Source organism: Dermacentor variabilis, chromosome 4 (genome assembly GCF_050947875.1).
Source record: "Dermacentor variabilis isolate Ectoservices chromosome 4, ASM5094787v1, whole genome shotgun sequence".
NCBI classification, from domain to species: Eukaryota; Metazoa; Arthropoda; class Arachnida; order Ixodida; family Ixodidae; genus Dermacentor; species Dermacentor variabilis.
The window spans coordinates 20,893,289-21,037,467 of NC_134571.1; the positions used below are offsets into that span (position 1 = coordinate 20,893,289).

At 45.3% G+C, this 144,179-nt stretch overlaps 4 protein-coding genes and 1 long non-coding RNA gene across 6 annotated transcripts; 3 read left to right on the plus strand and 2 right to left on the minus strand.

Annotated features, from left to right (window-relative positions):
- Positions 1-34,111: 34,111 nt before the first annotated feature.
- On the minus strand, positions 34,112-35,031 carry LOC142578762 (uncharacterized). The gene is made up of 2 exons (XR_012827317.1): positions 34,546-35,031; positions 34,112-34,477 (listed from the first exon to the last, which is right to left on the minus strand). It is a non-coding gene; the product is annotated as an uncharacterized LOC142578762 (long non-coding RNA).
- Positions 35,032-47,135: 12,104 nt separating this feature from the next.
- On the minus strand, positions 47,136-88,236 carry LOC142578763 (transmembrane protein 185A). The gene is made up of 7 exons (XM_075688312.1): positions 87,823-88,236; positions 87,475-87,651; positions 85,693-85,900; positions 75,536-75,619; positions 68,687-68,863; positions 59,654-59,777; positions 47,136-54,904 (listed from the first exon to the last, which is right to left on the minus strand). The coding sequence occupies exons 1-7, from the start codon at positions 87,858-87,860 to the stop codon at positions 54,669-54,671; spliced, it is 1,044 nt and encodes a 347-aa protein (XP_075544427.1). The 5' UTR covers positions 87,861-88,236; the 3' UTR covers positions 47,136-54,668.
- Positions 88,237-91,926: 3,690 nt separating this feature from the next.
- Positions 91,927-115,157, plus strand: RpS3A (ribosomal protein S3A). The gene is made up of 7 exons (XM_075688313.1): positions 91,927-92,085; positions 92,290-92,393; positions 92,722-92,909; positions 104,482-104,607; positions 104,953-105,035; positions 111,005-111,114; positions 114,987-115,157. Exons 1-7 carry the CDS (start codon positions 92,024-92,026, stop codon positions 115,124-115,126), a joined length of 813 nt encoding a protein of 270 aa, XP_075544428.1. The 5' UTR covers positions 91,927-92,023; the 3' UTR covers positions 115,127-115,157.
- An 18,510-nt stretch (positions 115,158-133,667) lies between these two features.
- APC10 (anaphase-promoting complex subunit 10) lies at positions 133,668-139,345 on the plus strand. 2 transcript variants are annotated; one of them, XM_075688315.1, is made up of 4 exons: positions 133,668-133,915; positions 133,993-134,136; positions 134,355-134,517; positions 139,060-139,345. In XM_075688315.1, exons 2-4 carry the CDS (start codon positions 134,034-134,036, stop codon positions 139,343-139,345), a joined length of 552 nt encoding a protein of 183 aa, XP_075544430.1. In that variant the 5' UTR covers positions 133,668-133,915; positions 133,993-134,033. The 2 variants fall into 2 exon arrangements, with proteins under 2 accessions (XP_075544430.1, XP_075544431.1); XM_075688316.1 differs by having other exon boundaries at positions 133,668-133,891.
- Positions 139,346-139,491: 146 nt separating this feature from the next.
- Positions 139,492-142,935, plus strand: LOC142578765 (uncharacterized). Its single transcript, XM_075688314.1, has one exon. It carries the CDS (start codon positions 139,501-139,503, stop codon positions 142,777-142,779), a length of 3,279 nt encoding a protein of 1,092 aa, XP_075544429.1. The 5' UTR covers positions 139,492-139,500; the 3' UTR covers positions 142,780-142,935.
- The last annotated feature ends 1,244 nt before the right edge of the window (positions 142,936-144,179 follow it).

A 144,179-nucleotide genomic window follows, 5' to 3' on the forward strand; every position in this document is an offset into this window, starting at 1 on the left:
GCCTTCTCACACAGTAAGAGTGGTTTACAAGTACACCTCACTTTACTTATCTCTTTTGTTCCTTTAAATTAGATATAAGAGTCTCAGCGTGTCCGCATACCATAACGATGGTGTTTACCGGCATCCCCTTTGAAAGGCTATGAAAGTTGAACTCCAAATCAGATAGGGAAAAGGCTAAATAGCGTTAGATGTATAATTATCTATACCTATCTAGCCTTTTCCCTATCTGATCTGGAGTTTAACTTTCACATTCAAAACCTCTATCGCTATATTTGTACCATTACGTATGCCTGCAATGACTGCGGCTCTCTCAATCTCTTTCCTGCTTTTTTTATCCTCCGATACTCCGATTGTCACTACTTATCTCGACTGCTGGGCAATTAATCCTTCATCTTCTTCGAATCCCAAGGCTTCTGGAAGGTGTACATTTCCTACGGGTCTCGCTTGGTGAATACCTTGGCATTCCATTAATTAATAGGTAATTAATGAGAAAACACCGGGAATAAGTTATTCCCGGGTTTCTTTCCTTTTTTGCAGCATACGTTTCATCCTTTTGGCGTATATTTGCTCCGGTATGTTTTTGTGCTCAGGCAGCCAGCTCGGACCTCAAATAGCAAGGCACTCCTCTTTGCGTAATCATGCACACTTTCCCTCCTGATTTCTTTCTTGCCGTTTTTGTAAGTCTCCAAAGTCTTTTTTTTTTTCATCCCTTGCATCCAATGTACCATCTCTATTTCTCTCACTTTCTTTTTATGACCCCTGATTGTCTATTTACACTTTCAATTACGCTGAACTTCAGCTAGAGGATAGGTGATGGTGGCGCCATTTCATGACGTGAATTCAGCCAGGGTGCACGAAGTTATTTGTTACACGGTTGTGTTCAATTTGGCTGTTTGGTAAGATGGCTCATTCTGAAGAAACAGCGGGAAGATGTGACACAGATGAAGAGGAAAATACAGTGAAGCACTGAGCTTCGCGGCGGGTCGGCAACGAACAAAATTTTTTGAAGCTTTGTCGTTGAACAAACCCCAGGTGATGCTGCCAGCACTGCTGCTACAATCCGTGTCACCGGAATTTCGTGTTATGCACGGAATTCCCGTTGTTTTAAACTGAAAGCATGGTGCATTGGATGCCACTAAACATCGCTAAACGTTGCGACAGACGGCAGACCTGAGAATAAAAGGCTTCGCCTCGTGGTGTTTCCCTTGCTCTCGTGGTGTTTCCATTGCTATATAACTAACGATTTAGCATGGGTGACTGCGCTAATAAACGCACCCCGCAAGCACAGAGAAGGCGCCGCCGCTCGACATAAATGTCAACAAGGACATGGCGAGCACTCACGCTGTGAGTGTCTCTTTGTGTGGTGCTTGTTCATTCGCGTACTCAGTCACGTTAACGGAGGCGCATCAACACCACCAATATGTCCCAATTAGCTGATTACTAATGTCCTGAAGACAAGTCCCCTTCTCGTAAGGGCAGAGGTTTCGTCAGCTTCCACGAAGACAAACCAATAAACTACAGCGTCAAGAAACCGGACGGACGGATGGAATACGAGGTAGAAAAGCGCCGACAGTCCTGTTTATTATGTCCACTAACGTTTCCTGGCACTGTGTTTGATGTGTCAACACCTATCAACATTTGCTCATAACAACTGTGACCGCCCAGAAATTTTATGCAAGTTTGATGACGCTCGTCTGCTGATTCGTCGCCACCTACTCAGGCAGCATCCAGACCAGCGCGTCGCCAATGGAACGCTCCCGCCCCGTGTTCGCGGTCGAGACTTGCCACGCCGCGCTAGAGCGAAACTACACAAGCTGAGGCTTAGCTGCGTGAACGTGCACGAACGTTTATACAGACAAGGACGTGTGGACAGTCCATCGTGTACGCCTTGTGCCTGCTGCGAGACTCTTCAGCCCCTTATATTTGAGTGTCCCGTTTTCAGTACGCAGCGCATGTCGCTTTAGTGAGAGACTATCATCTCCTTGGCCTACGGTGTACGACACTCGATGAATGTTTGTACCCCAGTGGTTGTGCGTCTAAACGTGATCAGGCTCATCGCGCTCTCCTTACTATTCTAGCGTTAACTAACATAGGTTCACGTTTGTAGCGTCGAAACTATTCTAGTCAACATTCTGTAGTAGCGTGACCTTCACTGACCGGCCCTACTGTGTGTGATCTGTACTGTGTGTTCTACTTTATTCTTTAGCTTTGGCCTGTTGCTCTTCCTTTCCTCTTTTCTGCCCTCCTTCCTATCTTCCATTTCTGTGTTGCTGTCACCTGCCTTCAAAAGAGTATGCAGGCGTTGTGCCCCTTCCGGTGGCAGTTGCCAGCCTGCTCCTCGCTTTCCCTTTCCTGTTAATTGTATATATGTCTTCAAAACAAATAATAATAATTGCCCGGGATTATCTCTCCGAGAGCTAATGGCGAAATTCGTTAGTCCGATTTGGAGCACCTTCTCCTCGCGATAGCAATCACGGACGCTCGAGGCGCATTCTTGCCGTCGTCGCCACCGTACACGGTCCCGATGCGTCGGCGGTGCACGCGCGCGCATGGTCACAGAACGCCTGAAGAGACACGGCAGGCGCGTAGTGCGTTTGCCAGCAAATGCGACGAAGCCCAGTCTCGATCGGCTCTGAGCTTCAAAAGCGAGCTTCGGAACAATGTACTGAAGAGTATAACACCGTAATCTGCAAGCGCTCGTAAATGCAAATATGGGACGCAAGTTGTAGTTGCACTCTCGTCGCACGTCGTGCACCAACGAGGCGCGACGCTCCTCGAGCCCGCGTTGCGAGACGCGTGGTAGATGCCAAGGCCCTGCTTCTCCTGCGCAGAAGCGCTTGTCTCGCGCGTGCTGCTTCCTAGTATTGTTGCAACACACTCCGCGGAGTTCCCGCACAACGCGGAACCTAGCTTGCTGTCGCTTTCAGTGCATTGCCCTTCGGGCGAAACTGCCCAATTTGTGTTCTGTTCCACGGTTGGGAATTCGCGTACCTCTGATTGACGAGAGGCGAGATATCGCGTTTCATTTGTACAGCAGACGAGATCTAAATTCAACAAACTACTATAGACTTCTACTATACTACTAGATGCAATTACTACTGCTACTAGCCACTATACGCTGCTATAAATCTATAGACCGAGCGAGCGTCTCTTCTCTCTGAGGGAGCAAGAGAAACTGGTTCAACTATTCGTCCCCCCAACTGTGCAGGGTAGCCAAACGTGCACGTCCTTAGGTAACCTTCCTACCGCTCGCGCTTCGTTTTTCTCTCGATCTACAAACCAAGCAGCGAAAGTCGCCGCAATAAAAATAGCAACAAAGCACGACACATACCTTTGTCACAACACAGGCAGCCCGCAGTGCCAACGACGGGAATTACCTCGCAGTTCTTAACGGTCGTGAAGTTCGAATTGCAGTCGTCGCAGGTCGGACAGTGCTCGGGCAAACAAGTGGGCAGCCAAGCCACCGATATGGTCGCAAACGAAGACACGGCGATGAATAGAAGCAAGCCGCGAATCCTGGCACCCATGACACCCGCTCGCTTGTCTTTGGACGGTACGTTCAGAAGTGACGCAAACACGCTTCACAGCGTCTTCGCACCTTCCAAGCGTACGTGTGCAAACCTGTAAGCTGCCGTTAATGAACCGACGGTGTACGCTGTTTGCTGCAGTCCCCGGCCTTGGCACGCTACTATATATGACGTGAGATCGCACGTATAGGCGGGAAAAGAATGCCAGTGCGCACCAAATTGTAAAGGAACCCTATGATACTATACCAAACTGCATTCTTCCGCCCTCTGACGAAGCAATCGAGCGCCTGGTATCGCATTGGCAGTAAGTAATACGAGCGCGAAAGAACGCGCATGTAAAATGCCATATCTCGACAGCAGGCGGCTGCTTCGTCAGAGGGTGCAACACTGCACTTTGACATTAGTTTGGCACATGTTCACAGGTCCCGCAAAAAAAAAAAAATTCCTTTCCTGTGCACCTGCTGCGAGGCCGGCAATTTCAGCTTGAGAAACATATCAATACGCGGTGGTTCAGCGTGTGTAACCTACTACCACAGAGCTGTATGGTTATAGCATAAACCTTGCAGGCGTTCAAGAAACGTGCCGCGAAGTCGCCTTCGCTTTGGGCGGAACACGAGAAAATGGCACACTTATATGTACCTTGGTGTGGAGGACGAAATCGAGATCGCCCGTATGTTTCGTTTGCGGTCTTTATGAAACGAAGTGTCGGCGTCAGTTGGTATCGGCTGTTTACGACAGAGTGACTTTACATGTCCCCGCACCATCCTCATGAAAAAGGCACGTGAATTTCGCAATAATAATAATAATAATGATAATAATAATAATAATAATAATAATAATAATAATAATAATAATAATAACCGGTATAAATTCTATGTACTCGCCACCTTTAGCCTCGTAGCAAAGTGCAAAACACACTAAACCACTCATGGTAGAGTGTATCAGCGCGACTGTACGAGGACGTAGAAAGAAACCGATGCACAGACACAGCGCTTCACCTTCAACTTTGAAAGCGAAGTGAAGTTGAAAGTGAAGCGTTGTGTCTGTGTATCTGTTTCTTTCTATGTCCTCGTACAGTCGCGCTTATACACTCTACCATGGATTCTAACCAACTAGCCCGCCAACGTGTTTTAACTAAACCACTCAACTCCAAAAGTTTCTTAATTCTGTATTCATAGTTCGTACGTTTGCGCAGTTAATAATAGCACGTGTTCCGGTCACGCGCATTAGCAAACAAAGCAGATGACAAAGAGTGTATGAATTCAGCCCCTTAATTGTTTATTTAACCATCCGTTGCCCATGTGATGCCTCCTCGTTTGCGAACTGTTAAAAAAAATGAACTAGTCGTCAAGCATTAATACAGGAATTGACGATTTAGTCGATCACTTACAAAACAGTGTCCATCGGTAACCTAGCCAGCCTGTTCTACGATTTTAGGTTGAATATAAACGCTTACGTCCGCAACAACTAATTATGAAGCAAACGGCTTTCGTGCAGATATTATGCTGAATTTCTTCCCGGGTCAACGAACACAAGGACGCAAGAACGTAACACAAGAGCGAATTCACGAAGAATGTCGTATACTCATGAGTCGCCTTCTTTCCCCTGTGCATGTTGCAGCCTTGGCCCTGGGGCATGCTGCGCGATTACGTGGCCTCAGTAAACCGAACAGCCTCAGGTCGACGTTTTCGTGCATTGTAAAGCTATACCTCGTCAGTGTGCTCAGTTTTACACTCGAGGAAAGATATAACGAGTCCGAGAAGTAACGGACATCGATGTATTAGTCCGCAACTTAGTCTACCACTATCATAGAACAGATATATGGCCATAATCGCTTGTCTTCGCAATAAAAGTGGTTCCTCGTTGGAGATTATTTCCGAGCGGTGCGAAATAAATGGTGCAACGAACAAAGCGTCGCAACGTTAGTTCTTTTTCGAAAGCGTTCGAGGTCTGGGAAAGATTTTAACGAGCGTGCTCATAAAAAGAGGCGCGGCTCGCAGGTGCATTCCCGTCGTCGGCGTAAAATTCTCCGCACCCGGCATTGTTAACGGGGCATAACCCGATCGACGACCTCGACGCTTTACGGCTCTGAATGGTCAGGATTCTGGTGCGTGCTGGATTTTACGGCCAGCTCGAAAACAATTGCCGTCATGCGACGTCTGAAAATAGCGGATGTCGTTGAGGGAAAAAGAAAACGAAAAATAATTTTGAGAAAGGAGACTTTATACGTAATGCAGCCATTGCGGAAGGTCACAGGCTTGATATCGACTGCATTATTGTTACGAACACAAGGTTACCGCAGCGCTGAGATCCTTAAATGCTTTAGCAGCTTTGCGCCTTGTGGAAACGGAAAATATGCACTGCGTGATCGTATCTTGGCAACACTGGGAAAAAAAGCGCAAGAAAGCGTAACAGCTGCCGTAGAGCTAACCGAAGATCTGAAACACGTAGGTCGATCCGGGGTGCAGCATACTGCTGCGAAGTTCAAATGTTCATATTACCGTGCTAAATTAGTTGGGCACTGCGCATGTTTGTGTAGAATCAGGGCGGGGCATTTCTTAGTCTCAGATTTATTTATTTATTTATTTATTTATTTATTTATTTATTTATTTATTTATTTATTTATTTATTTATTTATTTATTTATTTACGGATAGAGTGAGCAAGTGTCGGCGAGTGTATTGTCCCTAAACAGCATAGAAGCTGAGAGAGCTTAGTGGAGAGCTCCTGTTTAATTTTGCTGTCTGCAGTTTCTTGACACACACTCGTATGTCCGTACACTTTTTCTTTATTTCCTTCTTTTATTTTATTTTCTTTTCATTTTGCGAGAACCACAGAGACAAGTGAAACAAGCCAGTGACCTCCTGCTTGAGAGAACACCACCATCGCCAACCGACACCCGGCGGGTCCAATTCCCAAATCCAACCCGTTGTGATGCGTACCACTCAACTGTCATGCAGGCTTGGTCACACAAGCCTGCGTGGACAACCACTCTCCTTACGATTATTCATCATCAAGATCATCAACAACAACATCATATTTTATGTCCATTGCAGGGTGAAGGCCTCTCCTTGCGATCTCCAGTTACCTCTGTCCTGCGCCAACTGATTCCAACTTGTGCCTGCGAATTTCCCAAATTCATCACCCCAACTCAACTGTTCTCAAGCTTCATTGTCTAACTTCTAAGTTTCTGCCTCATATGTTAGCACCGGTAGAACGCATTGATCGTACACCTTTCTTTTCAATGATAATGGTAAGCTTCCAGGCAGGACCTGACAGTGTCTGCCGTACGCACTCCAACCCACTTTTATTCTTCTGTAATAGCCGATTTCTAACCTTCTTCAAAAAGGCCCCGAACATCGCAGGCAGCAGCCCCCTCATCATCGGAGGCGACTTCAATATCCCGCACACAGGATGGGGTTACAGACAAAGCTATGCTGCAGTTCTTAACTTATGGCAAGACTCCCATGATATCGGGCTTACACTCATTACCTACCCAGCTTTCCCCACTCGCCTCGGCACTTGCACTGAACGAGACAAGACACCAAACCTCACTTTCACCAAAAACGCAGACAACGCTCATTGGCGCAACACCCAACACGACCTCGGGAGTGATCACTCTATCATAGAAATTACTCTCCCACATCTAACAGCCGCTACGATAAGAACAAGGGACTTTACTTGAACGGACTGGGATGCGTTCCGTAAACGCCATGTAACAACAACGGACACTCCTATTACCGACATAGAATCATGATCATGCGATCTACAGTCTAATACTAAATCGGCCACCGCACTATCACAACAGATGCCCCGACTGAGCGCACGGACAGCAGACTCGTCCACCTTATTGAGGCCAAAACATCCATCCTCTCTAGATGGAAGGGACAACGGCTCAATAGAAGACTCAGACGCAAGGTCGCACTTCTCAACAAGGCAATCGAAGCACACTACCGCGTTCTAAGTCAACAGCAATGGACTCTGTAACTCTCTAGATGGGCAACTCCACCACCCCCGCTCGTGGAAAATCCTAAAACATTTGCTTGATAGCACCACCACACGCTCATATCAACAAGACCGCCTCACCAAGCTTTTATTTACAGAAAGCAAGACGCATGGCCAGGACCATGTTAAGAATACCTTATGTCAAAAGCACATCCCATCTGGGCCCACTCAACCTCACGGGTTATACACGGGGACCTCCAACCCTGCCCTTGATGAAGATTTCAGCGCGGCAGAGATTCATGCTGCCCTGCACAACCTGAACAGCCGTTCGGCGCCAGGCCCAGATTGGGCTACGAATAAAACACTAAGACATCTAGATGACCCCTTGGTGAAACAGCTCACCGAATACATCAACAACTGCTGGCACCAAAAATCCATTCCTCCGACATGGAAAACGGCCAAAGTAAATCCCCCAACCCGGTAAGCCATCTAGCCTCGCCAATCTCCGGCCCATCTCGCTAACTTCATGTGTAGGATAGGTCATGTAGCATGCACTCTTAACCCGTGTAAACTTTTTTTTTATTGCGATAAAGGCTTGCCCTTAAGGCATAATTCTTGGAGCGCATATGTGTATTATATGTGTGCTGTGAGGCCTGTGTTGTGTATGAATTGAAGCAGTGTTTTGTGGTATCTGTTGTCATGTATCCAGCGGTCATAGCTGGTTGTCACACTGTAGCGGAGGCCGGCTTGCAGTAGGAGACGCGAGCGTTCAGATTGTAAACCCGTACATGTCCATATTAGGTGGTATGCATCTGATTCCACCACAGGAACGGAGCAGTATGGACACGTAGCACCCAGTGGTAAATGCGACCAGTTCCACCTTGAGACAACAGCCGGTGTAAGGGCCACCCCGGCCCGAAGCCTCCTAAGCACAACTTCCTCCGCCCTAGTAATGTGAAGGGGGAGGGAGCAGACACACGGTGGGATAAGAGCGCGTGTGTCCTGCCATAGAACATTTTTACGGGCTCGCAGCGAGTTACGGGGTTGGGGTGGGAGGGGAATAGGTGGAGGATCAGGATTAGGAGGGCAGTGTGCCTGCTGGTCAGCAGCAATGTTGTGAGGGTTCGCTGAATGGCCTTGAATCCAGTGTACCTTGACGCAAGTAGCTGTCTTACTATTCATAGTGTGTATTCTCTCGCAGATTTCCATCGCCTTATCAACCTTCTTGAGTTCCTGAATAGCCGCTAAAGAATCAGTGAAGATATCTAGTTGCTTGATAGTAGGCAGCTTAGATGTCGCATCTTGCACAGCGTCGTGGATGGCTTGAAGTTCCAGTACTAGAGCGCTGGCTTCCGTAGATGAATAGCGCTGGTGGCCGCTGATGAAATCATGCGTAGTACTCAGGAATGATGTCCTTCCGCCATCAGGGAGAATGGCAGCATCCGTATAGACTTTGCAGGTGTTAACGCATGATGCATCGACGATGTTGTGTTCGTCAATAATACCTGTTGTATCGCTGCGTCGTAACTTCGTTGGCTTATTAGTTGTGATGCTGGTGAATTCCCAGGGAGGCATTGGATAGGGCTGATGGTCAATCCGAGAGCCGCGGTGAAAATGAGCATGCAACGCAGCGACAGCTGGAATAAGTTGCTTTTTTATTTCACGTGCTTTTTCACGTTGCAAAATTAGCTCTGCAATTGTGTTGAGCTGGGCATGTTCCTGTAAGGTTGGTATCGGAGTGATGCGGGGCAGTGCTGTGATTGTGCGCATAGCATCGCGATTAATCGTCTCCAACTGTGCCAGCTGTGCCAAAGTCAGCCGTTGAAATTGTGCTTGGTATAAAATTCGTGGCTGCAAGACTGCACGCACCAACCGTCGAGCTACGTCAGTACGAGCTCCAGCTGCTTTTGCTGCAATGCGACGAATAAGGTGAAGTGTTTTTGTCGAACTCTGTCTGGTTTTACGGAGCCAGTGTGCACCACTGCCGGATTGGTGAATATCGAGACCCAGTATGCTGACCTCAGAAGCCTCAGGGATTGTCACTGCGCCGAGTCTAAAAGTAAAGGGGTGCTGCGTGATTCTTGTGCGTCCTTTCTTGTTGGCCACCACAACATAGCTTGATTTTTGGGCGGAAATGTCCAATCCTGCTTTCCGAGCGTAGTTGTTCAGCTCATCAAGGGCTTTTTGAAGCTGTTGAGTTTGTCTAGATATATCTTTATGCACGGACCACAAAGTGACGTCATCCGCATAGATTAAGAACCTCACATCTGGAATCCGATGTAGTTGCCAGGCTAGAGGTATTAGAGAAACGTTGAAGAGAAGAGGAGCCAGAACCGAACCTTGTGGGACTCCTCTGTTCGATGTGAAGTATCCTTCTTGCCTTCCATCTACTCTAATCGCAAATGTGCGATTCTGAAGGAATGAGTAGATGAATCTTATCACCCGCGGTGGAAGTCCCAGGTCGATGAGGTTGGATATAATGATTTCATGGTCTATATTGTCATAAGCTTTCGTTATGTCTGTGGCTACTACCGTGCGCACAGTGTGACTGTGTGGAGAAACCTGTAAAACATCGTCTGATAACATAGAAAGTCCGTCTTCAGTTCCCAAGTAAGAACGGAATCCAATCTGAGCAGGATGATATTTATCGTGGCGTTCAAGCCACCAGGAAACTCGTGTGGCCCAGCATCTTTTCAGCGAGTTTGCAGACAGTTGAGGTTAGTGAAATTGGGCGTAAAGACTGCAGGCTATTTGGAGACTTCCCTGGTTTCGGAATCGCGACAACAATTGAATGCTTCCAATCAGGTGGAACGTTTCCAGTCTCCCATACTTTATTAATAGCCTGAAGAAGTGCGTCGAGGGCTGCTCCTTCCATGTTCTTGAAAACCTCATAAGGAATACCATCGGGACCAGGTGTTGTTCGTTGCTTCGAAGTTTCAATCGCCGCTATTAGTTTGGCCATACTGAAAGGGCTGGATATTTCGGATTTGGAGGTTGTGTCAGACTCATCAATTTCGGGGCAGTTTATAGGTGACGCTTGATCGTATTTCGGGAAAAACGCTCTAGCAGCGTGTTCTGCAAATTGATGTGGCGAACTCTGCATCGCTAACCTAACGCTCGCTGCAGGGTCAGGTTGCTTATGACCGCGTTCCATTGACCGGAACGTACGCCAAAGTGCTCTGTTTCCAATGCCCGATCCAAGATTCTCGCACCACTCATACCATCGTCGTCGAGAAAGTTGCTTTTCGTGCTGACGCGCCTTCGCCGCTATATGGTTAGCACGTGCACGGCTACCTGGTGCATCGGGATTCCTCGACGCATACAATTCTGCCTGACGTCGCTTTGCCCAAAGTTGCAAAAGGGTGAGGTCCGGTTGAGGTTGTTCCTCGTCAACTGTGGTTACAGTGGTGTTCCTCCGTAGCAGTTCTTGCAAAGCGGGAAGAATTTCTGAGGGCTCTGAGGGTACTTTATCAATCGATGATTCCCGAAACTTATCCCAATGCGTGACTGTTACTCGTCGTCGAATTTTCTTTATGCACGTTCTGTGCAAACCAATCATTATTGGCATATGATCACTGCCCCATGTATCTGGTTCCACCCGCCACTGCGGCATTCCAGGACCCAACCACCACGTGAGGTCTGGAGCGTTTGTTCTAGATGCTGCGGGTACAGCACAGGTAGCCACAGCGTGATGGTTCAGCAGTGTAAAAGTGGCATCGCTCATGATGTTTTTAACTTGGTATCCTCTTCGGGAGTTGTACTTGTACCCTCATTCTGTATGTGGGGCACTGAAGTCTCCACCCACGAGAATAGGAATTCCCGGGTACGTAGACCGGAGATGGGCTATCCACCCCAAGTTCAAACGTGTGCGCTGCGGTCTGGCGTAGAATGACACTAGAATGACAGGAGTCTTCACTGGTCGTGTCAGGACCCCGACAACTTCTTGATTACCACTACACCATGGCTCCAGGTCAATCACTGTGTGAGCAATATGCGATGATATATAAACTGCAGCTTTTCCCGGAGCTGAAGCCATTGTAGTAGCACGTCTATCTCTAATAGATGGGTTATGATAACCATTAAAATTGGATAGGGAGCATAGCTTATTATGCTCTTGAATAAGCAGTGCCCATACATGTAGCTTACTGTATTGAAGCTTGGTTTTAATTTCTCCTAACTTGGAGTTTAGGCCCCGACAATTCCACTGTAGAATTCCATCCTGTGACAGCTGCTGTAGAGAATTAGCCAGGATGCAGGCAATTCTGAATGAGCAACGTTAGTTGAGCAAGTTGATCTAAAACTGCTGTCCAAACAGCTTGGTTGACCTGTGGTGTCGGACGGGATCCAGGCGTAACGGTGGCATTCGCAGTGGTTGATGCGTCACGTGTCGGTCTTATTTTCTGACGACGCAGAATTACCAATTCTTTATGTTTGCATAGTCGCTCAATCTCTCTGGCCAGTGCGTCTATCCGAGCATCAATGTCATCATGGTCATCATCTGACTGATGCAGAGGTTCCGGTAATTTCTGTTTCTTTGTCTGCGACTGCTTGTCACGTTTAAGAACAGAAGAATACAGTTGTGTTTCTGGGGCTTTTTCTTCTTCTGCCAAGAGCATCTCTGGCTCTTCTGCAAGAACCTCATAACGATTGTGTGTTGTTACTATAGTCGTTTTTGGTATAGCCTTTCGTATCCGTATTGTGGCCTTCTGTTTAGTCGGACAATTTGTGCTTGTCATATCGTGCTCATCAGATTTACATAAGCCACATCGATATCGTGGTTGGCCTTCTGGTGTGAGCTTTTCTGGATCAATAGTACGCTGTGGGCAAAATGCCTGCATGTGTCCACGTTGAAAGCAGCGGTAGCAGAATATTGCTCAAGGGAGGTAGGGTTTAGGTCGCAATATGCAACCATAGTAATAAAACCGTTCAGGGATACATTGAGGGCCCTGTACCGTCACTAAGCATGTACGGCTTTTGCCCATGAATCTAGCTGCGAGCACCCTGTGTGTCGTGGAGGTCAATTCACGACATATTATCTCAGGGGTGTCTTCTGGGTCAATGCCATAGACAACACACCTCTGTATATTAGGGCCCGATGCAAAGTAGCACTGCACAGGCAGGTGTTGATCTTCTGACTCACCGCGAAGACACATCTCTTTACCCCCACTCAATAATTGCCTTTAGACAGCATCTTTCCTAGATGCTGTCTTTCCTAGATGCATCTTTCCTAGATGCAACATCAAATCCTAGATGGCGAATCCCGTCACACGAAGGCGAACTTGGGCCTCGACCTCGAGCGCGCCTTCGATAACGTCAGGCACTCCACCATCCTCGAACGCATCTCCTTGTTCAACCTTGGAGAACGCACCTACAACGTAAGAGACTTTCTATCCAATCGGAAGGCTTTCCTCTCGGTCGGAGACATTCGATCGGAGGAACCCTCCCTCGGCAGCATGGGCACACCGCAAGGCTCTGTCATTTCCCCAATACTGTTTAATCTGGTTATGCTCGGATTAGCACAAGAACTACAAAAACGCGATGACATTAAACACACCATATACGCCGACGACATTACAATCTGGGCTGCAAAGGGCAATGACGGCCAAATCTAAACTGCCCTACAAGACGCCATTGACGTCGTAGAAAATTATCTTCAAGGCACGGGACTCCGCTGTTACCCCGAAAAGTCGGAGCTTCTCCTATACCGCCCAACACTCCGTGAACGCTCCCCACGGGGCTCCACGAATAAACGCCAATACGAGGCAATCAAACTCTACCTGAGGGATGGCAGACCCATACCCGTGGTCCGTTGCATCCGCGTTCTTGGTATGACCATAGAAGCCAATGGAACCAACTCTACGGCTATCTCCAAGATCCTTCGACAGACCGCTAATACATCCAAACTGCTGAAACGAGTGACCAACCGACGAGAGGGTATGAAGGAATAAAGCCTCATCCGCCTCGTCCAATCTTTTATCATGTCACATTACTTACGTTGCGCCCTTTCTCAACTGGTACAAAGCTGAAAAGACTAAACTGGGCATCATCATCAGAGGAGCCTATAAGCAGGCCTTGGGCCTACCCAACCACACCAGCGCGGAACTTCTACTACAATTAGGTATCCACAACACGCTAGACGAGTCAATCGAAGCGCAACGTCAATCCCAACTGGAGCGGCTTACCCTCACGGAAACGGGCCGCAGCATTCTAACCAAGCTTGATATCACCTACTACCGCCAACATAGAGACAAACACCCAATACCACGCGACATTCAGCAATGGATACACGCCAACCCTATTCCCAAAAACATGCACCCAGACCACAACAAAGAACGCAGGAAGGCACGAGCTACCTCCCTCATCAAAGCTTATGCCAACACCGCGGGCGTCATCTTCATCGACGCAGCTGAATACCAAGGTGGACGTCGCTTTGCGGCGGTTACCACAGCAGGCGGCTTGCTCCGACATGCTGCCAGCATCGTTACCCAAAATGCCCAGACGGCCGAGGAAGTGGCCATCGCCGTGGCCACTCTTGACCCAACCTGTCACACCATACTGAGCGATTCTCGCACAGCAATCAACTACATCAAGGGTCGTATTTTTCAACAATCACTCCGTATCCTACAGCAAGCCCCGCATTCGTCTGAAAATCAAATCACCCTCGTCTGGATCCCAGCACACGCCGGCGATGTCCACCCGCACCTCACCAACCTCAACGAGGTTACATACTCCGTAGCACGAGGACTAGTCAACCGTGCCGGAGACGGTGCAGGTGCACCCGCAGGACTCGACCGCCTCACAAGATACAACTAAAGCTCCTCCATCCACGCGCCACCGCCGCTGGTCGGCGGAAACGTGTATGGAGGGGTTTTAGATACAACGACCTTGTGAAGTCATTTCGCCTCGGAATGAGAACGTTCCCGACCCCTCACCGCAAGTTAAACAGAGCACAGGCCTGTTACAGACCAATACATACCCCTCCCTCACACGCTATCACATCATATACCCCGACATCTACCCAAGCCACATGTTTAAGATCTGTAAAACTCAATCAGCAAGACTCCCCCAAATGCTATGGGGGTGCAAACATCAATACCCAGACCTTAATCTCGTGACCTTCTCGTCGAGATGGCATGCCGCCCTGCGCAGCTCCTATCTCGACGACCAACTCTGGGCTACCCAGCAGGCCCACGAAGCGGCGAAGAGGCAAGACCTCGACGTCCCATCGTGGGAGGCCTAGACCCAGCCGACTAAACTGCTAGTTCTCATTAAAGTTCTCTCTCTCTCTCTCTCTCTCTCTCTCTCTCTCTCTGCATTTGTATTTTTCCAGACTATACTGCGTAGCTACATGTAGCGTATCTAGTGTATTGTACTTTGTATACACATGTTCTATGAGAAAATGCTGTATCAACGCTTACATTGTAACAATATCCCGACCTGCTATGGTCTTGATAAAGAGACTGGCAGTATTGAAAATAAATAAAATAAATACTAGATGTAGAACTCTGAAGACAAAACAGACAGGGCCGATATTATCCAAAATATGGATCAATCATCTTAATTGTAGTACCTGAACTAAACGAACAGGGACGTAAGCGGAACGCAAGATGTCGAGGGCAAAAACTGACTGCATGGGTCCGTACCACGACTCCTACCGTCTGATAGCATCTAAATAAATATCAGGTGAAAACAATTCTCTCTCTCACTCTCACTCTTTTCCTTTGCTGTGTGCGGTCATGTGAAAGATGGGCAAGGACCCAGAGATTTCTTTTCGAGTGGGCGCTGACTGTCCAAGGCGAGCAGTGCCTGCCCTCGCAACCCGAACCGAGCACGCAGGGAGCATCAAAGGCGGTGATCGATGATCTTCGCGATAGCGCACACGGGCTGTCTGACAAGGGCCCGTGGGTATCCATAAGAGGTGAACAGACGCTCGCAGGGGTCACTCGCTGCCCTTGCACGCGATTGACAGTGCAGACTCCTTTATATTTGTGGAAGACAGGGTCGAGCTTGACAGAGAGCGAGATAGAGAAGTGTGGAGGAAAAGACAGCGAGGCCAACCAGGCTGAGCTCTTTTGGACATATACCTTACATTGGGAAAGGGGACGGAAGGATGAGAAGTTCACAGTGTGCTCTCTCACACACGTGCAATAAAATTTAGTGCGTTTCGTCCCAAGCGTTCACACAGGCTGGCGCATATTTGCTGTAAAATAACTGTCATCGAATTATCCTAAAACTATCCAAAGCCTCTGATATTCGTATGTCGAGTAGTCACACAGGAGGTGTTTTAAGGGTTTTTTTCTGTACCACGTGTGTGTAGGTGGCATTGTCCGCCATTCCAATTAGGAATGTAAAGATGTTTATTTTACATACATATATACATGCATACATACATACATGCATGCATGCATACATACATACATACATACATACATACATACATACATACATACATACATACATACATACATACATACATACATACATACATACATACATACATACATACATACATACATACGTACATACGTACATACGTACATACGTACATACATACATACATACATACATACATACATACATACATACATACATACATACATACATACATACATACATACATACATACATACATACATACATACATACATACATACATACATACATACATACAACGTATTGAGCAACAAAAAGCTGTATCGGGAGTTTATCACGTTGTTCTAATATGTATGCCGTCGCTTGGAGATACACATATTACTTTTTTTCGTTCTGCCTACTTAGATAATGAGTCCTGATTATTTACTCAACTGCTCAAATATTATGGTTAGATAAAATGTGTCAGTGAGAAAATTGTAGAACGACATAAAAAACTCCCGATACAGCTTTCTGTTGCTCAATACGTGCTACATAAAAGTGTTTTTCCAAGCTTGAAAGAAGCCCGCGAATACACGCAAAGTGCTCGGAGTGGCCAGTCGCGCAACAGTTTTGCGGGTATTCGCGGGCTTCTTTCACACTTGGAAAAACTTTTATGTAGCACGTATTGAGCAACAGAAACCAGTATCGGGAGTTCTTTATGTGGCTCTACAATTTTCTCACTGACACATTTTATCTAACTATAATATTTGAGCAGTTAATTAATACGGACTCATCATCTAATTAGGCAAAACGAAAAAAAAATCAATCTCCAAGCGACGGAAAGCAATATTACCTTGGTTCTGTCCAGGTACGTGGGATTCGCATATTTTTAAACACTGATTAAAGTTAGCTGGGGGCACCATATATATATATATAAGTGTACCAGAGAGCTGGAAGAATGACATTATACTAATTGATAAGAAGTGAGACGTTAAAGAATTGAAGTATTATAGGCCCATTAGCTTACTTCCAGTATTATAATATATAAAAATATTCACCAAGAGAATTTCCAGTAGAATCAGGGCAACACTTCATTTCAGTCAAGCAAGAGAACAATCTCACTTCAGGAAGAAATATTCTACAATGGATCACATCCATGTCGTCAATCAGGTAATCGACAAATCTGCGGAGTACAATCAATCTCTCTATATGGTTTTCATAGATTATGGAAAGGCATTTGATTCAGTAGAGATACCATCAGTCATAGAGGCATTGCGTAATCAAGGAGTACAGGAGGCATACGTGAATATCTGGGAATATCTTGGTTCAGTTCTTGGTTCACAGCTACCTTGGTTCTTCACAAGAAAAGTCGAAAGTTACCTGTCAAGAAAGGGGTCAGGCAAGGAGACACAATCTCTCCTATGCTAGTCCCTGCATGCTTAGAAAAATGTACAAGCTATTGGGCGGGGAAAGCTTAGGAGTGAGGATCAACGGCGAATATCTCGGCAACCTTCGGTTTGCTGATGACATTGTCCTGTTCAGCAATAATGGGGACCAGTTACAACATATCATTGAGGACTTTAACGGAGAAAGCGTAAAAGTGTGGCTGAAGATTAATATGCAGAAGACAATGTTCAATAGCCTCGCAAGGAAACAAGAATTAAGAATGACCAATCATCCTCTAGAATGTGCACAGAAGTACGTTAATGAAGTCAATTACTCGCAGGGACCCTGACAATGAGAAGGAAATTTACAGAAGAATAAAAGTTGGTTGGAGTGCATACGACAGGCATTACCAAATCCTTACTGGGAGTTTACCACTATCGTTGAAAAGAAAAGTGCACATTCATTGCATTCTACCGGTGCTAACATATGGGGCAGAAGGTTCGAGGTTAACAAAGAAGCTCGAGAACAAGTTAAGGACCGCGAAAGAGCGATGGAACGAAAAATGTTAGGGGTAACATTAAGAGACAGAATGATAGCGGTATGGATCAGAGAGCAAGCGGGGATAACCGATAATATAGTTGACATTAAGAGAAAAAAATGAAGCTAATCAGGCCATGTAATGCGTAGGGTAGAGAACCGGTGGAGCACTAGAGTTACAGAATGGGCGCCAAGGGAGGAAGGAAGCACAGTCGATGACGGTAGAAAACTAGGCGGGGTGATGAAATGAGGAAATTTGCAGGCGCTAGTTGGAATTAGCTATAACGCAAGATAGGGGTAATTGGAGATCGCAGGGAGAGGCCTTCGTCCGGCAGTTGACTTAAATATAGGCTGATTAGGCAGAAAGCATGCATGTTTCGACAAAAGACAGTCAGGTTTTTCTCGTTTGTTGAAAGTGTATGTGTAAAGTCAGACCGAAGGTTGCCCTCCATTCTAGTCCAGTCATAGAGAAATGGTACAATCGGCACCGACTTCATGTATCTTGCCACCCCAGACAAATTGTTGCGCTCCTCTCTACTTTGGCAGGCACCAAATTTGGTGTATCATACCGAAGTACTTAACTTCGCTTTATGAAACATTAATTACTAATTCTGAAGAAAAACGTTAGCGTGTAGGTTTCCAGGTGTATATTCTTCCGTGAATTTGCATCCAACAGATTCCAACGTTGGCTACGCTGGTGGAAGCTTGCAGGCGAAGTGGGTTGAAGTTAAAGTGAGCTAGCGAAGATTGACGATAAGTCTGAAATGTCAAAGAGCAGCCAGTAAAGCAGCCTGCGTAGCCGCCCTGAAGCGGTCGTACTTGACCAGTGAATCGCGGCGAGAAGGCGCAGCTGGACGTCGGTGATGCGTTCCAGCAACGCCGCCCATGCCGTCAGAACGTGCAGCCAGATGCCGGCGTTGCGTGCGGTAACGTGCATCTGATATAACGGAGAGTGTAACAGCACCAAATCCAGGTAGAGTGAAGCATTTCAAAGGTTCGGGTATAGAGAAGGAATTGCGCAGCATTTGATGAAGCTGGTGAAGAAAATTGGCGCAACAAAAAGAAAACGCACACAGGAAGGGAAGACAAAGACAAGCTCTTGTCTTTGGCTTAAAGCCGGCGGTGCTCCAGGACTACGGCCGCTTGGCACAGCGGAAGCAGCACGGACAATCAACCTACTCGCTGCACCTGCTATCTTTGGAGGTTGGAATTTTTCGTACATTATCTTTTTCAACCCCACATATTTCTGCTCACGCTGCCTTGACTGCAGCCAAGTTCTTAGTATTTTTTTTTCTTTTAGCCATTTGCCTGTGTTGTACCATGGCTGAGGCTGCTCAGTTCCAGGAGGAGCTAAGAAAAGAAATGAATGACTCTAAGGCAAGGTTTGAGAGTGAATTACGCAAAGAAATCCGCGAACTTAAGTCAAGCTTCGAATTATTATACTTGGAATTTGAGAAAGTAAGGAAGGAACGAGACGAGCTTGTGCAAGAAAACAAATCTAAAAAAAACGAAAAACTTGTTTTGGACTGCGAAGCTCTTCAAAGGCAAGCGTTTCAGCTTGAGAAACGCATCATTGCCTCCGAGCAGTACTCCAGAAAATGTAACCTCGAGGTGAAAGGTTTGCCTTTCACTCAGGGTGAAAGCATTCCTGACACACTGAGTCAGATTGGTAGACTTGTCGGTGAGCCCGTTTCGGAGTCAGATATTGACGTCTGCCACTGTGTTCCAGCGAAAAACTCGCATGTTGCTCCTAACATTGCTGTCCAGTTCAAATGTCGATCTAAGCGTGACACTGTGCTGGAGAAGGCAAGAAAGCTGAAACTTTCGACACGTGACTTTGGCCATGAGTCTAGCGAACCTGTGTTCATCAACGAGCCCCTTTGCCCTGCTATGAAACAGTTGCTCGGAATGGCAATCGCGCAAAAAAAAGGCGAAAGACTGGCGCTTTGCTTGCACACGTGGTGGCAAGGTCTATGCGCGAAAAGAGGAATAATCTCGCACATCCGTAGCGCGCATGACGTAGAAAATATTGTGTAAACTGCTCCTGTTTTCGCGAGCTTGAGCAGTCTATCTTGAATGATGGACGTGTCATCGCGAGACGTCACCAACATAATTCAGATCAACGCCGATGTATGCTTTTCTTATCTACACCTTAACATTCGTTCGGCGAGACACAAAAGTTACCAGTATTTCTAAACGAGTTTAGTTTCGAGTTCGACGCTATCATGTTGACTGAAACATGGTACACATGTGGCGCAGAAATTTACAAGCCGGACGGATATCAGAGCTTCTTTGTAAATCGATCCCGTAGGATGGAGGGTGGGCTTGGTATATTGGTTAAAAATATGTTCCACTGTGAAGTTCTTTCGGAATTTTCGTTTATATGCAAAAGTTGAATCATTAACTTTGGTACCACACAATTATATTTATTCTTTAGCATACCGGCCCCCTGATGCCGACATATATACTTTTATTGAATTTCTAGACCGCCTCTTCACCTACGTAAGCAACAAGTTCAATTTATTTATTTGGGGCGACTTTATCATTGATTGCCTGAAACAATCTCCTGCGCAGGAACCTTTTTTTACTAACTGTGAAATCGAGTGGTAATTTCATACTGACTCAGACGGCTACACGCGTTACGATGCAGACAGCCACACTTATTGATGTATTTATCTCTAACGCGAATACTGGTAGCTTACTTTCAGGTGTATTACACAGTTCTATCAGCGATCATTATCCCATTTATGTCCTGCGGAAATGTGCCACAAATAAGCAACGCAACTTATCAGCGCAGAATACTGCGCAAAATATTACTCCGGACACCGGCGCGTCCTTTTTTTCTATTCTTTCAAATCAAAACTGGGACGAGGTCTCTTCTTCTGAGTCTGCAGATGCGGTGTATGAGGCCTTCATCACCTGCTGTAAACACATATACCATTATCATTTCCCTGAGAAAACTAAAAGCAAGTCTACTAAAAGTCGTAAGCCAAGGATAAATCGAGATTGCCTTCGAATGATTCAAAAGAAAAACCAGTTATACAAGAAATTTATTAGAACTAACTTCCTTGCTGGTCTAGCAAAGTTTAAACAATACCGCAATAAAGTAACGCCTTTTCTCAAAAACGATAAAAGGAACTTTCTGTACAATGAGCTTGACAAGGAGTTCTGTTATGCTAGCGCACAAGTTTGGAAAAAGGTTAATAAATTATTAAACCGAGCACAGTCTACGTCAGGAGTTACAGAGCTTTGGTTTGAAGGTGAACGTATTGAGGGTGTGGCACTTGCAGATAAATTTAATATGTTATTCAAAGATGCTATAAATAGCGGTCTGCATATTTTGCTTGCAACGCTATACGACGGAATAGCAATAGTATATTTTTGGAACCTACGGATGACACTGAAGTGTGCAGCATTATTACTTCCTTTAAGAACAACATGTCTTGTGATATAGATGGCTTTCAAATCACACCTGTAAAATTTGGCCTCACTCTAATAGCGCCAGTATTAACTTATATCCATAACCTTGCGTTATGAAGCGGGTCTTTTCCAAAGCAGATGCATAACTCTAAGGTAATAGTACTATATAAAAGCGGAGATAAAAATAGCATGTCAAGTTACCGACCGATTTCCATTTTACCGCTTTTTTCGGAAAGTTTTGAGAAAATTATTGAAAGACGGTTAATTAAATTTTGCAATAGGTTTAAATTGTTATCAACAGCACAGCATGGTTTTTTTTTTGTTTTTTTTTTGCGAGGTGAATCTACTGAATCAGCTTTATTGTCTCAAAAAGAAATTATTCTTAACGCTCTTGAAAATGAAGAATTGTGCATCGGCATCTTTTCTGATTTATCGAAGGCTTTCCATCACCTTAATCATAATACATTACTTAAAAAATTAGACCTTCATGGCATACGAGGCACTCCACTTGAGCTATTGAAATCGTACCTACGTCATTATGTACAATGCGTTAAAATAGGGCCACATATATCTCCATTTCAAAATATTACTGCAGGTGTCTCACAGGGTAGTATTTTAGGACCTCAACATTTCATTTTATTTGTAAATGGCCTTGCCTTGACTGATAGCCAGCCGAATTTTGTTATTTATGCTGACGATGCAAGTTTATTTTTCACAGGTAGTTCCATACAATCTCTGAGAGAGAGTGAGAGAGAGAGAGAGAGAGAGAGAGAGAGAGAGAGAGAGAGAGAGAGAGAGAGAGAGAGAGAGAGAGAAGGGATGAAGGAAAGGCAGGGAGGTTAACCAGACTGAGTCCAGTTTGCTACCCTACACGTGGGGAGGGGAATGGGGAGTGAGAGAGAGAACTCAGGTGTAGGATGTCTATAGTCGGGCACTCAAGTCTGTTGCCTTCAGGTAGTGAAAAAGCGCTCGAACCTCTTTCTGCGCTAATGAAATGTGAGGCCAGGCTCCCAATATCTTCGCTTCCGTAAACGGCCTGTCATCCAGTCTATTCAAGGCACACTGGAGAGTCTCACGTTGATTATCGAAGCGAGAACAGTGGCACAGAAGGTGACTGATGGTCTCTTCACACTTGCACTTAGCGCACATTGGTGAATCCGCCATTCCAATACGACAGCTGTAGAAGTTGGTGAATGCTACTCCTACCCACCGCCGACACAGCAGTGTTGCGTCACGTCGTGGAAGATTCGCTGGTAATTTAAGTTTCAGTGATGGGTCGAGGCTGTATAAACGACACTTGAAGTTCTGTGGTGTATGCCAGTAACTTAACGTGATGGTACGAGCGAGGCTACGAAGCTCTCTTGCAGCGTCGACTCTGGATAAAGGTATAAGGAGTGTCGGTGAGCCAGCCTGGGCACGTCGGGCAGCGTCATCGGCGAGGTGATTACCAACGATGCCACAATGTCCCGGCAGCCACTGAAATATGATATCATGTCGTCTTTCAGATGCACAATGGCGGGTTTCGTTGATTTGTGACACTCTGAATCTCTGGTTCCTGTTATTAACAATGCTCTTGATAAACTTAAGGATCGGACTGAAGCAAACTGATTACTCATAGACACACAAACAAAACTAAAGCTGTTCCATTCAGTACAAGACAGTTTCCCATTCAACCCGATATACATATATACATAGGCAATTCACAGGTACAGTTTGTAGACACTGTCAAGATTTTAGGAGTAATTTTTAACAAAACCGTGAACTGGGACACAGAAGTTCAGTTCATTCTGAGTAAACTGGCAAAGTGCACCGGAATTCTCGCAAAAATTCGGCATTTTCTGCCCGAACATATCAAATTAATTATTTACAATGCGCTTTTTGTATCCCACCTAAATTATTGTTCCTTGGTTTGGGGTACCACCACTAAAACAAACATTAATAAAATGTATATGCTTCAAAAGAAAGCTGTACGCTACATTGCAAACGTAGGCTATACCTTGCTCACACTCATGAACTGTTTGCTCTTTACCAAATATCGCCGATTAATACCGTGATTAATACCCCCGAAGTTAAGAAGCATACACCCCCCCCCCCCCTATTCGCCTCACGCCACCACTCCCCACACACATTCCTAAAGCGCCGACAGATCAATCTACTCGGCGGTCAACATTTTGCTGCCTTTTACAGCGAAAGCAGTGTATGACTAACTTCCGTAGTTTTTTTTTTTTTTTCGGCTCCGTTAACAGAAAAAAATCATGTGGGCCGATCCTGGCGATAGTGCAAAAGGGGTCCAAGATCAATGGCAAATACCACTGTGGACTCAGAAACCTATAACGCGCCCTTCGGAATCTTCGGGATGGGCCCACGTATGGGAAGCGCTCAATGCCTGCTTCATCTCCACCGCGTTTCGGCCCGGCATTGCACTACCTTCGCGATGGACCCACGTATGGGAAGCGCTCAACGCCTGCTTCACCTTCGCCGCGGGTCGGCCCAATATTGCACTATCTTCAGGCCGACCAACAGCGGAGGTGAAACACTTCGCTTTTCGTTTGAGAGCTTTGACGTCAGCTTTCACTGCCATTCCATCTTCACAGAGTGGAATGGTTGTCAATTTTTTTCACTCCTTTTGAATGGCGGTAGTTATCGGCATATCCTGGTATGGGGAGGCCAGTTTTCTCATCGATTTGGTGCTCGCGTGATTAACTCAAGATGAATTCAGTTGTCACCATCTATTGCAGGAGGCAGGGCGTAGTTTATTGTTTTAATTATCATATTTTATTTTATTTATAAGGCGCAACACAATTTTTATGTCACCATCTATTCAACGATCACGCGCATCGCTGTTCCTTCATTAGTTCAACCTTCTTTGTTTAGACCGATCCAGGGGCCAGGCAAAGGATTCGGTTCATAGTCAGCTGGTCTATATGCTCGTGGAACGAGTTGTGGCTGGAGAAAATGCCAGTTCTGTTTAACTTTTCCTTTTGCTTCAATATTTCCTCGTGTGACGGCTCGCCGCTACGCTGGCAGATCCTCGGAACCATATACCCGCGATATGGGTATATGGAAAATAAAATAATGCGAAACAGCGTCCATCATCAGACACTGCAATAACCGTTCAACCCATAAGCAATATAACTGTCAACCGTTACCTCGTCTGGTTTTTCCCTAATTGTACAGCACTCTTCGTGCAAAATTGTCAACTGGAAACAAGAGTCGCAAGGAGATGAGAAATTAACCGACCTACTAAGGGAGAAAGCCAAGGCAACAGCCAAACAGGGAGGAAAAGCGAAAATTGTTTGCGAAAATAGTTATGGATCAGCATCTTTTTATTTAAAATGAAGTCGAGAAAACGCCGCCGGATGTGAAGAATAATTCCGTGTGTTTTGAATGACGCTTCTACAGTTATCAATCGAGCCGCCTGACGTAGCTACTTCCCTGCTGTGCTAATTGGGGTGTTTTTCTATTCTTCCACAGTGGGCGCAGTACGTCTAGAACCGCAGCGTTCTGGGCTCTATGCGGTTGTACGGAACTGGTGACCACGCATCGTTACGCAACTTCCCAAATAACAACACGAGTCGCTTTTGGCACTTGGTATAGCAGTAAACGAGGGATCCAAAAGAACTGTGATTGTTCCGCAAATATACATTTCTCTATAATTCTTCCAGAGCTAATTCAAAAAATGCTACTAGAAATCCTTATTTTGCACTTTCGCTCGTTAACTTGTTCTTGGCAAAGTTCTTCCTGCGCATCTTTCATGCGCGAGTCCATTTTATGTGGCTCTTTGTTTGCCAAGTAAAGAAGAGGTGTATCTAACAAGCGTACCTGTGAGATACACGTTATTTCAATTCTCTTTTGCGGGTTTACGCGTCTTTATGGCGAATGGCGAGCCTTATTATTCACATTTGTACTAGTAGAAGTACCCTCCCCCTCATTTGCATAAAAAAGTTGCCTTGGGTTGCCCCCCCCCCGAAAGAAAAGCCTGCGTAGGTGCCTGACTCTGCCAATAATAATAATAATAATAATAATAATAATAATAATAATAATAATAATAATAATAATAATAATAATAATAATAATAATAATAATCAATGCAATAAGTCAATCAAGATGCATTAACCAAAGTCGATGGGCATACTGGAATTGTTTGCGAGCAGGATATGGGCTCACGAGCAGGAGGCATTACCATTTATGCAAAGGACAAAATGTATGTATAATCATACGCCCTTGACTCGCAATGGGACAATGCCACCGATTGTGGGGATGTCTCTGCCGTACAAACGAAAGATGGAATTGTGATACCCACTGTGTATATATCTCCAGGCACACCCAAGTGTGATATCGAGAAGTTCATGACCACGCACTTTGCATGGGTTAGCGGTGATGACACTACCTCTGTGATCATCGTTGGAGACTTCCACGTGGACATTTTAAAACCGGAAAAGAAATGGTTCACTCAGTTTGTGCTAGAAGAGCTTGGTTTTAACTGTCACAACAATATGAGTCATTCAACTACTCAACAACGGTGGCGTCAAGATTTACCTTCGTCCAAGATTCTGTCTAAGGTTGTAACCGAACCATTCAGTGTATATCATAGTAATCACAAAGCTAGCGTCACTACAATTACCAAATGATGAAAATAAATACATGTACCCTTGTCTAACACTTGTCGCGATGTCGGGGTCCGTGCAGCCATGAAGCTTCCGTGTCTGGTGATGTGCCAGGTGCCGGGCAATCGAGAGCTCCGAGCCGACGCCCAGGAGATGAGAAAAGGTTTTATTTACAAATTTACATGATGATGGTTTACACGTACGTGCACACGTACGAGCACCTTCACAACAGTCCAGCTCCGCTTTTTATTCAGTTCATTTCTCCCTTTCACTCATCGAGGGAACTCACTGTTCTTCTCGGCCAGTCACAATGGTCGGACCGTTCACAAAATCCCGCTCATTAAGTAGCACCGTTCCGCCGGACTCCGCCTACAATGATGCGCGATCGCCTCCGCATATGAGGCAACGACGTGGCAGACTGGGAACTTGATGTCGACGCCGTTCCCACGGAAGTCCTCGACGTTGGCCCCTTCATCAATTAGGCTCTTCACGACGGTTCACTTGTCAGGGTCAGGTAGAGTGGTCATCGCTACCGCTTCCGTGGAGAGAGGCGGTTGTTGTCGCCTCGAAGTGAGCTCCTTTGTTTGCGTGAAACAGTCGGCGCCGGGTTCAGTCTAGACCGGGCGGGCACTTTTCTCGCCCGTCAGCTCTGGGCGGTCGAACAGCTGAAGATACGGAACATAACTGCTAGTCCGTTAATCTTAAGTGACGGTAATTTAGTCGCAAGCTCGCTGGTTCTTAGAAAAATGACGATGCAGCCTGAAGAGCCTTTCATAGCTGAACCCTCGCCGATATACCATTATTTGCCGAAAATTGATGCCAGGTACAACAGTCGTCTCCGGCGGGAGAGGAAGATCCCGGCGCGTGTGGGCCAGCCACCAGTGTGCGCGAGATCGGCGTTTTAGCAACGGAATTTCCTTCCATTGTGACGAACCCTTTGTTCGCAGCACGAGGTTTCCCTGGAGTCGTTCAGCATACCTCGTGGTGTTCTTGTGCCTTTTCTCCCTGGGCCGGTTTGGTGAAGCTAGACTTGCAAACCGGTCTCGCAAGTTTTTCGTCGCCTATTTGATAAGTAGTCACTCCAGAACAGTGCCACACGCACGACCACAAAGCAGGCTAACACAGGGCCACCCTCCACTGAGACACACCAGGCTTAAAAAAAATACACGACTGGTTTCCTATCCCTTTCGCGCGTCCTCTCCCCTAAAAACACTAGAAGCAGCCATTTCCTAAAAAGCTCCAAGAAGTGATCACCAAAATCGGCTAACAATCAACTACGAGCATGCGATAATTACAAAAAGAACGTATAAAAAATACCAACAGAAATATGACACGGAAACCAGAGAGGGCATGAGGCAACGACTCCACACCATCTGCATTGCCGTTAACGGCTCCAAGCGTGCTGTAAATCGTGTCACGCGGTATGGATAGGTCGAAGTTTTTAGAAAGAATCGGGATCCTCTCCCGGTGACGCGTCCCGCCGCGCGCGTCTTCAAACTGTGCCTTTCCGAACTACGTGGCGCGTGATTCGCCAATCGCCACAGAAAAAACAAAATAAAGGCGAATGTTTAAACCACGGAGCTCGTGACTGCGATGTAAAATAGTCAAACGGATAAATGTCGCGTATTGAGTTGCTTGCTCGGCCAATGCTGCGAGGCAGTACCAGCGCTTCTAATGCGAGACGTACTGGGTTCTGCTGACCGCTTCAAATCTTAAGCATTAAATTACTAAACTTAGGTCTGTCTCTGCAAACCTCCACTGTTAATGCTTACCTACGAAATCAGCGCGACCCCTAGCCAATACTGCTGCAAAACCTGCGCCACACTTTCATTCGAGTAACTGGCTCGTACAACGACACAAAAAAATTCTGAGCGTACAATGAAAACTATGAATTTAAAACCAATCAGTTATCAATAACTAACAAAAGCAAAAATTGCAAACGCCCTACGTACAGACAGAAAATTATGGGTGCACCCAATTTACCATTTACTTCCTCTTAATGCGCGCTCGATGGAATCGCAGTTCGAAGACTTTGTGCTTCGCCGAGGGCAACAAAGGGAGCAAGACTTATGCCCTCTGCAGAAACCTCCCACCTTGTGTCCCCGCAGCTTGCTTTCTGATCCCTGAAGGGGAGCCCGTAAACGCGGAAAGAATAGCCATTCTTCCTTTGTCCTCACTCTCGCGGCGCATTCAATTTCAGTGACTATTCGGCTGGCCCAGTTCGTGCGCGCATGTCTCATCCAGGTTGAACATGTCGGCCGCTCCCCTACTCGTAGAAACTAAACGCGCCCTTTTCTGACGCTATCAGCCTTTGGCAACGCTTCTGTTTTCTGGCCCGCGTCAATAAACCGTTTTCCATTCTGCGTAATGACCGGTTCCTCTGTCTCACGCGCTGCGATGTGGCGTCCTTAGCGGGGTTTTTTTTTTTTCTTTCTTTTTTTGGCAGCACACTTAGCTGTTTACCACACGGCGCTGTCTGAAAATGTTTTTCCTTGCCACGCAGTCATCTATAGTGCACCTGAAATCACCGAGCGTTGGGTTGCTGTTCTGCTCGGCCGCCATGGCGTTCTGCTCTACTTTTGACGATTACGAAACGTCTCCACAAGCAACACCCTGCGGAATCGCCACTGTCTCTACTTCTGCGACGTCTTTGCTCTCTACATTCGACACAGCCAGAGAGTCACTGAAGTGCTGAGGCGTAGGGGTCGTATCCAGCTCCACACTGATCCCACTGGGGTTGTGGAACAAGCCTCGTCGCCTCAAGAAGCGCTCTCCGGGATGGCTGCTGTCTCGGTTTCAGTGGACGTCTGCATCGCGCATTCTCTGAAGCTCGACTCCACAGCAGCCTCTGCTTCCCTGTATTGTCGAGCCGATTTACCTGTGCTAACGCTGAAAACCACTTGCTTAGCGAGCCCCTCCCCGACAGTACTAGTGGAAGCTATAATCGTCGCGTCCTTACTTTGCTCGGCTGCCCCGCTATCTGGGTTTACCTTAAACGACTCGAGAGAGCCGCCCATATGCAGATGCGCGAGGAAGGCCTCCGACGCCTCCTTAACCTCGTCCTCGCAAGGAACGCTTCCCGGAATGGCCCCTGTTTGTAGACCGGCGATGGCCTCGCTCTTCTCGTGCCCTGCCTCTCAGGGTTTTGCTATGTCGCACTTCCCGTGCCCTCTATTCACTGACGCGACTTGTCGCTCAGTTGCCTCAACAGAAGGAACTCTGTTCGTCCCCTTGACCCTTCCGCTCGCTCTCAACCGGAATACCGAAACGCCGTAATAAAGTTCTCTTAGCTGTATCGTAATTCCAGAACTCGTCACCAGAAAGGCGAGACAAGACGCGGGACGCGTTACAGGGAAACAAGTCCAACAGCTCAAAGGACCAAAATTCACGGTCAAGCTTAACCTCTGCGCACACCTTCTCGAAAAGGACAAAAAGACTTTCTTCTATGTTTTCACCTTCTTGCAATACGCGTAGCCTAAACCGTGCTTGTTTCCCTCTAAGATGTTGAATTTTTTTCGAATTTCTCCCATCCGAATTCTGTGCTCTTCGCGTTTGCGTTCCCGTTCCTATTTTTCCACTGCGCGCTTACGTTAGACAGAGTGGTCTTCGCGGTACTTGCCGCATCCACGAAGGGCGGCGATTGTTGTGGGCTCGAAGTGAGCTCCTTTATTTGCGCGACACAGTCGGCGCCAGGTCCAGTCTAGTCTCGCCCGTCATCTCTGGGCGGTAGAACAGCCGAAGATACGGAACAGCTCACTAGTCATGAGAAAACGACGATGCCGCGTGAAGGGCCCTTCATAGCTGCACGCACGCCAGTAAAGCATTATTTGCCGATTAGGGATGCCGGGTACAACAGTGCTAAACTCCAATCGTAACACCCTGTGTGATGTGCCATAGCTTCGCTGGTCAACCACCTTCCCAGAGTGGAATAGCTCCTCATTATGTTCTTTTTTTTTTTTTCAGTAATATGCACTCTCCGTCTCTAGAACTTAAAACCCTCCGCGCGCGCGCTGCGCTTGCGCCGTCGCTATAGCGGGACAGTATTACGGCGACATCGCCAAAGGCGCAAACGAGCACCCGTGTAATTGCTACAGCAATATACGAGAGCGAATCAGAAAGTATTTGCCCTTACTTAATTTTATTAGCCAAAATAAGGTACTATTCTACGTACCTGACACAATTTTTCCATATAGCCCCCACACCGGTTCAGACATTTGTCCCATCGCAGCACTAAATTTGAGATGCCCCTGTAGTAGAATTCGCCCGACTGGCTGTGGAACCACCGTCGGACTGTTGTCTTCGCTTCATCGTTGCACGTGAATCGAGCTACCGGCAGATAAGGTCGGGCTGGTCCAAGAAAGGGCCACCGCAAGGAATGGATACGTTGACTTCCCATTTACAGCTGTAATTTGGCTAAAAAAATAAGGGCAAAGACTTTCCGATTCGCCCTCGTAGAATTATATCGGGTCCGGTATTCTGGTGTATGTAGTGTCGTTTGCGCAACACCGGGTTAACGGACGCTGGTAGCAATCGAGTTTTGGCGTGTCCGGTATTCCGCTAAACGCTGGCAGATCGGGCGGAATAGCAGGTGAGCGGGGTAAGGTGGCTAGACCCTAGCGGGGGCGCCAACGTCAGTGGCCTAAGGCATAGAGTTAGTATACCAACTGCCTAAGGTCCCTAAATAAAACTAAAGGTTTGTTCGATTCAGAAAAAGGTGCACGGCACCTCAAACGAAAAAGTGCAGGGGGTGCCGGGCTGCACCCACTCGCTGCAAGGTTCAAGGATGCAGTGCACCACGGCGGCACCTTGCCTTGCACCCCGTTCAATCGAGCACGGGGGTGCAGGGCCGGTGCACTGCTGCACCTCGGGGAATCGAAGGTCTAGGTGCAGTGCACCGTGAATAGGTGCAGGAGGTGCAGAGAAACTTGGCTGAATCGAATAGACCTTAAAAGGCAGCGACATTCCTCCTCGCCCGGCCTCTCCTTCTTCTGGCCTTCTCGCAGCTTGCTCTTTCTCTCGTAGCTCGCCCTCGCTGTTTGTTCCTTTGCTCGGAAGCCGCCGGTAGAGTTACACTTGTTGGATGTTTGCGCATGAATTTTTACCGTATTCAAGGCTTGATTATTGTGTGCTGTGCTAGGAGCGATGATGTAACGCCATGAAACTGGCAGAAGCAGATGTTCTTTGTGTTTTTTCGGCGCGTAACTGCGCGCTTGTTTCGTGGCTTCGGGTTGGCTGCCTCCTTCCAGTTAGAAGGCTCAATTTTGAGGCCAGTTTGGTGGGTAAATTCCTTTTAGTGTCGAGTACCAGCACAAAAATTACATTAGTTGTCTCTTCAATAATGTATACGTAATGTACACGATGTTTATATACATGCCAGAGTTTTGAGTGTTATGTCGTCCACGGCCATGCATTGTACTGGTAGGCAAAAACACCGTCGCGGCTTGCACAGATCAACCTCCTTCGCGAGTTATTTCTATTGCATTGATCAGATTTTTTATTTGGCTTTCTAAAGACACTTGCCCGGTGTGAAAGGGCTGCGACGAAGGTTTTGTTGGTACGGCCAAAGGCGATGCGCTTGCGTGCGTGCACGTAACACTATGTCGCTGCCGATTCAACAACTTGGATGCGTTTGCGCTGCTCGATGTGCGTACCTGTGTATTTGCGTGTACCCAATCGACTGCCGTGTATCCAGCTTGTACAGCTTCATAATTTAATGCGCCTGAAGTATAATAATGATATACGCATGAAGACACACGGAAATTGTTAATATCCTCGCCTTCCTCGACTACACCTGGGGGGGGGGGGGGGGCCGTGCTTCAGCGCCATTTTCCTTGAGAAGCGACGTCTATGGAGTGGGGAGGAGCGCACGTTGGCGCCGTTCATGGAGGAAGGAAACAAGGAGAGGCCCTACCCCCTCGGCGCGCTAGGAGAAAAGTGTGGAGGAAGTGAAGTAGTACGTTCTCTTTTTTGCTGATTTTTTTATTTCTTTGCCGTAGCGGCCACGCCTTTCGGGCCACAATGGCGGCTTTGTTTTGGTTCTGTGCGCTCACACGTGTTGCTCCGTCGGTTTCGTACCGTGGCAAAGGCGCCGTGCGGGCAGGTTTGCGTTGGTCTTCGTGTTTTGTCGCGCTGCGTTATCTGGACCGTGCTCCCCCGGATGTTGCTGTGGCCAGGTGGGACAGGAGGAACTAAAATTCGTGAAATGAACGCGCATGCAACGCTGCACGCAATGTACAGGCGCCCAAATCTTTAAAGGCTCAACCAGACGTACGCGTTCCAATGCGTCCGCACACGCCGCGCTGACTCGACGTCGCGTGGCGCCCGACGGAGGAAGAGGGCGCGCACCCAAACGATGCACGAGTTGCCGCGCGTAGCCGCACGTCTCGTCGCGGCGGCGCAGTGTTGCTAGCTTGCCATGTTCAAGGCAGTCTAGCCTTCGCTTAACGGCCTCGTTAAGCAATGTGTTACATATTAGACAGTTTCAGTTTAGCGTCAGCAACTACAGCGTACGCTATACGCTATAATATAGCGTACGCTAAGCAGCGCACGTTTTCTACAATTTTAGTTGACCGGCGATGTCTTCGAATCTCAGAGGCCATATGCCGTTGTTGCGGCTATTTCGCGCCATTAGCGACAGGTGGCGCTGACATCTCGAACGTTTCTTTCGTTAGGCTTCGACTCGTTCGAAACGAGAAGCGATCTCGAAAACACCACGAGGTTATCCATAATACTCTGTCGTCGAAGCGGCCTGAGACTAAGCGAAAGCCGTTTACACAGTCATTTGCTACGAACGAAGTGCATTTTACAAAAGCAATGCCAAATTCAATTCGAAGCGGGCAGCCGGGACCGCCGCCATGTTTCCCGCAAGCTTGCCTGAACATAGAGTTAATATACTGACTCTAGAGGACAAGCTACCCATAGGGCCCATGCATTAAAATCGGGAACCGCAAGAGTGCCGCCATGTTGCTACGCGCCGCGGTTGCCAGCTCCTGAAACGCTTGCTAGACTTGGTGACAGTAGTCAGTTTTAATCCGGCAACCGTAGCAGCGTCATAGTATGGCGTCTCGCTTGTGGCGTCGTGATGTGTGCGTGCAGCCGTGTGTTTGGGCTTTATAAGTTGGTTCTTTATTCTATGTTGCGGGACGGTGTGGGTGTGGTCCATGTTGGCCGTACAGGTGGCAGTTATGCAACCGAGGGATGATCCTGTTCAAGTTTCCGGCGGTATGCGGTTTTCAGCGGTCACGCCTGTTGCAGGAGTGTCACTCGACGAGGTTACGAGCTCGAAGTTGTGGTCAGATTCCTCGTTGGCGTTCCGTAATGCTCTTCGCACGGGCGCGGTATGTTGCAAAAGCCGCTTTCGCGATCTATCGTCGCGACGATAGATCGTGTTTTTTTATTATAAGTACTGATCCAGCTGTAGGGCACATGTAACCGACAAACGGAAGTCTCAGGAGAGCACCTGAGATTATAATAAAGCAGGCGGCGCAGGAACTGCAGGGCACCCAAGGGACAGTGGGGGGATCAAAGCTCGAAGCAGAACGGTACGTACGTTGGGGCCGCCGAGGCAGGTGTGTGCCAGGGAGTGTTCGCACGGACAGCTTCCCTGGCAGGCGCAGCAGTGCCTCGCAAGGTCGAGATACTTTAAAGGCACCTGCGCCCATGATCTTTCTTTTGCCTCGGTGCAGTGAGCACGATTAACGAGAATAATATGGAGGGCATCCGGTGCAGTCGCCAATGCGTCATGGCAAATTTAGCTCACGTCGCCTGGCATGTGTAGTGATATCAGAGTTGGTTGTATGAACTTTATGCATAATACGCTTTGTTACGGTACCTTAACGGAATGGGTCTAGAGGACGGTGTTGGTACATTTTTTCGTACCGCCGTAATCCTATACCCCCCCTCTTTTTTTTTTATGTATGCATACAATTCCTTGCCATGACGGATCATAGCCTCCTTTATTTTTGAAAAATAGAGGAGGCTATGGACGGATTGACCAGTTGAAGTTCTCAACTTGTCAGTAACTTTAATAGGAATCACTGTAATAAACACAATTCCACGATCGGATTGTTTACTTTCATTTTTTGTTGTAACACTGAGGACTACATAGAACTTTATTTTGTATATGTGAGAGAAGTATGTGGATATCACGAGCTTAAGCCAATGTGCGATACACAGACAAAGCAGCTGCTACAACATGAACTGCATTGAGGGCCACAAAACACATACGTAATTAAAGGTGCAAAATATAGGGGAAGCTTCAAAATACGCTCTGTAGCACTGCAAAGTATAACATATATTGTATGTGTTTAATAAATTTTCAAAAAACAATGCATCAATGTCCCATTTGCCTTCAAGTTTATTATCAAGTTCAAGTTTACTGAAGTTGATGAGCATATGTACAACAGGAATCTACTGACAAACCCGCAGTCAAGGTGGCTGTTCGAGGTGTGCTGGCTGCCTCAGTGTAAGAAAAAGAAATTGGGTGAATGTCGACACCAGTGCCTCTGACCTGCACGTGCCTCCGCAGCATCTTTGTGCACAAGTGTGCTGGCGTGGCCAGGCGTAGGAGTCATCTGAGAGAAATAGTATAGTTTACATGGAGAAGTGGCTGTTCACATTGCCTGTCGCTTTCCCTCAAATGTTTCCTTGGCGGCTGGGGTGACACACCCGCAGTCAAGGTGGCTGTTCGACGTGTGCTGGCTGCCTAAACGAAAGAAAAAAAAAGAAATTAAATGAATGTCGATACCAGTGCTATTGCTTCTTGCCTCTTACCTGCATTTGCCTCCACAGCCTCTTGGCTTGCGGAGTCTGTATGAGGTAGCTGCTGTGGCTAGGCATAGGCATTGTTTAAGCAAAAAGAAAAGGCCATTCAAATGAGGAATTATGGAAATAAATGCAGTTATGTCTGCTTCTTGCACTCTTCTTGCCTAAAAGTTTTCAAACATAATGTCCAGTACACACCAGCACTTTGACTGCTTCTGCTTTTTACCTGCAGGTGTTGCTGCAAGATCCTTAGTATGGCTGCGTGCAGCATCGTAACACTTGGTGGAGGCATTTGAAGTGGTAGCCAAAAATATAAAGAATCATCCTTGTCTGCATGAATGCTTTCAATTTCTAAATGCAATGGTAACTATCACTATTAGTGCAAGGCCCCCCACATCTATGCGGCAAGTGCCATAACTTGAAACTGAATTTTTCCTTTAGTGTTTCACAAGGCGTCTGATATGTCCATATTAGATGTGATATGTTTGTTTTTATTTATCCCAGTGTGGGGGAGAGAGAGCATCATTAAATTGTTTTTTATTTTTCCGTGTCTTGTTCTTTGGTTTATTTCTGAATTTATCAAGCAGCAATCTCATCATGCTAAAGTGACTTATGTAATGGCAATCAGCTTTTGTTTTGCAGAAAAACAACGCATTTCCTGATCCATTGTTTGACATCCCCTAACACGCATAATTTTGCAGAGTGTTCTACCTATACTGACTTGCTTGACCTCCACTAAAGAGTCTTGCATTTTCTAATACGACTCTTTCCTTAAAATCATTCGACACTTCTCATAATTTCTGTACCTTGGGCTTCTGATACTATGCATTCACCATTTTTGCTTGTTTCTGACTAGAAATGTCTTCTTTAATTTAAAGCTTAAATTTTACCTTTGGAACACACGGAAGGGCTTGCCATTGCATATCTGCATAAAAGGAAAACATGTTTCATTAACATCTGCAAAATTCTATTGAAGATTGATGAATGCAGCTTGCAGTGTGATATGACTGAATAAGAGTAACTCATCTAACTTGGTAAATTAAAGCACATATTAGTGTGATGTAAAAGATACGTTACGCTAACGTGGTGGGTTCTCTTGCTTATACAGCAAAATAATCGGTGCGCGAGAAAACTGATTTAAGGAAAATGAGCTGGAGCTATCCACATGATCTACTTATTTTACCTGCGAGTATGGTCAACAAAAATGTGTCCCAGCTGCTTAGTGGTATTTGAGATTATGTCAGTATTGCATATGTGCCTGTTGCCTAAATTAATTGAATTTTGGAAATGCTTCGATCTGATGTGCATATCTGCAGTTTATGGATACACGTAAAAGACTCGGCATCAAGTGCAAGTGAACGGTCCCACAGGCCCGGGGTCGATCATGCAAATAGATTCGCTGCACAAATTTGTGACCAGAAAAGATATTCCACATGAAAGGGCATGCAAGGAAGTGTTGAAACTATTGCACAGTTAATAAAACGCCTACGCTATTAATATGTGGGTTGATGCACTCGTTATGCAAAACGGAGGTGAGGCGTGCAGACAGGACACAAGGGTAGAGTATTTACAAGCAAACAACACGGGCGCCGCCCACTTCTCTACTCTTGTGTCCTGTCTGCACGCCTCACCTCTGTTTTGCATAATGAATCCTTACCAACTAGCTCAGCTTTCTGTCGTTCTAAGTCTCGATGCACTCGATTTCGTCCGCATTAGGCACTCGCCTCTTGATTACTTCGTGGCACAGAAATAGTCGGCATCAGGCTGTTTTTCTGCTGTGGCCTTTGTAGAAGCATGATTGTTCAAAGTGCAACAATTAAACAGATTCTTTGAGTTGCTTGTGGCTTCGCCAGTACAATTCCGGTGCGCTGGTCCGCCTGTCCAGCAATTTCCTACTGAAGGGAAACCTGCAAATAAAAACACCGCTCCGCATGTAGAAAAATGCCCTACTGTGACGCTTCTCAAACGATTGTGATGCACCACAAGAGCTGCCTACTCGCGTGATATTCTCAACAAGTAGATACATTCGTTTACTTACATGTGAAGGTATATGCGAGAGCACTTCGGGGCTTCGGTGGCACATAAGGCACGAGTGTGCCATAGCGTCCGATGTCGACGCGCGATCGCATGTCAAACCTAAACTGTACGAAACTACTACGTATCCAAAAAACAGATTCGAAACCGAAATTCGCGTCATCCTTTATTGCATGAATGCATACATCGTGATTTACATAAGTCACGAACTTAGCGATCGCTTTCTGTAAACTTAATATTAACGCACCACCTTCATAAAGCCATCAGGTATGCGTTTTTAGATGACAAAGCATAAGGTGACCTGTACTTGTTTTCAGCTCTTTCAATAGTAATTGCGCTGGCCACATTGACCAGTAGCAACAGGGCGGCGCCCTAGAGGTTCCCACTTTTCCGGCCCAGCTTTTCCTCTAGATTTGTTCTACTAACTCTATGTGCCTGAACGTCGCGCGAAGAGTCGTTCCGGAAGTGACGTTGGCTTGCCGTGGTCATGTGAGGTGTGTCATGCTACTGACGCGAGCGGCAGCTTCCGGCGCGGGCGCAAAAATTCTAGCGGTTGTAGGTCTCCACGCCGCCGCGCGCCGACACGCGAAACAGCCTCCGCGCCTGACGCCGTACGCGCCCAGGCGTGGTGCGGCGCGTGCGGGCGCATTGGAACGCGTACGTCTGGTTGAGCCTTTGAGCGGCGACTTTTCCGTGCGTCAGCGCCGTATGACGGGGCGCGGCTGCAAAGAGTCTGAGGCTAAGTGCATACGGACAAAGCGCGCTCAGCTGGGCCCATCGTCTGCTAAGCTGTTTCCAGCCTCGCCCCGTCATACGGCGCTGACGCACGGAAAAGTCGCCGCTCGCGCACGCCAGTTAAAGATTTGGGCGCCTGTACCGTGCCACGGCAATGGCTACGGACGAAGGAATATCTGCGGGAAATTTTGCCCTTTTTCGCGGAATCATGCTAACGTGCTAACGATTGCTGCGGAGCGCGCGGGTCCGAGCAGCACGGTTGCGCGCAGCGCGGTGTGGTTTCGCGAGAAATGTAAACAAGAGAGGAGAACTGGCCCGATAGACGGAGCAGCGCCAACTTCCGGCTTCACTTTAGCTTCACAAAGAGTGACGTCAGGGCCTCTCCTTAGTTTTCTTCCTCCGTGGCGCCGTTGCTATTCTGTGTTGTTTCGTGGGCTACGCTCGAGCGGTGTAGGCGGCGCCACGCTCGAGGAGGGAGTAAAGAGGCCCCTGAAACGGTTCGGACAAATTTTGTAGACGCGTAGGGTATAGTTAAAGTTAATCATTCGCGCCACAATTTGTGTGAAACGTCTCATATTAAGAGAGCTACGGACGATTACAAGTTACCCTCCTCCATAGTCATGCATTTCCTCAACTCGTTCGCCGAATGGTCAGGGCTAAGCTCCGCCTTCACTGGCTCTGCGTCATGATGACACGTCGTGTCGTCGACTTCCGGTTCTCTAGGAGCGAGCGCGCGAAGCCTCTCCAAACTCTCCGCCAGCTGCTTGGCAGCCGACCCTATTAGAGTTGTATTCAATCATGAACTATGAGGTAGCTGGCCCATGCCGTCGTCCAACTCACGCACGCTTGGGACGAGGTTGTAGTGAGGAACTTGCTCTCATCGAGAACTAGAAGTACAAAAGTTATTTACATATTTACATTCGTCATCAGCCTGGTTACGCCCACTGCAGGGCAAAGGCCTCTCCCATACCTCTCCAACTGCCCCGGTCATGTACTAATTGTGGCCATGTTGTCCCTGCAAACTTCTTAATCTCATCCGCCCACCTAACTTTCTGCCGCCCTCTGCTACGCTTCCCTTCCCTTGGAATCCAGTCCCAAACCCTTAATGGCCATCGGTTATCTTCCCTCCTCACACATGTCCTGCCCATGCCCCCCCATTTCTTTTTCTTGATTTCAACTAAGATATCATTAACTCACGTTTGTTCTCTCACCCAATCTGCTCTTTTCTTATTAACGTTACACCTATCATTCTTCTTGCCATAGCTCTTCTTTCCACATATTTACATTAAAACATGAGATACATTTCGACAGTCTAGCCTGACTCAACAACGGAGCCCGAAAGACGAAGCATATATACAGCACACAAGCACAAAGCTCCAAGCACCAAGCACACTCCTAGCAGCCAACAAACTGCTGCTTAAAAAGCCTCTGTCTTCCCTAGATACCTAGGGGAGGGAAAACTACTGTCCCACCTTCGTCCAATCAGACCGTCCACAGTCGTTGGGGCTAAAGCCCCTCCATCCACGCGCGGCGGAAACGTGTATGGAGGGGCTTTAGTTGGGGCGTAGTCGACCCGCCTTTGAGGGAGAGTGCTCACACACACACATACGCACTTTGGACTCCCAGAACCCACCGAGTTGAGCGGGCCCTCATAGCCAGATTGTCACGCATGGCCCCAGCCGGCGCCTCTTAATTGCAGAGCTGACTTCTCCGGTAGCAGCCACAAGTGTCAGCAGACTGTGATGAATCTTGGGGCCCGAGGAAACGCACCACAAAACACCCTTTGTTAGAGAAGCTCTCTTGCTGCAAATAGACCACGAAGGCCACGGCAAATCAACCAACAATACATGGACCGCCAAACGTGGCCAGCCCTGCTGCCGTCGCCGACTCTCCGAAGGAGGCGCATGGTGGATTAATGCTGCCATGGTCTCCAGTTCTCCGAAGGAAGTGCATGGTCGGTTAGCGCTGTCGTCGTTGCCGGTTCTCTGAAGGACGCCACCCCCACGGGTCGCTCGAAACAACTGCAGCGGGCTGAGACAGGCCTGCAGTGCAGTACCCCTGCAGGCCGATCGTAACAGCTCCTCCATGGCCTGGAAAATCTCAAATGGCAAGTGCTGACAACCGTTGGGCAGGAAGAGAATGGTTGGCGAGCAAGAATACGGCTTTGCTCTCCGCAACAACTACGCCCTTGGAATGTCTTAAACCATCTCACAACAACCAACACAGAAGAGTTGATCCCGGATACAATACCACTCAGCGTGCAAACGCCCGGAATCAGCTGTAACCCACCAGGCTTCCTATCAAAATTTCAATGCAAGCCGCTCAACTGGGAACCCCGAATTTTGTGCCGCCAAAGCGAGCGTTCTCGTTTCTTGTGTTCAACCAAACCTGACCGTCGCGCTGCACAAGAGTAAATTAAAGGGAAACTGAAGAGTCTGTCGAAATCAATAAGACGCTCATATACGCATGCGGAAATTATAAACCATACAGGTAAAATTTTGGGGGGATTTTTCACTTAGGAGCGACGTAATCGCCGGTTAAAATTGTGCTGTAGCTCCGCCCCCCCTCGCGTGCCATGCGCTGCTGCTGACGCTGACGATGCGAGCGGAGAGCGGAAACTGCGGCGTAGTTACGTCAGCACTGGTGTTCCGTTCCTTCGCAGTCTCCGCGGCCATGCCTGACCGTGCTTGTTTCTGCGTACATGCCGTCTTAAGCTGCTTCGCTCGACCCTGCATTCCTTTGTTTGTGTGTATGTAGAGTGTTAGTTAACGTGCGCACCACCAATTGAAATGGTGGGCCGACAATGCCGGCGTTCTGTGTAGCCTACGGTTGCATGAAAACCAGCGGCCGTGACTATGTTGTCTTCCATTACTTCCCGCAAGACAAGAAGCTTTCAGCTAAGTGGGAGGCTGCTGTAAAGCGAAAGAATTTTAGGCACTCAAGAACACTGCTGTGCTCTAACCACTTCCGTGACGACGATTACTACCAGACTTTATCAATAATGCGTGCTTTGGATTCTCCTTCGTGTTAGCACGCTGAACGGAAGGTGCATGTTTATCTTTCACCTTTGACGCAAGTTTCGTCACCAAGCACCACGAATTTTCTATTCGCACGTGTGTTGTGAAACAGCCTGCATACAGGTACCATAATGCAGTGCAAGTGTAAAGTTCGCATGTGTTGGAAAGCCGGCTCACGCCAGGATGCTGCACTCCCGCTTCTCTCGCGCACGTAGAGAAATCGACCATCTCACGTAGCCAACAGAATTCGCCGGTTACGAGTAGCGTGCGGATGGCACGCTGATGAAGGTTCTACACTACACATGCTACAAGAGGCGGTAAACTTTTCCAGCATTTAAACCGCCTGTGTAGGTTGCTGACAGCTTTAGGGCAGCGCACAAATGCCGAAGATCGCATCACCGCTTACGTTCTAGGAGCAGGCATGCAGGAACATAACACTACAGTTGTTTGCCCGGAAACGAACTCATTGGATCGCTGAGTGCAGCTTACCAAAAACATACTCACCAAAAAACATTTCCAACACGAGGAGATGCTAACACTTTGCCTTCGTTTGCGTTGAAAGCACTGCTTGCACCAGCATTTTTTGCTTCTTGGAGAGGCCGGCTCTTCGCAATCGGCTCGTACATGTAGGGAGTAAAGTATAAACCCCATACAAGCGATCTTGCACGCGACAGCGACAAGCGAGGCGATGGAGATGGCTTTCGGCTTCATTCGTCGCCTACAAGCCGAACACCATGCGAGCGACAGCTTTGAGCGACGACTTCCTGGTATGAGGGCAGCAATATATGCGCCGAAACCATGACACATGCTTCATTAACTTAAGTTCATGTATTTTACTGTAAAAAGTAGCACAAAATATTTCTGAAGGTCTTGCACTAGGTACTTATTCTTGCACGTGTAGAATTCAAGTTTGCTCGTTCCGTGGAACAATCAGTAGTATTTGAGTTATGTACATCCAGTTCCGGCTTCGCGCTATTGGCTAGTCACTAAAGCACTTCCGGGAGATGAGCGACGAGTTCTAGATTTCTAGAAACGAGCGATCGAGCAATAACACCGAGCGATCTGTACAAGCAACAGCCCGTTTTGTCGCTCGAAGCCGTCGCCCGTCGTCATCGCGCGCGAAATCGCTCTCATGGTGTTTGGACTTAACACCGAACTCCTAAGAGAAACGCAAGCTCTCTAAATTTTACATTACCGTCTCGGCAAAACAGCACCAAACTACCTTACACCGTGCTTCATGTGTAGCGGCAGCGGTCGGTCCAGACAAACGCCATTGTTGACGTCACGAGGCGCCCGACCAATCACAGGCGGAAACGAGGCGTGCGAGCTGCCCCGAGTGCTCTACCACTACCGTGATGACGAAATCTGTTTGCACTTCTTTCGCTCAATTTCAATGCGATATTCGAATTCGGAGGGTTGAAAGCCATGACGTACAGCTCTTAAATCATTTTTTCTGGAAAACCTTTCAGCTTCCCTTTAAGGCTTACACAGAACTAAACCGACGGCTTTCAACCAATAATACCCGAACATAACTTAAGAAGCCTAACTTCACGAAAAGCCTGTTCTTACCCTATCGCAGTGGTGTACTTATCACACGTACTGGTGCCACTGAACAGTCTGGTCAACTCCACAGTTACGCAATCACAATCGGGCTAGCTTTGTGGTCCCTATTCAGAATGCGTACTGTGGTCCCTATTCAGAACGCATACAGCAGCAATAATTCTTCACATTATTTACGTAGTTTCTTGCTGCCTTGCTATTTTAACGGTGTTTGTGCTTGACTATAATTATGGCAGTGATGCAATACATTTCTTTTCTTGTTGGCATTATTGTAACCTTGATTGTTGCGTGACTGTTTTACCTCAATACTGACCCTGTAACTGGTTTCTGTAACTGCAATTATCGTTGTCATAACCTCTCCGTTCTATTTATTCTCTTGTATAATCACGTAATCAAATTGTTATATGCCCAAGTTTTTTATTGTATAAGATTTAGTAAGTAACACCGTATACCATGTTCCTATGTATGACATACAGCCCTTCCTGTTACAATCCCTGATGGGATTCACAGTATCAATAAATGAAATGAAATGAATACTTGCATTGTACTCAAACGTTTCATCACGCTTACTCAAGTTCCTTCCTCTAGTCCATACATCACACGTACCTCAAAAGAACAACTAAACTTGCGTAACTTACGCACTCCGCAGAACCCTTAAACAAATGCGTCTTCTAATAACTGGCTCCACGAATGCTTACTAGAGAAGTCAGAACGCGGCCGCCCTCAACACACACGAGCAACCCAGTCATAAACATTCTGCTTCCTTCCGTCCGCACAGGACACACGCTAATGAAACTAAGAACGCTTCTCCATGCAAATTATGCACTTACTGAAAACCTACGCTCTTAAACTTAGAAACTTCGAAAACTCTTTCTTTATTTTTAAAAGTTCACTAATACTCACGCGCATTACCATAGGCCTCTCACCAATAACTTTGACCTTCAGGTTACCCACAAAAAAAAAAAAAGCCTATCTACTCATTAATAACTCGCAAAACTAAATGTTTACATAAAACGCATCTTTCAAATCTCGGAGCTTCTCAAACGAAACATAAACCAAGCTCATACTTTACATATTGAAAGAAATTGTAGTCTCAAATCACGAAAATTTTCAAAGGCTCAAAAATAAAACAAATTAACACATTTCCCTTCTACAGAAGCTCTCTTGGCCTCCCGTTTCATACGTTTACGACAGATTCATACTTCTGAGTCGTACTCGAGGTGGTCGTAGTTCGAAAGCTATTCTGGCTACCCAGGAACAACAAAAGGGCTGACACACTATCAGCTCCTTCAAGACGTTAATCTCAGCAGCGTCTGTCAAGTGTGCATCGCAAGATCTTGTTGCGAATGGTTGTAAATAACACATGTACAATCGAATGCCAACATCCTGACCTCTAGCAAGCCCTCAGTAGCCTAAACAATCCACGCCGTTCTTACCTTATGAATTCGCGGCGCGTATCAGCTGTGATGCACAAAGGCCAACAGAGCGCACGAACGTTGCTCTGAAGGTACGAAAGAGTATTACAAGCCACAGTGCTGCCAACGTGCTTGCTTGCCAATCTTCTAGGAGGGCACTTGTGCTATTATGTTTCTTGTACCTCAAATTCAACAGAAATACGCATGGCCGATCATCGAGTAGGGATTTTGCATATATAAAAAATGTAATCAGTTTTTTAGTATTCGTTCGCAAAGTGGGAATGTGGGAACAGCACTTCATTCAGGCTCAAACAAGTGCATTATTTCTTCAGGCTAGTGAATCATCACAAATAACATTTCATCGTGCATTAGCTCGTCCATTCACGAAGTGACGTCGCGAACTGAGTTGCACTAAGGTGCATGCATTGAGGACAGTTGCGCTCGCTCCGAAATAACATTTACGAGATATGGCTTTAGCGAAGTGGTGACCGCGCAAAGAATTGCCATGCTATGACGCGGCCAAAATTGCAGTAAGTGAAATGATGCAGTCGTTCATATTGAAGCACCATTTGTGGTCTCATTACGTGTGTCTCAGAGACACAATGGTCGAACGAGCTATTAGTTGAATGAACGAGTAAGCAAACGACCAAATGAACAACTAAACCAGCCGGTGGCAACCGCACGTTTTCTTTTTGCGAGTGCTCCACCATCGCATCTTAACCTACACACACTTTAAAGCTTACACGAATTAACATGTACCTCTCAAAGACTTATGATGCTGTCGTTTGGCAACGAACGTGGTTTTGGGAGAGCACGCACACTTTTCCTTTCTATTGCAAATCCACCGGGTGACTGCCAATGACGAACATGAACAAAAGAGGCAAACAAAGCTATTCGCTCTAAAGACGGCTAGTCAGTAACCACAAAATTCAGAGAGTTGCTTTCGTAAGATGAGTTGTCATGCTCAAGCCGCAAATTTTGTGAAAAGGAGTGGGCTGAATCATAAAGGCTTCGTAATCACGTTTCGCACACAGCTTCGCGTGCCCGCAAATTCGAGACTGTTGGTGTCCAATAGAATTAAGTGCACCAAATACGACCACATACTGCTTAAATAAAGTACATGTCGCGTAGGTATCGCATTAAAGCGTGCAGACAAATGGAAACATCCTCAGTGGACTGTGCAATATATACGTTATGGCCCGCAACAAATTACGCAAGCATGACACATTCTACACTATGAGAGAATCACAACTATCTCGTATAGTCATGTGGGGAATGTTGGTCTGAAGTTCTATCTCCCAACAGACGAATCCATGTCTTCGTAACCCATAGCGCTTGCCAGACGGTATCAAGAACAGGTTTTTGTCTTTGCTGAAACTATTTTGGCATACGAAGGTGCAGCAGGTTATGGTGATATGAAATGCCATAAATCGATGTCGCACTTGCCACAAAAGTTAGTTCAAGGTGTTCGGAAACCAGAACAACACGGAACAGCAACGGCACCATCATGTACTCCTTACCCCTCCATAGAAGCTTTTCAAGCGAAAATGGCACTGAAGCGCCACTGTAAACAAATGAAGCCGGCGTGAGGGCCCATGTGATGCCATTAAGCGAATAGCGACGCAGTGTTGGCCTCAGCCAGAGCGCACGAGAAGGAGGCGGCATTCTTCAAAGCGTGGTGCTACTTTACGAAGTTTAAGGGGCTTTAGAGTGGCCTGCATGGTGCAGCCACCTAGCGGTGCAGAACTCAACGAACGCTCTCCTTGCAGAGTCCGACTACCAACAAACCACGAAAATGGGCGGAAGATGAAAGGTAAGCTACCCTTTTCACAGCGATACCGCAGGCGGCGCTATGTTTAATCCCGTGGTAACGCGTCCATTTCTTGCCTCAGCTGCCTCCATTGTTTCTGTGTTTACAATGCATGCGCATGACGCGGTGCGGCTCCACAAACCTTTGTTTCGATGGGTATTGGAGATGGTGACTGTGTGGACGACACAAAGCTTTGGCCATAGTTTCAGAGGACATGTAAATGCTTTCAGAGCTCATTACGCCATGCCCAAACAGTGTGAGCGGTGTATACAGTGCTTGTACTAAAAGCGGAGCTAGAAATGTATTCCAAGTTGTCCGAACTTTTTGCTTATGAATTAAATCAGGATCAGTGAGTTTACTCTTCGTTCTTTATTTGGCAAACACTTTGAAGAAATGGCTTGACATGTTTCCAACTCAGCTATGTCCCTTGGTGCGGTCACTATCCGATTATTTTCTGCCTAATCGCTTGCGGTTGCGGCAAGTTGGGATATATTTCTACTTGCTGCGTTCAAGGGTTGCAACATGAATGTTCTGTACTTTGTGATATGATAGTATGTAGAAAAGTATTATCACTAGTCACTCGCTTACTCTGCATGCCGTCACGAAACTTTCAGCTTTGAACATTTGTGTGTTGTCGGTGCAGTCGCCGTCAATCATTCTTCGGCACATTGATTCAAATGTGCGCGCATCCACTTATTCTTAATACGTTGGCGATATAGTGGGCATAAGTTTGTGTGCAGATGACCTGCGAGAAATATTTTATGCTAGGAAGTGGCACTACTTCCTTTGTAACGAGCGTAACTCTCTTATTCTGCCGACGTTAAGTCCTTTCTTTGGAGGTTAGCGATACAGCGTTGGCAGTTGAGCGGATTTTTTATTCTCAAGGGGAGCCATGCATCACGAAGGGCCAGCAACACAAGCAGTCCTTAAATAGCAGCAGCTGCAAATTAATTCCATTCCTTAAACTGTCAGACATAATTTTTTGCAGCCAACTACTGCACTTCTTCCCTCCATCATTCCACATTCTGCAGCATGAATGGAGCACAGTGCGTTAGCAATCCCCCAGTTGCATTTACGACAGCTGAATGCACAGTATCAGGGCAGAAGCAGATATGGTTTCGTATTCGCGCGCTTTCTATGAGGCAACGTGCGGTGCGCCACCAAAAGCACCATCTCATTTCTCTAGTGCAAATTGCTCCGAAAGCGCGCGGCCATGGAGAGTGATGTGCACTCGTGTGATACGCATGGTAATGCATTATGATGTCATATTCCTGGATTCCGAAACCGACATTGGTTTATAGAAACATAACTCAAGTTAAGGCTGCGACGCTTGAAAGCCTTTTTTTCCCCCCAGTGTTTAGAGCGGTTGGACCTCCACTTAAAAGAAAACAAATGACAAGTTCAAAATTTCGTTGAACAGCAACATGCGTCAATGGACTGCCTTCGCTTTGCTCATGCGCTGTTGTGTCATAGTGCTCTTTGCACCAGAGATGAGAAAGCACATTTTACATGAGGTCCCAGACATGGGCGATGCCTTTCTGTGCAAGGATTAATCTTCTTGGCTGCAACGCATACCTTTTGGTAGTTTAGAAGACGAGTGTCTTTCTTGTATTTGCCAAAGCCAGTAAGTCCCCATAGAGAGATCGGGGGATTTACGCTGGAGACTTTTGCTGGGAATTCTTGCTTTTATTGCGTGTTTGCCTAGGTACTGCCAGAGTCCTTTGGCCAGAGCTCGTCCAGTACTTTATGTGCTTTGCTACCATTTAAGTGCCAACACACGAGTTCATAATAGTGAAGCAGCAGTTGTTTGTAGTCAGTGGTCGGCCCATGTCGTTGGGGCGCACATAACATATGGTTTGCCACTTCGCAGTGCGTCTTCGGCACTCTGCCAGTGTCAGGATCACCGGCAATGGCAGGCGATCCTGACAGTATGTGCCACATGGGCCCGCTTTGCATATGCTCCAAGCAGCCATGAACTTCAGTATGACCTGCAAATGTATATTTTGCAATAAAACAAATTCACAGCAATAGCATGCCATCATTTATGAATGATAATAAAAAAATTAATTTGGAGCCTACCACTATATGCCATTCGTCATAACCTCTGTGTTACTTTAGAACATAATATATATTACCCAACCAATCTTCATATCCACAGTGTGCCCGTCTTCCGACCATGACCATTCACAGTTCCTGTACATGACTGGCATGTTCATTGTTGCTGAAGCAGACCGTCATCTTTTCCTTGTGCTTTGTCTGTGGTACAGTTTCTGCATTATGAACTACTGGGAAACTCCTATTTCCGAAAGCGATGACAGATGCAGCACGCCTTCATGAGATGAGCCTCTTCTCCTGCATTCTTGGCACACAGGTGAAATGTAGCGATCAACAGCAGGCTATAGGTCTCTAGCATGCATCATCAACAGTGCATATGTTCTCCTTTTCAAAATGCTTCCTTATACAGTAGTTACAGAATGAAACACGACAGTGGGACAGCTGTAACAGTCAGGTCTGTGGTTCCGCTCGCTGGTAATCAGAAGCAGTAATCCTGCTCCAAAAACACTCTCACCCTTGCGGTGTACTACAGTGAAAACACCTTGCTTCCATAGGTCACCCATGGGCATGTACTGATGAACTATTGCGTTTCATCCCGTGAGTACTGCACATGCTGGCAAGTCAGAGCAATAGATGTACGAGATGCACAACAATCTCGCAAATACCAGCACTGCTATGCTGGTAGATTTTACCAGCCAACCAAAGAAACATGAATGGCTAGAAACAGGAAAGTCTTTGATGTGACATAACATTTCTTTTTTATTCTTTATACTCCAGTATGGTAAAATACAGATTTGCATTTAAATCACCCAGTCAGGGGGCTTTGCATTTGCGTTGTGTGGCCATCATTATTGCCAGTTCGGCCTAACTGCATCATAGTACCACTAATAAATGTTATTTCGAGACAAATTAACAATTTATCTTCCTCTTCTACATGTGTACGGGTATCTGTGACTTTCAGTATTGCTTCCGTCTTTCAGACAATTTAGTGCTCGACATGGAAAAATAGTACAAAAACACATGGTAGACACAATCATGAGATATTTTCCAAAGCGGGTGTTGCATAAATGCATCATTCACAACTACGCTCAATGCAAGTGCAGGAAGACAAACCAAGAGACATAAATTCTAGATATACAAATGCATAGCAACGTACGCAATTCAAGTCTGGTAAAAACCGAGAAAAATGTTGGGGAGAGGGTAGTCAGTGTATTGATATGCATAGTTGTCAGCTGATCAAACCAGCATTAACAAAACAAACAGCAAAAAAAAAAAGTTTTCAGTCATAAAGATAATAGAAGCACATGAAACACTCACACAACATTAAAAGAACACCACACTATGTTTACACAGTACAAGGGAAAGCTCAGGGATTCAACATTAACAACATTCCAAGAGTTAAATAACAAAGAGAACAGAAATAATAATGGCTGTCATACAGTAACATCTAAACCTTCTGCAAGGTCAAGCCCACGCCTGCCACAGTTCAGTCGCAGGAAAGACCATTGCTTCGATGCCACTATGCCAAAGTTTGTTCCGCGCCCAAATTCCACGCCTTGATAGGAAACTCAGTAAGGCACGGGTACTTCTCATGTGCTGATAACGTCTGTAGCATGGTGCACCACATGATTCCAATGCAAAGCACACTGCTTTCCCATGTTTATATACACACAAGTTGCATATCAATCCTTGGCTCAAACACCATGCCTTGAAGACCAATAACTCCTGACACTATGCAATGGTAATGCAACACAAAAGAACACCGTCCTAATAAAAGATAGTATCTCTACACATTGCCAGCAATTGCTTCCAAACGGCTGAAAAATGCAGCATTTTTCAATTTCACAAAATAATTGCATGGAGCTCTCAGCTGCACTTAACAGGAACTTGTGTGACAGAAAGGAAAGCGTTATCTGAAAAACATTGTGTCAGCCGGGAACATGGCATTTGTACATCTACATGCAGTAACCTTCTACTAAAGGTTCTTTGTTAATACTAAGAATTGTCAGGATAACGAAGATGCAGAACAAAACCTCATTCACACATCCATCTTGTGTCTCATCACACCACTGGAACATACATAATAACGTAATATCTTGGAAATGGGTCACTGTATCGTTAGCAGGTGCAGCTAATGCGCAGCCACATCTGTCGCCACACATTCTTCTGTGGAGTCCTCTGAGAGAATCCCCATTCACCTAGAACTAGACAGGTTTGGCCTTTTGCTTTAGCAAATTGTGTAATAGTTTCTAAAACTACAAAGTAAAAAGAAAGAAGCAACAAAATACAAACTACCTTTTAGAGCCAGTACAATAGATTAGTTATTGTAAATGGGCACTTAGTAGAAATTTCTATCACAACGGACAGCCAAAGAGTTCAACGACACGAGTTCTGGAAATGGCTGGCTTTCGATAGTGCCCAAAGCTGTCACTGCTGCATTAAGCACCAGCTCACGTCATAGGTAGACAGCATTTTTTTTCCCGAAACCAGCATGAAAACCAGTGCTACAACAGTGATGAGACAGAGCAACAAACGGTTGTGTGAATGGGGCATTCTGGTTTAAAGAAAAAGTTGACATTGTCTAGTACTGAGCACGTGGACATAGCAAGTGTCTGTCCGTGTTCTCTCATGGCAAACAGGTTACAAACTGGCGACACAGCAAAGGCAAATAATGTACAGAGCGCTAATTTACTCTCCAAAACTGCAGAAAGTGCACTCCTTTTAAGAGAATTGTAAGGTGAGCCAAAAAGCTAAGATCAGTGCACAAAAAGTGTGCACAAGCTTAACTACTTGATGCTGTAACTAAGTTCCAAATGAGGATTCACTATCAACAGGCAAGCCAACTGCACACTTTCCTTTTTTTTCTTCTAACAAATTGCCATGAAGTTCACCTACTGCTTCTTTGACGACTCCCAAACATTGTTTATAATCAACCAACAATAAATCAGCTCTATAAAAAACATTTTTTTTACCAATAATTAGGCACTCATTTAAGTCTTCCCCCAAACAAATGAAGGTACACCTACTATATTTTAGACTTGCCAGGGGATGTATTTCTTTTGACAGGACCCCCCCACCCCCCCCAACTACCGCAACACCTTCACTTTCACACAACTTGCAACATTATGCTTCACTGTATCACCAAATCACCTTCCTTTAACATCACAACATTCTTGTTATCTACCTAATGAACACACTCAACTACTCACTGTGAAGCTAATACTGCCAAAAAATGCGCCTACTCATGACTTCTTTTCATTGCACCCACTTCAACCACTTGTCCGATGGGTCTCTCTGAAAGTGACACTTAGTCCACAAGTGATAGATTAGAATTATGGCCTTAATTTTATATGTATTCCATTACCTCAGATGTGGCATCCATCAAATGGATATGCAACTTTCTTTGAGAGGATCTCAACCAATGACTATTCCTGGGAGAGAGTATATTGCATACAACCAATAGCAATAACGTCAAATGTAAGTGACAGTGCGTGAAAATGAAACGTAAAAGTGCTGACAAGGGATCTAATCCAGACAAGACCTCATCTCTGTTCGCTCCTTTCACCAAACCCCACACCTCCATCTTTCTATGTGCTCAAACCACACTGCATAGCAACTCCCCCCTTGCCCACCTACAGACTTTGATTCTATTCTGTTTCTTTCACTTGTGATAAGCCAGTTCGCTGATCCTGGTGATAACAGGGGCACACTATTTCATTTGTACCAGCCGCTGATGAAGAATAAAATTAAGCTTAAATGAACCAGAACTGGAATAGAATTGTTACGTTATATCCCCAGACATCAATAGACATCAAGGTGCTACGGCCGGGCATGAGTGTCAGGTCCACAACTACACAGTTGTCCTTCTCCCTCAGTTCATACTTGCTGCTTTAAAGACACACTAAAGGCAAATATTAAGACAAGCTAAAGTGATAGATTAGTGCTCGAGAACGTCTAAGACGTCAATATTATGGCAAAGAGAGCTTTAGTAGTCGAGAAATTGAGGTAAATGCAGGGCAAGATTAGACAATCCCTCAGGCCATTCAAGTATTAGCCCGATGACGAAGGCACTCCTCATTATAATTCTCTCACTAGCAATCAACTACTCGTAATAAAAAGAGAGAGAGAGAGAGAAAAAAAGAATGCATAGAAAGGCAGGGAGGTTAACCAGAGTTCCCTGCACGGGGGGGAAGGGTTAAGAGGGATAAAAAGAGAGTGGAAAGGGCAGATAGAGAGAACAAGAGATGAGCACAAACAAAATGCGTACACTACACAGTGGTAGGGGGCGCCGTTTTTAAAAGTCTATCGTGAAGCCCCATAGATCGCAGGAACTTTAATAACGAAACTAAGGCCTTCAGCGCACGTGTTCTTTGGGAGTACTAACTCGTAATAAAAAGATTATTGTAATGCATTATAAGACAAAAGAAAATACTACTTGTCCAGTTCTATTTGATATTTAGAAAAAAGAACTCATTGATGCACTAGACAACGACACGGGCGGTCGAAAGGTTTCATTTTCTTAACTGTGTGCTGCCCACGCTTTTGCATTTCAGTAGTTTCGTTATGATGTAGTGCCACACTGGTTTTGATGGCTCGTGAAACGCTCACAACCTACAAGAGAATGCCACGTCCATGTGATGTCACAGGATTCCTGAATGGTTCATACCATTTGACCAAGAGCAGCTGCAGTGGCGAATCCACCGCTCTGTCATGGCTAGGTTTCTCCACAGCTGCGCGTTCACGTTTTGCACAAAAAACCATTGCGCCGTCTGCCAGGCACCGTTTTACTCCCCAAGGGCAGTAACTGACGGCAATGGCATATGCAATGTCACCACTCCTCGCATGGGGGCGGGCGATTTGAATTACGCTAAAGGTGTGCAGAGCCTTCAAACACAATTTTCTCATAAACCAAGTCGTTTTTTTTTTTTTTTTTGGCACAAAACAAGCGCTGCAAGGTTTCTGGAATGGTATTTTAACAGTCCATATTGACTTAGTATTTGCCTCTAGTGTACCTTTAAACAAACCAACACTTTAGATTGTTTAGAACACTTTAAACAATCTAACAGATACAGCTCAGAGAATTAGGACAGCTATTTTTGGTGCAGAGCTAAAAAACTGCGAACATTGCACTTAATATTTTTTTAAAACTGGTGTTCGGCAATTTTCACAACATTGAGGTATTATTAAAATTTTGTTTTCTCTCTCCACTTTAAATCCAACCGTTCATTGGGTGAAGTTTTTCTGGTTGAACCAGGTCGGCAGCAGGCATCAAACTTTTAGACACCGGGGGTCGACCATTCGCGGCTGGGCAAAGTCTGTCATTTTGATGACGGTTTTTCGCTCCATCTAGCCTGACATAGCACCGATTATTGCACCGAATCCGACTTCTAAAAAAAACATGCAGCAAAGTTGACTTTCAGAATCTGGTTGTCATGGTGCAACACATATTAAGACTCTTTGCCATTTTTCAAGCTAAAAAATCATGCGCGCATTAGATTCCCACTTTGTTTAGGAGCTTTAACGTCATTTATCCGTTATGTTTCTACTTTGGACACAAGGTGGGCACATGTTTGATTTGGGGACGTGTTAGAATCTGGCAAATACTACTACCAAATGAATTAGTGCCGTGTTTTGGCATTTTTTATGCATCTTGTTTATTTCGATCCACCGGATAATTTGATCAATTTCACCAGTCCCGTCAGCACTGAATTAACAGGAGTCAACTGTAAAATGAGCTGACCCTATATCAACCTTCCAACACTTGGCCAGCAGTCAATTTCCACATGCTCACATCAGTTCAGACCAAGTAAAAAAGAATGTCATCCCGTGATGGTATCGGCATGTCACCTGCGATTCAGACGTACACTGTGTTGGTTGTGAACACCAGTCCCGCACATCACTCAATTTCGTTTCTGTTTTAAGAGATACTGAAGAGAAACATTGAAGAATTAGGCTTTCAAAACTCCTTCTGCATTTCTTTGGCAGTAAAATATTTACAATTAGGAGCACAAATAAAAGCAGACTTTCCCTCCTTGAACATTGCACCAAAACCACGGCGGCCACAACATCCTCTTTGTACCACAAATACAGTGGAATTTCTACATGTTTGTGCCCTTAATTGTGGTGGAAAAATGTGCAAGAACTATTGAGCTAAGTTCTTGTTTATCTTCAAAAAAGAAAGTACTTTTTTTTTTCCTTTCTAGATTTTTGATTGACCTTGGTGAAGCGTTGGTGAAGCCTATGGAGATGTAACTTTCTAAGTCATGTACTCTGATCGGCTGATAAAGCCTCCAGTCACAGTAACATTTGTCTACAGTCAAAACTCACAGTAAGACAGGTTAGAAGAAACTAATAGATATACCAAACTAAGTGCAAATTTTCATGAAGTTCACATAGAAATTCTTGCTTTTGAACTTCTCTTTAACGAAGCAAATATGTCCTACAAATGGATAGAACAAACGCTTTATAGCTTGGGACAGACTTCGTCTTATTCGTGTTGATTAGGTGTAAATCTGATACTGTATTAGTGCTCTTACTAAATCATCAGTTGCAGCAGTTCAAGAACATGCCAATCCGATCACGCTGCCAAGTCGGCAGCCACTCCAACACTCTACAGCTGCTGCAAACTCCCACTCGCTCCCAAATTCTCTTGTGCACTCTGTGCATAACATGCCATGCCTTTGTTGAGTGAAGAAATGCCTTTCTGGTGTTCGAAAGCAACAAGCAGTGTGCAAAATTGGAAGCCTGCAGCACTCCACCACTCATGAAATTCTGATACGCCGAGCAATCGCCGATGACATGAGAGCAGTATGCAAAGATGCAGACCCCTTAACTTGACGGCGTGCACACAGCAGTTTACCATGGTCATGGTCAGACAGCACAGCATGCGCTGCAAGACAGCTTTGAAAGCTCTGCACGTGGCAGGTTTGTTGCACTGTTACTTCGCGCACAACGATGGCCAAGATGAACTAGTGTTGACAGCTGCATTTAGAGAAGCACTCATCCCGATGGAGAAGATGCGGCAGAAAACAACCTTGCGCAGTCCTTCGGTGGTGCATGCCAAGTTCTTACATCAGCTTCAGCTTACAATGTGATAACACCCCAGACCCTCTCGCCATGGCAAGCAATGTTGGTCATAAGTGTAGACAACAGTTATAAAAAATTTCTGGAAGTCATAACGAAGTAATTTAAGCAGTCCTAATGAAGTAATTTATCTTCTCCTTGAAATTTGCTGTAGCAATGTTTTGTGCAATCTACTAATCTAGCATTTCTCTGTAGTGCCCCTTTAAGCTATGATGTCCTTTCTATGGCCTTCTGCTTTTGAAGAAGACTGCGTGAGGCTGCACTTCTCTTTGTTAAAGTTGGTGTGGAAGTGGAGGAACATAACGAGGCCACAACCAAAGTAATCCACTTGCCTCGTGCCAAAATGGCCCTTACTAACTTTTTCTCAGCAAGCTTTCTGGTTAAAGGGCAAGAAAGAATAACAGCTGCCTGCCACCAACGCTGTCAGTCTGGTGTGTCGATGGCGAGAGCTGCAACAATGGGACGAGGTTCAGCAAGCACCGAACTTCGAGGACGCTGTCGAGGTATCGACTTGACCTCCGAGGCAGCAACGGCATCCATCGAGGGTGGGCTGTCAGCTTCGTTGTTGTGCAGGCTGTAGGAAATGTTGCCGTACTCCTGAAGCAGTGGGCAGGCTCCCAACAGGAACTGGCAGAAGTCCTTGCGGATTCCAAACCACCCTGCACAGCAATGACATGAGGGGTCATGTCAGCTCTATGGTAACTAGACCACTATAAGCAAAACAGCTTGCTTGGTATTGCTCACAGTGATGAACAGCTGTTATGAAATAGGAAACCTGCAAATGAGTCCTGCAGAATCCTTCAAGGGGTAGAAAGGTTCATGAAAGGAAAAATTCTAATCTACTCGAATGTAGCATGAAACTACAAAGGAAATCAATATGGGCATCATAAAGTTCTGCAGTCAAGGAAAACTGCGTACAAAATTCAAAAAATCCCAGGCCAGGACTAATCCTTCCTCAACTGCGAAACTTTCTTTCTGCAAAACGTGTATCGGTTTCTGAATCTCTTGTGCTACATTCGGATGAATGACAATTTTCCCTTTCATGAATTAAGAAGCTGTTTGTTCACTCATTCACGATGCTATAATTCAGGCATGTCACAACATAACATGAAAAGGATATCAGAGCGTGTATACCTGCGACCAAATAATCTATTGTTTTGTTTCAAGCCACATGCTTTATAACTATACTAGTCATAGCCATTAAATAACATCAGTTCTTGGGAGTTCCCCCCCACACACACATATTATATTAATGCGATAGCGTTAAAGGGTCCCTCACCAGGTCTGGCCATTTTGAGCTGACGAGCGCAGGGCATAGAATGCCCGCAAAGTGTTAAAGTGCCCGCAAAGTGTCTGCAAAGTGTTACATCCCTCTGCGCCACAGAAAGATATGAAATTTCAAGCTGAACACCATTTCCCCTTCCCCTCGCGGCCGCCACGCTCCAAGCCAGAGGATGACATACACATGCTAGTGTGCCTACATACACATGTTTACTTTGCTTAGCGCAAAACAACGGACACAAGAAAGAAGACAGGACAAGGCGCTCTTTCTTGTGCCCGTTGTTTTGCACTAAACAAATAAATTATGGATTCGCACAAACTAGCCCGCCAACGCATAGTCCTGTACAAATGTTTGTGCTGTGACGTCGCTCGTGGTGACATGTGACTTAGAGAATTATTCAAGGCAACATCTCTTATTTGTGTAATAAGTTGCTTGAATAGACGAATTAAAGCCTAGAGAAATAGTAAAACACACAAACCAAATGTCTGCGCTTTTGTTTTACTTTGCACTGCAGCAAGAGATGTAATAAAGGGAAAATCAGACATCCGCCCTTTCATAGCAATTGCTGCGAACAGGCGGATGTCTGATTTTCCTTTTATTAATTTCTTCTCTCCACCTTGCGGGTTTCCGCAGAACTACTACGTCAAGCAAGAGATGTCCTTCTGTTACATCTGCTTGTTCCCACGTCATGCAGGCTCGCGTGCAGACACCGAAACTATGTCATTTTCTACAGTGTTCCAGCATGGAATCATGCTCTGGGATCCACTTGTGTCTGCCTCAGTATACGTGTAGCACTGATATATCACTAGTGAGGTGTCGTCATGCACAGCGCGCAAAACCGTGCACTGCGCAAAACAAGACAATCACAACAGTTCGCGCGCGACATCATCAGTGGAAGTGCGTCGTGCCACAGAAAAAGCGAGGAGAAAAAAGAAATAAGGCGGGGCCCGTGACCTATGTGTCATCCGATCATCGAGGTCCTGTATGGGAGAATGCAGGGAATGAATTCCGCTTGCGGAGGCTAGACAGGGCAAGTGGAGAGTGTCTCGCTTGGCAATGGAGCTCACCTCCTGAAATCATGGGTTTGTGGCACTGAAGTACTTCTGTCGGCTGTTAATGAGCCTATCTGAAAAATTTTTGCTGCAGAATGCTCCCTAGAGGACATGTAACAACTTCCAGCATATAACAAAAGTTTGCTTTGTGGCCTGGTGAGGAGCCCTTTAAGGGCCCAGTGTCACAGAAAATCCAGCATCGGCACCCCGCGTCCAGCATCGGCTGTCATTTCGGTACAAATCTTTACAAACCATGCAAACCCAACCACGCAGACCCTCCGTGTAGTGCAAAGAAGTTACTGAAATAATTTACTTTCTCAAAGTATAACACGTCAGAAAAATCGTAAAGTACAACTTACACACAACCTACAGGCATGATAGCATTGGATTGTAATTTTAACATACGAGAAAACATAATTCTGTTACGCGAAAACTCAAAAACAAACTCCTTTTCCAGCATTTCTACTATTCATAGACTAGCCACAGCACATTCGGTTCCTTGCAACACTTCCAGATAGTGCTCGCCTCCGCCACATCGCAGCCCACACAAGATGCCGCATTTCTACCAGAAAGCTCGCCTTTGTACATAATGTTTGCTGCCAGCGTTTCCTGGTAAACATTATGGTTACATAAGCTGCAGTTGCCGTGAGCCGTGACAAGCAGTCGGGAATTTTTGAATGCTATTGCGTTCCACTCTTATAGGTGAAGCTTAAGCATCCTCCAAATTTTTCACTTGTCATTTGCTTCTGCTCATTAGGCCTACTGATTAAATTTCTGGGGCTTGAAAAACAAATGTAGTCAACCACAAAAGCTTATGGCACATGGGATTTTAATAAGAACTCATTTCTGTGAAGCATGCAGCAGTTCTTCCAACCTAGACAGTACTTTTCCATTAAATTAGACCACCATGCCCTTAACAAAGCATAAATTTCAATTTATCGTGGAGCCCATGTCCCGTTGACTTTTGTGGCAAACTGTAGTCAGTTCATGTTTGTCCTGTCTACTTCATCACCATCCTATTCCTCTTTTACATCTAATTTACATCTAAGCATGAATTGACTGCCTACCCCATTTCATACTTAGCAGGCAACGCAAAGTCTCACTCCACATGTTTCAATGGGCAGTTTATTTTTGAACTGCAACGCTTCCCATGAAATTACTACTATTACTTCATATATAAGAGAGCTTTAGATACATGTTTACAAGCAAGTGTAATCAAGTTACATAGGCAAAGTAATAGTGTTGTCCTATACAATTGTTGGGTTTATGCAGCTTACGTAGGCTATTTTAACCTGCATTATTTCATACACAACGCTTACATAAGCTATTAAAAAGCGTCAAGCATGGTGTCATCTATGGCTCTCACTTCAGTGAGATTACTATTGATGGTTACTCTCTCATTATCACTGATCATCAACAAGTGGCAAACTCAGGCTTAAATTCTTACGAATTCACCTTAAGCACTAGTTATAAGTGACTAGTGCATCCAACTTGTGAAATTCTTGGCCATTCTAGCATCTGTAGGCCTGGCAAGGTGTGTCAGCATAAAAACAACAGGATGGCTGCTAACAGGTTGTGTTCACTTGTACATATTTAGCATAAGCCACCAGATGGCGCCCCGTCTTTCACTGCGATGTGGGTCACGGGTGGATCCCTGCAGTTATTCTCTTTGTGCAGCTGTGCAAGGCTTTCCTGCTGTGTGCAAGTGACATCTTTGCAAGAAATTAGTGGGGAGGAAAATTATTCTTGTTGCTTCTGATTTGATGCATCGTGGTGCCATCTCTCTGCACTCTCAGGACATTTCAAGTGGTCACTCCATGGTGACTCACCCAGTGGGTCATCATGCACAGAAATCGCAGCTTCATAAAGTACAACATCAGTAAACGTGCTAGTGTTTTATTTAGATGTGAAATTCCATACACTAAACTAATTGTCTTCAAGGAATGCGCACTGTAGCCTCCCTCAAAGGGCCGCATTTACCATGCATAAGGCACTGAATACTTTTCTAAACTGTCTGTTAAACTACAACTTGTGGATGTAAGGTTATGTCAAATTATGCATTATTTGTACAACTTTGCACTACCAGTATACAACATACTACGTTTTGGCTGTGAGTGCAAGCAGCGCGCTGTGGCTGCTGTTTGCAGAAACATGCCATTCCACTCACTTGGTGGTAAATAGTTTTGGATCTGCGACACCTTCCATGTAATAATTGTCATATCTCGCGATAAAAGCATAGAACTTAATGTTACATCGAATTACATTATTCATACCTACATCTTTCGTATGTGACACACTCCTTTTTCTTTTCTTTTTTCAGAAATGTGAGCAGTGAGAGAAGTCTCTCTGCCCTTCAAAGTGTTGCTTGCTATGTACGAAGCAGAGTAGCCCAGCCTTACATGCTTACAAAGTCTGTGATCATGGAAACATACCCATCACGAAAAAACTCTACGATTACGATACTCCCCAATGCAAAATTTGAACGCAGCTGTATACTTTTCATTTCAGAATATATTGGCTGGCACAGACAACCTGTCTCATGCAGAACGTTGCAAACGGAGCAATGCGTGGTGCGACTCCCTCACTAATCAGAAGATCATGAGAGATGGCGTGTGGATGACGCGTGGGCGCGATTCACAGCAGCAGCCATGGACAGACTTCTGCTCACACAGTCCTTTGTTTCCACACAGACAATGTGCGCTACTCTGGTGCCAATCTCACAGCCATCGTCGTCGCAAAGCTGGCAAAACACGTCCTGCGCGACACTGCACTTTTCTTCTCATGCTTTCGCTATGCCCTCCTCCTCCACTTTCTGCCTCATGGTTCGGCTGCACCCTCCTCCTCTGCTTTCCTCCTCATGCTCTCTTCGCTATCGTAGTCTTTCATCTCCCACTGCACTCCGCATTCACTTTCATTATTCGCTGTGTTCGTTTGCTCGGTTACAAGGGACAATGCCGACACTCGCAGCAGGAACGGGCATCTAAGAGCTGCACTCTAAAACTGCCAGACAAGGAATTCAAAAACACTCTTGTCAGGGTGTAAATATTAAACAGCAAGACAGTCTCATCACGTACAATGGTTTCCTCCTTTGGATCCAAAGGACAGGAAGATGAGAACAAGGAACGTGAAATAGAGGGGCGTGCAAGTTTCAGTATAGCCAAGGCTGTCCTCCGTGTCCAGCTTATTTGACAGCAACACCTGCAATGGAAAGGCAACAGGAAACTTGCAATTTAGTCTCACACGAAGAAAAACAGTACAAGTATGATTGAGACGCTCATCTGAAAGCACGTTTTCAGTGACTAAACATGCTTTCTGCTCTGGTGCTAAGATCTTGATTGGCTCTTAAGCCTCCTTTGTAAAAAAGTGTGACAGTAATTTTGCTAATGCAGCAGCCATAAAAAATATGTAAACAGAAATCCAGGTCATGCAAAAGCACATTCAAGAAAAGTAATATGCTCGAACCTCGTTATAATGAAGTTGAAGAGGAAGCCAAAATTACTTTGTTATATCCATGACTTTGTTGCCATTTAAGCAGTATATATGCCCCATGATATGCACAACTTTAAACATGCAAAGAAGACTACGGCTCTGCGGCCTGCCAAACCACTACGCAGCAGCGTATGCAATGAAAATTCAATAAAACAACAGCAAAAGACTCTCCGGCATGTGCCCACACAACTTTTCAGTAGCTGACATGACAGCCATTACAATAGCATCCGTATGTTCCAATGTGATGGTCTTTTGCTTCTGCTTTCAGGGTTGCAGTATTTATAGATAAATAAATAAAATAAACAGGGAGGACTTAAATTGGCATCCACAGTCTGTTGTCATGGTGCCAGGACAACCAAAGCAAGGTACCCACCCAGAAATGAAAGCATTGGAAACAGTCGCAGACGTGATGTCATGAATGGGAACAGCCTCTGGCCAGTGTGTGAAAAGGTCAACTATGTTGAGTATATAATGATAACCTTGAGACATGGGTAGAGGGCCCATAATGTCGAGATTAACATGGTCAAAACGATGGCCGGGTGGAAGGAAGGCTTGGGGAGGCCTCTTAGTATGATGCGTGACCTTTGTCGTCTGGCGGGGCAGACATGTGCGCGTCTAAGCGCGCACATCATCATTAATTCCAAACCAAACATAGCATAGGGTGAGAAGGCACTGAGTAGCCCGAATACCTGGGTGACAAATGTCATGTAGAGAGTGGAAAATGGTGCGACGTAGTGAACCCAGAACAAAAGGGTGGGGAAGGTCTGCTGAGACTTTGAACCACAAGGGCGCAGCCGAGCATGGATGCGGCACAAGTCGTAGTGGGAGAAAACGGGGGTTCTCCTGAAAAGCGGCGAGCTCACTGTCATTTTGCTGTGCGGAAGAGCATGTGGCCTAGTCGACAGTTGGAGATGGAGAGTCAACCATGCCTTTACGAGAAAGGGCATCAGCAGTGGTGTTGTCAGCACCTTTCACGTGGCAGATGTCGGTTATACATTCCGAAATATAAGCGAGATGGTGGAGTTCACGTGACACATACTTCGATGGCTGGTGTGAAAAACATATGCTAGTGGCTTATGATCGGTCAGCACGTAAAACTGACATCTTTCCAGGAAATGCCGAAAGTGCTGTATCACAGTGTAGATGGCTAGCAGCTCTCAGCCGAAGATGCTGTAGTGGATCTCAGCAAGAAGTAGCTTCCGAGAATAAAAAGACAAAGGTCTCCACTCCGAGTTAATGCACTGCTGTAGCATGGCTCCGACAGCCATGCTGGAGACATCCACCATCAAATGAGCAGGGGCGTTGCTGCCCGGATGGATAAAAAGCATGGCGTTCATGACTGCTTGTTTGGCAGCAGTAAAGACTCGCTGGCGGTTGACCGAAGGAGGTCAGTGAGTGGGTGAAGCAGCTCTGCACCGTGCAGTATGAAGCACCTGGAAAGATTCACAAGCCCCAGGGATTGGCATAACTGGTGCAGTGTTGTAGGCTGGGAATAATCCTGGATGGTCTTTACGTGGGACAGGAGAAGGCATAAGCCCTCAGATGATATGTGACGACTCAAAAGTTCGAGCTCATGTGCGTCGAAAACACACTTGGAGGCGTTCACAACCAGGCCGTACTGCTGTAGACATTGGAACAAAGCATGCAGATAGTGCTCATGATCTTCAGGTGTAGGGCTGGCAATGAGGACATCAAGGTACGCGAACACAGTAGGAAGGCCCTGCGTGACCTCAGCGATGAATCGCTGGAAGGTTTGAGCCAAATAGCAGAGTCCAAAAGGCATCCGCATGTACTCAAACAAACCAAAGGGCATTGTGATGGCTGCCTTAGGTATGTTGGTGGGTTTGATGGGAATTTGGTGGTACGCCTTAACCAGGTTCACTTTGCTTAAAATTACACAGCCGTCGAGGCGCAATTTAAGGTCTTGGGTGTGCGGCAGCATATAGCTGTCGTGGACAGTCTTGGCATTCAATGTTCGATAGTCGCCACAGGGATGCCAGTCACCGGGATCACGCTTGGGCACCAGATACAGCGGAGAAGCCCACGCGCTGGACCACAGGTGTACAATGCCAAGCTGCAGCATGCAGTCAAACTCTTGTGTGGCGACAGTTAGACGGCTCCCAAACAAGTGGCGCGGTCGGGCGGCTGCTGGTGGACCACAGGTGACGATGTGGTGCATCACTGTATGTTTAGGCGCCTGAGTGAGGTTGCATGGCTTTGTTAACTCCGGAAAATCCGCCAAGACCTTTTCGAATGAAGAGGACGGTATCGGCGTGCGAATGTCCATGGGCGATGGAGGCTGAAGTCAAGGGTGAGAGATCGGAGTCCATATGTCGTTATAGACGAGACGTTTGCAGCACGATGTGACTGCCCTGACAACCTGGAACGATCAGCTTTAGTCGGGGGAACCACGCTGATTTCCACACCCATGTCTATAAGGAACCAGGCGCCGGAGAACTTGTCAGTCACCATAAAAAGGCAGCTGAGACAAGCAAAACCACACACTGCCGCCAGTGATCCCAGTGGGCGTTTCTCAGCCACGAACAGGGAGGCGTGCACTTCGTGGCTTGGTGTCGGAAACGCCGTTGGTACAAGCAGAGAGGCGGAGGGCTGGGACTCCAAGCTTGATGTGTATGCGAAAGAGTGCAATAACCAAAGCGAGGCAAACGGATACCCTTGGGGGGGGGTGGCTCCGGAGTGCAGCGATTGAGGCAGCGAGCTCATCAATGCGGGCCTCAAGGCACGAAATTGCCGGGTCTGTAGGCAGTAAGACATCAATGACGGATGAGGAAGTAGCCCCATGAACTCGATCAAAGAGCTCTGCCAGGTGGTCAAGGGTGACATCACCGGCCGCCGCGAGGGCAAGGCGGATGGGCTCGGAAAGGCGTCACAAGGAAAAACTCTCAAAGCAATGGCTGAATGGGTGTGGACGTCGCACTGCCCAAGAAGCTGTCACATCTGGTGCAGCAGTTGGGAGGGGCGCCGGTCACCAAGGTCCTCGTCGGTAAGGAGCTGCTGAAGGCAGGTGCATTCCGATGGCATGAATCTCTCCAGCACCTTGGTTTTGAGGTGCTGATATGGTTTAGCGCTCGTCGGGGCGGAGAGAATGTTCGAGAGCTCACCCGCAACATCAGGAGGAATGACTGAGGCAACGTGGTAGTAGCGTGTCATTTCCAAGGTGATGCAGTAGAGGCAGAATTGCACCTCGATACGGTGAAACCAAACTTGTGGGTTCTGAGGCCAGAAAGGTGGGAGCCAAAGCTGCAGACGAGACGTCCTGCAGATGTGAGTCCTGTTCCGTGGAGGCTTCAGGCAGGTCAGTTGTGTTTTTTTTAGGTCACCACTCATAATCTTATGCATCAAGCACGAAGGAAAATGACAGCTGACCTGAATTGGTGCAGGAAAAGAACTGCAAGCCGTGGCTTCACGAGCCATGGCCAGGCACCGTGTCTATTTTCTTCTCCTGCGGGTATGCGCCATCCGGGTTCTCGGCACCGTCCAAGGGAGGGTGCTACAATCTAGTACTACTATTAGCAAAAGAAACCTGCAAACTTGTGGAAACTGTACATCGATTTCCTAACTGTGGAAAAAAGAATATTACTTTCACTGGATTATATTTATTTTATCAGTGGAAGGTGGAACCAAACTGGACATGAACAAGCAATCAGTCAAAATCTTGCAAACATGCAAAATATTATAAAATCATTGACCCAAGCCATCCTTTCCACTTCTTCAAGTTGGATCATGCTAGAAAACTTAGGATTTTTTAGAAAAAATGAAGTTTACTACTGCACCATCCATGCATTGCAGTGAAGCACATAACTCCACAGAAAGGTTTGTGACATTGGATAGTTTGTGTTCCCGTGTAACAATAATGATTCTTGTAGCAAACATATTATAGTAATTCAACGGCTTCATATTTAAGCACTCGCATCAGTCACACTTGGCTTAAGTGACTGTTACAGCACAGTAAGGAAAATGTTGACAGGCACAATTCTGCTCAAGAGAAATGTTTACCTTGGGAGCTCCAATCTAAACACATGGAGACAGAGAAATTGTTTTGCTTGGCATCCACTGCACTAAATTACATGAGGTTCATTGTATTTAAAAGAAAAAGCAAAAACCCCACAGTCACCGTACCAAGCATAATTTTGTATTTAGTCCACCAACATTTCTTACAAACTATCTTTAAAACAGGAAAATTGAAACACTCACCACATTTTCAACTCTATAACTCAGTAATAATTAACGATATCACAATTTCGTAAATGCACTCATTAACACATCTAAAGTGATCAAAACTTATGTATTTTACACCACTCTCAGATATACCACTAATTTGTAAGTAGGACTTCGGCATAACTGTCATAATCATTGTGAAAATTTCACCTAAACTGTGAACTTGTATATCTAGTTTTTCTGCTTTAAATGCTCAACAAATGCAGTTTTTGATGCTGAATTATAGACTTGTAAACACCGTGCTTTATATTTTTTTAAAAAACTTAACCAATTTTCAGCACTCTTCAGCAACTTTTACCAAACCTATGAGGTCCTAAGGCAAAATTCTGCTTCCTACAGTTGCTAAAGTCTAATTATCTCAAATACAATAAACTTCATTCAAATCGAGGCAGCAGGTGGCATATGAAAGCATTTCTGCCCTTTACATGCATTTGAATAGAAAGATCGGAGTTGGCATCGAGCTAAAGCTTCCTTCTATAAAAATAAGCTATCTTTATTTATAGAGAGACCCTCTTCACATTGCATGATCATCAAACTGGAGGGGGTGCAATAAAACTGAGCACTTTGAACAATGTTTGAATTCTCTTAACATTCAGGCCAGCCATTTCAAATTGCAATATTTATATTTTCTTATAATTCTAACGACATCCCCTTGAACATACTAAATAAGTGTACTGTAGTGTTGCACACTGACATCAATTTCAATCCCCTGGCAAAGTTGATACGGTTGGTGCTCGTTACAACAGACTAATAATTCATAATATTCCACATTATGACCTCTGTATGTTAAGAAATGGCGGTTTTTGATTATTAGAACATGGAGGTGATCGCAAGAACGATTATGTAATTTAAAGTAAAGTAAGTGAATAAATAAGCTGGTTTAAAGCGGCAATCGTACAGACACACTAGCGGTACAACAGCTTCCAGAAAATTTTCGCCCGCTGGCTACTGACAAATGGCAGCTTTTGAAAACCACGTAATAGCAAGATCTTCCTGTTGACGAAAAAGAAAATAAAAATATGTTCAGGCAATATTTCTGCTGTTGCAGTCTGCTTCCCACTATGTCAACTGGCCCGAGCGCATCACCGCTGCCTATGACACAAACACTTGCTACAACTGCTTTTTCATGCAACACAATTCTCCATAGCAAAAACTAACATCTTAATAGTACCTTTCATGAAAAGTGACAATGACTGTCAATGCTTTAGCCCAAATGAGAGCTGCAATGAGAGCCATGTTCAACTAGGAGCCCACATATTGCCACCGCAGCATTGCATGAGGGATGGCTCAACCGCATCACACAATTTGTAGCATGGATGCCACAAATAGCAGTCCATTTTTGTGCAAATTCATGCGATTAGAAGGTTACCTGTGCTCAAAACTGCATTTTGCGATCATCAGCACTTGTTTTTTAGGACCATTGCTAAGGTTTTGAAGCAAGGCAAGTTAGGCCTCGCGGCCCCTTTGACACAAAGCCAACAACAGTGGATGCTGGTAAGCCACTTGCATTGTTGCCCCAGAAAGTTGTCCAGCAGTCACACTACTGCGGGAAGCTTGTCACTAGTATGTTAATTTCTCAAGAAAATGTGTATTTTTGCACTTTCCGCAACTGGCTGGAAGAAGCTGCGTGCAGTGCAGTGCAGTGCCACACGCACACACCGCCACAGCAAAGTATGTTGTGTACACTTCACAGTGGCAAAATTTGCCCAAAATTGCCCATTGTTGCCAATAGTCTACTATAGCCAAGACTGTTAACAGCGAAATTTGGTGTGTGAATAAAATGGTCAGATCAAACTAAGTGATTAGAACGGTCTGTTATATATGAGAGTATCTTGTACACAGATCCACTTTAACAGCCGTGGATATTCAAGTACAGTCGAGTTCTGGTAATTCGACCCTGACGGTATGGACAGAACTGATCGAATTATCCGGCGGGTCGAATTAAACAAGATGCATAAAAATGTCAAAACACACCAGCAATTAATTTGGCAGTATTTGCCAGTCTAATACACACCAATCAATCGTGCGCCTATTCTTTTTATGTGTACAAAGGAGGAAACTAACGTAGAAATTACATTCGAGCTTCTAAACAAAGTAGAAATGTAAAATCTAACGAGCACCCGATTAAATAGCAAGATAAATATGTACAACCCAATGGCGGCCGGTTCTTTAAAGTCAGCTTCACTGCACTACATTCCTGCTATGCGGTAAAGCATACAACCGCCGCTAAGACGGTTTTGGCTTTGCATCCAACTGCACTGCGCGTGAAATTTTCGGTCCAATCGTCGTGCAAAAGGAAAGGCGCATTAGAATCGGGTAAATACCGTAATAAGACATCGTAGGCCACGGTTAATGCATTAAAATCTTCCTAAGTCAGGGCGAAAGTAAGCGCTTTCAACTGGAGATGGTGTGCGTTTAACACATTTACTATCCCCCTAAGCTCCATCGATGAGGCACTGCCACTAAGGGGGTCGCTATTGGTGTCACCATAGGGTCAGGCACGTGCGTGCTGACGGGTCATGTTCAAATTATTAAAGGAAGTCCAATTTTAGGATCAAAATAACGAACGTTTGGACCCTGTTGTGCCCACCGATGCCTGACTCGGAGTCTTCACTACCAACGCTCTGTCACGAAACGGATGACGAGCGCTACGGGACCACCTCAAAGTCGTAATAGCCCACAGAAATGCACGAGTTCAGGAGCAAACAGAGTACTGATACGTTCCAATTCTGAGATTGCACGTGACTGGCGAACGAAATAAAACTAGAAGCACAAACAGGTGGTAGTGGCATTCATAAACTTTACGAAAAATTCAGGATAGTTGCCAGGTATGCTCATAACCCACTGCGCAGTGTCGGGACTTCACACTGCGATGAAACAGCTTATTTAAAGCTCCTACTGCAACATTTATGCTTTCAATAAGCAATGCTTCATAACATGAAGTGTAATGACAGAAGCTTGCCAACAATGGAATATAGCACATTACACAAGTGCAATGGCCACATTCATTTATTTTATATAATAGGCACACCCATATCTTCGCAGAGAAAATCTGAAAAAAATATATACATTTAGAAACCAGCCATGTATAAGACATACCAATGATTTCAGGATAGTTGGCAGCACGATCTAATGTGTGGTACAAGAACTGTAGAACATTTTTTCGTTTTGTTTTGTTTTTTAGTTACAGCCGGCAGGTGACATGCAAAAATTATGTGCAGTGCAATTCCTGACATCAGGAATAGTCAGTGCCACTACCACCTGTTTGTGCTTCTAGTTTTATTTCGTTCGCCAGTCACGTGCAAAATCGGAATGTATCAGTACTCTGTTTGCTCCTGCACTCGTGTATTTACAAGCTCGCTGCTATCTTGACCCGTGTTCCCTACTCTGTTGACATGTGTTACCTACTCGTCCTGACAGAGTGTGTGTGGCAACAGCTTTGCGCATCTGTAACAGGCTGTGCCGTTATACCTGGTGATATGACCTGCATGCTTCGGCCACTGAACGTTTCGGTAAACGGACCTAAGTGCAGATTTCACCGTGCATAATTGAGTGGATGGCAACAACCATCCACCAGAAAACACTGACTGGTCGGCGCCAGAGGGCATTCTTTGTGGGTGTGTGCCACTGGATCAGTGAAGCATGGGGCGCGGTTTCCTTCAACAATAAAAAGCTCTGAGTCACAGGAATCTCCAACAAGCTTGATGGGACAGAGGATGACCTCATCTGTGACGGGGACGAGTTCGGAGGAGACGAAGGATAATGTATTTGCAAGCTCATGAAAGTGATAAACATTGTTTTGCCTTCTCTTCTACCAACACACGCAAGTACTTTACTTTAACAGAGGCAAGTACCAGTGAAAATATTTACGAGAAAAACAAGTCTTTTTTTTTTAACCAAAGCGCAATTTTCACCTCGAATCTTGGAAATATACCTGCACCCATTACACGCATATATACGGTGCTAAAATGTGAAGGTCTAATTATGTTAATGGTGAAAATTACTGTTTATTATCCAAAAACTATTTTTTAAATATTTTATTCAGTCTCAGAAATTATTGTTCGCACACTCCAAGCAAATTCAAAAACGTTGCAAGCAGCAAGTTACACTGATTCAATTTCTCACTCTGAGAAAACGAAACAGCAAGTATTAAACTCTGCCACACATATGCAGAAGGTCCACCTATGTAGCTTTGCCTCCATTGCCACAGAAAGTTGTCCACGAACATAGTGCCACGAGAGAGCATTGACGTAACTATGAACACAGCACGGCTCTAGTGATGTCACAGCATTTGTCATTTCCAAACTCGGAGGACGTTGGCAAACCATTTTCATTGGATCTGAACTAGTAATACGAGACACGTGGCCAAATGAACTTACTAGGAACACAAGAAGAGGGCCCACGATCATGCTGTAGGAAACAGCCGAGTGCAGGCTAGTGCGTCGCTGCTCGGGGCTCACTTCAGGGGTGCGCAACAGGATGCTCGCAAAGATGATCGCATAAAGCACCCCAATCACTGCCAAGCACATCACAATCCACAATGGCACAAACACCACCTATGAGAGAATGGGAAATGATGCTTGTATCATTAAGAGACAAGAATATGGCAGTATGGATTAGAGAGCAAACTGTTGCAGCTTTCTTTATTTGCTGATAATTGCTGATAACTTGGCACACATCCTTGGTTCTTGAGTTCTACTGTACTATCTGCTTTGTATTCACCTACCTACCTTGTTTAGCAGTTGTATCGGCAATATTTAAATGTAATTTATATTTGATTTTGTTAGCTCTGCACTGGTCACAATGTGCTTTCCGGTTAAATGATTTGCATTGATATTACTTATATGACGCCTCCCTTGTTCAGTGCTCTGTACATGGCCTGTGAGGTATATTTAATAAGGCAAACCAATGTGAAATCATTGCAAAACATAGCTAATTGACTTTCCGAAAGCTACAGCCGCAATCTATGCACCTATTCACACTATAACAAACTTGTAACACTGAACTCTGGCAACAACACTTAAATTATTGACATGTGTATGGAAACTTGCATCACACTGTGTGTAGAGCTCCCTGCCTTCACTCTATGTCAGGTGAACAGGACTGTGACTCTACGAGCCACTTGAACAGTTCCTGTGCAATGTTTTTTGTTTGTTTTCTTCCCTTGCACAAGGCATGTCATCAGAGAAGCAAGGCAGCAGAAATGCATCACATGTCACTCAGACTGACATGTGGATAAACGTAATTAAGTTCTTTCTTCGGGCCTTCCTCCATTCCTCTGGAAATAAATCGAACAAAATTTGAAAATTGAAGTTGTGTGTTTTTTTTTTTTTTACAAGGCCCATGGGAAACACATACCCCCAAAAAGTCATTAAACTCCCACAGTACATGTGTGCAGAATTTTCGTAACAGCGCAGCACAAGACACGGACAAAAGGAAGGTTGGTTGCGGTATATCAATAGAAGCCTTTCTTAAACTTCTTTCCTTTTACTTGAGATCTATCTTCGTTTCATGGAGAGGGAGTCTTCTATAAGAGAGGAGTTTTATGCACAAAAATCGGAGGTATGCATTAGCTCGTGTGTAGCTCCCATCATTAGTAATATTTTTCTAATTTATATTGATAGGCAACTAGAAGGCCACCTTGCTGAGCTTTCCAGTAAGGTTTTCCACTATGTTGATGATTTCATTATATTTTTTAATAGTGACATTCATCCCAAGGTTGATGAAATTTTGATGGTATTCAGGCAGTGCGGCATGGGCCTTGATTTTACTTTCGAAGTCCCTAAAGATTATCAACTGCAGATTATCAACCACCTTCGGTAAAAATCATGGGTGCTGGAAATATGATTCCAGGTCTGTTAAGGCCATTTTGAACTATAAATCCGGTCACTCTAAAGTAGTGAAGAGGGCTATAGCAAAGACTATCCTAAATTCTGCACTAAAGAAGTCGTGTTTTTATATGTCCAAGGCTGCTTTTTCTGATCAGGTCAATCATTCACTGGACGCTGGTACCCCAAAGTGATTATTTCATCTGTGTGCGAAAGTATGGTTCGTGGCATGAAGAGCATCAATTAACAAGGTGGTAAAACTAAATTAGAGGAAAAAAGCAGTACAGTAGAATATCGTTAAACCATACCTGCTTAAACAGTAGTTTCGTTTTAAAAGCAGTAAAGTCAAATCCCCGACTCAGCGGCCATTGAACATAATGTGTTTTGTATCCGCATAAACCGTACCAGCTTATTGCGTGCGTATTGGTTAACACGTAGTGTTTCCACTTTTCGTCATGCAAACACGGCGCTGCTTCGTCTCTAGTGGGTGGCCCAATAGAACAACAGGCCTAAGAGATCTGAACAACGGCCTCCAAGCGCCCTGCGCGTTTGCGCGTGAAGCCACATCAACATCATTTCGGCGCCGTACCAGAGAGAATTGTGGCGTCGTGTAAGCGAGGACTCGCATCATGCCGAAGCTCAGGTAAAAAAGATGCGGGGTGCTCAGCACAGAAGAAAAATTAGACCTTGTTCGTGCTGTAGAACGTGACACGAAGAAGTCGGCGCTGGCACGCGACATTTGTCTACTGTTGACTACGATGTGTGGCATTTGGAATGTGAAGAAGTTGCTCGGCAGCGCTGCTGCGACCGCAAAGAGATGCTGGCTGCGAGGTTCGACTTTTTGCCATCGTTGCCTCTGTTTTGCCGAAGTGTCGCCTAGCGACAGTGATAAGGATGACATGGAAAGTGACAGCATGGGTGACTCAGACCTGACAGTGGCAGAAGCTGCAAGTTACGTCCGCCTCACGAATGCAATCGTCGCGACGAGAACAGCACCCCACAATGAAAAGGTGCCCCGTGACTTCTGCAACGCTACCACGCCCGTGCACGGAGAATATGCAACACTAACGAGGAATCTGCAATGCGAGTGTTTGCCGAGAAGAGGGGGCTGGTTGAAAAGCTGGCTCGCAGCTTCAGTAAGTTTGAGGCCACTGTCATCGGTGCTAGGCCGCCGTGGCATCAAACGAAAATAACACTTTTGTCACGTGAAGTAAATAAATACTGCATGTTTTTTCCCCTTTCATCACACTCTCTCTTCCGCTTTTGACAGGTAAGCGGGCGATCTCATGCCATTTTGGTTAAGCAGTACTACCGTTTAGTACGTACTTTTTCCGAGCTCCGGCCAACTACAGTTTAACGAGGTTTCACTGTAGTACCGTATCTACACAAGTTGGCGCATGGGCTTAAGAATATCAGTTGAAGAACTTGAAAAAGGGGGTACCAGCGAAACACAGAGGACGCGCACACAAGGAAAAGGTGTTAGACACGGACGGACGCTGGACTTTCAACTGTACTTTATTGAAATTTACATCGCCGCACATAACCTCCAATGCATGCACATCTTTAACTCGTCCCAAGACATGTGCTCATATAACACCTCGAAGATACATTACCATGTGAAAAACAGCCGACGCATGCGCAACTTCTACTCCTCCCAAGACCTGTGCATGAATGTCAGTTCTTTATTAATATTTTACCTACTCAATAGGTAAGGACGTTCCTTGTTTGTTAAACACAAAGATATATCACTGACACAATTTTCTTTCTCATTTTCAATGTGAAAAGCTTCTAAGATTTTGCGTTCGTATCTGGTCTTGCCCTTCCCTAAGATGGTCACACCACCAAACAATGGCGCACTTTTTTTGCACTTATTGCAGCCACGGTAATGAACCGTCAAATTGCTTGCCTGGTCTCCGTTTAAGGATAGGTTATGTTCTTGCAAGCGCTTGTTAACACACCTACCTGTCTGGCCTATATAGACTTTACCACAAGCCAACGGAATGTGGTAAACAACCCCAGTGTTGCACTTGATGAAGGGTGTCACATGTTTAACTTTACAGGCCCCTCTCTTGTTCCCCTCATTTTCAATCCTCCCGCACAAGCTAGCCAATTTGCAAGGTGCAGAAAACACAACGCTTACACCTTGCCTTCCCGCCACCTTCTTAATGCTGTGGGAGATTTTATGAATGTATGGTATTACTTCGAGTTGCTTTTTTCACTCTGGTGTCGGTGACTTCTGGCTTGCTAGACCCTTTACTTGTGCAAACTGGCTTCAGCAACAGCCTTAATGACTGAGAGAGGGAAACGTGCTGCAAGCAACCTCTCAACCTGCTGTTTCAGGCTATACACCATGCGGTGGCAGCAGCTCTTCTGCACCGCGTCCAGAAGGCGTCCAACCGCTACACCCCTCTTGACTAGCTTAGACTGATTGGAATCATACGGCATTAGCGCATTTTTAGTCCGGGGTGAAAACATCCAGCAGACATGGTCATTGTCATGAAAGGTTAGTTGTAAGTCAAGGAATCTAATTCCTTTGTCATCTGGCAGTTCGTACGTGAAATTTAAACCAGTTGAAGATACAGCATCGATCTTTGTTTTTCTGCAAAACATAAGATGATTTGCATATGCCGGATAGTTGATAATATGCTGAAGGATAAGCAAGTAAAGGGGAAGTGCACTGCCAAACATGTAAACAGGTACATTACTTGTGTTAAGCAGGTTGTGTATGCCATTTCATTATCTTGTGGTAGAGAGTATGTGGAACAAACAAACCATTGCGTGAATGCTCGACTTAGCGAGCATGAGCTATCTCTTCAAGGGGTTGCACCACTTCATCTCCCAGGGCACTGCAAGTCATGCAGTTGTCACCCCTATTTAAAAAAAAACTAATGTCATTTCTAAATACGCAAGCCAATAGACAACAGAAGTCACTGAGGCTTACAATATAAAAATTAGGGACAATGCATGCATCAGCGAACCATCTGTCACTCTTCAAGACAAGGAATTACATTACCTATGCCCCTCTTGATTGTGCGTCAGTTCATCACAGTTGCCTTGATGTATCTCTGTTTCTCGTGCATCTCATGGTTTTTGAACTGGCACCTATATATATATGTATGTTAGACATCTCTTCAATAAAATATCAGTTGAGAGTCAGCGCAGTGTTGTTTTTACCTTCCTTTTGTCCATGCCTTGTGTTGTGCTGTTACGAACCTTACAATGAATCCTAACCAACTGACCGAACTGGGCATCTTGAGGCATGTGTGCAGACCTCATAGTAAAAAAGCACGAAGGCCACAGCAATACCGTATATATTCGTGCAATGGCCACAGGCTTTTTTTCCAAGATTTGGGCTGAAAGTCAGGGATACAGTCATTACACAGAGAAAAAGACTTTTTTTTTTCGCAAATATTTTTAGTGGTACTTGCCTTTATTGAACTCGAGTACTCGCTTATACTGGATCTGGCTATTCTTCACTATTCGCGTAGCACGTCACCTGCCAGCTGTAATAAATGGTGGCACCTCACAGACCAGAGACAGCAGCGTCTCTGAGACAGCCACTAAATCTCAGGGGCTGTGTGTTTGCTACCTGGAGACAACGAAAAACTCGGAACGGCTACATTGTTTTGCCATCGACTAACAAAAAAGAAGCTTCAGAATTCTCGTACCACACAACAGATAACGCTGCCAATCTTTTTTACAAATCAAGGGTGTGGCTTATAAACAGGTAATTTTTAAATGTATTTTTGGGGGAATTATTTTTTACAAAGTTCTGGGTGCAGCTGTTACAAGGGTGTGGCTGTTACAAGAGTGCAGCCACTAGATGAGTATATACGGTATTTTATAGCACTCACAAAAATATTGGTCGGGTTTGTAAAAGGAAGAGACCTGCAAGAATAATTTTTTACATGGAATGAAAGCTTTTAAGAAGGAAGCGCCAAACCAAATGGATTCACCTCAACATCTGGTCATTAGGTAGTTCTCTGGAAAAAAAAACAATGCATAGAAGTTTGTGGGAAAACTGTGTGATAGATTTAACAAGTAGCCTTCATTGTTGTTGAAGAAACAACACATTTGCATAGTGCAAACAGCAGCATCTCAGTTCAAAAGCTATATAGTTTACACAAGTTGAAGGATTACGCCATTAAGCCACATTGGTGTCTTTCTAAAGCTGGGCTCACATAAACAACACAGCTATCATAAAACGACCATGAACAAAACAAAATTTAGCTAGACAAGGCATTGCAAACTGTGAATTGCTGACGCCAGAATCAAACACTGAACTATGCTGAACAGGCCACTTTCGAAAAAGCACAGCATCGGCAGCTCTTGTTTCATGTGACTACCCATCGACAGCATACGATCACACTAAGTTCTATAGGCTGAAAACTGGTGGTAAGAAAAATTTACACTATACTACATGGTCTTAAAGGGCCCATCAACAGGACACATAGCAAATCTTGGTTATATGCTGAAAGTTGTTACATGCCCTTTAGGGAGCGTTCTACCGCAAGAATTTTTCAAATTGATTCATTAATAGCAGAGACAGAAATATTTCAGTGCCGCAAACCCATGATCTCAGGAAGCGAGCGTCACCACACACACAGACACCTTGTCCACTTGCCTTAGTCTAGCCTCCACAAGAGAAATTCCTTCCCTGCGTTCTCCCATACCAAAGCTGGAGGATCGCAGTACGCATACATCACGGGCACCGCCTTCATTTTTTCTCTCCCCCCCCCCCTTTCGTTTTTTGCTGTGCGACGCACTTTCGCTGACGGTCTTGCATGCGAGCTGTTGCATTTGTCTTGTTTCGCATAGCGCACAACCTTGCGCGGTGCGCACAAGAACAACTGACTAGCGGCATAAGTCAGTCCTACACGAACACTGAGGCAGACACAAGCAGATGACAGAGTATGATCGCGCACTGGAACACTGTAGAAAATGAGTTTCCTTCTCTCTGTGCACGACAGCTTAACAGGGGAGTTGGTTTGAAATTTCAGCTCTTTTCGCAGTGCATAGCAGTGTAATACTTTGCAGGCACAATTGTAAGCACGCATTGCATGCACTGCGCTTGTCAGTTCAAAATGGCCAGACCTGGTGAGGCCCCCTTCAAATACAAGGGCTCATTGTTATAAATTTTTAGCAATTCACATTTGCATCACTGCAGCCAGTCATCATCACTGCTCAAGCATTCACAGCGCTGACAGAGCTGTGTATGACAAAACTGGTGTGACAGAAAAAAAAAAAAGAACCAGAATTAAAAGGCAAAGTTGCACAGTATATAAGAAAGTCCTTTTTGCGGAAGATATATCCACTGCCTTGCAATACTAAAATCACAATATCATAACACTAAAGCAGAGCAAACACCAGGCAGCACAGCTGCCATGGTCAAGAACTTACCACCCAGCTCCACTGGATGAACTTGTCGAGCTGGAGAGCCAGGAATATAAACTGCAGTACGTTCACAGAACAGAAGAGCTCCAGCTGAGTGAAGAAAAACAAGATAACAAAAATGGTTTACTTCCCAGAAGCAACCTCTTGCACCATTCCAGTTTCAACAAAGAGAACTGCCAACCCCTCCTAAAGTACAAGTAATGTGCAGAAAACAAACACTTGAAACACACATAGAGAGAAACCACTGTTCCTTAAACAAATGCCACACTACAGAAGGCCTCTATATAGCAAGTTGAAGGTAATTTATTTTCACGAAGAGTCAGTCATCCCAAGTACAAGAAAAGCATGTGATAGATTGAAAACCTAAAGAGACAAGATGGCACAGTGCACTATAAAATTAGACACTCTAGAAAGAAATATATATTGAATGGGCCCCATAACATCTTTTCAATATGGATAATAAATTTGTACGTAAATATGTTAAGGTAACACAGTGCTGGACATAAGAGCCAAATATTATTCCTGCCGAGGCAGCCAGTAGCCCAGAATTATGCACAAAAGGCAGTCTGCCCTTTTCTTTAACTTTCCTAACCCCTATCACTTTTGTTTATTACTTGTACAGTAGAGTAAACATGATGGATGCAGAGTGGATTTCTTCAACCATCATGGCTAAGTAGTGCTTCCAGCAAAAGCAGAAACAAAAAAATCAAGCAATGTAGTGACACATTATATCCACGAAATCACGTTTATTTAACAGGTGTAATGTTAATTCTTACAGTTTTGTTGTTTTGTCTATAGGCCACATATAGCCACAATATCATCCCACTTTGATATGGCACTTACTTGCCAAGGACGCCCATAAGCATGGAGGTAGGACTATGACTGTATGACACTGACGCAGTGACGATGAAATGACGAAGGAATGATGTTGATTGAGAGTCGCGCCGCAAAGGAATGGGTCAGAAATCGGTTTGAATGCATTAACGGCTTCTAATCGGCTGCTTCCGGTGTGCGAATTGAACGCTATGGTAAACGAAGCGATCGTCGTAGTTTTATGGAATCGCAAGCCACGGTGTTTCAAAATTGGCAGTGTACAACGACAAGGTGTATAACAACATTGGCATGACAACAATGAGATGCAGATTCATAAATTATAGCGATGGATTAATGAAAGCAATGTGACGACATGAGGGTGGAGATGATGACGACTGTATTGCGATGACGGCATGACGACAATCGGATGAAGAAGCGAGAATGACGCTGACGACACCACCAAGACGGCATAACGACAACGGTGTGACAAAGAGTGCGTGATAGCATACATGTGACGACGATGGCACGACAACAGCACCATCGTAATCACAACTAAATGACAACAGCATGATTACGATAGAATGACAAACTGGAAATCACATCATTTGATAGACGAAAGTTATATGTCAAAAACGGCATGACAACAATGAGATGACGATACAGAAGTGATGGCGATGGTGGAATGACAGCATGACAACAATGGCATGACCACAACGACATGACGACAGCATCACAAGAACCGGATGTCAAAGTTACAATGACGACGAAACACAATGGCATCCCAGCGACGACATGGCAATAAATGCATGACAACGATGACATGACCACGACATGAAGACAATGGGATGAAGACGATCACAACAGTGGGATGATGACTGTATCACGAAACCTGTATGACGATGATGGTATGACAAGAATCAGATGTCGAAGATGGTGGGACACTGAAGGCACAACATCAATGGTATGATGAAACCAGATGAAGAAGCGGGAATGACAATGATGGCACGATCAAGGCGGCGTGATGACAACAGTATGACAAAGGATGAATTACACTGCCTATGTGGCAATGACGGCATGGCAACGGTGTCATTATCACAATTGAATGACAAAAACATGACTACTATAGAATTGTGAACAAGAAATGATGTAAACGGATGGATGAAAGTGGTATGATGACAACAGCATGATGACAAGGGGATGACAATACAGAAGTGATGATGATGGTGAAACGACAGCATGACGACAATGGTACAGGGTCCATTATGAAAGTAATGCGCATTTTTTCGGAAAAAATAGATTTATTGACCGAACCTGTACAAATGGCTAAAATTCTTCAAAATACTCTACCCCTGCATCAATACACTTGCAGAGACGTGTCTGCCACGCCTGGAAAGCACCCTGAAAGTCCTCGACGAGAATGTCTCTCAGGAACGTTGTAACATGCTTTTGGATGTTTTCCACAGTCTCCATATGCTTTCCTTTCAGCACTCTCTTCAGTCGGGGAAACAAAAAAAAAGTCGCACGAAGCCAAGTCGGGACTGTAAGGGGTATAGGGGATCACCGGGGTATTGCTCTGGGCAAGGAAGTTGGTAACAACGAAGGACATGTGGCTGGGGGCATTGTCATGGTGGAGCTTGACCGTGTCTTTGACGTCAGCCCTCGCACTTGCGACCCGGCGTCTCAATTTAATGAGCAGCTCCAGGTAAAAGGCTGAGTTGACAGTTTCTCCCTGCAGTACAAACTCAAAATGGACGATTCTTAGGGCATCAAAGAAAACAATGAGCATCGTTTTGATGCGAGACCTGCTCATTCGCGCTTTCTAGGGGCGGGGGAATGATTTTCTGTGCGACTCGCTTCTCTGCTTTTCGATTCTGGGTCGTACTCGAACATCCAGGATTTGTCTCCCGTCACAATAGTGTCCGGAGACGAAATTCCGGCTAATTTTTAATGAAATCCAACAATATTTGACAGAGCAAAACTTCAAGTTCTTTCTGATCTTCCGTCAACACTTTCGGCACAAGGTTTATGCAGACCTTGCATATTTGCAGGTCTGCAGGACATTTGCATTTGCAATCGTAGAAATTGCTACAAAGCAAACTCGCAGTAAACTGGCGACTGGCTGCTTTGGCAGGGCAGAACCCTCGCAATATTTCCCGACCGGTTTTACCACGCTGCCATGGATAGCCACATCATAATAAAACCATGCGCATTACTTTCATAATGGACCCTGTATGATGACAACGGCATTACGGCTGTTACATGTGGAAGTTTCAATATGTCAATGAAACTACCGCTACAGAATCCTGACCACGATGACATGAGAACGGCATGAAGGCAATGGAATGACGACAAGTGTTTGAATGCAATGGCATGAGGACACTGTATCATCAAACTTGTATGACGATGACAATGGCATGATGAGAGTCGGATGACAAAGTTGAGTGACGATAATGTCATGAACATGATGGTACAGTTGAACCTCGCAATAACAAAATTGGTGGGGAATGCGAAAAATTTGCATTCGCGAGAATTTCATTGTTGCAAAATGAGACAGCACAAATAGGTAATTTGTTTCAGAACGGAATTTTACTGTCATAATTCTGTTAGCCTACTTTGGCAAGCTTTACTTGAGGATATAAAGTCGCATTGGCGACAGTACAAAGTACGCAGCATGCACTGATCAGCAGTGGCAGCACTGCCGTGGAGCAGTATTCTTGGTCAATTGGTTTCAGAGATACAATCACTTTTGCAAGATTTTGCATCACTCGGCACCAGACGCAGACCAACAGTGCTCCATGCGTGCAGCAGCGTTTCTCCAGCGCACGTCGCCCGTAGGCGCCGTTGCATCCAGTGCCAAGTGTGGAAGTCATCGTACCTCATATAACTGAAGGCAATCGATCGAAATTACGGCCCCTTCGCGCAAATCTACGTCTGGCGCCAAATCCGCATGCGATGCCTGTCAGGTGGCAGATGGCACCAAAACCAGTGTATGCAAGGGATGCGTATTCCTGAACCATCGCTGATTCACGGCCCAATGCGTGGCACTCCATACTGCAACTGCCATCTCAAGAGCCATAAACAATTCCACATCATTGGGATGTGGACTTACTTGTTTTTGCTGCATTTTTCTCATCGAGGTGCACATGACGCACTGCACTAAGTGTGCAAAAACCACCATCACATGTTGGTAGCAACATGCCTGCCACTTCAAATGGGTGATCAACAAAGATGGCAGCCATGACGTGTTTCCAGTGCAAGCAATTGCTCCTGGCGCTTGGTTGTTTTTGTAAACAAAAATGGTGGCACCCATGCAAGTGGCGCCACCGTATGGCGATATCGTAACCCAGATTTAAGGTCATACTCAATTCTAACGCACACACATAATTTTTGGACCCGTTTTATCGGAAAAAGAGTATGCATTAGATTCGAGTAAATATGGCATGTGACGATGACGCAATGACAATGATGGCATGACAATGGCAGCATGATCACAATTTAATTACTAAAGCATTACTACAATAGAATAATGAACAAGTAATGATGTTGATAGATCAAAGAAGGTGGCTTGACGTCAACGGCATGATGACAATGGGATGTCAATATTGAAGGGGGGATGCCAGTTCTACACTGGTAAAAAATGCCAGAAAAAGCACCCACCCTCAAACTATTAACACTGCTTTCGATTGGCAAATAGAAAAAAATCAGCTTGCAAAACACCACGAGAGTGACAAAACGCTCAATGGGAGGCAAAATTTGTTCAAAGTTCCCCCATGTGGCGTGGCTACAGTCGCCATCTTAGGCTTATTTTGATTATGTTTTCTTTGTGCGCACTTGGCACCAGCTCAAAATGGTGCCACTCGAACAGAATGGCTGCTCTCGCCGCTTTTCGAAAGGGTGATTTCGGGCCTCACATGTAAGGCGAGCACCCGTCTTGCCCCTCCCATTGGCTGGTGCAAAGCGGCTTTTTTTCTTTTTTTTCGTGTGCTGCAGTCTAGGGTGGCATAATCACAACTGAGTGACGACAGTATGATTACAGTGAAATGCCACAGAGAGATTGACGTCAATGGAACGACACAGGTAATACGACGACGACGGCATGACGACTGGATGACGTTACTGAAGTAATGGCAATGACAAAACCACAGCTTAACTACGACGGCATAACGAATGTCCGATGACAAAGCTGGAATGACGACAATGTTAACGACCACAACGGCATCACAACCCCGAACACATACCTAGTGGATTAAGGTATTTGGCAACGTAACTTGGACCACTGGGTCTGAGTAGAAGGTCTGACAATGACAGCATGACGACAGACATATCACAAAGCCGGAATGACGAGCACTGAATGAACACAGTGGCATTACTAAGGTGGCGTGATAACGAATGCAGGACGATTTTATGATGATGGCGGCATGACAAGTGTCCGATAACAAAGCTGGAATGACGGCGAAGCAGCGACCACAACCCCCCCATCCTGACCAGGGCCAGTTTTATTGCGATAGCAACTATATGAACACTCCAAGCACATTTCTGCTGGCAGTGGCACCGTCGCTGTGAGGTTCCGTCCAACGGCAATAACGCCATCGCCGCGTGCTCTACGCTGCATGTGCAAGTGAAAATGTGCGAGGGGAGATTTAGATCGTGGCTCAATCTCGCCCGCACGAAAGGGACGGAAGCAGAGAGGAAACACGCCGTCTTCTGTGGCGTGCGAGGAACCCAACATTGCAAGGCAACTGGGGGGAGGCGGCGTTCTACTCCGACTGCAATTGTGCATGTGGCGACTGTGCACAGTCACGCGGCCTTATCTTGAGAGCAATCTGCATTAGGGACAGAGTCTCAGTGCATCGGCGGCTCGTAGCTTTGTGTGTGCTGTGTATTCTTGGCGCTCACTTTGCGTTGAAGCAATATACAGCATGAAGATTGCTTCGCTTGCTGCTGCTGCTGGCGCGTTTCCTCAAGCCAGCATTTTGACAGCAGGTGTCCGCGGTCATCAGGTGTGATGTGTTCCATGTTTGCTGTGTGCGCTGACACTATGCTTGTTAATTTAATTTGCAAGCGAATGTTTACAAGTTGGTACGGCCAATAAAAGTACTATCCTTCCTTGGTATTGCTGTCTGCTGATTTGCCATCGCAATCGATGCTTCGCGTTTGGGGAAAAACTGCAACTTTTTATGTTATACCGGCCCAGGAGCCCATACCTTGTGGCCCAAGCTATTAAACAACTTGGGTCACTGGATCGGGCTAGAAGGCATGACGACAGCATGACGAGAGTAAGATATGATGAAGATAGAATGACGACAATGGAACAACCACAACGGCATCATAACCAGGAGCAACCACTCAATGGCTCAAGCAGGTAGATTACTTGGGCCACTGGGTCGGCACGAGAGGCTAGAATGATAGATGGATAAGATAACAATGGCGGAAGTAGGAAAAGAATGCTATACACATTATTATACAATGATATCCTACCGGTGCGCATGGCCCAAGTCGTTAGCAACAACCGCTAGTCCACCTTCGAAAGGCATCTTCGCGGTTACCTGTCGATGGGACCCGAAACCTACTGCACACCTGCCCAATGGGACCCGATACCAAACCCTTAACACATTTTCCCACCCCAAGTCTCTCCTGCCCAAATTAATGCCACACACGTTGTTCTGCTGAGATTAAACTCCGCAGCCGGAATCAAAGTGACACGGTGTCGAAAAGCCTCCACTATTATCAACTACCTCCAAGGCTAGTTCACCGTGCAGCTAAATATGCGCTCTACGCTGAGATGCCAAGTACAGCTGCACATAATCAGGGTCTCACTGGTAGTGGGTTCACAATATACACCGCAAGGTGTTTGACCTCCCTGATCCAGCTATTCACATTAAAAATCACATCACTTATGACGGTGCAGGGGTGCCATGTGATGGCAGAGAATTATAAATTTATGGGGCACGAAGCTTTGCCTTGTCATCAGTTGCAGTCACTTGACTCTGAAATTGCAATCAATGATGCTTAATATTACTGCACCAGCTGCATACATGTCATAGATTCTGACTATGTTTGCTTGAAGTTAGTTGACTGCTAATCGATATAAAAAGTTACACCACATTCAAAAGTAAGCAGACTAAATTTACCAGCAAGCACACCCCATGTCAACACAGTGGAATAAGGAAATGTAAACAAAGCTCAGAAAGAATATTTTACGAGTCGAAATCGATTTACAGGAATGGCAAAGTGTGAAAAATACGCAGAGGCAAAGATGAGACGACTGCTGCATAAGCAAGAAAGTACTGCACAAGCAAAATAGTGCTTGTCTTGTCCTTACCTCTGCCCTTCTGTCTGCAGCATTTTTGCACTGCTTTAGCCATTCCAGCCATGAGTAGGTATTGTATTTTGGAATATTCTGAAACTAAACAATAGCTCCAATAACATTTCCTTGACTTAACTTGACGGTTCCAACGTGCCACTTGATCAGCAATCAGACATAATCAACTCATATTTTTCTTCTGATTTCACTCGCAAGTCTGAACTGAGGGACTTTGACTTTCCCAGCTTCTGTTTTCCCCCTCATGCTTCTTATTACAATTAATTTTCAAGGCATTATAAAACTCATCGAAAACTAAGGATTTCTAGTGCCCACGGACCAGATGACATCACTGCTAAGATACTAAAAGGCACGAAAGAAATTTCCAGTCTAATATTACAAATAATTTTTGCTCAGTCCATTACCAGCAGTTCACTTCGAAATGACTGGAAAATTAGTAAAGTGGTACCGGTGTATAAGTCAGTCAGCCGCTCTGAACTATCATCCCATTTCTCTAACAAGCATTGCCTGTAAACTCCTAGAACATATAATGTATTTGCAAATAGCATGTCATCTCGGTGATTATTCCTTCTTTTTTCACAATCGGCACGATTTCCGGCCTGGTTTGTCATGCAATACACAGCTTTTTGAATTTATTACTCAACTTCACCTGAACTTAGACTCATCACTTCAAACTGACGTCATATACCTAGACTTTGCCAAAGCATTCAAGTGTGTTCCCTATCAGCGACTTTTGTCTAAACTTTCATGCTTCAGTCTCAATCCTCTCACATTGTCATGGATCTGTTGCTTTCTTAATAATTGCTTCCAGTACACAACTGTCGGAAATCATCATTCAGCCACTACTAGCGTGATCTCCAGAGTATCGCAGAGGTCTATCCTCAGTCCCCTACTTTTTGTAATTTTCATAAACGACATTCCTAACGGCATTTTATATCTATACAGCTTTTTGCAGACGACTGTGTACTTTATCACCACATTACAGACCAAACCAACCATGCAATGCTTACAAAAGACTTCCACTTAATAGAAACCTGGTGTTCCAATTAATTAAAGAAAGTTAACATCTCCAAATGTAAAGTTATGCAGATATCCATAAACACTCTTAACAAGGATTACCCGTACTCTTTAAGCTTGACAGCCATATCCACCATTGAATCATATCATTATCTGGGTATCACTATTAACAGCAAGTTGACCTGGTGAGACCATATCACAAAATTGGCTACTGACACTACTAAATCACTTGGTTATGTCACGCATACACTTGTCCTGTGCCCCTCATTGACACAAAAACTAGCTTATGAAACTTTCACTCGAAGTAAACTTGAATATGCCTCAGCTATTTGGAGCACACACCAAGCTTGCTTAATTACCACTTTAGAATGAATACAAATTCATGCCGCTAGATTCATCACTTTCAGGTACACCCATGAAGAAAGCATCTGCGTGATTAAATCATCCTTAGGACTCGAACCATTGGTGTTCCATCGGAAAGTTGCAAAGCTGTGCCTTTTCCACCGACTATATGATAACTTTCCTCAACTACATGGAAAGCTTCTAATCCCACCAACCTGTACATCTCGTCGCCTTTTTAACTCTTGCGGCATCCAGTGTTTGCATGCTTCAACATTTTCCTTTAATAAATTGTTTCTGCCTAGCACCATCGTAGAGTTGTCAACGAACTTAACCCCATTATCTTTAAACAGCTGCTTACTGATCACCTCAAACCCTAACCTGATAATGACCTTACTGTGTTTTCATTCTTTCATGATTGCGGTTTCAAATTGTGACTTTGCTTTTGTTGCTTTTGCTTTGATTTGCTTTTGCATTTTATTCAGTGTGCCTCTTAGTATATTTTTTTTTTCTGTTCTCATACAAATCCACAGGCGGAGTTTTGTAGGAAACTGTAACCATATATTTGTTTCTATTCTTATCTTCAGTAACACCCCCTCCCTCCCCCTCCCCCCCCCATGTAATACCCCGACAGGGATCCTTAAGGAAAAATAAATGATGATGATAACTTGCCCAGCTTTCAGTAAATTTAAAGCCTGAGCAAGCTGGTATGGCATCCCTGCTAGCAGAAAGCACACTGACTTGTGCAACACGAAAGAAGAGAAATGCACACACACTCCATGTGTGTTCCTCTTCCGTTGTGTTATGCAAATCAATGCACTTTCCATGACCAGCTTTCGGTGCTTTTGGTTTGCTGTTATTCCTTAAAGGAACACAGAAGAAGAAGAAGAATCAGTTTAGACTGATAAAGGATTCTTTCAAATCTTTATATTCATTAATTTGGGGGTAAAAGTTAGTTACTAGAAGAGAAAATAAAAACTAAAGTTCAGCTTTCTTTTTTTTTTTCGCAGAAATCATGGCACAGGTACATCGTGAATTCCAAACTGTCTTTTCGTATTTGGGTCGTTGTGGCTAAACAAGTTCTTGAAACTTGGTGAATGTTGTCTCTGGATCTTTTACAATATACAATGCAGGCTGACTTTTACGAATAAAAACTCAGCTAGGCTTGAACAGATGGCATCAAAGTCCATGATGTCATGGTGAGATGGTAAGAACAAAGTAGGGTCACCCCCATCTTTCGTTTTCGCGTTTCTTCTGGCTTATTAAGCCTCTTCTAATGGTAAGAGTGGCTGTTTTGTTAATGTATGAAGGTAGTTCACTAATGCTTCTCAATAGTTCTTTTTTTTGTCCCTTTAACATCTCTGCAACGCAATCAAGATGCCGCTTGTTGACCAAATCTAATTCTCAATTAGTAACAGCAAACAACAAAAAGATAAGAAGAGGGCTTGCACAGTGACTCATGATTCCTTTTATAAGCATGAAGCAATGCATTTAACTTGAATTGAGTAAAATTAACTTAGCAAATTTGGTCACCGGCCACCTTCTTCCACATTATGCACCACTAGAAGTTCCCATGCAAATGCCCACAACTAATGCTGAGTGAGAGCACCTACAAGACATTGGCAGCTAGAACAAAGAAAAAGTAATGGGAGTAAACAGAACTTGCAGTCACCTCAAAGGAGCGGTCGTGCTTGACTGCCCAGATGCACACGGCAATGGAGAGGACCGAGATGAAGATGAGCGGTATAAAGACGAGAGTCCAGAGGTGCCGATCATTCTGAAGGTTGTCACAGGCAAGCACCTCAAAGACGAGGAGCAGCAGCTGCAGGAACAGGCTGATGACCATTGCCTGGTAGTGGACCTGGCCATCCCCTTCATTCCTTCATAAAAGTAAACAGCAATAATTCAATGCAATGAAATCTTAAGCAATAAACTACCATACATATTTATGTAAGGGCAGCACCGCCACTTTGGAAGGCACAATTTTTGAAAAAAAGTTCGAAACGTCCTGCCGGAAAGTGGAGATGATGGAAACGTCCTCCCGGAAAGTGTCACTCTATGATGCTAGCTGCTTTTCCGGTGATGCTGCACCATTATTTCTTTGTGTGATGCATCATCTCGGCTGTGTGGGCAGTGTTTCCAGTCAGAACGGTGGCATTTCACCCCTAGAGAAGAGAGTCCTGTTTGGGTCAGCGCTGATCAGGAACGATGGGCCAGCATCTGAGGTCATTTACTGTAGAGCTGTCATTTGTGCCTCTCTTACTCTCTGCTACAGTTGTGAAAACACTATGAACCTTTAGCAGGCCGTCATCAGCCTGATTCGTGTGAGGGCCGTACCCAGCCAAGATTCTAGAGAAAATGTGTGGCACTTACACAAGATATATTGTAGTGAATTACAATAACCTAGCCAACAGGACAACATTCGATGTAGTTGCAATTATACCCATCACATGCAATTTTGTTAGCACGGCACATAAATACAACAGCTTTTGTTTTTCAAAGTGCAACTGCATTATTTGTGGCTGTACCTGTCATATGTTTTTATACACACTTCTTTGCTAATAAAGAGTGGAACACCAAGCCTGAAGAACCAGTCTTCGAAAAAAATATATGAATAAATACCCCACAATAAAAGATTACATCATTATTTATCCCCTGTGTGCTGCAGCAGATAGGGTTCCATGCTATGATTAATTAATAGCTACTCTTTAGAGCCAAAAAACCAAGACTGGAGGGTTGGCATAGATGCAAAGCTGTCACATGGTGAAGAGCAAGAAAGTGGATCAATGTGAACCCAACTTAAATTTTTAGAAGTGTTAGCACTGGCATCGTCTTACAAACAAAAGTGAAAGCTCAGAATGCAAATATGCTTATCACATTAAACAATTTCAGAACTCCGGTGACACATGCTTGTGTGTACCATCGCACGGCTACAATGCACGAAATCTCCATAGCCTTGCGCTGAAACCACGCAAAGCAACAGAAATACATATGCACGAACCTCATAAATTTCAGATAAGTGGCATGTCTAGAATTTATAGAATTCACCATGTAAGTATGCTGCAGGTTTTGTTGACTTCATTAACAGTGCAAAACAGATGCTCTAAGTTATACAACTTGTGCGCTCAGTCACAGACATTGTGTGCTCCGGTATCGCACCGGCATAAGTCTCCACTTTACTCCCATTAAAGTTCCTCTTTCTCTCTAGGCTGTCTTTCATTTAAACACCTTTCGCCACCATTCCATAGCTGTGCCCGTGTTTCATTGCCACCAACGAATTCTAATTTAGATGAAGCTGTGCAAAGCAAGTCGTGCGTGCTTTCTTCTACAACTGAACTAGACTCGGAGATCCCAAAAATTCACAACAAAGTTCGAGCACTGCGGCTTCACTCTCCCCGTCAAGTGTAAGTCACCCTTTAACGGTCCGACCAATCTGGCAATCGCACTCCAATACCTGTATTGTGGGTGCGTCCACCACACGTAGCTGCCCACCACGGCTCCAACGATGACCATAAACTTCCAGATCCAAAGGGGAAGGAACACGACCCAGTAGTTCCACGAGATGACGCCATCGAGCCTCAACGAGAAGAGCAGCGTGAACGCTAGCAGGCAGCAGTGAACTAGAAAACGACTGCAAAGGACATCGAGGAACAACTCTATCAGCGAATAGAACTCCAGAAGAGCTAGAAATTTAGCACCTACGGCATGCGAAAGTTTACTAAAGATGCGGGTTATGACCCATTTAGTTGGACAAGCGATTTAGAGCGCTAGATGCTGGTTCGGAACAGTGTAAGCCGGTCACCTAGGATTGAAGTCTTCAAAGAGACTTTGAAGGTTCATAACATCAGGTTGGAGGCACGAAGAACCAACTTGAACGCCATGCGATGAGGTGGCGATAACAACAAAAAATCACTTGTCTGTTGCACTTCCTACATCTAAAGATCACTTATCGCACAATGCAGGCCCACGCCAGTCGCCAAGCAATATGCGCTACAAGTTTCCAAGTTTTTCGGTCATGGTCAACGCTGAATAACATGGTTCCGCGAGACTATGTAACAGGATTCTTCGCTCATCACTGCTTGACAGTGTTTTTAAATTATACGCATTGATGGCTCTTCTTTCTATTGCTTGCTATCGTCCTTCCGTGCAAAAACAGATGGGGGAAAAAAATGCTCTGCCAGAGACGAAAACGGCTTTGGGTGGCTTGTGGATTACTCTCCACTGCAGGAGCCACAGCGACGGAAGTATTTTGAACCATTGCTTGAACGTGTTTCGATCCTTGAACTTCCTTCCGTAATTCCTCCGAGGGCGTGTTACAAATCTCGCGTAATAACCATAATGGGCAGACAGCTAAAATTGACCATAAAGTTTATAAGGAAAACAGCTTTAATGCTTGCAACAACTCCAGCTACACTTCTACTAGTTAACTCTGCTTGCAAGATGTACTGTACTGTAACTGTACTTGCAAGATGTAATAAAGTTTCCTACAAAAAAACTCTGGAATCAAGCGAGCTCTTGATGAATGTCCGTTGACATGGTTGAGTTGTCAAAGCTGAGCGCTTTTAGGGCAAGAGCTAAAATCGCAGAGAAACGAAAGTTTCTGAAAGCGGTGAAGCTTTTCATGCGCCGCGGTGCGTTGTTTTCTACAAAATTTGGCTGGGCGAAGGAATAGGCCAACGCTAAGTTTGCAATTAGCATTTATTATGACACAAATTAAGTAGTGCGACTATCTACACTAAAATGCGTGCGATAACTGTATCTTTGTTTAATTCCTGCGATATTGTGAACAAAATAAATGACAATAAGTTTTCGGTTTCTGACATCAGGAGTTAATCCTTCATTCTATGAGGAGGCAAAGTTACGGCGTGTTCGTGTTTTCATGTATGTGCAGCACGCATGGCAGAAAGAAGCCGACTTTTATACGTCACATTAGGCATCATAGAGTAGTGATAGACTATGATGAACTGGAATAGGGTAGTGTGTCGTCCGGCAGTGAAAACGTGCCTCTTTTTGCGATGACGACCGGGAGTGCTGGAGCGCGCTGGTCTACTGCAGTACCATCTGTCGCTGCAGCCTGGAATTGCTGCTGGCAAAAGGAAAAATAATGGTGCAACACAGGTCCTCCGGGGTTGGCAGTATGGTTGTCGCGGAGGTCATGCATGTACATATGTTTGGAGCTAGCGGATTGCTTGCGGAGCTCGCGGAGTGTGTGTGTGTGTGTGTGTGTGTGTGTGTGTGTGTGTGTGTGTGTGTGTGTGTGTGTGTGTGTGTGTGTGCGTGCGTGCGCGCACGTGCATTGAGGTTCCTGCATAACGATCACAACTCCGGGCTGCTTCAGATCGGACACATTGAGAACATTGGCTGTATTCTTGCCCTTCGGCGCCCTTTTAGGAAGCAAAATATCTAAGCGTTAGCGGTTTCATTCGTCACACAGCAGTATTTTTCTTTTTTCTTCAGTGAGACCTCGACAGCTTTTCTGGCTGATACAAAATGAAAGGATTCCCGTGCAACCGGCAGGCACAGTGCTCTTTCCGGGCTTTTACTCAAATGATATTGCACAACAAAAAACGACACGGACGTAAGCTAGAGAAGACGACAAACCAAGAGTAGTGTAAGAGTCCTCACTTGCGTTGGCCCCTCACCTAGCTATGGTGTCTATGGTGTCTTTCTTGCGTTACATTCGAACGGAAACGGCTATTCGATAATTTTTAATAGTGAATTCTGAGGTCGAATACGATCTGAATAGCAAATACCATTAAATTAGACTATATGTTTATACTTCATTTCGCTGCATGCTGGCAGGTTGAAGGAGATCGCCAGACAAGCGACAGAGATTACGTTGGTAAAAACTTCCCGGTCTCCCTAATTCAGTCTGAGTTCATAGGCAATATATACACTCAAAGAAAAGTTGACACCCTTTGCTAGTCGTATATATCTTACCACACAACGATAATTAAACGTCATCTGCAGTGTCTTGTCCGCATTTACTTTCTTTAACGCTGCGAGCCCGGTACTTCCTAGTATTTATAACGAACAGCATGCGCGTTATCAGCATGACATAGCATATTGCCGACAAGAAAGTAGCGGGTGCGGCGTTTCCAAGAAAGGAAACGCAAGCAAGGCAGATGACGATTATTGTTGCGTGGCAGATATATACACATGGAATTAACATGGAATCATCACGTCGAATACATATAATTAATCTTAGCTAACCGCTTGATGGGATACTTACGCCGTAACTTTTCTCATGCTCCCTCTCCTTTAAAATTACTACTTTATAAAACCCTGTTACGGCCAAAATTAGAATACGCTGCAACTATATGGGACCCTTACCACGAAAACCTAATACATTCCCTTGAACTCATCCAAAACAACGCCACTCGTTTTATTCTTTGGAATTACTACCGTGGTGCGAGCGTTTCTTCAATGAAATCGAATCTGGGTCTTCAACCGCTAGCAACACGTCGAAAAATTTCCCGCCTTTCATTTTTTCATAAGCTACATCACCACCCTATACTTCATCCTAAATTCATGTCGCTACCATATTACTTATCTCACCGTACTGATCATCATCATAAAGTTAGAACTGGTACATGTAACACGACACACTTTTTACACTCATTTTTGCCACGTACGTCGAAAGATTGGAATGACCTTCCTTCTGACATTGTTTCCATTAATAACAATGATCATTTTCGAAAAGCACTAGCTAACAATGTACAATAGCAAACATTTGTACGAACTGCTCCTGGTGTTTTCCTTTTTCTTGTTTAATGTTACTTTTATATGCCATGTTCTATTACTGCGTTTATCATACTTTCAGCTAACATAATTGTATAATTCGCAAATATTGTGTATAAGCTCATGATTTATTTCCTTCTTAATTGTTGTATAACCCAATCCCCTCTCTAATGCCGAAAGGCCCTGAGGGTAAATAAATAAATAAATAAAATAAATAAATTGTGTAAGCTTTTTTTAGAGTGCATCTTTTCTCAAAAACTGTTGCCTTATTCCTTTTCTCGGAAAGTCGATTGGTTCACCTGGGGCTGCTTTTAAAAGAAAGGCGCTTATTCCAGTCGGGAGTTTTCAATTTTTCAATCAGTGCATTTAGAATATTTGATAATTTTTCTCTTAGATATATGTCGTGGAGATATATGTCTATGTACCATTAGATATACCTAGAAGCTGCATTGGTCATATGCATCTCTTCGCGCCACGCAGTTAATAAACCTGTTTTATTTCACTATAATGTTGTTTTCTTTTATCATCGTCCCTGATAAATATTCCAGGAACAAGGAGAGTGCGTAAAATGGCGCGATATCAATAAAATTTTCTTATGTAGCTTCATGTTGCAAATAGGCGGCTTCTGTGGCAAAAATTACGTGTTACGTTTAGAAAACAATGGTAAAAATAGCAGTTCACCTGGACAGAAATACAATTATTACCAGCCGGCAAGAGTCGCGGGCGCACCAACGCAAGTAAAACTATAAAAGTTTTACTGCACAGACTCTGCGATGAAAACTGCGCTTCCGCCATCGCCCACGCAACAAACGCGCACTCGCTAGCAGACGACGCACCTGTCAACGACAGCAAAATTGAAGACGTCATGTTGTGTAACCCATGGGTCAAATGTGTATACGCAGCAGAAAGGTGTCAATATAAACTTGCAGTTGAAATAAAGCACCATTATACGAACGTAGGTGCGCAATCGGTCTCAGCGCCCGCAGCGAAATTACGTTAAAACTGCCGTGAAGCGCGTCCTGGCCTCAATTTGGTTAGTGTTCCTGTATATGCTCCCGCAGGAGCATATACAGGAACACTATATTTGGTTCGCTCGCAGCGCCCTCGCAAAATTTTTCCACACGCCGCGCCTCAGCGGAAAAGCGCCGTTCGGTCCACTTGACCGTTGTCTAGTACACTCTAGTTTGCCTTTAGTTGGTCTGCAGTCTGCTTCGAGAGTAGCTAGCCAGGTTCCGGTCTTTTTCATCTTCGCCATAGTAGAGATGGCCGTCGGTAAAAATAAGGGCCTGTCTAAAGGCGGGAAGAAGGGTGTGAAGAAGAAGATGTAAGTGGAAATATCATCTCTGTTGCATTAATGGGTTATTCCGTGTACCGCCTACACAGAGCAGTGCTCGGAATAGGTGACAGTTCGAGTGGATTGAACTCGATGCCGTTGCGGTGTGGCTGGTACCCGGTGCATGTTACCGCCATGGTCAGCTCATAACTCGTTTGAGATGTAGCACTTGAATTCTGTATTTCATGTTTGCAGTGTTGACCCGTTCACGCGCAAAGATTGGTACGATGTCAAGGCGCCGGCCATGTACGCCGTCAGGAACATCGGCAAAACTTTTGTCAACCGCACGCAAGGCACAAGTGAGTGAAACCATGCCATCTTGTTGCTACTTGTCCTCTTTGTAATCATGATCGGTGTGTGATACATTCGATACTTGCACATGAACCCTCTGGCTCGAGGCCTTTTCCTCTTGCTGGTTCTAAGATTGTGCTACATAAATTCCTGCTCACCACAGGCATGCAGCATCTTGGTGCCTGCCTTCCAAAATAGCTGGAACACGAATTGCTCCTCTAAGTTATAATTCAAGCTATATAAAAGATTGAACGTGCTCTTGATGATTGGAAATTGAACCTAACTGTTCTAATCCGCGTAGTTTCTGAGACGCATGCTGGAATTTTCTTATTGCAGAGATTGCGTCTGAAGGGCTGAAGGGACGTGTGTTCGAAGTCTCGCAAGCCGATTTGACAAACGGAGAGGACGCTTTCCGGAAATTCCGCCTCATCGCCGAGGAAGTGCAGGGGCGCAATGTGTTGACCAACTTCCATGGAATGGACCTGACCACTGACAAGCTTCGTTCCATGGTCAAGAAATGGCAGGTGTGTACGATCGGTGTGCCATGTGCACTGTGGAAATCAGAGGAATAGGCTTCTCATATCAGATTTATTTAGAATAACTTGTCTTGTCCAGAGTGATACATTCGTTGAAACAAAAATTGTTTCTCGTGATCAGTTGCTCCTAGCACACGTAGACACTCATGACCAGTTTCCGTCAGACTAGTACAGCTATTGGGAGCTATGAGGTCCGTTCGATTTTCCTGCACCATTGTGAACCAGTTCATGGTGGTTCACAAGAAGTTCAAAAATTGTGCAGCTTTATTTCTGCAGTGCAGGCCTTATGGTTTGTCAGACTAATGTGCACAGGGTGCGTAAGTTTGAGAGGTCCTGAACTGCTGGTATGATCGGCTTCTGAGGTGTATTAGTACACCTGCGCCTGCATAGACACAGCAGGCGCGCACGTAAGTGGGGTTTCAATGGTGCTTGTGGTCGGGTGCTACGTCGTCTGCTGCACTGCTGCTTTGCACCTGTATGCCTGCACCAAGTTGGCACCGACAGTAGGGAAGGTGCAGCAAAATCGTAAACCAGCCCTGCACCTCTCCTGAAACTTTTAAAATGGAACGACATGGTTCAGAGGGCGCCATTGCTGCACCCCTGAAACAAATGGCAGGGTGTGACACCTCGTGAACTGGTTCAGATGGTGAAGGTGAATTGAACGTACCTATGGTGTCCAGAAGACATTTCACATCCTTCATGGTTTCAAGAATGTGCGCGTTTGAGTGTACTGCCAAGTGGGCAAGTCGTTATAGGTTTCTTGCTGCGAGGTACTTTGCTGTGCTAAATATTTCGCATTCATGCTCCAACTCTCTAGTAGAGCTTCTGTGCATGTAGATTGAGTTGTGCCACAAAGGACAGCATGCTTCATGCATGGCCTGTAATCCATAACAATGTAGCAGACATTGTGGACCAGGATTTGGTGTTCATTTGGATGTCCTGACCCTCTGTGTGCCTAGCAGGCAAACATTGCAGTTTATGTAGTGGCTGAACAAATAAAACCTCTTTCACTGTGTCTGTGCTGGCCATCCTCAATGGAAAAAGCTAGGCATAGCATGGTGTTTTCTACTATGTGGTCCCTACCTGCATGAATCATGTATCACTTCATAAGGGACTCTGGGAGGCATGACCTGACTTGTGTGTTTCAGCCACGGATGGCTGAAGGATACAGGTCACACAGGCACAGGAAATGACATTAACTTTCTAATGCCTCAAGTTTTAACATCATTTGCGTGATGCCACACGGACAAACCTAGCGTCATTTGCCTTGATGTCAATAATTATTTAATGTGTGCTCATCGATACAGCTTGGATAGTGCGGTATAATCAAAGTATTTCAAACATTGCTCTTGTAAAATGTGGTTACTTGGGTTGGCACTACAATGGCTTCAACATGGCAGGTGTAATTTTGCTTCTGGGCTTTTGACATGCAATGGCTGAAGTCACTATGGTCTATTGCAACGTTGTAAGAGGCAGCAGCAAGCTTAAAAGGGACTGACAACCTTTTTTTATGGTATCTGCTCTTAGAGCAATGGAAAGCTTATTGGTGTGAGTGTCCAATCTTAGTGCTAATGTGGAAAATGCTGTGAAACGTTAATCAGAAGTTTTCTATCTGGATTGAGGATATAGTTGTGCACGATAGCCATTATACGCCGACATTGGCGGGAAACTGTGAGTGCGGCTTAAGCTGTACAAAATTAATATTTTGTTTATCAAGCCCATTTGTTTGCAGCTCATGTTTTATAAAGCATTGAATTATTTTTACAATAATAGGTGGTTTTTGAAACTAAGCCCCAGCGACGGCTCCTTCCGTAAAACTGATCTGAAAGGCCATGCTTTTGCTGGGTGCATGTGCCAGGTTTTTTAGGCAAGCCAAGTTAAGTGGTAGGATATGCCATTAGTGCTGTGTATTATTGCAGTGCTGACACCCATGGCACAATTCGTCTATAGCGTTTTGATCTCGAGACCACAGAACTCGGTGTACGAACTTGTAGACTATCGCACATGCAAGAGCCCTCGTGCGCTGCGATGCATCGAACAGCTCTGCCGCTCCACTTGTTACCACGAAGGCAGCGTCACTCTTAGGGCGCACATTCTTAGCAGTACACATACAAACTGCAATTTTAAGCGCTAAGTATGCTGTACTTAATAACAGCCGAATTATCTAAAGTAATCTCATATGCTACATCCGAAGTGCCAAGCTGTAATTGCCAGGCCACGCCACTTACTGGTTGCTGAAGCTTTCACTGCCAATTAAAAATAATTCGTACTTAAATTGTGAACAGTGTGTTGAATTCTATAACTATAAATCATGATCATTTCATTTCTATCAATGTCTTGCAACACATTCTGGCCAGTTCTCACCTTCTAAGCTAACGGCACTACAGCATGCTTAGTTTTACATATCACTATTCATGAGGGCATATAAACTTCTAGGTGAATATTGATTTTTAACCCTTTGAAGATACATTTTTTTTCGCCAAATGTGACTCCCCATCGTCGTTCTTTTTTCCCTCTTCTTTCTCTCTTTTTAAATCAGACTGATGTACTAAAAGATTTACTGCAATTTTTTTAGAGTGACCATAAAGTGACACATTTTCTGCAGGTAGACATGCATTGTTTGTTAATGAATACAGATCGGCTTCCATAAATACTTATATAAGAATAAAAAATCAGATACACTGAAATATTTTGATTCAGCACTTGCGTAGTAGTCCACATCTGAGGAATGGCTGCTCATAGGGTGATCGAACTGTGTATGTGAGCACTCGCAACAAAACTCGATGGCTTTGTGCCCATCAGAAAAACCAAACGAGTTCGAAACTTGTAGTAATCCTTTGTTTTGTCACCAACTAGGGGCAATCAGTTTTCATGAGCCGAGTCCCGAGAAAAGAAATGCAGGCATAGCAGCATCGCTTGTATATATCAGGGCCTGCCTGTGAACCCCTCTGAGCAGTAGACGAGCGACCATCTAGCGGTGACTTTGAAAGATTAGAAACCAGGTACACGTCAGTATCTATGAGCGCAACAAACTACCCGTCAGGCGAAACAGAAACGAGACACCCTCGGAAGCGCTGATGCGCAGATGGTTGCTGAAACGCCAACGTAAAGAAGCCGTGGAATGAAAACAAGGAGGCTGTGAAACAATAAGAAAATATCCTTATACAGTAAAACCTCGTTAAACCGTACCCGCTGAAACATTAGTTTCATTTTAAAAGTATTAGTCAAATCCCCGACTCGGCGGCCATTGAACATAATGTGTTTTCTATCTGCATAAACCATACCAACTTATTGCATACGTATTGGTGTAGTGTTTCCACTTTCTGTCATTCAATCATGGCAGTGCGTCGTCCCCATTTGACAGCCCGTCAGAACAGCAAGCCTCAGAGATGGGAACAATGGCATCCAAGCGCCCTGTGCGTTTTCACGTGAATTCACATAATCATTTTGGCGACGTGCAAGCAAGCAAGCATTTTGCATGGCACCACAGACAAAAAGGTGCAGGTGGTGCCAGTTATAAGGTCTATTCGATACAGCCAAGTTTCTCTGCCCCTATTCACAATGAATAGGTGCAGAGGCCTAGGCGCAGAGGCGCTGCACCTAGGCCTTCGATTTCTTGAGGTGCAGCGGTACACCCTGCACCCCCGTGCTCGATTGCACAGGGTGCGAGGCAAGGTGCTGCTGCGATGCAGTGCACACTTGGACCTTGCAGTGAGTGGGTGCAGGCCAGCACACCATAACTAGCGCCACGTGCACTTTGTGTATGGTGCCGTGCACCTTTTTCTGAGTCGGACAAACCTATGGTGTGCCAAGCTGCACCCACTCACTGCAAGGGTGCACTGCACCACGACGGCGCCTTGCCTTGCAGCCCATTCATTCGAGCACACGGATGCAGGGTGCACCGTTAATAGGTGCAGAGAAACCTGGCTGAAACTGATACAGTCGCTGACCATTTATTCGGACCTCACGGCGACTGCAGAAATGTCCGAATAAACTGGTGTCTGAAAAAGCAGATCAAGAAAAAAAAAAAGAAATCCTTTATTTCCACGCACTTATTCGGGCTCAGCAGTAGGCTTGAAGAAAACATGACTGCGCCATTGCACAGTCACTGCTTGTACATGCTCCGCATGTGACGGCAGCGTAGTACATGGTGCGTCGTCTTCCGACTTGGAGTCATCGTCCGGCGGTGCAGCAGAAACCTGATGAATGATCTCGCTGTCGTCGAGTTCTGCAAATGTCAGTACAGCAGTGTCGGCACCTGTGAAACTGTCCAATGAGACAGTGTCCGGAATCGCAATGCTCGGCAGAACTTTTTCGGTGTCAGTAGGGAGCACATCGGAAGGCGACAAATCTTAGGCCTCCCAGCACCCGCTTGCCGGCATTCCCCAGCGCAGTCTGCGTGGGCACTGTCGGCGCAATTAGACACTTGACGCAATGTTTCCGTATGCCGCGTTAGATCACCGCAATCTCGACACAGTACACAAAGCAAACATCACTGTGCCGTCACGTCGACACCAGTCACATATGCTTTTTTTAATCGCCTTGATTTTACTGTATTGGCAGAAATAAAGATGTAATGGAAGGTCCTCCATAATATGATGCATCATCCGGATTCTCTACATTGAAAACAGGTTGCAACAGATACCCTTTTTCTGAATCTCTTGAGATTCTGTGAGGGCACAAGTAGATCGCAGAAATGCCAAATTAATGCTGGAATTTTCAATTATAGTATGCCACTGCAGTAAAACCTCATTAGAACGATGTTGCATGGGGAGCCAAAGTTAGTTGCTTATATCCATTACTGTCATTTACTGCGATGTATGCCCAATGGGGTGCACAACTTTAAACATGCGTAGTAGACTGCATCACTGCAGCCAGCGAGACTCCTACACAGCCATGCATGTGATGAAGTTTTAATGGCAAAAGAATCATTAGCGTGCACAACACACAACTTAGTCACTGGCTTGATTGCCTTTTATACCAGTCTGACAGTATCTGGTTTCCGCTTTCCATTTAGCACGTCTGTAGTGACTGACGAGCCTCTCTCATTGTGACACCAGCCTATGCGGCGCCGTAGTCAGAAGTGTGATGCTGATATTGTGCCACTCATTACACAAATGGGTGAGGAGTACCGGTGTTGCTCGACTGTGTATTCAACATTTGAACACAAGTTTCACACTTCTGTTCCAAATGTGTCCCAAACCACACTGAAAGCGATATACAGTCGATGCTCATTATAATGGACCTGCATACAACAGGCTCGCGGATATAACTAGTCATATTTCATGCTTGGATTGCTCTACTTATATTAATAATGCAACGAAGTTCACTTTTAATAGCCCACACTACATCAGACTATTGGCTACAGCGGATGAAATTACCGGCAATTTTTGTAAAAATCTGGCGTATAAAATGTACTTTTGCCGTGTCATCACATGCTGGCAACTGACTTGCGAGTGTCGGTCGACGATCGTAGGTCAACATCTCGCGTGAGGGAGTGGGGCTCTAATGCAGTGGTGGCTGCTTACAACAGGGCCAAGTGGGCACCGCATCTTGGAAGCGATCTGTGATCTAGACAAAGGTGCGCGCCCACGTGGGCCTCATTTTGGAAGCGATCTGCGTTGTTTGTAGAGTGCATGTAGTGCCGGTAGCTTCATATGCACTTTGCTTTTGACATTTTGTTCAGGTTGATGCAAAAGATGCACAAAGGTCAATTTGATCGCTGCTGCGATTTCTCACTCCAAAGTTTTGACAGCAACTTTCCGCATTCATTAAGTGAGATGTGTTCACGTTTACATGGGCGTGCATGACGGCGTGCTTGTTAACACTTTCAGGGTCAATGACCTAAATATAGGGCGCCGCAAACAAGTCCAAAATGATCAATGCCGTATATTTAAGGTGCCGTCTGTACGTTTAAAAAGCGCGCCAATTTCCTAATTTTTTTCTTTCCTGCCATGTGCTGCCACTATGTGGGAATACAGGAAATTTTTCTCTCGCGCCTCCCTCATGGTTTTCGTTGCACGGTTTGTTTTAGAGCTAGTTTGCTCTGGCGCGTCCATATACTACCGCTCGTGCATTGGCGCGCGGGCAGGCGGCGGTTTGGGTTTAGTTCCGCAGGCAGTTTCGGCTTCTTGCGCTTGCAAAACTGGTGGCATATTGTTACTAATCACTTACAGGGGTGATCATAGGGAGGGTGCCGCCGTGCATGCGTTTCCTTTGGGGAGTTGGGGACTCGCGAAATCTAATTGCCTCTGGTTGGCGATATAATGCTGATTAGCGGAACTTTGTCACATGCTTTGCTTTTTTGACAAGCACACGACCACACAGTTTTCTTCAGTGCACTCACCTACGCAGTTTGGTTACGCTGTGGACATAAATATTATTGTGAGAGCAGGAACATTTGAAACTTGAGAAATATTCTCGTGTGCACATTTTCTAAGCCACAAATGTGTGTAGCAATGGATCAAATTCTTAATTCTTATAAGCTTATTTCCTTTTTGTTGCTGTTATTCATGAATACAGAGTAGATATATACCAACACAAAATATTTTTCTCACGCTACGGTCACCCTAGAAAAATTACGGTAAATTTTTTTTCAAATAGCTCCCTCAGAATTGGAATCTGCAATAAAAAAAATCGACCCTGAAAAGGTTTAGTTAGTAAGCAAATGTTTATAACCTTATATTGCTGCTAAAACTACAATTCTTACTTTGCATAGCTGTCTACTAATTTTCTAACGCAGTCGATGCTTCGCCTCTTGGGTGAAACTGACCCCCCTCTCTCTCAATCTCTTTTCGTTTCTTTCTTTTTTTAACTTTGGACGTCTGTCACTCACTCTTTGCAATAACGTGGTTACCCATTGCAACCAGTTTCAGTAAGGTGGTTTTGGATATTACGGACTTAGGATAAAACGGACATCTTTTGTTGGATTGTCAGGGTCAGTTGTAACAAGAGTCGACTGTATTTGGTGTTCAGTGGTCTTTTTTTTTTTTTTCAGACCGATCTAATTTATTATATCCATTGGCACAACAGTTTTACATTGTTAAAACGCAGTTTTAGATATGTAAATCTGAGGATTTCAAGGGAAATTTCTTACTTGGCTATATCCGTTATTTCATTGCATCCCATTTCATTATAACTAGGTTTGACTGTGTAAAAGATTACATTTGCACACAAACCCTCTGGCTCGAGGCCTTTTCCTCTTGCTGGTTCTAAGATTGTGCTACATCAATTCCCGCTCACCACAGGCATGCAACACTTAGTGGCTTGCCTTCCATAATAGCTGGAACACAAATTGTACAAGTCATTCAACTACAGTATTTACTCGCATAATGATTGCACTTTTTGTCAAAGAAATTGATGCAAATTTCTGGGTGTGATCACGTGGGTTAAATTTCCCGAGAAAAGAAAAAAAAATTTGTCATCCCGCGTTTGCTGCGGGATGACAAGTCGACAAACAGGCGGCTGCCGCTTTAGCGGTGCGGGACACCAAAACAAAAAATGGCGGCCGGCAGAGCAAGCCGAATGTGCCGAACACGATTTTTTTTCTTCTCATGAGTGCATTACATGCATTGAAACAGTTTCTTCCGCATAAGTAATGAGTAATATTGTTAATATCACCAAGTTTGCAGCAATGATGTAGCCATGTCCACTTTGAGGGGACAGAAACATGGCGGTGCATGCTGCGGAAACTGTGGCATTTGTCTTAAGGGGGGACGTGGCATCTGGAGGTTTCTTAATTTATTTATTAAGCAAATTCAATTCAAAAATGCAGTTACTTTTTTATGTCTCAAGTAACTAATGAGATAACTAATACCCATGTCACACGGGCACATTTGGAAGGCCTTCCAGTCGACGGCCTTCGAAACGCCAGAACTCTATCAACTCAAAGGAGTTGTTGCAGTGCTACACGGCACTTTTGAAAGGCCGTTGAATGGTTCCGGCGTTTCTCGCCAAATTGTGTGGCGTTGCGTATCTTTATTTTCGTTTTCATGTCACAAAAAGTTAAACAGCATTAAAACCACTTAAAAGCACTATAATTTCTTTTATGTTTGTTTATACATTGCCTTACATATATGTTTAGTTTTTAAGTTGTTGAGTAGCGAAACTGCGGCAACATTTGCGTCGCTGCACGTAGCTGTTGTCGAGAGTGTGTGTAGTTCGCGCATATCAAGTGGCAAAAATACTTTATGGAATAATTGATAACACTCATATATAGTATTTTTAGAGTATTTTGGTTTGATTTGTTCTTTCTAACCGTGAGTTGGAGCACACTGTGAACGAGAGAGCATGTTCGTGCTGTTTCCGTTTCCGTTGCTCAAAGGCCATTGAGATTTCGATAGAGTTATAAGGTGCTCCGTTGACTCGATAGACTATTGACTCTGCGGCCGTCGAAACCGCCCGTGTAGCAGCTCGAACTTGACCTTTGAGTCAACTGACTATCGGTTGGAAGGCCTTCCAAACGCCCGTGTGACACGGGTATAAAAATGCATTAGCACGTTTTGGTGAAACAATAGATAAAGATTTACTGGTCAGAAAGTTATATTTATTGCATGAGTGGAAAGCAGAATGTATAGGGATTGCAGTGCTGCAAGCAGTTTTCCAATCCAACAACAAATAGCAATTTAGCAGCTCACTGAAGTTCAATGTTTACAGCACAGCTAATAATAAAAAGAAAAGAAAGCAAACAAAAATATGCTTGCAGCACTTGAAGCTTTATTCATTTAGCTGCCTGTAGCAAAAAAAAAATTACAGCTGTAGCTGTCCTACAAATTAAGATATTGTTGCTCTGAACAGGCAGGGTTAGTAAGAACCTTGTTTTGAGAAAATCAAGAAAAACGAAAACAGCTCAATTTGTTCAAAAACATTGTAAAGCTGTAGTTGAGGCTCAGCTCTTGCATTATAGATGCAGATGCTTTGACATTCTCTGCATTAAACTTCAGCACTGCCTCCGCCACAGCTGCCTGTATGGTGAACAGAGAGGCATGGCGATACTTGGGTGCCAGAGACCAGATAAACGAGTGGAGGCCCTCGTTGATGTTTTAGGTCTTTCCCATCTGGCAACTCTCAAGCAACTTCTTGTCACTCAAATGCTCATAAATGGGCAGCAAGTCCTGGCAGACATGAGGGGGCAGGTTGCGAGGATGCTTTGGTGCTGGCTCGCTCCTAGCCTCGGTGGCATTTTGACGGTACCACGATTTGGGGCCTGTTTGGCAAAATGTGTGGTTTGATTTAAAGTCATTGGAGGTGATATGATAGTAAGTCGCCATCACTGCCTTGTGCATGTCATCCACGTCTCCCTTGTGTGTTTTTAGTGCCCATCCGTAATATGAGCTTAGTCTTGTAATAAGGCCTGCTGTGAGCCGACCCTTTCCACCGAGGCTCTGAAGACCAGAACCTTTGTTTTTTGAAACAAGGTTGTGCAATGCCATACCCATGCGTTTCTGTGCATGGTTTTCGCAGTCCTCCTTGTCTATTTTCAAATAACCGTAAACATTTTCCTCTTGCAGTGCAAAATAAGTACGGCTATCCCCATCATTCAATATAGCGGTATAATGGAGGTTGTGCCGTTCTTGGGACCTCTTGAATAGAATGACGGCGGCCTCCACTTCCATTTCTCCCGATTTTTTCTCAGTATTCGGGCACTGGTGATTCTTCATATTTTCCAAAACCAGGATCATTTTCATTTGGACCCGTCTCGCATCCTGCGCAGAAATTACTCAATACAATGTAATTTAAACAAAGATCCGTAGACAGTTCAATCACGAGGCTGATGTGCGAGGTGTGTCCACCAGTCATCCACGACCCATTGTATGACACTGTGATGCTTCCCGGGGTTGTCGAGACACAATTCGTTGTAAAGGTCGCAAACCGAACGTGCAGAATCACTTGTCACGTTTCAGGCAGCACGATCGGCGGCGGGAGTCAGCTTTTCCTTCACATAGCGTTGCCACGTCTTCGTGTGAAGTCTGCGACGGCTAATGTTCATTGTGGAAAACACATTATTGAGCGCTGTTTGCCGGTTTCCCGTTGCTTGCATTGTGCGAGCGACGAGAATGTTCACAGTGAAGGGGTTTGTTTCTTGTTCACCCTGTATGCGCGTCGAGCTTCACATCGACCTCACATCACAGTTCCCGCGCATAAGAAATAATTGAACAGAGAGTCCATATTTGTGCTCACCTCTGACGATTTTCGCGTCCTCGCCATTGCATACCTTGCACTTAATTCGCGCAAGCAGAATGTTCACCACATCTAAACTTACTATAGTAAACACGGTCCCATCAAGTGGTTCAACAAGTGGTTCAGATCTCACTTCCGTTCCGTCGCGGGAGTGGACGACAGCCGCTGGAGCTTTTCTTAGCTTTTCTTTGTTTGTTTTTTTTTTTCCCTTCTTCCAGTTCTGTGGGCTTCAGGAACTTCGTATTGCAACGAACGCGACCTTCGCACGCGATGGGTTTGTTAGGCCTAGGCCTACATCGGCGGCGTCAGCAGACACGGGTGCGGAGGGGGCGCAACGACTACGACATCCAGATCTGTCACGCTACGTTTCTTGAAGTTGTCAATAAGCGCATGTGGCACCTTTTTTGCACCAAACTTATTCCTCGTATGAAATTTCTTACGGGTCATCGTTTAGTATGGTGTCACTTCTCTCACAATGACTCGGTGCTCAGACAATATGGCGCACAGCTGACCGCGCGGATGAGCGCGATGCAGATGACGCAAAAGGAATCCCGCCAATCGTATGCTGAGCACAGGTCACATGCGCTATACAACCAATAAGGGGCCGCGCTGGGACTCTCTTTTGGTGCGGAAATTTGAGGAAGCCAATGGCAGCATGGAGCCGGAGTTGACGTGAATTTTAAGAAGAAAAATCGCTCTTTCAGGTCACACCAAGATGTCCACGCTAGGATGCGTGAAATGGAAGCTGCGCTTTGTGAAAAAAGTGCTGTTTTTACAATAACTTCGGTTGAAATTCTGCAGGTATCGACAAAATAAAGGTATCTTGTGGCTAAAATATTGATTCAAGAGTTAAAGAAAATCATCGCAGCAATATTCAAGGGTGCGATCGTTACGCAAGTGCAATCATTTATGCAAGTAAATACGGTATGTCTCCAGTTGCTTATGCTCCCATGTATTTTATGTCAGCCATTGATCCTACCACATGCTTTCATAGACCACACTCCAAAACAATGCTAAGCCCAAGCTTTTTATTTCGTATTTTAACACTAGTTGTCATAACAGCAGCATTGTGCTTGATCAGTATGTGGAAGAGAGACCACAATTAGGAGCCAGTAGCAAGGGATGTCCCAGCTCTTTGCACTAGGTAATCGATGCAGGAAGAACAATTTGCTAAAGCATTTGTCGAAAGCAAACTGACCCTGTGCATTGCACATGTCTGTCATCATTAGGCGCATTGGGATAAAACATTTGTTGTAATAGCATGGTTTCATGTTAGGAGACACTGGTGAAAGCATTCTGCTTCAGCTACTGCTGCATTGTCAAAACTGCCATTACAGAATGTTTGTTTACACTGTGTTTTTTTTTTTTTTTTTCCCCGCAGACTTTGATTGAGGCCACAGTTGACGTGCGGACGACTGATGGCTACCTCTTGCGCATGTTCTGCATTGGTTTCACAAAGAAGTGTGCCAACCAGCTGAAGAAGACATGCTATGCACAGCACAACCAGGTTAATAGTGCCTTTCTTTCTCTATCTCTCTCCTGATTAGATTACTGTTGTTTACCTTTTGATGTCACAAACTACCTGCAGCTGTGGCTTTGTGGCCATGGTAAAAAGCCCCAAGTGGACAAAAAAAGACCCCGCTATATCATGCCTTGTAGTCAGATGATTGTTTTCGCACATAAAAACACAATCTCTGTGAAAGTTTCAGTGTGGTCGAAAGCAGCAATTGATTTCCTAACATATCAAAAGTTCCAGGTATTATTTCTGACTAGGCCAGTGAACTAGGTCGAGCTAAGGCCCTGCCTCAAAGGGGTTGACAGGTGCTTAACGCATTTGCAATTTCTCATCCAGGTACGCCTCATCAGGAAAAAAATGACTGAGATGATGATACAGGAGGTGTCTTCCACCAGTCTCAAGGAGGTCGTCAACAAGCTGTAAGTTTTTTTTTTTTTTTTTTTTTTCGTCTTTCATGATACGCTGGGCCAAGACTTCAGTTATCTTGACCACAAAATTCGCCTTTGCCGGATCATATTAATTTGATTGGTCAACATACAGTGCAGTCCACTTATAACAATCTCGAGAAAGACGAAAAATATGATCGTTATAACCGATAATTGCTATATCTGGACTGCAGTTATTAAAAAAAATGCAGAACATACCTTTGCAGCTTCGAACTCGGACTCACTACTTGCTCTAAAGAATAGATGATGTAGAAAGTAGGCTGTGAAAAACAAACTTTATTTCTAGCGCCAATGACCGTGTCAAGGGTTAGGCGTGCCGAAATAGTCCGAAATCTGCGCTTGCTTTTGCGGCAGCTTCAACTTAACAACCGCAGTGTGCATGGATTCCATCGGCTGCGCAATTCTTTTGCATGCACAAAATCAATTAAATGAGATGCAGTCCGGAATCGCAATGCTCGGCAGAACATTTTTAGTGTCAGTAGGGAGCACATCGGAAGGCGACAAATCCTAGGCCTCCCAGCACTCGCTTGCCGGCATTCCCCAGCGCAGTCTGCGTGGGCACTGTCGGCGCATTTACACTTGATGCGATGTTTCCATATGCCACGTTGGATCACCGCAACCTCGACACAGCACACAAAGCAAACATCACCGTGCCGTCACGCAGGCACCAGTTGCACAAACGAAAAAAATCGCCTACTCGCAACGTCGTGCATGAAGACAAATCAGCTGCTGGATTGTCTTGACATGGCTTACTAAGGTGAGACCGGAACTGCTATAGCAATGGCTGTGGCCACAAACCAGGCAGACATGATGATAATGAGCGGGGATTTGCAGTAGCGCCACTTTGTGGGGCAGCAAGGAAGCTCCGTTCAAAACAAAAATGGCGTTCGGCAAGTCGAACCATTTACCGATCAGAGTCTGTGCATGGTGCTCTCGATCGAGTTGGCTCAAGGAGTGTCCGAAAAATCAGACGAGAGGTTGCAAGGTGTCCGAACTTTCGGCTGTTATACATTATGGTCTATGGCGAGAATGGCGGTGCTGCGAAGCAGACTGAATAATCGAGCATGTTCAAATTTTTGGAGTCCGAAAAATCGGTCGGCGATTGTGTAGTGATACAGAGCTGAGCGATGGTGATGCACATAAAGAATAATTTGCATTCCTGAAAGGGTACTTACAGGTATTATCATTTTCCGATTGCAAGAAGAGTAGTCATTCTACATTTCTCTTGTACATTAGGGTGCAAGTTACATTTGGGCTCACATTGCTTTTTACTTTGAGATCATAAGAGCTGGGTGCGTGTTAGAATTGGGTGAATACCACCAAACAAAGCAGCGGTGTCTGGACATATTTGTCTGGCCTGTTTAATTGAATGCACCAGGAAACTCGATGAATTCAATTGTCCCTTCAGGATTAAACTAATGGAAGTTGACTGTATCTTCCAGCGCATTAGTTTTTGAGTGTTAAGTACAGTAAACCCTCTTAACGTGAACTCTGATACCTTAAGGGGGGAGGAGGGGATCGGAACTAACTTTCTTGTTTCTTGACAGAAAGGGCTGAAATTTGGCACACACACTGCATACTGCTAGAAAGAGACAAATCTAAAATTTCATAAAGATATCTTCATTAGTTTTTGTTTTATAAGAATTTATAAGTTCCTTGCTTGTGGAAAGCCTGGCACAGTAACGAAACATGATAGGGAGCTGGGAATACTTTGCATGTTTGCCCAAATGTCTAATCTACATCAAGACAGTGTTCGATTTTTTTTTGGTGCACTAATAATTTTTTGTTCAACATAACACGCACCTGACTGTGCTTCACTGCATGGAGCCATGTAGTAATTGTGAAATAATTAAATAATGGAAAGATAAAGAAACATTTCAAGACTGTCTTTAAGTACAGCACAGCTTATGGATCACAGCAAAACAAACTGGACCAAAATCGGCCCAGCCATTGTTGTGCTACGCTTTCCACGAGCGAGGTCATTGACAAAAAATACGCAACAGAGAAAACTGGCTGCAAAGTTTTAAAAGCACTGCAAATTTATTAAAAAGCACCAGGGCTGTAATATTTTGATTCATTGCTGCCAGGCATCTTCTTGCACCTTTGCTTCTTTGTTTGGTGGGCTTTGGATGCCTTCTTCAGGCGTTCCTTATCCTTTTCTTGAGCCCTCTGGACGGCAAGGGCACCAGGATGTACACCCAAGGTAGCACACATTTCTGAGTAAGCTCTTTGGCTCCCTGAATTGTATTTCAAAATTGCCTCGTTTACTGCTGTCTCTACCGCAAAACGTGAGGCATGCTCATCCTTTGACAATGTTGACCAAATAACTGAGTGCAAGCTTTCAGCTGCATTCTGGGTCCTTCCACCCTTGCAGCGCTCCAGCAAGTGGACATCTGAAAGACGTTGATACAAAGGCAGCATGGCTTGGGAAACTCTGCTCATAAGCTTGTATTTGTGAGCAGGCTGTGGTTCTTTTTTCGCTTCTGCTGCTCTCTGCTCACACCAGCTGAGAGGGCCAGGGGGGCACAGCTCATGGTGGGGGTCACTGTCAGTAGATGACACGTGATAATACGTGGCCATGACAGCTTTCTGCATTGCAGCAACATCATTAGTGTTCTTGCTGATAGCCAGGCCATAGTAGTTGGTGAGCTTTTTTATCAACTGTTGTGTGAGCCCACCTTTGCCACCAAGTGGTTCCCCTTTCTTGGCCTTGCTCACAATGGAGCGAAGGCCAGTGCCCATTCTTTTTTTCACATGGTTTATGCAGTCTTCTTTTGTGACTGCTATAAACCCATATGGCTGCTCGTCTCGCAATGCCTGGAAAACACGGCTGTCTCCATCAGAGATGACTGCAGTATATCGCAGGTCGTTCTTGGCCAATGAACGGCCAAAAAGCTGCAATGCGGCCTCCACTTCCATTCGCCCAGAGCCAACTTCAGTGTTTTTTTGACACTGGTGCTGCTGCCTCCACTGAAGGTATGTGGGGTCACTCTCTGCTGGGCCCAGGCTACACCCAAGGCAGAAGTTTGACAGGACAACACTGTCCAGCACAAGCCCTGTATGAAATTCTGTTATGCATCCAACACCAATGTGGGAGCCGTGACCAAGCGTGAGCCAAGTGCCATCATAAATAACTGTCACATTTTTAGTGAAGCCAACCTCCATCTCGCTGTACACCTTCTTCACAGCAGCTACAGCATCTATAAAGATGTTGTTGGCAGCCTCCCCTGCAGCAGGCTTGAACAGTCCCTTCAAGTGGCCCTGGAATGTTTTGTGGTGCAAACCACGATGGGACACATTCATTGTGGCCCAGAAATCGTTCAGGGCTGTCTGCCCTTTGCCTATTGCTTGAACAGCTTGCATTGAGCGAATGTTTACATCAAACACCCTTGCACTTTCCTTCCTTTGAGAGGACCACTGGGACTCAATAGGGCCACAAGTAGTGCATGACAGCACCATTTTCACTGCCAGACCGAGCCTAGTATCGCAGTGCACACTCACAGAACGCTGTTGGCATCTTGTGCACAGAGTTTTGGCGATCAAAGAGTTAATCGCGGAAAACTGCACAATAATGTACTCACTGTCACAAGGGGCCGAAATTTGTTCTTGGCCTTGCTGGTCCATCAAACTGAACTTCCGCTCAGTTGCGGACACTGCGCGAAGGGAGTGGCGAACGCTGCACGCCTGCGCTTCTGCTGTCACTGCTGAGACGAAATGCGGCTTGAAGCGCGCCTGAATCGTGCAACGTTCGGGCGAAGATTCGTCTGGTGAACCTTGAGTCACCATACTGTAGCTCGTTGACGGTTGGGGCTCACTCGCAGGTTGCGCGTCCCTGTCCCACGATGCGTCGGAAACAGGGTACACCGTCTCTGCTGGCGATGGTGATCTTCGACCCGCGTCACCTCCAACGACGCGATCTCGGTTGCTGACGCACGCGGCCGTACGCACAGGTGCGAGAGCCTCCGTTGGCACGTCTTCCGGTGGCTTGGTTATCGGGGTAGATGGCACAGGGCGATTGTCGGCTTCGCTGCTGGAATCGCGCGGTGCAAGATAGCACGGCACGTTATCCGCGTGTTCAGTAGGGTGCTCCGCTTCACCCGCTGGCCGCAGTCTTTTTCTCGCCGTAGGAGGCTTGCGCTTCCGTTTTCCGAAGGCGTGCTTCGTCAAAAATTTCTTTTCGAACGAGCGACGATCCATCACTGATCTGAGAGCTTTCAGAAATCCGAATTCTGCGAGTGTCAAATGAAGACCAACGCCGGCGTGGTTTGCAAAGCAGACAACTGCGGCCGGCCGTGGTTGCCAGCTTGCCCGCTGCCGCAGCAGCAACCAATGGCGAGACGCCTTTCAGCGCGGGAACCAATCGGAGGCCCGCTTTCATCGCAGGGCCCGTGTGACAGCCTCTAGCAGACCCGCGCTTCTTTTGTGTTTGTGTGTTTGTTACAAGATGGCGACGACCGAAGAATTCAGAAACGGAACGGCGAAACTTCGAGCTTTCGAACGATACCAAGATGGCGGCGCTCGGTGGCGGGAAAGACGAGTTAGGGCTCCGCGAACTGCGGTGATTTTACGCGATTTGAAGCTGCTTTCTCGCCCTATACACTGATAAATTATTTTTTTTCGGGCACTTTTAGTGCGTTTTCAGCCAAACCATTTTGATACAATGTAGATTAGGCATTGCAGATACCGAAACGCGTCGTTGCCAAAAATCGATATTTTTTGCGATTTTCGCGATCTGATCCCCGCGTCCCCCCTTAAATATCGATTAAGTCGAAATTTTCAACCCTTGTGTTTTTCACCTCTTATCGAAAAGGTTTTGCACCGTACTTCTGTTATCTCAATATCACGCTGTCAGTGACACATCAGTATGGCCACAGCTTATTGTGATGTTGGGCAAGATGACCGGCACTTTTAAGCAGGTGCGATAAGCCCAAGTGCTGTGCCCAAAAGAAACCAGCATGTGAGTCCATGGCAATTAAGCGAGATCGCAGCTTGATCAGGATGCTTGAGATCTTCATGCTCGAGCGACAGTGAGGCATAGATGCCATGTCACTCACAAGGCGTCTATTGTAGCATGACAATTGCACTCTTCCTTACTTTGTTTTTGATGTTAAATTGTCCAGAATTTGTGATGCAGAAAGCAGCGTCAACTTTATGGACGTTTGAAAATGGTTATGCACGAATGACTGGATTCAAGCACCGTATATACCCGCGTAATGAATGCACTTTTCTTTTTCCAGTGTACCGAAGAAAAGTTGGGGGGGGGGGTGCTTGCATCATGCGGGGTAGATTTCGTGGAGACATTTCCTAAACAGCAAAAATTGAAAAGCACGACAGTAGTTATTTAAAATATGCATAAGATAACTCATCTTTGCAGTAAAAATACATGTACTATACGATTTGCAAACTGTAACTTCACTCTGCATTGGAACCACCTGCCCTGCCGCTCACTTCGCTGGCATGCTTCATCCACTTCGTGGTTACACATTAGAATAAAGAACCAACGCGTCAGCGATGCGAAGTCAGCACGACCTAGGCCAGTTACGTGCGGCGAAACTGAATGCGCACTCCGAACAGTGATCTGATTTTTCGCGACTAATTTGGCATTGTGTTTATTATGCAAGTAAATATGGTATATCATTAGGATCAGTCTCGACTTTGTGCCAAGCATGCAGTCTTGGCACAGTGCCAGTTACACTGTTGCCCATAGACGCCAACCTCTCCAGTGCTGATGCACGTGAAAGTGACAAAAAATATTGCCAACAGTATTTCTGAAGGGCTCCATGTGGTCTATGATCAGTCAGAGGGCTTTTGTTGTTGTGATTTGGCTTATCTTGAAACTGCATATGTCAGTTTTCTTGCTTCTTTTTTTTTTTAACGGTTGCAGCTAAGGGGGTTTTACTATATGTATATTTGACATCACTGCATGCTTTTTCTTTTAACAGTATTCCTGGAAGCATTGGCAAGGACATCGAAAAGAGCTGCCAGCACATCTACCCTCTGCATGATGTGCTCATCCGCAAAGTGAAGGTGCTCAAGAAGCCTAAATTTGAATGTAAGTACACAGCCTTGTAACTTGTCCTTTTGTTTGTATGTTTGTCCTTTGTTGCTGCCAATTAAGTATCTAGGTGTATGTTTATTCTACTGCCGTATATTCTCTTGTAAAGGGCCACACATTTTTCTTAAATTTGGGCCCAAATTTCGTGAGTGCAGAAGCAAAAAGTGTACTGCATTGGTACTGGGTAGAGATGCTCCTGCACTGTTGTAACTGACAAGGTGCACATGTGAAAGGGGGGGGGGGGAGGGCGCCACGCACCAGTAGCTTTTTCTGAAATAATTGGTTCCAAATTTAGAGGTGCAGCCATTATACAAGAATGTTCAGGAATTTAACCTGCACATATAAATACCCCCCCTCCCCCTTAAAATATTTTCCATCGAAATGTGCAAAGCCTATAGACCGTTTTTTTCGTAGGCACCACCATATTGTGAACGCAGTGGCGCCGCCTATGAGCAGCGCCATACTGGCTTGGGTGAAAGCGGTCTTTTGCATGGCACGTATACACTCAGCGGTAGGTTCTGGCGTTTGTTTTCACGGTCGCGCGGCCTGTTTAATATGACGTCCGTCTTCTACGTGGTAAATGGTTCTCTGAGACGTGCTGAAGTGGTATAAGGCGTCATCGCCGGAGTTTCTGCAGGCGTTGAGGTGGACAGAACACGCAGCGCGATGTGTGCGCGCATATTGGAGCCTACAATCAGCCTCGGAAATCAGTTGTGTATTTCCGAATGTTCTAATCGCTAATGTGACCTTATTGCAGTATTATCCTCTATTTCTAAGCTGCGGTTTAGGAGCCATGAAACATACGCGACGATCGTAACAGCGTGGGTACCATTCTGCTACGATAGGAGCTGTGTTATTATACTTTGACAAGCGTTCAAACTGTTCGCTGCAGGTTACATTGTGTGACTACTTGGTTGGATGGATGAGGTTTCCACCAATAAATAAAATAGTTTTAGCTAGTAATAGCAGCATACTTTACAGTCTGAACTAGGCTTGTCCAGCAAAGCGACCGTTTACGAACTGCGCGAGTGTCCTAAGCAATAGCTAGGTGCTGGATTACAGATATCTTTGTTCTATATAGCGCATGGTCCAAGCATACGGCATCAGCAGTTATATATTTATAAACGTTGTGCGACGTTAGCCAGTTTTCTCTTGCTTTTTTAGAGAAAGAGGATGATAACCGAATTTTTTTTTTTTTTTCGATTGTGTTCGTTCAGTTCTCTACGACACACTCACACGTATTACGGAAATTTTGCGCTCAAAAATAGGCATCACATTCTTTTTAAGCGAACCCTCTCATATATTATGGCTGCATGTATACAGGCCAAAAAGGCAATGTCAAAGCACACAGCTTATATATGTATCATGCTGGCTCACCAACTGCAGTGATCGCTGTGTTGAGCAGCGCCATGGGCCTCATGTAGCAAGACTAGCGTAGACATATGGTAATTTCAAGCATACTAGATTTGAAATGCGTGAGAACGATGCAGGTGTATCACAAATATTTGATAGCGCCTGCCGCTCAGATGTTTCGTGGTTACCTTAGGTTGGCCGTGCACGAGCATGCACTCTTATGTTTTATGTTTTACTCCCTACGCCAATAGATCAGACAGCTGATTTACCATTTAATGCTGGTAATACAGAGACGCTGGTTTTCTTTTTCTTTGTTGAATTAAAATGGATATAAGCAAAATAGTAAACAACACATAACGCAACGCGACTGATAATGCGCGTCACATTTTTGCGCCCCCAAGACATATTTCTGCCTACAGTAGTTACCGATGCACCGAATGGCTTCCCTGACGACCTTATATGAACGAACATGGCGTAAATTTCACAAAGTAAGATCTAAAACATCTCAAAATCGTTCCGCAGCACGCGACAGCAATACTTTCAAGCAGCGCCGCGCCGGATCGCCCAAGCCAGAGAGGAGGAAAGGCTCTCCGCGCACCCTATTTTCCTCGCCCTATGAAACAGTCTATAGAGAAGAAGCAAAATCACTGAACGGGGGAAACAAATATTTTGCTGAAGACTTTTTTCGGAAATAGGTGGGCAATGCCAGGCAGAAAACTGGAAGTGGGCTTCACCCCAAGGCACCTGTGACTTTTATTTTGTTTATAGAATTTGTAGGCAGCTCTCGTAATATTTGAACCATAAGTGTATGTTTGCTTTACATTACATGTGTGACACCACTGCAGCCGGAGATCTTGTATTGGTCTATTTACTCTGATGTGCTATTCGCATGCCAAGCTTCTTCCTTGTCCCGTGTTCCTGCTCTAAACCAACAAATGACGCCTGCTACTTGTCATTCATTGTTGGCCGAAGACATTTAGCCAGAAACTCCGTACTCAATAGCAAAACTCTGCAAGAAAATTTTTTTCTGGTATGTTGTCTGCAGGCAACACTTGTCAATGAAGGCTTAAGTGAAAAGCCTTCCATTATTGTCATGCCTCTCAGCTATTTGTCATTGACTAACAGGTCACAGTGTAGCTGTGTATGGGACAGGTGTATTCAGCTTTGAGGCTTCCTCATGAAGGGTTACCTCAAGTGAGTCGCAGCCATGCCACAGTCTTGTTACTAGCTATTAACAGTCTTTGCAAGGATATTTTATATGGTTCTGGTTAATACTTCTTAAAAAATCTATCTAGAAACAGTGTCAACGGCATTTGTAAGTGCAATCATCAACCATTTATTCTTACAGCTTCATGGCACTGCCATTGGCCCTAAACTCTATAAGGACAACCAAAATTTTGAGACACTTTACAGTGCGCAGTTTCATAATTCGGACTTCGCATTCATGCAGAAATAGCGTTATTTTTGTTTTTAATATGTTGCCGGTGCCTCTTCGAAATGGGAACTAGCAGCAGTCAATGGTCACACCCAAGCCGCTAAGTTGTGAAGGCTGCATGTGCGGTTTGTTATGCAAGAATACTAGTTCCACAAAGTCAGTGTTGCTATTTTAACACGTAAATGAACAGACACAGTACTGGGAGACTTTAAACAGTTTTAAGTGTTCAATGAGGGTGGCAATTAAATGAGCTAGTGCCGGAATATGTGGAAAAGAGAATGTGTGGCTATTGTTTCCTCTTTTGTATTAAATATGTGTAGACAATAATGAATTATGTATTACAGCAGACTTACTTATGTGATGATTTTCGTCCTGAGAAAGCGGGATTTGTGTGGAAAGGACCGTTTGAAGCCAAGCAATGTTTGAGACAAGCCTTGCAAACCCACATATTATCGTAGTTTCCTACTGAGGTTTCTAGAAGCAAATGGGGTGCTGCGATTATTCAGCTACCATGGTCAGTACATAGATTTGTTTGATCCTCATGCTCATGGGTTCAGACGTTCTAGAGGCCTTGTTTACTATGCGTTATCAGCCTTTGTTGGACAAATTTCATAGCAGAATAATATTTTTGTAAGTGCAGGAGACAATCAGACTTCGCACATGTGGCAATTGTAGCACAATGTTTTGTTGAATATAATCAGTTTTACAAAGTTGTGAAGCCGTTTGAAGCCATAAGGATACAGTTTAGGCAAATTCATGTACTGCCCATTATTCGCATGTTGACCGAATCACCATACTTGCAACTCCTGTAGATATAAGTGCCAGAGTTCCCTATAGTAATATTTGTAGGAAATTATGTGCATACCAGCATTCCCAAGATGGCACAGCACTCATTAGGGAACTTGCTAGGTAGTGGCACCAGTTCTTTCTCTATGCAATTTTGCAAGAAAGTGCCAACTACTAGAAAGTAATGCTATGCTGTTTGCTAAGCATCTAGTATTTATTTTACTGTGGAATAATTTGTATTAAGTTTTGTCCGGTGCATTGCATTTTCATTGACATTTGCTTGCTTTATTTACAGTGGGCAAGCTCCTGGAATTGCACGGAGAAGGTTCTGGCAAAGGTGGTGCTAGTGCAACTGCATCTGCCGCCAAAGGCGAAGAAGGCGTGAAAGTGGATAGACCAGAGGGCTATGAGCCCCCTGTGCTTGAAACAGTCTGAGCACATTTGAATAAATGACCATGAACACACAGCTTTCAATCTGTTCGCTTTGGGATTTCAGAAATAGTCACTGCAAAAGGACTAAAAGTTAGCCTTGCCGGTGCAACTCATGGGCAGTGTATGGCTGCCACACTTTTACTTGCGTCATGAATTTGAATCCCAACTGCAGTATGCAGAAACATACAGAGTATCAGGGGCATGTTATACCCCAGGCAGTCAAACTGAATTGTGGAATCGCTTGTACCATGTCTTAAAGCAGAGGGCTAAAACCCTTAAGGGGGCCCTGAACCACTTTTTATCGAAGTGGAGAAAGGCATTTGAAGTGAAAATAGGCTATTTCAGAAGCAGTTGGCCACAAAAAGTATGTGTTCAGCAGAAACTGGATTATTCGCAATCGAACACTACCTTCACTGTGCTCCCGTCCCTTCAGTGCCCTGTAGTGTGAAGACTGCTGCAATGGGGCGTGCACACAAAGCTCTGCCTTCTAAGTGTCACCGTGGTACCCAGTTCAAATTTCATTCTGGATGTTAACGTAGACGCCAGGACTTACACCTTTGGTGCCTACGAAGCGCTAAACATAAGCCAAACACGGTTATCCTTAGGCGAGCCACAGTGCGCTGAGCCAGTGAACTCGTGACGGCCGTGGTATCTACGCCATGTAGCAGACAACTTGATGTCTGCTGTCAGCTAATAGCAGCCATCTAATGGAATGACAAAATAGTGTCTAGAGTGAGGGCAGGGCCTTCTGTTGAAAAGAGTGTTTGAGAGAAAGGAGACTTTGCGATCTGCTCGCGAGCTTCACACACCTCGTACAACCATATTTAGGTGGTAGACAGCACAACTTGGTTGAGACAGCGGCGTATGCCACCTACAGACTTATTTCACCAAGCCCGAGGGATGTTTCTGAGCAAAAGGTTTTGGGTTTGATTCGTGGCCATAAAAGGCAGAATGCAAAAATGCTTGTGTGCTAAAATTTTGGTGCACCTAACTCTTACTGGCATGGGATGACCAGGGTTTGTGCCTACTTTTGTGTAAAGTTTCAAACTGCATGCTCTTTCAAGTTTCTATTACTTTTAAGAGTGGTAGTGCGCTGCCTTTAGACTCCTGTCAGGTGTGGCAACATGTTTTCCTGGCTGCGATTACATAATGTGAGCCGTGCTGAATACAAAAGTCTTCTATGGAAACAAGCTTAGTTCGGTCTACTAGGTTGCAAGCATGGTATAACATGCGTAAAAAAGTGCCTATCATGCAAGAAAGTTAAGTGCTAGACTAGTATTCACTCGCTAGCTAGTTTTTTGCAATTTTCGCTTGGTTTTATTTAGTTTTAGTAGTTTATAGAAATACAATCGCACTCGGAAGAGAGTAGCAGGGTCCAACAAATCGAATGACAGCGATCCCGACTTTAAAGCTTGGGATACAGTTTACTAGAATGCGCGAAAAAGTTGGCACGAGGAAAGCTGTTGGCACTGTGCAAGCCTGTGCAAACCATTTATCATATAGTACTGTCATTTGCTAATAAGAATGAAGAGGCAGTAAGCCGAAGCGACACTCGGCCATTTCCTGAAGGCGTCCTTGAAACTGATGGTATTTCAGACAACTGCCTACACATAGCAGCAGTCCAAATTGTTCACGCCAACTACTTCAGTGGAATGAGTTTTCTGGGGCTCCATCACTGAGGTGGCCCAGATTAAGAAATCAGCCATATGTAGACACTACAATGACCCTACTTCACTACAAGCACCGGCCGAAAAGGTGCATCTACGGCGGTGTGCAGTCCGCTGCACGGTGTTTGCAGTACGAAACCGCAACCTTTGAGGATGACATTGCTGAGGCGTTGGATGTGCGAGAGATTTCAACAAGACGAGCATAAACATTGTTGAAATGCTCGAGGCAGAATTGTGTGCACTAGCAATTCGCAGCAGCTGCCGCAGACATACCTCTACCCATGCAGCGCTTTGTTTCCATACAGACGACGCGCGCTACTCTGGCGCCATCTCGTAGCCATCGTCGCCGCAGACAAACGCCTGCCCAGAGTCAAAAGGGATCAGGACCACTTACTGGCGCACAGCCAGCACTACGCTTTTCTTCTGCCGCTTTGCGCCTCATGGTTCCGCTGCAACCTCCTCCTCCGCTTTCCTCCTCGCACTCTCTTCGGTATCCCCATTTTTCATCGTTCGCTAGGTTACAGGGTACGACGTCTGCGCTCGCCGTAGGAACGGGATCGCTCTAAAATATAAAGACGCCATGATGCCATTCCTTGGTGTAGCCCATAGAGTTTCTAAATAAATACCCTAGAGGCAAATGCGGCGCTAGTGTCTACGGGGGTTCTCATGAGCGTTTCCTCAACCTACATGGGAATGATGGGAAGTACAGGCTTCGGATTGACTTTGGTCTTTAGACTAGTGGCGCAGTAAACAAAGCTATACTCATGTTACTGCGTAAAATACCATTTTATTTCTGTAGCATGTTATATAATGTACAACACGCTACATAAACTTTGTATGACTTTTAGATGGAAGCATGGTTTACTATGGTTTGTCACTAGGACACACCAGGGTATGCATACTTGAGCGATTATGTTCCCGATTTAACGCCAAAGAATAATTATTTATTCATTTTTGCAACAGCAAACAACCATGCATGTACTTATATAAAAATACTCAAGTATTTCTGGAAATAAAAATGTATTGGGACAAAGCATTGCGCTCTTGAGCGCAATGCTACCAGTGTCGTCTGCTACGACGCCTGCTCGCTGCAAACGCTAGACTTTTCTCGCAGACGACAGGCACTTGCAAACTCTCTCACTCTTTCGAAAGGCTGCGTCGGCTGTCACGATTGCTGAACGTCTTCAAGTACTTTTAAGCACATCTGATGCAGTGCTAGCTAGGACGCTAGTGGCCTCCTAAGAGTATTTCGTCATCATATTTTGCGTGCGTCCATCAAGCTTTTTCTTGGCGACCTCAGAGCGGACGTTGGGAGCGCCAAAAATCTGCCGAAGCTGGTGTTTGTATGCCGCCCAGTCAGGCAAGGTGCTCTCGTGGTTGCGAAACCAAGTCCTGGCAACGTCAGTGAGGTAGAATGCGACGTTGCGAAGCTTGTGCCTGTCATCCCACCGGTTAGACTCACTCAGGCGGTCATAATTGTCCAGCCAGTCATCAACGTCGTCACTACGAAGGCCAGCGAACGTGGTGGGATTGCGCTGCCGCGTCCTGACGGTCCATGAAGGAACTACCGGTGGGGCAGAGACGGTGACGCCGGAGGCTCCTGGAGGATCTTCTTGGGGCATCCTGGCCAAAGAAGATCCTCCTCGTGGAGCAACCGGCGGCCTGAACGAAGCTCCAGGGAAATTCGAAGGCGTAGAGGACCAAGCAATCGAAAGCAGCCTCCACCATTTGCGAGAAAGCTGTTAAGCCTCAACGGTTTATTGCGCAGGTCGCGCGCTGAAGATGATGACGCTGGCCATGGTGATGAATATATACAGATGAAGAAGATGAAGGGGTAATATAATGCTCACAATATTTACGTACCGCTTCCGAAGTGTTATCGCATGGCTTTGCACTTACCCATTTTGCGACACTAGACTACAGCCAGGAAGCAGCATCTACCACAAATTTGTGTTCTCAAAGTCCTAAAACAAGCATTCCAATGAGCAAATAAACGAGCAATGCATAATGAAGCTCTCAATAAAATTTGTTTGTCAAGCCACTAGAAGCTTGTATATGTCTTGTATCAGTAGTGCCTTCTTTGTCCTATTCTGAAGTTTCATAAAGCACGTAACGCTACAGTGCCAACCTAACACAACAAACCAAGGTCCGAACGCTCAAAACGTGTTCTTTCAACGTTTGCAATGCCGCCGCTTTCTCGTCAGGGCTTCTACGCCAAACCGTGACACAAGCATCGTCCCAGTCGCTGGCCCAGCGCACTATTGCCACTCCGAGCAACATAACAAAGGCAGAGAGCTTTTAGTTGCACTGTCCCACTGCAGGTTACAGCAATTGCGCTTGGAGCGAAACTACAGTGTACTAGAATAGGGGCAGTGGGCTCACTAGCTGCTGCATCCCTGCGCCGCGTCGCTGTGGCGCATTCAGCGTCGACTGCTCAGGCGCCCGGCAGAGGCGCTGCCGCCTGTGTCTCCTGAAAACTTCCCCTCGATTCGTGTGGAGTGTGTTCTGTTGGATCGACGTGCTGTCGACTGCAAGTCCAGCCGGCGTTTTCAGCAGTATCCTCTGTGCTTGCTCTGTGCTTGACGCTTCACTCAATGTGCACTGTGAGTGAGTGAGATTGGCAAGCCGCCGTCGAAATTACTACTTTGCACCCGGGTGCAGAACTAGCTACAGTCGCGTGAAAGATGCACTAGGAGGAGGAATAAACTTTTATTGTAGAACCAGCACTTTACGATGGCCGGGCCTAAGCCTCCCACGAAGGGACGTCGAGGGCTTGCCTCGCCGCTGCCTCGCGGGCGTGCTGGGTGGCCCAGGTTTGGTCGTCGAGGGCGGAGCTCCACAGAGCCTCATGCAACCTCGACGAGAGAGTCGTGGTCTTTGTGTGTACTGTGCTGGGCACTCCCATAGCATATGCGGAAGCGTAGCCGGGTGAATTCCACAGAACCGGCAGTTGGGGGTAGTGTAGACGTCCAGAAATATAAGGTGGAGGCGGGCGGGTGAAGGGTACGTGTTTGTTTGTAGTAGACGCAGGGTGGTAGCCTGCGCCCGGCTGAACTATGGGTGAGGCGGGGGGAAGGTTCGGCGACTGAGGTAAAAGGCCTTAATGAGATCGTTATAATTTGTCAGATTGTCCCTGGTGTCCAACTCATCTCCAGTGACTCCGGCGCGGTTGACTAGGCCTCGCGCAATGGAGTGGGTGACCTCGTTGAGATTGGGGAGGTGTGGGTGGACAGGGCCCGCATGGGCCGGGATCCATGTTAGGGAGATTACGCTGTCTTTAGAGTGTTGTGCCTGGCAGAGGATGCGAAGAGCTTGGGGAGAAATACGGCCTTTGCTGAAGTTAGTAACGGCTGAGCGAGAGTCACACACTATGGTGTGACAGGTGGGATCTAAAGTGGCCAAGGCGATGGCCACTTCTTCAGCCGTCTCGGCAGTGGGAGTAGTGACGCTGCAGGTGTAGTGTAGGACTCCATCGCGTGTGGCGACAGCCACAAATCGTGTGCCATGGGAGTATTGGGCTGCATCAACAAATGTGACGCCAGGTACGTGGGCAAGAGCTTTTATGATAGCTCCGGCCCGAGCTTGGCGCCGGGCCCTGTTATATTCAGGGTGCATGTTTCTAGGGATAGGGTCTATGTAGATCCATCTACGGATGTTAGTCGAGATCGGTTGTTTGGGGCCCTGTTGCTTATGGTAGGTGAAGCCAAGCGTGGACAGAATAAAGCGCCTCGTTTCAGTAAGGGTGAGCCGTTCAAACTGAGAGCGTTGTTGGGCTTCAATGAGTTCGCAAAGGTTGTTGTGAACGCCCAGTTGGTAGAAGAGTTCAGTGCTGGTGCAGTGCGGGAGACCAAGTGCTTGCTTGTAGACCCCTCGTATGAGGGTGTCGAGCTTGTTTTGCTCAGCCCGGTACCAGTTGAGGTACGCAGCAACGTAGGTAATGTGGCATATGACAAAGGATTGGACGAGTCGGAGAAGGCTTTCTTCTTTGAGTCTCCCTCGTCGGTTAGATATACGTTTAAGAAGTCGTAGGGTGTTTTGAGATTGGGCACTAGATCTTGTTGAGAGCCAAGGCGTTGGAGCCGTTGGTAGAGATGGTGAGACCGAGAACCCGGATACTAGGGACGTGTGGGATAGGACTGCCATCTTGAAGGCGTAGGGTGATGGCGTCACAGGGTCGGTGATCAGATTGGTGTTTGGGAGGGCGGCCCCGCTGAATGGGCTTGTATAACAGAAGCTCCAATTTAGCCGGCAAACAGCGCAGTCCGGTCCCTTGGAGATAGGCTTCAACCGTGTCAATCGCCGTTTGGAGGGCTGATTTCACTTGACCATCACTGCCTCGGTACGACCAGATGGTGATGTCGTCGGCGTAGATGGTATGGTTGATATTGTCGACTTGCTGTAGGTGCTTGGCAAGGCCAATCATGACTAAGTTAAAGAGCATGGGAGAGATAACTGAACCTTGCGGGGTGCCTTTGCTGCCAAGGGGAAGCTGGTCTGATCGTAAATCCCCGGCCGAGAGGGTAGCCGTGCGATTGGAGAGAAAGTCACGGATGTAATTGTAGGCTCGCTCTCCCAGGTGGAGGTTGGAGACCTGGTCAAGGATAGCTGCATGGGAAATTTTATCAAAGGCTTGAGTGAGGTCGAGTCCGAGGATGGCTTTCATGTTACGGGAACGATCGTTTAGCACTTGATGTTTGAGCTGCAACATAGCGTCTTGAGTAGAAAGGTGAGGGCGAAATCCAATGATGGTGTGGGGATAGAGAGAGTTGTCTTCGAGGTGACTGTTGATGCGTGCTAAGAAGGCATGTTCCATCACCTTGCCTACGCATGAAGTGAGGGAGATGGGCCTTAAGTTATTGAGGCTAGATGGTTTGCCAGGCTTTGGGATTAGGATAACGTTGGCAGTCTTCCAGGCGGCTGGAAGGGCACCACTGCGCCAGCAATCGTTGATGTAGTCAGTCAGATGGGACACGGACTCGTCATCGAGATTGCGAAGGCTTTTGTTAGTGACCCCGTCTGGCCCTGGAGCAGAACGACCGTTAAGCTTGCGTAGAGCGGCATGTATTTCAGATACGCTGAAATTGGCGTCTAGTGTAGGGTTGGGGCTACCGATGTAATTGCTGTGTGGACTGACTTGTCCCCTGGAGATATATCTGGTGCAGAGGTAGTCAAGCACCTGTTGTGGACCTTGCTTAAGGGTCTCCGTATAAAGGAGCTTCTGCAGCCGATTCTCTTGGGTGGTGCGGGTGGTGGTATTATCAAGCAGATGTTTGAGGAGTTTCCACGAGGAAGGGCGATGAAGTTGTCCATCCACCGTGTTACACAGCTCAGTCCATTGTTGCCGGCTGAGGGTTTGACAATGCTCCTCGATGGCTGTGTTCAGTTTGGAGATCTTAGTTCTGAGGCAACGGTTTAGGCGCTGCCCCTTCCATCGAGCTAGGATAGAGGCTTTAGCCTCCAGAAGATGGGCGAGGCGGCTATCCATGCGTTCAACTGAGGCATCTGTAGTTACTACCCGAGTGGCCGTTTGAACATCAGTGCGTAGCGCTTGCATCCAGGTGTTAATGTCGGTAATGCCTTCTGCTGAGGTAGAACCTATGCGTATTTTTCGAAAAACGTCACAGTCGGTAATGGTGAATTCTTTAGTGGGGGCAGGGGCGGCAGCGAGTTGGGGTAAAGAGAGAGCAAGGATATAATGGTCGCTGCCCAGGTCTTGCTGGGTATTGGTCCAGTGTGCATTGTTGATATGTTTGATGAAGGTGAGGTCGGGGGTAGAGTTCCGGGTAGTGGAAGTACCGAGGCGTGTAGGAAAGGAGGGATCCGTGATGAGCGTAAGGCCTAAGTCGTGGTAATCTTGCCAGAGGTTGCGAGCTGCAGCTTCCGTGCGAACGTAGCCCCAGCCTGTATGGTCTAGGTTGAAATCACCGCCGATGAGTAGAGGGTGCGTTCCAGCTACGTGAAGAGCCTTCTTAAAGAGGGTGAGGAAGCGACACCTTGCTTTATCCTTGGGGCTATTGTAAATGTTCAGAAGGAAGATGCATTCTTTCCGTTTACGATTGGGAATTAATTCAAGGAATAGATGTTCGATGTGAGGACTATTGAGATCATGCTCAATAACAGGAATACGACGCCGTACTAGGGCGGAGACCCGGTGAAGAAGGTGGGTGGTATGGAAGGTTTGATAACCGGGGAGCGTGGTCCGGGCGTTGTTGGTTTCTTGAAGTAGGATAGCATCCCGGCGGCGGGTATGTTGGCGTAGGTATTGATTGAGTACCGGTTGTTTATGGTGAAAGCCTCGTCAGTTCCACTGCCAAATGAGGGCGTCTTGATTAGTGTGAGCCATGATGGGAGATGGTGGATGTCGCCATCGGCGTCCCGGAAGGGTCGCAGACGGGGGCGGCATGGCTAGGAGGCGTGAGAATATGAGTTTCCAGGTTGGTCACGCGTTGGACAATACCAATGAAGGCTTGCTGGATGGAGTCCAGTGCACGTTGGAAAGTGCTAATAGTTGTTTGAAGTGAGATGAGCATGTCTTTAACTTCAGAGCGGACCTGGCCCGTGGCTCCATGTTGCAGGGCTCTCTTCTTGGGGGCGGGAGTCGAGGGGGCCTCCTGACTAGGGGCAGGGACGTTCTGTGCGATAGGTGTAGGGGCTGGTGTTTGCGACTGTTTGAGGGCTCTAACCTCCTGCGAGAGTTTAGTTAGGAGATCGCGTAGGATGGCGTTCTCGCGCTTAAGCTGAGCTATTTCTGGGTTTTCTGGTGAAAGAGGAGGGTAGGTGACTTGTGTGTTGGCGATCTTACGACCCTCTCGCAAGGTGCCCATGAGAGCCTCTGCGAAGCTCACCTTGCTGTTGTTGGTAGATGTGATGCGTGAAGCCGATGCAGACCGGGATCTTGAGCGTTGTTGCCTGGATCGAGATGGAGTTCTGGGGCGGGAACGGCTCCCCCTTGACGGTGTGCGGGAGCGTGGGCGGGTTCTGGTGTTGAGGGTTGAGGGGCCGGCTTGCTTATAGGTGGCTTGGCTGCACTAAAGGCGTCTTTTTTTCAGTGCTCCACGTGATGAAGAACAACGAAAGGAATGGGAGAGGAACCTCCCGTGAAGATAAGACACTGGATGAATCTTGCGCCGTCTGTGAGTTGCACTTCCAACTGCAATTCATAATTAGGGACTTCGTGCACCTTATAGACGGCAAAGAGGTGCGCATTCCTCGTGAGAAGCCACTGCTATCAGAAAACGCTGTTCCCACGATACTTCCGAATTTACCACAGTAACTGACGAAGACGACACCGAAGCCCAGGAACAAATAACTTTTCATGTCAAAATTCGGGATCAGTTACGTTTCTTCGCGGACAGTTTAGATCTGTGCTGGATCTTACATTTTTCAGGTCCAGGTATTCCCACAGCCGCATGGGAAACGGTGAATGTCGGGACGACCAGCGATCATTTTTCCTATTGTGTTTGAAGTGGTAGGTCCACAGTCCATCGTGGAGGCTCGAATCCACTCTTCTGTGGATTACCGTACATTTAAAAATTGCTTGCGGACCACTTTCAAATCAATGGAAAATTCTCCATTGAAAGCTGAGGATATTTGCTCAATCATTGATACTTCGCGCCAAAGATCAGAGTTCCAGTTAAAGGCACGCAAAAAACACTGCTTCTACAAATTGGTGGAATGACGATTGCTCGCGAGACTACAAGCGACGCAAGGCTGCATGGAAACAACTCCATGCATAACCAATCTCCGAAAAACTGGAGCAACTATAAGTTTATTGCTGGAACATTTAAAAGAACGGTGTGTAAGGCAAAAGATGATTACAATGTCCGACATTTCGAATTCCTTTCAAAAACAAATAATAAGCATGCATTATTTCGGTTTTTAAGGTCCCAAAAAATGATTCCACGCCCCCTTGAACTGGGAGTCGGTAGTTTTAACCACAAGTGAAAAAGCTGACTCTCTAAATGTAATTGTGCAAGGGTTGGAGACCCGCTTCGCTACCTCTCTTCCCTTCTCTCCTCACGGACAGGGTACTTCAGAAGATTTCGAAGAGTTTTCCATGGCAGAATTGTCCCAAGCCGTTTCCTGTTTACCAGCTGCAGCCCCAGGTCCCGATGGAGTCAGTACCAAGATGATTAAACTTCTCTTTGAAGTCGCTTCTAAAGGCTTGTTATATACCGTAAATTACTCAGTACAATATGCATGGTTACCTCCTGTGTGGAGAATTGCGAAGGTGATTCCTCTGCTGAAAGACCAAACCAAAGGGTATGTCCTAGACAATATTCGACCTATTTCTCTAACATCAAATTTCGTAAAATTAATAGAAAGATTATTAAACGCGTGTATGGTTAAGTTTGTGACCACAAGAGAATTATTGAGCCCCTGCCAAATTGGATTTAGACCAGAGATGTCCATTTGGTGTGCACATATCGACCTAGAAAGCCGAATTCAGTTGGCTCGTTACCAAAAACAATATGCTGCCCTAGTCACATTACACATTTCTAAAGCATACGATAGTGTGAAATACCCTTTATTAATAAAGAGGATGCAGGATATTGGATTGCCTGACTACTTCGTGACGTGGACTGCAGAGTTCTTGCAGGGCAGGGAGTTTTTACTGTGCACAAAGCGGAATTTAATCGGGAAAAATTCAGACAAACATGCGGGGTTCCTCAAGGCGCAGTTTTGTCCCCGCTGTTGTTTAACATCCTACTCAGCTCCATTCCTTATCATCAAAAATGTAAGCACGTACGTTTACGCTGATGATATAGCGTTTTTTTGCATCAGCAAGCGATATTCAGTGACTGTACGAATACTTACAGGAATACTTAATTATGCAAGCTAAAAGCATGGCTGGACAGTATTCGCTTGTCCCTTAATGTAAATAAGAGTGCCGTTCTTGTCTTTCCCCCTACAAGACCCAGTTACTATATCCCTTTCATACCGTCATTCCACTATCCCACAAGTGGAAAAGGTAAAGTACCTTGGAATTATTTATGATGGAAATCTTGATTGGCGTCAGCATATTGAACATATACCTTCAAAAGCTTCTCGTGCAATGGGGATATTACGAAGGATAAGCAATTATCGATGGGGCATGCGCAGAGACACACTCATAATGATTTACCGCATGTATATCCGACCCATACTAGAGTTCGGCTGTGCGTTATTCTCCGGCGCCGCGACTTACAAGCTACGCCCACTTGTTTTGCTGGAACAGGAAGCGCTTCGCTTATGTCTGGGGCTACCAAAATTTGTAGCCAACGCTGTGCTCTACAAGGAATCACGACTACCTTCCCTTGAAATGAGATTTAAAATACTTACCGTTCAAACATTTATAAGGCTCTATGAATCCCCACTAAGGAGATCCCAGTCCATCTTCATCAAACAACGAGTCCAATTTTTTTGGAGTCAGATGGCTGCGGTTTCACACGCCACAAGTCATTGTATCGCAATCGTTATTGAATCCGTTAGACGTAAATATAAATGATATAATCACGGAAAACAGCATCTCAAATTCACTAGTTATTACTTATGATGACCTATACCCAAATAATGCAAAGCAGCTTCCCTCGCATATTCTTAACGGCTTACTCCAGGATCACTTGAATCAACTCCACACTAACGTAATTATAGCAACGGGTGCTTCGCAGAGTGAAGAAAAGGCAGGAGTTGGAATTTTTTCATCATCATTGGGCTGGTCTTTTTCTATTCGGCTTCCCGACTTCACTCCAATATACCTAGCAAAATTTCTAGCTGTTTTCCTAGCTTTACGAAAGCTACAATCTTCCAGGACAGACGCGGTAATAATCACAGATTCTTTGTCGTAGTGCACCTCACTTACTACTCCCGGCGAGTCACACATATTGAAAACTTTGTACTCACTGGCTCCAAGTCATTTGAGAAGCTTACGATTAATATGGGTGCCTGGGCACAAAGGCATATTTATGAATGAGGTGGCAGACAGCTTGGCCAAGGCTTCTATCAGTGGCTCAGTGCTACCCCTTCTTCCAACGATGGGTTTTATCACGTCCGCCAGGTTCAGAAGATACATCCTTTTAACATCACAATCAAACCTTAAATCATCCTTGGAACTACACCACTTACAATTCCCTTGGAGCAGGAAGTTTTGCAAAACAAGACAAACGGAAGTTGCATTAACGAGACTACGTTGTCGAGTCCCACCTCTAAATTTTTACATGCACCGATCTGGTCTGGCAATATCCCCATTGTGCCTTTTTTGCAATGCATTAGAGACGATTGAGCACTACTTACTGGAATGCCGGCGTTTCTCCTCCATGAGGAAAATGACATTAGAAATTACAGTGCGACAGCTTGGCCTGCCATTGAACACTCCGGTACTACTGTATTTCGGAGCGTCTGTGCTTGGGCACTCACACAGGAATGTGTGCTTCGCCTTAGAAAAAATTATTATAGAATCAAACCAATTTCATTGATGACCGTATTATTCGTTTCATTCCTCCTCTATTGCCTCATTTATATATTATAGATAATTATTTGTTTTTTTTCCTCTTCATAGCATGACAGCCTACTGAACCCTTTCGATTTTTCCTTGTCTAAATTTATGTAACAAAATTATAGATTTTTACCTCCATTTTCTGAACACATAAGCAAAGTCTGCCCGACTCTTGGCCAATCCCCGCGAGTGGGTAAGCGCCAAACTCATCAAGGACATCATCATCATCATCAGGTGTGAAAAATGACAAAGCACCCGCGAAGGAAACAAACCGATGCGCACTGGACAATAACCATTCGGAGTTTTCGCCGGCGCTTCCGGGATAGACCATGACTCGGCGCAAGAGGAGGGCGTTACGGCAGAGCGTCAACACTGTTTGTCGTTACTTTTTGATTTAAAGACTCCTTTCAAGTATAGGAGTTCACATCATCTCCCCTACCTTGACGGATCCAGTGCTTTATTGCACGTCGACTCAGCCTGAAATCTCAGGAATAAGCAGAGAACGTGCTGAAAAGCGTGGACAGGGCAACGTGCACTCTAAGAAAAGTTCACGCCCTTTGAGTCGTATCTTGCCACGCAATAATAATCGTCATGTCTTATCCGTATTTCCTTTCTTTAACGCCGCGAGCCCGGTACTTCCCAGTAACGAACGGCATTCGCTTTGTCAGCATGACACATCACTCCCGACAGGAAAGTAGCGGGCACGGCGTTTTCAAGAAAGGAAAAGCAAGCAATTGAAGGCAGATGACGATTATCGTTGTGTGGCAGATATAGACCCCAAGAGGTGTACCTTTGCGTGAGAGTGTGATATAGGTGGGGCAACGTGAAAATGTTTGCTTTAGTACAACATACTTCAGCGCTGCACGCGCCTTACCTGAGAAAAATAGAAAACGAAGTGGTGGGTAAATTCGGCGCGGTGGTGCTAGAAACGCGGATGCACGGTCGTTGTCGCAAACCCAGACTCGCAATTTTATCGATCAGCAAGAGAAAACACTCGAGTGTCCCTTGCCACGGTGACTGCAGCGCCCGTATCAAGCTATTAACAGAACAGTGTTAATAGCAAGGTTAGTTCATTCGTGCTTCCGGCAACAAAACATCGCCAACCATCTGTAGATCAACCGCAACAATAGTAATTTAGTTAAGTGCACACTGCCAAGGTGCACCAAAAGAAGTTTCGTGTGTTGCATGTCGTGCATTTTACTTTAATTACGGTCAAAACAGCAACGCGCGATAGCCGCTTTACCGCAACACGTAGGAAACTTTCAGGCAATTCAGGCATAGAGTTTCTCACTCTATGGTTTCAGGTGACGAGGGCATAGAGTTTCTCACTACATTACCTAGAGGGAAATCTGGCGCTGCTGCGCTGTGGTATGCATGGGAATGCCGGTATATTGTGGATTCGGATTGGCATCGTTCTCATAGAGACAGGACACCTTGAAGACGCGCTTGGCAAGTACCATTCCGTCTGTCAGAATCATTCATTTTCTACTAGAACAGCACGTGAAAAGCTGTTTTAGCTTTATTATTACTCGAAAACATGTTTTGTTTAACTGTGAGAACGTGTTATTGTGTGTACGACTACATGTTACGTAAAAAGTATCAGCGGGCCGCTAAAGTTGGAGGACAGACGACAAGATTCGCGCTCGCTTTGAAACAGTTTGTCGTCTGTTATTGCTTTTGTTCGCTTGGTCATGCATTGTGGGTGAATAAAGATGTAATAGGCATGAATGGAAACATTTCATGAAGATTTTACTTTGAGAACGCGTTATTTGGGTAGCCATATCCACGGTTTAGACGAAGCCTCTTACAACACTAGCCAACACGAGCCTCGTAGACACATATACCGTCATTCCCATGACGGCACGGTGTTCCCTTAAGAAACTCCCATAGACGGTGGCGCCAGATTACCCTCTAGGTGTTGTAGTGAGAAACTCTATGGACGAGGGGCTTTAAGAATGGATGGATGTTATGAGCGTCCCCTTTGGAACGGGGCGGTGGCTTGCGCCACCAAGCTCTTGCTACTATGCTGCCTAATATCCTACCTAGGTTAACCAATGAGAAACAAAAAAAAAAGACATTATGAACTACCACGTCCAACTTTTCTGATACCCTATTGCGAACTGTGCTTTTGTACGTCTCCGTCTTTTGTCGTTTCCCTACTTTTCTTCCACCAATCCTCCAATCGCCTCTTACTGATGTCTCTTGCGGACCTGTTTGCTTTACCATTGCTCCCGCTGAACCCAAGGGCTTCAAGGAGGCCAGTGGTGCCTAAATCGACCGCTGGATAGACGTCTTCACATTCTAATAAAATATGCTCCGTCGTTTCCCTAGCTTTACCGCAGCAAGCACATGCTTCTTCTTCCTTCTTATATCTCGCTTTATAGGTGCGTGTTCTAAGGCATCCCGATCTCGCTTCGAAAAGTAATGAGCTTCCCTTTGAGTTATCATAAATGATTTCTTTCTTAATTTCGTTTTTTCCCCTTAAGTAGTTACTCATGGCAGGTTTCTTTTCCATTGCCGCCACCCATGAGATTAATTCAGCCTCTCTGACTTTCCGCTTGACCTTCTTTGTTGCTGTGTTGCCCACCCCACAGGCCGCATACTTGCTGGTAAGCTTCCTAGTTCTTTTCCTCCACTGTGAATCAATGTTTTGCCTGTACAGATACCTGAACACTCTCCCAGCCCATTTACTTTCCTCCATATTCCTCAGCCGTTCTTCATACTCAATTTTACTGCGAGCTTCCCTCACTTCAAAACTAGTCCAGCCCATATCCCCTTGCACAGCTTCATTTGTAGTCTTCCCGTGAGCGCCCAATGCGAGGCGACCCACTGACCTTTGGTTCCCGTCGAGTCCTGATTGTACCCCTGATTTAAAGCAAACAACCGCATTTCCAAAAGTAAGTCCTGGAACAATTACCCCTTTCCACATACCTCGGAGGACCTCGTACCTATTGTATCCCCATAGCGCTCTGTGCTTCATTATGGCTGCATTTCTCTTCCCCTTGACTATTATGGTTTTTTCCTGTGTTTCCATATATCCGTTGCCTTCGTTTATCCATATACCAAGGTATTTATATTCTGTTACCCGAGGTATTTCTTGGCCCTGTATCTCCACTGTCTGTTCACTGTTTTCATTGAATACAATAACACCTGATTTTCTAACACTAAATTTCAAACCTAAATTGTTGGCTTCCTGTCCACAGATATTAGCCAGACGTTGCAAATCACTTTGCTTGTTTGCGAGCAACACAATGTCGTCCGCATAAAATAAACCTGGGAGTTGCTGCTCTATTACTGTACCTGCCTGTTTGTATGATAGATTAAACCCGATATTACTTCCTTCTAGCGCCCTCTCCATCCTCACCATGTACATCATAAACAGCAGCGGGGATAAAGGGCACCCCTGCCTCAGTCCCTTGTTGATATGAACTTTCTCCACGCTCCTCATCCCTTCCCATTCAACGCAAACAGTATTTTCTAGGTAAATCTCTCTCAAAAGCTGTATACAATCGTTACCTAAGCCTTCCCCTTCCAGAATATCCCACAAAATGCTGCGGTCTACGTTGTCGTATGCTCCTGTAATGTCCAAAAAGGCCACATACAACGGTCTGCTTTTGATATTTCAATACACTGAGTAAGAACAAACAAGTTATCATCCAAACACCTACCTATTCTAAAGCCATTCTGAAGCTCTCCCAAAATGCCATTATTTTCTGTCCATGCTTGAAGCTTTAATTTGATTGCCTGCATTGCTAGCCTGTATATTACCGATGTAATGGTCAACGGTCTATACGAGTGAATTCTGTCTTTCTCCCCCTTACCTTTATAAATTAAATTCATTCTACTTTGTCGCCAACTGTCTGGTATTCGTCTATCTTTTAAAGTTTTTTCAACTGCTTTCACGAGAGCTTCTTTACTTTTTGGTCCCAGTTCATTTATCAGCCTAACGGGAACCTCGTCTAGCCCTGTGGCTGTGCGCTTAGGAATTTTCTCTTCCGCTTTCTTCCAGTTTAAATTTGTAAGCACTAGCTCCTTTCCCCCTTGGGTCTCTTTCATGCTCTTTTTTTCTTCAAATACAACCTCGTCCTTGCCTTTGAAAGATTCGGCTGTTACTTTTTGGATGTAATTTATTGCTGCTTCTCCTTCCAGTCTGTTTTCATCTTCGTCTAGGATATGTTGTTGTATTGTTGTTGACTTCCTGCCTAATAATTTTATGTGATTCCAAAATATTCTAGGTGCGGCCTTCTTTTTCTCACGTATTTCTGACAACCAACTTTCACTTTCACCTTTTAATTTTGCTTGCACCAGTATTTGAACCATAGACTTTTTCTCCCGGTATATTTCCCATTTACTGGTTACTTCATCCTGTGGCAACTGCGCCTTCTTTGCCTGCCTGTGCTCTCGAGATGCCTTCTGTCGTTCGGCGATCGCTTCTCGTATCTCCTTGTTCCACCAGCTTTTCGGTTTCTTTTTTCCTTTCCAATGAACATGTTGTTTCTCTTTCCGTATTTCTGTCGTTACTACACTTAGAAGCTCACCATATTCCCACCCCTTACTTGGCAACTTGCCAATTTCTTCCTCCACTCTAGTGACTATATTTGCTATTTGTTCAGCGTTCAAATTTGGACTGGCCATTTTGCTTTCGTTGCTCTCTTTCCCAACTACATGTCCCATTTTCAAAATGATGCGTTTATGGTCACTCCCTATGCTGCTAAACCCTTCCTCATCGATGACGCTTCCTCAAGGTGACGCTGCGAACCGCGCCACCTGTCGGCGTCGACACGAAGTGCGTCAAGCTCTGCCGCGATGTGAGCGCACTATAACTCTTATAGTACACTGTAAGCGAAACCAAAACTGCCAAAAAAATACTTGCAGACTAGTTCGTCAGTCAATAGAATGCCAATCCGAAGCGTGTACTTCCCATTCGTTCCCATGATGGTTGAACGATGGCAGCGCCAGATTTGCCTCTAGGTATGCTAATATGAAACTCTATGGTGTAGCCTCTGTCGTAGATTGTTCTCGAGTCGCATGAGTCTTCGCCAATTTCGGAGGCCATAGTATGGTGTAGTGGAATAGGGTAGTGTGTCATCCGTACTTGGTCCGTACAGCTAAACAATGGAAGACCGGGGACGCTTCTGCGATGACGCCACCAGTAGGGCGCGGCGATCATACACATAAAGAATGTGCGAACCACAGCAAGCAATCGGCGAGCTCCGTACGTACATGCATGACCTCCGCGACAACCATAACTACCGATTCCGGAGGCCCTGTGTTGCACCATAACTCCAAGCTGCAACGACAGGTAGTGCTGCAGTAGACCGGCGTGCTCCAGCACTCCCGGCCGCTTAGAGATCCTCACTATATGTCCACATATACTATGGTATATGACTCTATGACTATAATATGCCCAGCCATAGAGTTTCTCACTATAGCACTATCGTGAGAAACTCTATGTGCCCAGCCGTAATCGCAAAAAGAGGCACGTTTTCGCCGCCGGACGACACATTGCCATATTCCAGTACACCATAGCCGCCATAGCAATAGTACAGGTTGAGCCACGGAGAGAGGCCCTGACGTCACTCTTTGTGAAGCTAAAGTGAAGCCGGAAGTTGGCGTTGCTCATGGCGTTGCTTCACCTATCGGGCCAGCTCTCCTCTCTTGTTTACATTTCTCGCGAAACCACACCATTCTGTGACCACACCGCGCTGCGCGCAAGCGTGCTACTCGGACCCGCGCGCTCCGCAGCAATACTAAGCAATCGTTAGCACGTTCTAAGCAATCGTTAGCACGTTAGCATGATTCCGCGAAAAAGGGCAAAATTTCCCGCGGATATTCCTTCGGCCGTAGTCATTGCCGTGGCGCGGTACATTGCGTACAGCGTTGCGTGCGCGTTCATTTCACGAATTTTAGTTCCTCCTGTCCCACCTGACCACAGCAATATCCGGGAGAGCACGGTCCAGATAATGTAGCGCAACAAAACACGAAGACCAACGCAAACCTGCCCGCACGGCGCCTTTGCCACGGTACGAAACCTACGGAGCAACACGTGTGAGCGCACAGAACCAAAACAAAGCCGCCATTGTGGCCCGAAAGGCGTGGCCGCTATGACAAAGAAATAAAAAATCAGCAAAAAAAGAGAAAAACGTACTACTTCACTTTCTCCACATTTTTCTCACAGCGCGCGGAGGGGCTAGGGCCTCTCCTCAGTTTCCTTCCTCCATGGGTTGAGCGCTGGTCATGGCTTCCGAGAATGACGTCTGTACTTAGGAAGCGATGCGCCATAATTTAATACAAAAAATTTGGTAGGGAACTTTATGCCATGTGTGACCTAACTATGTAAAACGCGCACAACGTACAACAAGGGGCACCACGTAAACAAACTATCATTATCATCATCACCAATACACTAACATTGCGCGCGTGCTATATTTTGTGGCAGTTGTGCCATGGTTGTGCCGCTGCTTTGATAGCTGTCGACGCCGTCGACTTGCTGCTTCGTGGTACTATTTCGTACTACGTAACACTCGCGTGCCTGCGTGAGCTCTTCTGCCTAATTAATTGTGCCAATTTCGAGATAACAGTGATAATAGCGTTGTCGATGCAACAGTAAGGGCGGCTCTCCTGCAGGCAAGGCCTCTCCTCGCACGTCACGTAAACGTCTTCGTACTTATATTTATGAGTGCGCACGGTCGCAAATTTGCTCATTTGTCTTTCTCAACTGTTCGTAGGTGCGTGCGAGTATTTCGCTCAGTCTGATCCCCGTACTGCCATGAACACTGGTTATGTCCGCGATTCTTTGAGCTTGGAACGGGAAGGCAAAGTCAGGGAAGTGGGAGCGCAAGCTGTGTGGTCGTTGTCATCTTGTAAGCCGGGTAAGCCACGAAGTCATTGAGTGTAATACACGCGACTAAATGTTTCCGGTGCACGGGGCTGTGAAGAAAGTTCCTCACGGCATCGCGAGTGAGCATTTGGGCGCGTTTGTGTGCGTTCACTGTTTCGTTTTCTCGCGTCCCTGGTGCCCTGGAAACTTGCGGTCGGGTGCGGTCGGTCGGGCTGTGAGGCGTTTCGCATGATTTTGATGTTTTCGCAGGATTCGGCGTTGATCAGCTGCGTGACAACTGCCTCGACACGTACTGGCAGTCCGATGGGCCTCAGCCGCACCTAGTCAACATTCAGTTTCGCCGCAAGACGACTATTCAGGGGATATGCATTTACGCCGACTATAAGCTCGACGAGAGCTACACACCTAACAGGTACGCGTTCCTTGTCAGGCGCTGTGCCTGCAGGCATTGTTGGTAGAGCACGGGACTTACCAAAAGCGAAGAACAGAGGGCGAGGTTCTGACTGGTGGTGTAGAAGTCGCGGGGGGCTTTTTTTCGTTCCTGGGTGTACGTCGGACAAACTTTTTCGTACCTGCGGCGCTCGTGCGCAGTCAGTCATGGCGAATTAAACCTTTTTCGCGGCTTACGGCGTTCTACCTTCGATATTGCATCACTGATTTTCCCTGGGGAGCAGTAGGGGCCGTAGTAGAAACCGGGCCTGCAGTGTTGGAGAGGTATCTTCGTTAGTGCCAGGCTTTTCGTATGCTGCGCTCTGTGACCTTTCAGAAGCATCTTTAGTGAACCCTTTTGAGTTAAATAAACGTCCTTCTGCAAAAACATGTGCGAGAATCGGTAGGCGAGAGCCGCGGAGTTAGCCACGCGGAAGCAAAACAGGTACGTGCGACGTACCTTTAGTCACAAGTGAAGCGGAAGCAAGGCGGGTACATGCGAAGTACCTTTAGGCACAGTGTTATTATAATCTCAGGTGCTTTCTTGCGGCGTCCATTTGCCGGTTACATGTACCCTGCTGGAGAACTACTCGTAAAAAATTCAATATATCGTTGCGATGAAAAAAAAAGCACCCAGCTACTACAAAATCCCCCTTCGACTTCCACAACACCAGTCAGACCCTTGCCAAACAGATTAACACCAGAGGTAACACGTTTCAAGGTTTCGTAATGCCTTATGTCATAATATTTCATAAGTTGAGGCAACTGATTTGCAACTAATCGGTTTTATTATGCGCACAATCGAGGGACATGTCCGCATTTCTTTTTATTGCCAGTGCACCTGTGTACAGAGCCAGCTTAATAGTTGTCAGTCGTAATAATGCTGTCTTGACAATGGGAGACTTTCTGTGCACATGTCAGCATAGAACAGACAAAAAGTTCATTCGTTATGTATATGTACATACTCTTTGTACCACAGTACTTTGTCGTAAAAAAAGAGTAAGGACCACCCAGCCATCAGTACGAACTATCAGCTGGCTCCCCCACCTCTCTCTTTCTTTTCTTTTTTTTAGAAGGCTGTACCGTCTGCATCAAAAGTTTATTGGGATAAATATTTTCTGAGCCTGAGCATGCAGGCTGTATATCAGATTTTCTATCTGTACTAGTGTATGCTACCCACATACTGTGGTATGTTCTTAGTAAAAGCAGCGCAGCAACACAAGACAGAGAGCTACACACAATTCTACAGGCCGCAAGCTAAAAACTTGGCTGAAGTTTGACTTTGCTGAATATACGTGCTGCCAACTTTTGATACCACCTGCACATTTCGTGAGACTGACTAAAATATGTATTGGAAGCAATCAGGTTGAATCAACATACATTGCAAAAAAAAGCTCCCGTGTATGGCAAATTCAAACCTATGTTAATATATTCGGCATCTCTTTGTTTACTTTCTGCTTACCGTATTCTGTTGTATGCATTACAAAACCTGAAGGACACCAAATTTCATGTAAAATACAGACATAACCATCACTCTTGCTGCATGATTTCTCATAAAATCAATGGTATGTACTAATTAAGGATTTTGAAGTTCAATAGTGTTGAACCATCGTTTGCAAGCTTATTTCTGAAGGTAAGCCAATGTATAAGGTGCAGGCACCCGTCCAACCAGAATAGTGGGGTTAAGTATGAGCCAAGCTCTGGCAGGGCAGCTGACTTGTGTAATTTTGCGTCTTGTGAATTTGGACCTTTCTGAGCATGGCTCCCATTGTGGATGAAACACCAAAGCAGTGCATCAGTGCAAAACACGTGTGTCAAAAGGAAAAATTAGAAGAAAATAATGATTTCTTGGGTGTATAAATGATCTGTTTTTGACACTCCTATAGAATGCGGATGCTTCACGGATGACTGTGTTGTTTATCGTACTGTTCAGTCTGAAGGTGACGAATTAACCTTAACCAATTTTCTATCATCAATTTCTAGCTGGTGCCATATCTGGAAGATGAGTGTAAAGATTTCTAAGTGCTCCCAAGTGACTGTAACAAGAAAAGAGAATCCACTATTGCGTGCATACAAAATTAGCAGCGCTGACATCAAGTCTGCTGATGTGTCTAAATATCTTGGACTGGAAATAGCTTGTTATTTGGAATGGAGTGCTCACTTCAAATCGCATAGTTTTGCCAGCATCAAAAAGACTCTTGACTGCTTCGTCATCGTCTCAAGCACTGCACAAGTAAAACAAAACTGATTGGCGATACATCGTTCGCATATCCTTTACCCGAATATGTCGTTTGGGACCCATCCACAAAGGCTAATATAGATAAGCTTGAAAAAGTGCAAAAGGGAACACTGAGGTTTATTTTTTAATACCTATGAAAGAGAAGTCAATATCTGATGTCTGTTCATGGTCTAGTCTACCGACACTGGAGGACTGTCGTAAGTTACACCGTCCCAAGATGCTTTATACAGTAGTCAATGGAACGGCAAACTAAAATGAATTTTGAAAGTTATTCACAGTTTAGCACTTCTAGAAAAACTTGCACAAAACATGAACATACCCTCATTATACCCCAGGCTAGAACAAATGCTTACCCGTTATTACTCTTTCCTAGAACCGTAAGAGGATGGAACATGCTTACAAAAAAGTCGCGAAGAGGCACTCAGTTGACTCCTTCCTTTCCTTTTTCTTTTTTGTACAGAATTTAAAATAAGTGCTTTCTTTTTCAAAGACATGTAGCTGTGATCTTACTTCATCTCACATACCCTCTTTTGCTTTTTATTCAACACTCATCCTTGGTCATCAGTGCTCTTGCCCTGAAAAGTTGCGTACACATACTTTTGAGTGTTTTTTTATTCCTGCTGTGTTTGAATTGTATTTCCACATTATTTTGCTTTGTGAAAGTGTCCCTTTATCTACTACCCCAGCTTTGGCTGCCAAAAAGCAGCTGGTAGTATCATCAAACAAATAAAAAATAATTAAATGACATGTCCCCATGCTTTTTCCTGCCTTGCAGATTTTTAGTCACTAACACGGAGTATTATCATGAGCTTGGTAGACAGCAAGCAGAATGGTAGTAGAGTGAAGTTGACCTGTTTGATGCAAACTGTTCACTACTGAACTGTGTTTTGTTTCTCCAATAAGAACTTTGTGTCCATTTCATTTCTAGGGAACTGCATAACCTATTGAAAATTAGGGTATATATGGATATTCTTGAGTAAATGAAAAAAAAAGGGAATGTTACATGTAAAATACGCAAAGTGTTCAGTGATGCCTTTCCAATGGTTGCATAAGACGGAGTGCCAGGTGTGCGAGTCTTCTGGCTAAACTGCTGGCTTATTCACACTGAGATTTTGAACAGAGGTCACATTTTATTGTTCATGCAGTTTGATAATACGTTTTGGTACACTATCCACTGTTTCCTCTTGACTAAACGGGAAGTATGTGTTGTCTGTGGCGATACTGAACACGGACACTTAACATGCCAAATGTATTATCGCATCACTGTTTGAGATTCATATCTTTCATTGTGGACATAGCGTAACAAATGCCGTTGTGAGCGCTTCCAAATAACGTCCTTTCGTGCTGTTTTTGAAGAGACCAATGATTGCAGCTTCATCCAGTAAAAAAGTGGCGCCACTGTCTGATTTCCCATTTTTCACGAGCCCTCTCCCTGGGATGCAAGCAAAGTACAGTCAGCTTGGCTGCAAAATGACAAGCCAAATTAATACATTGTCATGCTCCGCTCAATAAACACAGCAGTGGAGCAAGGGCAGCGTTCTACCTTCCATTGCTGGCATGAGCATTGTGCACACGCATGCAAGTGTTTCTGCTGAGCGGCTGTGTGCAATTTGTTTGAAAATTATGCCAGAACAGAGCACATTTTCCATAAAATATTGCCCCCTCTCCTGTGACAAACCCATGATCCGAGAGCCACCTCATGGCATCACATTGACGCGTGTATTCTATGCAGACGACGACGACGATGGGAGCACTAACGGACTCCACCTAGTGGGTCAGAGTGAGAGTGGTTGATGACGAAGACTTGTCTCTGCTCTGTTTGTTTTTGAACAGATTGTCCTGTTGTTCGTGAAGAACGTCTCCCTGTGTTCTGTCCGCGTTGTATCATGACAATATTGAACCAGAGTACACTATCAGCCCTTGCTGCAAGGCGCACTGTCTACACCTAAAGAGCTTTTCTTACATTTTCAGCAGCAGACTCAGCAGAGATAATTTTTTGTTTCATTGTCTGCCAAGAGTTTTGCCATCAAACAAGTCATAAAATCATTTTACTGTGAGACTTTCGGACTTTTCATGTCATTCACTGGAGTTTATTCGCAGAAAATGCCGTAAAATGACACTGCATGCTGCATTGTTTCAGTACTGTGTTGGTGAACTGGATTATGGAAAATCAAATACTAGCTCCTATTGTATTTGTCAGTTGTTCTTTAACTGTGAGACAAATGCACTTGGCCAGCAGAAGGACCAGTGTGAAGAACTGTCATTTGCCTTCTCTTCAACATGCAGGATTTCTGTGCGTGTGGGCAGCAGTTTCCACGACCTGCAGGAGCTAGAGGCTGTAGACTTGACGGAGCCCACTGGCTGGGTGCACATTGCTACACGTGACGCAGCTGGCCACCCTGTGAGGACCTTCTTTGTGCAAATTGCTGTGCTGTCGAATCACCAGAACGGCCGGGACACCCATCTTCGCCAGATCAAGGTGCACTCACCTGTCCAGCAAGCCAATGTCAGCGTCATGCCAAAAGTCAACTTCACCAGTGTCAACTGCCGTGCCTTCAGCTGCATCCGCTGATGCCTCTGTTTAACAAGCCCGCCACTACACAAAGCAAGACTTGATGTTGTTTAGCATGTAACACGTTCTAACAATTCTAAGATTAGTTTCTTCAATTGTTTCATTCTGAACTGTGCAGTTGTTCTGCTTATGCCAATAGCTTTTGCTAAAAGAAAATGGCCGAAGATCTGGAAGCAGTGAAAGTGGTTATCAGTTCAATACTCATTGCACATAAAGGACCCATGACAATTTCAGAACTAGAAAAGGAGTTCAAGTCTTTTGAAGACCGTCCTGTGCCATATCAAAAATTTGGTTGCACAAATGTTCGTCAGTTCCTTAACAAGATCTCCGACACTGTTATTGTCACGCGCAGCTATACTGGAGAGGATGTAATACAGGCTAAAGCAAAGCAGGAAGTCCAACACATTGAACGAATGGTCAAGCAGCAAAAGCCAAGCACAACAAAAGCTAAAGTCCGTCATGTAATGCACAAACCACCAGTACGAGGGAAGTATGTGCCTAGGGGCATGTATAGGGGCAGAGGAGGTGGCCGCTCCTTTGGTGGAAGAGACTACTCAACGACAGTCATGACGTCACAGAAGTTGTGTGAACCTTCAGGTTCTCGCGCCACACCTAGCACTCCAGATTCTCACAATGAAACGACATCTACGTCAACGGCCTCAAATGATGCAGCTCAACGCAGGGGGGTGTCAAGGCTCCACTATTCATTACTCAGAAGTAGTGGTCTTTTGAACAGTACTGCAACAAACTATCCCATCCATGTGGACACAAAACATCATGTTGAAGCTGATGCACCCAATCAATCCACCCAATGTGTTAAACATGAGCGAATTCCCTATATGCCTCTGTCGGTTTCTCACAATGAAAACTGTCGAGAAATTACAAACATAGCTCAGCATGAACGGTGTACTGATGACTCTTCAGGCCAAGCTTCAGGCAGCAAATCAGATTCTGTAAAGAGAAATCTAAATTATATGCCCTGTAACAGCCTTGTTCAGCAGTGGACTGCACAGAATTGTGTTACCAGCAGCATGTATCAGCCTTTCTATCAACAGACTTTGCCTATACAAGGTGTCAGCATTCCCCCCGGTCAGCCTACCTTGAGGCCTTCACTGTGCCGTCCATTTGTAGCTCCGCTGGAAGAAGGGGCCATTGCTTGTAATGGTGAAACAAGTGAGCAGTCGATGAGCAGCATGCTCAATCCCAGTGCTGTTGCATACGAGCCAAGATCTATGAGCATACGGGCAAGTGCCGGTCAAGATGAACATGAGCTCACACAAAGAGCTGTCGTTAGAGAGTTTGCTGACAACCAGACACAAGTTGCACCTGAGGTGACGAGCAAGGGAACGTCAACAGTTGATTTAACTGTTGACATTCCACAAGGTTTCGCAACTCGCATAAGGAGCCTTTTGGAGAAGTATCCCACTGGTCTTGACATCGAATCGCTGATGAAAATGTGTGAAGAGAAAATGGGCAGCAGTGTTTACTTTAAGCAGAATAAGCACCCTCTTGAAATGTTGCCAGACATATTATCTTCAGTCTCTTCAGTGTGCATTATGCCCGACTCTGGAGGGAGGTTCAAAGTAATGCTTCCCAACAACGACCAAAAGGAAACGCGAACTGGTGCCCCTGCCCTGCCTGATGATCTCCGATGTGGATTGTTGTCAATTCTGCTCAAAATCCCTCAAGGCCTCGAAGTTTCAGAGCTGCTAGACTTGTACGAAAGCCGTTTTGGTGAGCATCGCCACATCAAAACTCACGGCCAATGCACAAGTGACTTCATTCGCAACATACTGTATGCACTTCCTGGCACAGTTGTGAAAAACCATGGTGATGGGACACACACCGTACAAATGCTCAAAGAGGGTCTGCAACACCCGATGCAGAATGTCGGGCAATCTGTGCCACTCTTCGATGCTGCCGAGTCTGATTCTTCTGTAGTCACGTGTGCTTATCCTGTACAAGAACTACCCAGCTGCTGGACGTTTTCTGTTGCTATTGGGGAAGTGTTCTCGCCATCTGAGTTTTACATCTTAATTACAGAAGGTGATGGACTCAGTCGACTAACAGACTTAATGACTGAGCTAGATGCATTTTACTCCAGCACACCTGCTGATTTTTACTCCGTGAGTATCAGTAATTTGAAGCCAGGCTTCGTTTGTGCTGCTCTGTACACAAGCAATGGACATCCACTCTGGCATCGGGCTGTTGTGCAAAGTGTTCGACTTCGTGAAGTGTTTGTGTCCTACATTGACTACGGCACGGTAATGCCTGTGAAAGTTACTGACATCAGGAGGCTCCGATCTGACTTTCTTGAACTTCCTGCACAGGCAATTAGAGCTTCACTTTCAGGTGTTAAGCCCAAAAACGAACAGGTGTGGCCATCCAACGCTAAGGAACGCTTCTTGGAGCTAGTACAGATGGGAGAGTGTAGCTGCTCTGTCATGAGCAAAGAGCAAGACACCTTAGCTGTAGAGCTAGTGATGTCTCTTGGCAAGATGGAGTACTCACTCAGTGAAGTTTTGATTAACGAAGATTTGGCAGTAAGCACAATGGTGAAAGAAGAAATTGCAGCTGGAAGTTTTATAGAAACATGGACTTTCTCAGAGGGTCACACTGCCGATGTGATCATGTGGAATGGGGGACGTTACATGTCTTCTATGGGTATCTCAAAGCTTTTGGGCTGGAGAGATGACTTGGTGTCAACAAGCCTTTCCAAAAAGGGTATCAGTCTTGTTGGGCCTTTGCTAGAAAAAAAGTGTGATCCAGAGCTTCACCTTGAGGTTTCCCTGAGTGATGGTGTCTTTTATTTCGACAGTGTCCAGTTGTATCACTTGCACAATATTCCAGACATTCTCAGAATCTTGCAACATCCATCAGAGAATTTGAGAAGAGAGCTGGAGAGTAAGGTGGCGAGTTGTACTCTGTCTGATCAACCTGTGATTGTGAATGGAGGCAACAAGAGTGATAATTGGTGCCTCAGCTATGATGATGAGTCTCCGAGCAACACGAATGATGTCAACAAATCGCAAGAGCGAGTTGATCCTTGTGAATATGTGCACAAAAGTAGGACTGAAGATGTTGAAGACAGCGGCAGCTCCCAAGACGTGGCAGCCTTCAGACGAAGCCTTCAGACAAAACTAGCAGAATTGAAGACGAAACGAGCTGCTTTAAGGATGGCAGCATATGAGAACCCTGACTCTGTTGCCACATCTGACCTGCAATTTATTGAAAAAAGGGTTGACTCCTTCAGCAAGGTGCTAAAAGAACTGGACATGAACTCCACCCCGCAAGGCGTGGAGGAGCCTTTCAAGTTGTCCGGTTCTAATTCATCTAATCATTTTAGCAACGTCAGAAGGAATTCTTCGGAAAGTGTTGTAGACAAATTTCAAACTAAGCTAATGGAAGCATTAATGACTTCAAAGCAGAAGTGATGGACTTTACAAATTTTGTGCTACTTTTGTTATGTGGTGGAGAACTTTCTTTTTTTTTTTTCATTTTCTTTTTTAGTGTGTCATCTTCAAATTTAGGTTTTCATAAGTCATTGTACAAATCGTGCTGAATGGTTAATAAATCACTTTACTTTCTGACTTGGTTCACATTTGTTCAATAGCTTGATGGAGAGCCAGGAGTGTAGACTCTGCTATTGTAAGTGTAATAGGTATAATTACACTTAGGCCTCCTGCTGCAACTGCTATCCAGTTATTGTAAAATGGGGGGCAAATAAAATGCAGTTGAAACTGTCCTGCCACCGTGACTCAATGGCTATGGGCCTATACTTGCGTGGGCACAAAGTTATGGGTTCGATTCCCAGCCAATTTCGTTTGAGACAGAATGCAAGAATGCTTGTGTAAAGGCACTTTGAATAGTTCAAGGCCACAACCCCAGGTGGTCACAAACGGGATTTTGCCACTACAGTATGTCTTAACCACTGTGTTGCTTTGTGACATATGGATGTGCAAAACAAACATAATTGCAAACAGTCGCTCATTATTTATATGGTTTTGTAGTCAATGTATTTATCTGGCCTGTGCTATATCACTTCTGGTGGCCACAGTTCGAGGTTCAACTATTCGTTTAATGGCACTTTATCACCAACTTGTGCGACAACCATTTCTCAATTTCCTCCATGTAACAATAAATGAATTTCATTTTTCCTTGACATTTGGACTGTTTTGCATCCCTATTTTCATGTTTAATTTTTCATTAAGCCTTTCTGGGGCGATGATTTCTTTAGTAATTGTAATATTTTACAAGGAATATGCAAGACTGAGGAGAACATAGACCAAAGCTAACCTTAAAAATCTTGAGTGCCAGCGGCTCAGTCATTTAATTTGTGCAAACTCAATGCTGCAAATCATTGGTTCTGTCTGAGGTTTAGAAAAAAGTCTACAGGTTGTCACATTCTAAGCTTAGGCCTCAGTGCTGCAACTCTGAAGCCTATCACCTAAGGCCAGCTACGCGACTTTGAGGGAATGCAAACAGCATTCCAATAACTTGTGGCTGTAATTTGAACATCCATTGCTGTGAATTTTGGAATTTGACATGTCACTAGCTACCTACAGTGAAGATTTCATGATATTGCTTCAATATATTAAAGAAAAGGTACACGGGGAATATTTTTTTCTTTTACGCACTAGTAGGAACAAAACCAGAGTTTGGACCAGAAAAGGTTGATAGAGTGTAAAGTAGCTATTGCACACTTTGAGCTAACGGGGCTTTCTTGTAGCAATTGCCTATAAAATCACGGTTGATCTGAATATTGGGGTGATACAAATTTTGAAAATGTCCTGGCCAGCATGCATACAGTTTCTAGATGAGTCTAATGGTTCAT

Coding starts and splice junctions, on each gene's coding strand:
- LOC142578763 (XM_075688312.1), bottom strand. CDS start 87,860: ATGAACCTTCAAAGTCTCTTTGAAGACTTCAATCCTAG. Junction 87,652..87,822: donor TTTGAAGACTTCAATCCTAG/GTGACCGGCTTA, acceptor TGTCCTTTGCAG/TCGTTTTCTAGTTCACTGCT. Junction 68,864..75,535: donor TCATCCAGTGGAGCTGGGTG/GTAAGTTCTTGA, acceptor ATTCTCTCATAG/GTGGTGTTTGTGCCATTGTG.
- RpS3A (XM_075688313.1), top strand. CDS start 92,024: ATGGCCGTCGGTAAAAATAAGGGCCTGTCTAAAGGCGGGAAGAAGGGT. Junction 92,910..104,481: donor CCATGGTCAAGAAATGGCAG/GTGTGTACGATC, acceptor TTTTCCCCGCAG/ACTTTGATTGAGGCCACAGT. Junction 104,608..104,952: donor GCTATGCACAGCACAACCAG/GTTAATAGTGCC, acceptor TTTCTCATCCAG/GTACGCCTCATCAGGAAAAA.
- APC10 (XM_075688315.1), top strand. CDS start 134,034: ATGAACACTGGTTATGTCCGCGATTCTTTGAGCTTGGAACGGGAAGGC. Junction 134,137..134,354: donor GTTGTCATCTTGTAAGCCGG/GTAAGCCACGAA, acceptor ATGTTTTCGCAG/GATTCGGCGTTGATCAGCTG. Junction 134,518..139,059: donor GAGAGCTACACACCTAACAG/GTACGCGTTCCT, acceptor TTCAACATGCAG/GATTTCTGTGCGTGTGGGCA.
- LOC142578765 (XM_075688314.1), top strand. CDS start 139,501: ATGGCCGAAGATCTGGAAGCAGTGAAAGTGGTTATCAGTTCAATACTC.